Here is a 108,762-nt window from a genome sequence, read left to right on the forward strand (position 1 = left end):
GATAACTCTTTCAAAAGTAAGCCAAACCGTGCAAAATTTGCATATGTTGTCCACTAAGAGTAGCTGAGTAAAATTGCAATATGCAAATTAGTGGCGCTGCACTCGGCTTACGTCATCTGCCTGGAGCATAAAAGTCCAAGTTTGAGAGAAAGCACACAAATTTTACTGTGATTGCGACATTGAAAATTTGAGATAGCCAATTCGTAATAATGACCTCTAGGCATCATTTGCCTGAAGAACTACGATGGAGAGCCATCGGGAGACTAGAGGCAGGGCAGAGTCAATCAGAAGTGGCCAGATGGCTAAATGTGAGTCCATCTGTGGTTCATAGACTTTGGAGGCAATTTCAAACCACAGATTCGGCATCTAGGAGGTTCAGTCAAGGACGGCCAACTGTTACGACCAGTGCCGATGACCGATATTTGACATTAAGTGCACGCAGGAATAGAACCGCTACTCCGACACATCTTAGATCCTCTCTTGCTGCAGCCACCGGAAGGTTGGTGTCAACGTCAACTGTGCGCAGAAGGCTCCACGAAGGTGGTCTGTATGCGAGACGACCAGCCATTTGCGTGCCGCTCACATCACGCCATAGGAGAGACCGTTTGCAGTGGGCCCGACAACATGTCCACTGGACGTCAGATCAATGGAGGCCTGTTCTCTTTACGGATGAGTCCAGGTTTAGTCTAGAAAGTGACAGTAGACGTTATTTGATATGGAGAGAACCTGGGACCCGTTATCATCCATCAAACATCCGTGAAAGAGATGCATACGGAAGAGGCAGTGTCTGTGTTTGGGGAGGCATATCCTTAGGAGGGCGCACATACCTCCATGTCTTTCCAAGGGGAACCGTGAATGCTCAGGTTTATCGAGACAACATCCTTGATGCTTATGTGCGCCCATATGCCGGGGCAATTGGTGATTGCTTCCTGTTACAGGACGATAATGCAAGACCACACAGAGCTCGCATTGTTGATGATTATCTTCAACAGGAAACAATTACTCGCATGGAGTGGCCAGCTCGATCCCCGGACTTGAATCCTATCGAGCACGTTTGGGATGCTCTAGGGAGGCGTGTATCTGCCATCAATCCGCCCCCTCAGACCCTTGCCACGCTTGCAACTGCTTTACAAGAGCAATGGCTCTCACTTCCTATTGAACTGATAGACCGCATAATTGAAAGCATCACACATCGCTGTTTGTGCTGTATTGCTTCTGGAGGCAATCATATTCCATATTAAAGGTACTTTTTCTATTGCAAACCGATACTTCCAATTTGTTTATTTTATACATGTGCTAATTTCTATACTACTATTAATGTCTGATAATTTCTTTTTATGTTGTTTAATACCTTACTATGTGTTGTATATTGTGGGTAAGTTTCATAAAATTCCATGTGTAATTTCTTGAGTTATCGCGATTTTTGTGAATTTTCCTTAATTTATGATAACCAGTGTAGTTTCCCCACCAGTATAGCTAAAAAAATTATTTTATAAAATTAACTTTCCAAAACTAATTAAATTTAATTAGTTTTAAAATGTTCTTTTTTTAAAAAAATGAGAAATATAAATCTTTTGGGGAGAGAGGGCTTTTTGAATTTTTATAATAATACTATATAAAAATTCATATGTTTCATAAATAAACAAGCTCTAATTTTTCGATCAAATGTTTATTATTTTATTTACTTATTTTCTTAAAATAAAGGGAATTATTTAATGAAAAAATGATTATTATTGTACTGCTGTAATAGTTATAAATTACACATTATAGCCCCAATGTTAGTTTGCTTCCATTTTACTTTAATTATAAGAAACAAATATAATATATAAATAAAGGAAACTTTATATGAATCCTTTTTAAATGGTTGAACGGTTTTTTTCAAGTATAATTTATAACTACAAAAATATGTCTATAGCAGTAAAAAATATAAGTATAATTATAAAATGATGCATAATATGAAAGAAATGTTCAAAAAAAATGTTTTTTTAAATAAGTAATTTTTAAATCCATTTTTTTTAATGAAGAAAGAAAATGGAAATCCGAAATAAAATGTTAAGATTAAAAGTTTTGTGTCCGAGATGCTATGGAAGGGTGTGCCTAGAAATCGAAGGAAGTTTAATAAATATTAATAAATGAAATTAAAAAATACAAAGTAAGGTCTTGATAAATTACACAACTTTTTTTTTCTCTTTTTAAACATAAGGATTATTGAAACTTCAGCTTAAGTCATAAATATAAAATTAAAATTGTGTGTGAGTAATATTTCCGCGACTTAATAGCAAGAAAAATCAGTTGAACAATTAACTATATGTTCCTTAATCTAGCCATTCAAAAAATAAATAAAATAAATACATTAAAAAATAAGTTAATTAATTAAAAATAAATAAATTGAACTTTTATGATTGGTTAAACCTGAAATCTATCTTTTAATGAATGGAAATAAATCTATTTCTCGGTAGTCGGCACTCTTTACTTAACTAATGCTACATAATTTTCACAAAAATATTTACTTATAGCGACAATTTGTCAGAAAACTTAAAAAATTATGTTCCCAACATTTCAAATTTTAACATTCCTTTATTTCTCTCATTAAGACACATATTGTTTTTAATAATACAGATATGCCAAACTGGTCCGGACACGATAAAATAATTTAATAAACGGTAAATAACTACAAACTAAAATTTGCTGATATTTGGTTAATTATATTTACTTTTTAAAAGGTTTAACATGAATTCACTATTATAAAGTGGCGAATTATATAAGCCTTCGAATTACTTAGAAATAGTGGTGGATAAAAACCTAATGAATCGAATTTATTTTAACCAAAAATCATCCATCACAAAACTATACCATTCGAAATAATTTAACCGCTGTCCGGAGTAAGTTCCCATCTCTGATAATAATAATACAATAACGAGCATTTAATTACACAACATTCACTTTTTTCTACCAAAATATCAATGGCCATATTAAATGTTTGTTTTTTTACATAAAAGTAGTTATATACAAAAACAAAATATTATAATTTTAAATGTATAACCTCATAAGGGGGAGGAGAGTATACGTCCCTCACACAACATATACAGAGATGCAAACTTGCTCTGCTCCGTGTAGAAAAATATTTTCTATCATAAATATTATCAAAAATTATGTTTATTGTATGATTCTTTGTTTATGCAAATTTAATGTAAAATTATTTTCCCCCTCTACGTATAACTAATTCAAAAAATCATGTGAAACATAATTTTGTTCCAGGTAAGCATTAGAAATTTTACCAGAATTATCTTAAATTCAGAAAGGTTTGGTTTTTAACTCTTTACCACTCCATAAAATATTTTAAAGCAAGTGGAGCAGTTGGCATTGCTGGAAAATATATTGATCGCTAGAAATTATAACGTGAGCAAATAAATTGAATATGATGCATTTATATAAATATATAAGAAATGATTACTTACAATCAACCAGGAAAATCCTTGTAATATTTGTTGTTCATTTAAATAGTTGAATGAAATATAGAAGTCCAGATCACGGGTAAAAATCCAATAAAAATAAAATATCCAAAATAGTGAGTAATTTTTAAAAAAAAAAAAAAGTATTTTTTGAAGCAAATCTTGAAAAAACAATTTTAATTAACAGAATTCTTTTGTATGAGCTTGAACACCTAACAACTTACACTTATGACGGTCTTTCTCTGTCATTTGAAGTTTTTATTCTGCACAGTTTTCTAAATAATTCTTTTCAATGTTTTGTTTTTATTATCCTTTTAAAATTCTGTTCTTACTTAAAATAAACAATATATCAAAATAGTTTGAAAAATTGAAGGAAAAAAAAAACGTTGGTGCTGATTGATTTTGCGCTTTTCAAATAATGCGCCTACGGCACTCGCCATAACCTAGATACGCCACCGAGGCAAGGAATCGGTCTTTTCCCCAGGTGGTGTATTCGAACGTTGCGATTGCCTATAGTAAACTGAAAAAATGTTCTAGAAAAATTTTTCAATCTAGATATTTGCTTTTTAATAATTACCATTTTTTGAGTATTTAGAAGTTAGCAGCATCCCTGTATCGGAAACTAGAAAGGAATCTTTGGGAACGATAAACAACGAGCAGGGCGTAGTCCTTTATATACAGAGTGTCCCATAACCACCACCCTTAAATGTTAATTCCATCTGTTGCATTTTATAATTTTTTATGAAAATAGATTTTTAATCTTGAAAAATATTAAATTGGACTCAAAATATGCATGTGGAAAGATATTTCTAGAAATTTACGTCAAAGAAATACTAGACTAATTGAAAATTAAGAAAATAAAAGCATTCAGATTAGTTTAAAATTTAAGCTTTTAAAAACTAATGAAAGAGAAATTCCCAGTCTTACCATAAAACCATCCTATTACTATTAATTGGTTTAAATACTCCCACCCAATTTCTGATTTTCTTCAAAGAAATAATATTTTTTTCACTATTAAAATAATCTCGAAAGGAAATCATATTGATGGGAGTCTGGTTTAAGGTAATGCAAATGCTGTACCATTTCCAGCAGAAAACAAATTTATTCTGTATAAACTAATGAATCAATATCTCATGCCTTAAATCAAAATCTTATGAGAAATATTAGTTCTCTCTAAAGAGAATTCAATGTGAATGCAACAAATGTGTCAACATTAAGAAACTTAACTCCTACCTATAAAGTTAGGCACAGATTGCGCTAGGGGTAAAAAATCATCCCAAGACTTCCGGGATACTGCTTCAGATTGTCTAAGACTAGTTAAAACTATTCTGCTTTGCAGGTTGTTTATATGTGCGAAGATTAAATTTTAAGTTGGTCACCAAATAAAAGTACACCCTGTTAATGACCACTGATTTTTCTCAGCAATACTTATTGAGACTATTAAAAGTTTACAAATCTTAACAAATTTGAAAGACAAAAAGGGTATTTAAAATATTAAATTGAAACAGATATCTAGATATTACTCCTATTGATTTTTTTCTCTAGGAAAATTTAGGATTTTTTTCTCTAAAAAAATATGTAACTATGTACAAAATCATAACACTTGAAACTTAAAAATAACTGGGATTGTTTCTATAAATAATTTTAATTGTTCAAATATACAAAAATTGTCCATAAATAATTTAACAAAATATATTAACAGAAGATTTGAATGATAGTGTACAGTTCTTTACATGGTAAGGAACACTTAAAATCTCTGTCTTGTTATTAACAATACAGATCAAAATTCAACAAATTGATACGAAAGAATAATGTACTGGATGACTATTCAAGACCAGGATTAAATGTTTAGCTCTGAAGATGCTTGGAAACAAGAATGATACAAAATCTGGTCAAACAGGATAAAAGTAACTTTTACAAATGTACGTTAAGATTAGCTTTGCAGTTTCTACAGAAGTGGTATAAAAAGTCCAATGATAGATGCATCAATGAAACCGATGAGCATGAACTAGTAGACTTTACAATTTTTAGACTATTTATCAACAGCTAAAGTTCATCATGAGAGTCAGCCTGTAAATGAAAATATAAAATAAATCAAACTATGTACAATATTATCAAGGGTAACACTGTTCTTTCTAAAAATTCTATAGTGAACAATTTAAAGTTACTGAGAATCTTGATATTTGCAGCGTTAAAAGTAAAGCAAGAGTAAAAAGCTTAAATAAAATTAACAGGCACTACAAATCAAAAGTTGTGATAATCATGCCAACATAAATTTCTGCATTCCTAATATTTTTGAAATTTACATCTCGTGGTTTCTCTTGCACTAAAAGACTTCAATGTTATTCAGTAAGGAGGAGTGCAGAACAATTGAGCACAATTTTGCCAAGAGTTTAAACACATGATTAATCTTACCCTTTCTCAGCAATAAAATTATTTTGCCCTGAATCAGGGTGAAGGTAGATTTTAATAGTATTGATATTATACACTGGACTTAGAGCATAAAAATTCTTACCAGTCATGAAATCTTCAAAAAGAGTGATAATTTAACTAGTGAGAACTAAATTTTAGTGACTCCAAGAGAAACCTTACAGTGGACACTTTGGATAATTAATGCAATTCTAAACACTTCCAAAGAGAATTTACTAGTTATCAAGGATGAAGTCACAGTGCCTTTCATAACAAGTTTAAAGAAAAAGTTACAAAAAGGACTTAGCAAGGGGGAATTAGTTTCATCGCTTCATACTGAGATATAAAAGACTAACATTAAAGAAGAATAAGAACAGCAATGAAAGCACATTTTATACAACTCTGGCATTTTTATGACAGATTTTAAGCTCTACAAAAACAAATTAAGCTTTAATAGATTGACAAGTTATGACTTTCACTCTAAACTTTCAAATCATTAATAATTGAAAAAGATAGTATTAGTATTCAATACTAGAGATTGAGGTAGTGGTAAGAAAATACTAACAGTAATACTATTACAATAGCTGTTTCTAAGCTTTTAAGTTTTAAAATTAGGATAGGTTAAAAACCTATGTTACACTACATTCATTGACATAAGTAAGAAAAAAAGAATAAACTACATAAGTTATACCTCTGTTGTGTCTTCTGTTGTATCTGCAGAATCTGCTTCATCTAAATCTTCCTCTTCTTCATCCTCTTCAGTTTTTGTACTGGTAGCTTTACGTTCCTCTTCTTCCTGTTTTTCTTTCATTTTCTTTTCTGCTTCCTAGAGAATAAAACTCAGTTAAGGCTTCAAGTGAATAGAAGAATTGAAAATTAGTGAAAATGGTTGCTCACTTACTTTAATTGCACCCCATGTATCACGACCTCTTTTCTCAGCCTCTGCCTCATCATCTGTGATCAGTATATTATCAAATATAGAGCCAGATTTTACCTAAAGCAGTAAGTGTACTTTAACAATTTGAAAGTAATTTTATAATTTCAAATCTGAATTTCAAACAAGCAATACACAATGAATTAGTTTCCCAATAACCAAAAACAATTAAATTGTAGAAGAATAGACTGAAGATAAAACTTTTAACCAGAGTATAACAGGATTGTTCATCTGAGATGGTTTTAGTCCACAGCTTAAATATTTAGTGAATATCTTATATTCAAAACAATATTAAAATGGCATGTGTACTCTAGATTTATAAGTTATTCAGATTTTAGACTATTCTTGCCAAAAAGAAAACTTGAAAAACAGGATTTTCAACTACACTTTTCTATAATAATCTTTAAGAAAAAGATCGAGGTAGCACATTGAAAACTGCAAAAAATTTTAGTTTATTTAAATTTATATACTCTAATAACATTCTTATAATTAGAAAATCAAAAGTTATTAATTACTCAAATTTATTGGCAGTGGCAATTAGGAAAATTCGGATAAATTAGTGCAACTTCATGAAAAATCTAATTCACAAAGTAAAGATAGATAAGAGCCCTTTTTAAAAGTGGAAGTTTATTTGGAGCAAAAGTAGTTTCTTAAAATTTTAATAATCATTGTTGCATTTTTAGGCTTCATTAGTGCTAAAAACAAACTTTGTAAATATTCTTAAACTCATTCAAACACTAACCTTTACAAGCCTTAGATTTATTAAGCAGTCAGCTGTTTAGAATATATATTTTTCTATTACTGTAACCTTCAATTTGAATAATTAAAAACCTGATGATAAAAGGTAGGTATATTTAAAAATTTTAGTGAGACTTCATTACATATTGTACGTGCCAATTACATATCTTCAAAATTAAGATCATATCTCAGAATGAAATTCTATCAAAAGATATACAGCTAAATGTTTATGCATTTAATAAACATATACTAACATATAAGTACCACATATTTTTGAATATGAGAAAACTTTCAGAAAATTTTTGAATGCTAAAAAAGGGGTTTGATTATCCACTAACATTAAAAATAAAGTCTTAACTTAAACATGCAGTCTTTTTCAGTGCTTGGCAATGTTCTACTTTGGCTTTGCCAAAATGAACAGCCGATGTCAATTCCTTATGGTAAATGAGAAGTCTGGAAAAAAAGAGTGGGAACAAAACAGGTTTCGCTGATGATTTGAGAACAATCTGTTCATTTGAAATACTCGTGGAGTAGAGTGGGTATATTTTTACTTCTGAGCATAACATGCCTTATTTAGAGTATGCTTGTAGACTAGTTTTTAATTTCGGGGGACTTTCCAAATAACAAGCATACTCTTAAGCTTGTACATAAATAGGCTTATATCTAGAAATATATGGTATACATTGATCATTACTTAAGTTGCACTGATAATTTAATAATGAACCTATATAAAATCGACACTTAAAATTCGTTAAAGTAACACAAGACTAATTGTTTCATATAATTGCAAACAAGTTTTAAAAGCAAAAAACATTTGCTTCAAAGTTTTTTCAATAATTAAAAATACAACTATGCTTATACATTCAAACCCCGTTATAGTGATCACGGTTTATAGTGAACTCCCGGATATAGTGAACGAAATGTTCGGTCCCGTGCCTTGCTATACATGTATGTTATTTTTTGTGGATATAGTGAAAAATGTGAGGAAGTTGGATATAATGAACTTTTTTTTGCCTTCGACTGATTTTTTCTTCATTGTTTTTTGTAATAAGTTTGAAATTTCTACTTCAAAATAAATACATATACCAGTGTTTAAAACCATCTATAGAGGGTAATGTAGCGATAAGCATTTTTTCTTGTTTTCTTCTTTTATTTCACCTTCAAATCCCTAAACAAACCAAGCAGATGTTTCCAACCCAGGCAGATGACGCACCTATAAGGAGTCAGTGGGATCAATATGCATTTTCTGTCAGAGGGAATGAGTAATTATTCATAATTGGTCAAAAGGATGGACACTAATATGTGTTGATAAGGCCCTCATTTCAACTTCTCTTTGCTCTCAGTTCAGTTAAAAAAACTGCAAACAAGTGTCTCAAATTTAACTATGGCAAGCAGTAAATGTAAAATGTTCTCCATTGATAAAATGGACATAATCAGAAAAATTGAAAATGGATGCAATTAAGTTGATATTTGCAGGGAATATAAACTATCCAAATCTGTAGTTTGTAACAAATGGAAAAATAGGTAATTAATTATTTCTGCTCATGAAAAAAATTTCGATGGCAGAAAAAAGTTTAGAAAAGCGGATCACAAGAATGTTGAAGAAGCATTTCTGAAGTGGTTTACCATTCGAAGAAGCCGCAATCTTCCAGTATCTGGACAAATTTCCATGAATTTGCTAAGCGATTTTATGAGGCAACTTTTATGTGCTCGAATGGCAGATTAGACAGGTTTAAATAGCGGAATAGCAGAAATTCAGGAAAAATTATCCGAGAGTCAGGAAGTGTTTTCATATCTGATTTTGAGGATTGCTCATCACCTAAAAAATGCTAATTTTTTTTGCATGCAAGACGAAGAGTAATGAAAAATAACACATCTTTTACTACTACATAATATTTTTAAGTCATTTATTTGAATGATGTGTAATTAAAGGGAGGAGTTTGGGAATCATTAGTTAAATTGCATGCGTAATGGATATAGTGAACTCCCAGTTATAGTGAACCAAAATGTCGGTCCCTTGAAGGTTCACTATAGCGGGGTTTGACTGTATTACAGAATTATAATAAATTGAATCAACTTACTTGCCAAAGATCAATTCCAACACTACAAATTTCATCATATTGGTAAAGGCTTGAATCTTCTACATAATCAGGATTGTCAACTTCTGGATGAATCCAAGGTCCTTTGTAATTAGGGTTATCTAACAGTCTAGGCTTCCATTCACCTTTATAAGCAGGATTGTTGATTTGAGGTGGCTCCCATTCTCCATCCATTTCATCATCCCAATCTTCAGGCTTTACAGCATCAGGGTCTGGAATGTATTCTGGTTGTTCCCAATCCTAAAATTGTCAAGTTAAAAATGAAATAATTGCATAGTAAGAGAATCTTTGTTAATTCCAGAAGAAAATTTGCAGTTTCAGTATACAGAAATTTTAAAGCGAAAAGTATTAAATGACTTTCAAAGAATGTTAGGAAATTTTATTTCAGACAGACCGAAATATCCAATCTGCTTAAGCATGTGAGCACAGGGTTGAAAGAAAAGTATTAAGAGGTCAGTAAGTTTCCTTACATTACTTTTTCTCATGAACATGAAAAGTTGAACATTCATAATATTAATATAATAAATATTTTAGAAAAAAAATTCTTAAAATTGAATTAAACTTTAAAGCTAAAAAGGACCTATAGAACTATTGTCTAGATCCAGAACATGCAACTAATAGAAAAACTTTAGTTTAATTTGTATAAGTAAATATAGAACAAGTTCTAATATTTAGAAATTTAATAATTTGAAACCTATTTAATCTATAAAATTAAAAATCTTACTTCAGGTTTTTTATCTTCTGGGTCTTCAATTTTAGGATTATCATCCCAATCTTCTGGTTTCTTAGCTTCAGGATCTTTTATTGTTTTTGGTGGAAGAAAATCCCAATCTTTCTCAAGTTCTCCACTTTCAACCTTTTCATTATCGATCTTCACAATATATGTATTATCAGGTTTAATAATAAGTGTGTATAAATGAGTGTAAACATCATCCTAAAATAAAAATAAATATTTTATTAAAAACTAGTAAAGTTGAAAATTTTAAAATTTCTAAATAAATTAAAAAATTACCTTGCATCTTATCTCTTTGTTAACCAAGAGATTTTTGCCTTTGTAGTTAAAGATGACATGCACTTTTTTAGTAGCTGGACCACAAATATCAGGCCCTAAAAATTAAATTGGATTATAGCTTTAAATATTTTCTGAAACTATTAAGCAAAGTCAATAACTATTTCTTTACAGATCACTAATATTAGATGAACGAACGAATATTAGTCTAAAATTACAGAATAGTCTTAACAGATTTTATTTGCGAAAAAGGTTAAAAGATCCATTTAAATTACAGAATTTTACTCGCTAGGTAACGAAACCACTTTGGTTTGAAGGATCGTACCAATGGCTACAACCCAATTGTACAAGTGAGCCATAGCCTTTCATAGAATCAATTTTCCATTTAAATCCATTGTTTTTAAAGAGAAGTATCTTCACAATAAATTGAATTTTGTGTACATATTCTAGTACATTCTTCTAGCATTCGTTTAACAAAGAATGTTATGACAACCTAATGCATTAGAATACATATTTTGTAAATGAAGATCTATTTAGTTTGATCTATTTTATTAGTTAACTATCAAGTTGATAGAAATCACGAAATTTATTACTAGTATTAAGAAAAGAACGAGGATAGTTTTTTAAAGTAAATACACACTCCAAGAACTTTTCAGCCAATTTCTTAGAATTTAAAAACGTTGCATGATATAGATTGCATACAGTTTCAAAATAAAAGTTATTGTATAAAATAGTCTTTATTTCTTGTTTTCCTCTCAACTAACTGAGTGAAATTTTGAACTATGTTAAAACATTTTGAAAACTTATTAATAAATAATCAAAAAAAATCAGATATTTATAGAAAAAATTTGATTTCTTAAATATGAAAGAAATATTTAAAACTAAGATTCCACACAATTAAACAAATTTAAAACTAAAGTGAACTTACCAAACATCATAAGATAAGGAGTTTCACCATGCATATCTTTAGGATCTAAACTGCAATCAAATATCTTTATATAACCACCGCCACAGTCAATATTTTGTTCGTGCTTGACAGTAAATTGAAGAACCAATGTTTTATCTTTATTACTAAATGGTTCAAATTTTGTAGACAACCCATAGAATCTTGCATCTTGAGAAGTTTGTACACCTAACAAAAAGTTTCACTTTAAATCTTCCAATATTTAAATATATATACAGTACAGAACCCGTTATCCGGAAATCAGAAAACCAAAAAATCTGAACGAAATTCAATAAATTTTCCCGCAATTTAAAAATTTTTTTTTTTTCCTCATAAGATTTTAGGATTTTTCTTTCTTTTTTGAAAGATGTTTACCTTACCATCATTTCAGAAATAATCATTGGTGTATTACTTCATCATTTTTTCTTATTTTTAAGATTATTTCCATTTTTTTTTTAGTTGGGTTTAATACTAAAAAAAACTGCTTTTTGTAGCGATTCAGAAAACCTGAAAAATCAGTTATGCGGAATAGCAATGGTCCCGATCGTTCCGGATAATCGGTTCTCTACTGTACTTTAAAAATAATTAATTTATAATGAATCTTCATATGAATTGTCCCCTTATTCATGAAATTCAGTTTAATCTACATGAAAGATCTATATTTTAATTCTATTGACACATTTTAAATCTAAAATTTATCAATGTACACTACAAGGTCCTATTTAATCTTTTTTTAAAAAGATTAAAGAGAATCCTTTTTTTTAAAAGGTAAATAAGTTTTAAATTTGGTTCTTATGAATTATTCTAATTTAAATGATTTTGGTTTAAAATATAAGTTATATGCAAGAATATATAAAGAATGAATTAACTCAACTATAAATGCTTATCAATTAAAATTTTAAGATATTTTTTTCAATACTACGATGTTTTTAGTAAAAGTTTTCATAATTGATCTTTTACTTAGTTAAAAATCAGTTTCAGTGTATAAGTGAAAACTATTTCTAATCTATTTTGCAATAAATTTAATTTCTGAATGTTTGTCAAAAAACCTTTTTTAAAAAAAAAATTTCAACTAAAACAAATTAAAACCTTGTTATTCATACCTGAAAAGGTTACAACATAACTTTGTAAATTAAAACATTTAATAAACACTTGTAGTTACTTTTATATTACAACTATTAAAAACTCATTGTGGTTAAAAATGTTACCTAGACTGTTAGCCAATTATAGAAAATAAAAAATTATTTGAAAATTTCATATAAGCTACTAAAAGTTAAAAATATGTAAAACTTATGAATTTTATTTAAAAATACCTTTGCTTATCTCAGGATCTCCATAGAATTTTCCAGCTGTCAACACAAACTTTCCCCATTCTTTACCAGAATGTTCAGATTGGATCCATTTCTTCTCCCATGAATCTAAATATTATATTTTAGAAATATCAAAGTTTGGAAAAAAATTACACTGATAAAATAATTTAAGTATTTAGATTTTAAAAATCATTTTTACTGAAAGTACATGTTTTTGTTCTTCAGACAAGAAATTACAAAATGTAGGAATTTTATTTTCTATCATGTAATCCAAAAATATGAGGATATTTTAATTTCTTACAGATTAGCATATTTCTATATTTTGAAATAAAATTCTCTCTAAACATTTCCAATAATTTGAAATTTTAACAACACAACCTTACAATATATAGATATACTAACATAACATTCATGAAATCCTAAGACCATGTACAGGCAAGAATTAACACTGCTCATAAAGTCTATGCGCTCAATAATGGAATTTTGCAAGATACAGGCAAGCTAGCAAAATAAAGTTTAGAAAATCATTAATGATGATGCATTGATAACTAGTTTATTAAAGATATGCCTAAGACTTTAATGAAATAAAATTAATTCGATATAGTTAATTTCAACAATAAGATTATGTGGAATATTCCCTCAATTGTCAATGACCACAAAAATTTATAATCCAAACACCAAACTGAACGTTTCGTATTCTCGTAAAAAAATGAAATATTTAGTATTTTTCAAAAAACTTCAATTTCCTATAAAAAAATTATATTTCCTACCATATTTTAATATTTAGAGTTTAATACATTTTGGGTTAAGATTGCAAGAAAACAAAGTGAAATGAGTTTTTTCACTTTTCCATATTGATACGAGAAAAAGAAAGTCTTATTTCTATTTCAAGTAATATTACTCACTTAAACATAAAAACATTATTGCAATAGCGGAAAGCTAGTAATTTTTAACTTGTTACATATTTTTTACACATTTAATATTAGCATTATGATTTTTGTCGTACTTGTTATATTAAGTATAAAATATATTGCTCTATCACAGGAAAAAAACCAAGAGGTTAAAATAGGCTAATCAGGAAAAATATTTATTACGAACATCAAGAAAATAGTGACTCTTGGGAAAATTTTTAAAGCTTTAGTTCTTAAAACTATCATTGTACTGCAATGTTTTATACAAGACTATTTTAACAATGTTCCAAATTCTTGTCTCAATATTGTCTATGTATGCTTTTAAGATGTTCACAGAAATACAGAAATTTTTCTGCTGATAATGAAAAAATTTACTAAAACCCATGTGAGTTTTCCCCAGAAAATTAAAGCCAGGGTAAATACAAATAAAAACCTCACATGGTAAATACCAGGCCAACCCTAGAAATAGGTTTATAAAAACTTTCAGGACTCATTCATAAGCATACACATAAGGTAGGTCAAGTCCAAGATGACCCACCCTAAAATGTTTTAGAAAAATTTTCAGTTTTCATAATTTAAAATATACAGAATTTATAAAAATGAAGAGATCGATTTAATTAAAAGTTCCGGTTTACCTATTCATTTTTTTTTTAATCCATGTCAAAAATTATTAAAAATAAGAACTTATTTCATTTGGTCTACTCAAACTTATTTTGATCATAGATTTACTTTTTTCACAATAAGTAATTCAATTTGAATTTGATAATAATCATATGATGAATACCATTTCATTAAGATGGATTCTTAATACTGATACTAAGAGCTAAAATGTGTTTCTTATGAAAGAAAACTTTTTAATCAAAAAATGTTCTCTTCTAGCACTTCAGCTAATTTCTGGATTTCTTTTTTTTGGGAGGGGGGGGGGGAGACACTCAGATAAAAATTCACATTTAAAGATTCCAGATATTTCACTACAATTAAATAAAGAACCAAGTGCAAAACATGCCATTGCATTTATATTTCGACAAATTAAAATTAACTTTGTTGAATGAAAATCCAAACCATATTGCAATTTTATCTGAAATTATTACAGAACTAAGAGATTAGTTACTAAACACATTAAAATTTATATTACACTGCTTGGATTATCAATAGAAAAAAAAATACTTATAATAATGTTTCCTGATTGAGGTATAAATGAGAAACATTTCTTACTTTAAAATGAAAAAATGCCGGGATAAGTTTAGATTACAGAAAAACAAGCTACTAGAAAAAGGGAGAATGTTTTACAGACTAAAATCAAAACATTTTAAAATTTACTGATTTTTATAATTAAAATTCAATCAATCCCAATAAAGCTATTACAATAAAAATAGTTTAGATTTTAGTTGCAAGAACTTCTTCCCCACAAAGAAAAATCTCTCTAGGCATAACAAATAACGAAACTAGGGGATATTTCAGTGTCGTGGAACTATAACTACATAATTTATCAATTATCCAGTTCTAATTGAAATCGCTCATCTTGATTGATATGTGAAATTTAAATATAGATCGGGGGGTATTAGAGTTTATTAATAAACTGTTATTCGAAACACTAAATTAGTAAAATAACTTACCATCAGAAAATTCCTCAACAAAATACTCTTTAGCAAAAGCAAAATACAATAATGAATAAATTAATATAATTATAGAAAATGGAGAATTCATTTTGAAATTACTACAGCGCTAGAAAATAAATATTGTTAACTGGTCGGTGGCCAAAAAATTTAAAACACCGGTAAGTTTTCGGTGTTTGACAAAACTAGAAGTTAAAAAGATGACATGTGCTTAACTGGACAGATGGAAACAGCTTATTGGTTGGAAAGAAGAACCTATCACATCAAACCACCTGGAGAGTTTAGTAATGCCATTCAAAATTGTAAAAAGAAGAAAAATATTTTTTAATTATTGCCCTTTTTATTTTCTACCATGTAAGCTATAAGGCAACTTTATCGCGCAAAGAGCTTCCAAACTGATCGCCATTACAACTAGCCAACCAAAAATGTGTGTAATGAAATTAAAATTAATGAATTAACAAATAATATGTAAAAGTTTATGAATTATTAATGAATTAAGTATTTATCTGTAGAAAAATAATATTCTTTTTATGTTACTTATCCTGCTTTTGTTAATTTTCAAAAAGTGTTTTTTTCGCCACTATTTTTCTTTGTTTATCACTTATTTGAAAATTCTTATCGTGATTTGCTGCTCGAAATTTGAATAGTTTATAAATATTTCTTATAAGTAATCGATTTATGTTTTGGATTTATCATTTGCACAAACGACAATAATTATTAATATAGCGATATTAGAACTCATTAAAATTCACAAATATTTTTATTTTATTAAAGTAATATATATTAACTATTAATCGCTTTAACTAATAATTATGAGCGGAACAAGAGTTCGTACACTGCGATCATTTGATGGTAGGCCACATACGTGCAAAACTTGTGGTCAGTCATTTGTGCAATTAGCTGATCTTTCCAAGCATATATTGTCTCATAAAAGAACAGGCAGTTTAAAGTGTAATGTTTGCGATAAGAATTTTCTAACTGCTAGTAATTTACGTAATCATATTCTTACATCTAAGCATGATGCAAGTTCTACCCATAACATTTGCTCATTGTGCGGTAGAGCGTTTTGTTCTAAAGCACTGTTGCAAAAACATGAATGTGTAAAATCTGGTGAAAGACCATTCAAGTGCATTTTTTGTGAAAAATCATTTGCTGTGAAGGGGAGTTTGCAACGACATTATATGACACATTCTGGAGAAAAACCTTATGAATGTAAAATTTGTCATAAAGGATATCTTGATAAAAGTAAACTTACCAAGCATATGTCTAATCATACACCTGATAAACCATTTGGGTGTGATATTTGTGGTAAGACTTTTCCTGATCAAGAATATTACCAGAAACATCGATCTCTTCATGAAGAAAAGAAACGACAAGAGTGTGATATTTGCGGTAAAGTGTTTCAAGAAAGAATTTTTTTCCAGATCCATAGATTATCACACTTTGAGCAGAAACCATTTATTTGTGATGTGTGTGGAGATTTATTTACTGATAAAACAGCTTTTTTAAGACACCGTTCTGCTCATAAAATTCCTAAAGAATTTGTACGATTTAAAAATATGCGGGATCAACTAAAGCAAAAACTTGGTGAGACTGGTTAATTAGTAAAGTGCATGGTGTTTATTGTTTATCTTGGGAAGTACTGTATTGTATCAGTACCTGTGCCAAAATAAATGCAAAATTTTGGCTAATTTTTGGGCAATTGCAGGCAAGAAACTATACCAAAAGTCACAGAAAAAGGTAAACTCAAGAGATATAAATTATAATTATCCCAAGCAAGCTATAATATTTTTCTTTAATTTATTCCAAGTAAACCAATCATGTAATTTTAGTTTATATGAACAGGTACCAATATCGGAATATCCCCTTAAACTTTGTATGCATTAGTATTTTATTTTAGCTATAGCTTAAATATTATTTCTTTACTTATTCTTTATTATTGTTTGCTTTATTTTCTGTGAAATTTTAGCTATTTATGTCAGTAATGGCAAAGCTATGGTCATTGTTTTTAAGTTTGCCATATTTAAAGTTATATTTTGTTATATTATAATAAGCTATAAACAATAGAAAAAGCATACAATGTAGAACTTAATGCTTTGTTGAAACTTTAAAAAAAAAATTTAATGCAATTCCTTTTTTTTTTTGTGCAAACCTGGTACAATTATTGCATTTGGTTCTAATTTACTAGTATTTTCATTTTTAGCAAGTATCAGTTAATGTTAAAAAAAGTTCTCAGACAATTAGATAGATTAATTCACAAAATTTGATAGATCATAATATTTTTAGGAAAATTTTATCTTTGTTTTCTTTAATAAAATTTTAAAATGTCAGAAATCTATTCATGGTTGTTTAAAGAATTTTAAGTGGTTTTAAATGATTATCCACTTCTCCTGTCTAAGAGTCACTTTAGATATAGCCAGTACCTATAGTTTAAAGCTTCAAGATAATGAGTATTTTCTTATTACAATCTTATCTTATTATTAGAATTTATAGTAATGAATACACTGAATGAACTAGTTTTTTCCCGAAGTAAAAGTTTGTATGATGTTTTAAAAATATTTCTCATGTTTGCAAAAAGATTTTTAAAGTTGCATAAGAAGAAAATTCATTAGTTCACTTTTTTTTATTTATTTAAAGTGAATCTAAAATTCTTGGCAAAGTTTCTGTTATTTTTTTATTTAACTTATTCAAAATTAATTCAACAAGTTGAATACAAGATACAAGTTGAAATTTTATTTTAAAATTCATTTCTCTTGTTAAAGAAATGAATATTTGAAGAAAAAATTATTTTAAATGCTTGTGAATATGCATCTATATTGTTCATATACTCATCTTTCTACCATAATATTAAGCTTACACACGAATTGTGTTCTCTAGCATTTTAAGGTTTTTTGCTTTAATTGGAAAAGATTTTGTGAATGCTAATTTAGAGTTTATGCTGGATATATAATATTTTATGACTTATTTCATTAAAATAATATATATGTTGATAAGAAATGTATAATGTCAATATTTTTTTAGGATTATTTACATCAAAATAATTATTTTTAAACTATTACTAAGTTTTAAAAGATTGTATTTATATGTATCCAAGATAATTAGTATTTTCTTATTACTATCTTATCTTATTACTAGAATTTATAGTAATGAATACACTGAATGAACTAGTTTTTTTCCCTCTACAGAGTTACAAAGTAAAAGTTTGAATAATGATTGAAAAATATTTCTCATGTTTGCAAAAAGATTTTCAAGGTTGTATGAAAAAAAATTCTTTAGTTCACTTTTTTTATTTATTTAAAGTGAATCTAAAATTCTAGGCAAAGTTTCTATTACTTTTTTATTTAACTTATTTAAGATTAATAAAGTTGAAATTTTATTTTAAAATTCATTTCTCTTGTTGAAGGAATGAATATTTGAAGAGAAAATTATTTTAAATGCTTGTGAGGATGCATCTATATTGTTTATATACTTCTCTTTCTACCATAATATTAAGGTTAAACATGAATTGTGTTCTCAAGCATTTGAAGGTTTTTTTCTTTAATTGAAAAAGATTTTGTGAATGTTAATTTAGAGTTTATAATATAAATTCAGGATATATAATATTTTATGACTTATTTCATTAAAATAATATATATGTTGATAAAAAATGTATAATGTCAATATTTTTTTATGATCATTTACATCAAATTAATTGTTTTTAAACTATTACTAAGTTTTAAAAGATTTTATGTATTTGTATCTAGTTTTTAGAATATTTCAAGAATCATGTTTAAGAAATTACACTTATTGTTAATTATTGTGGTATTTTCATAATATAAGAGAAACCAGGGTTAGTTAGTCCACTTTTCATTTTTTATTTCATTTTTTATTTCATTAAAAAATTATCTGTACAGTTTGATTTTGTTCTACAAGTCAATTGCTTTTTTCTCGGCATTCATTATTTTTTTAAAAAAATGTTCTGTTGAAAACTTTTTTGTATTAATTGTTTTTAAAAACTTTGAATTGTGGATCAACATACCTTAGGGACGGGGTGCCACGTTCTACTTCATGGGCATGTTGGACCATGTGACAAAAACATCTTTAGAGACAATATTGAAGGATACATGTTTTACAATACAATAATTGTATTTTCATTTAAATAATTTAAAATGAAAATTGCATTTCTGAAGATTAATAAAGTGAGTCTTCAAAGATTCAATAAAAGATTGCCATCCTTACTGCACACAATCATTTATTGAATTTTATTAAAAATAGGTTTTTTCACTATTAGTAATTGATTTTGCATAATGAAACATGATATCTTCATTTAAAAAAATTTTTGCAAATTAAAGTGACCAAAAGCCATATTAAGCAATAATTGTGCAATGAAAAGCCTGATATTTCTTGAATGAGGTTCAGGTAAAATAAAAATTATAACATCTTCATGCACTATTATTATCAATGATTTTTGGAGATAAATTATTTTTTTTTTTTTATCGCCATTGCCTCGTACAAATTTAATTCATTCCCGAATACTAAGAACATAGAAACTGAACTAAAAACTTTTAACTTATTCATAATTCCTTAAAAATCAAAATAAATATATATATATTAGTTTTTACTTTGCAGTGCTAAAATGCAACTTGTTGAAATAAAAAATGCATACATTAACTGGACAGCATGATCCTTTCATAGGATTTGTAATACTAAATGTGCACATATAATGGGAAAAACAACCTAAAATGTTCAATTGCATTAAAATAATTGTACCTGGTCCTATGTGCCCCTAGGTCCAACCTACCTTGTCTCCCTTTACCATGCTCTATCATTTTTAAGAAGTCAACTTTTAACATAATATATACAATGAATTTATTGCGTATAAATTGATGAATTAAGAATTTATGCTTTTAACCATTTAATTTTATTTCTATCTGTTGCTATTTGTTTACAAATTATGTATATATTTTTTAAAGATCAGCATTTTAAATAATTGTTGTTTTGTATGTCGGCTTTTATGTGGCCTTCGTGTATTTTTGTTTTAATGAATGTCCTAAAACATAATACATTTTTAAATCTTAACCTAATCTACCAAATCCTAAAATGAATTCTTATGAAGTACGTGTTTTAGTATTATCTACGAAAGTTAGATTTTTATATTTCAAAGTTAGCTTTTACAGTGTTTTTAGAATAAACATATTTTAACTATTTGATTTATTTAGAAGAAAAAAATTTATATTTATATTTAACTGATATTTTGTTATCACAAATTTAATAAAATATTGTTATTTTTCAAAGATCAGCTTTTTACAAAAGCATTTTTTATGTACCATAATCAACCAACCTGTGATCGCTACAACCTGATCTTTGATTTTACTCATGCTTGATGGCCTTTTAATGCCTATTCAAAGTATAAGTTGTTTTACTTACACAATTGTGATTGTGTATTCTTTCATATTAACTTTTTTTTTCTCTTTTAATCCATAATCTCATACTCTAATTGTTTTTATGAAAGATTTCTACTAAAATTGAAGGAATAAATATGTTTAAAATCAACTCATTTTAAGTTTTTAAATATATGTCCATTTGTAAATTAATTTGAAAATTTCTATCCCGATTCTAAAATGTAATTAAGAGTTTCTTTAACGTGTACTGCATTTTTATGCCTAAGCACCTTTTACGCTTGTGCTTGGTCTGCTTCAATTTTGTTAAAATAGGGGTTTGGTTAGATGAGAAAAATATCATGCATTGTTTATTTTTTTCTTCGTAGTTGATAATGTGCCTTAAAACCTCAGAAAGTGCACAAATAAGCCTATCACCCTTTCTCCAAGTAAAATTAACACTCCAACGTTTTTTTTTCCCTCTCTCTATTCCGAATAGCAGGGATGAATAAAGGCAGCTGCTTAAAGGGAAAGGGACTAATCTACTTGGGTTGTCAAGTTTCATATATATATATTTTATTAAATTTTAAAATCAAAGAATAAACATCAGTTTGAAAAAAAGTATAGAATTTCCTACAATTACGTTGATATTGATGTAATTAACAAAATTTTAGTCTATGAAATTAAAATCTAAATGCCATTTTTTTTTTTAAAGTTTTACTACGAAATAATTGGTTACTAAGAAAAGACAACGCGAGTATTAAATTACTGAAATTTAAATCATATAATTGGTTAATGAAGTAGCAAATTATATGAATTTATAAAAGTTGTAGATCAAATCTTTTATCTTTTCTATAACTAATCACATATTAGAAATTCCAAAAAAAAAGATAGACATTTATAAATATCTGGGCAACTGAAAAACAAATGTAATTTCATCCTTTAAAAATAGAGTTTAAATTGGAATTTACAAGCAGTATCAATGAAACATTTCTAGAAAATCTCATTTTTGTTTGAAATTTAACAGTTAATGAAAAACAGTTAATAAAATATTTTTTAAAACTTTCTTTTTAAAGTTGCTGCCCATTGGTTGTATTGCTGGATTTCTGTATCTTAATTTCCACTTATTCTCAGAAACTGCTTTTTTACTTACTAAAAGTTTTTTTTATTTATGTATTTAATGAAAATAAATTATTAAATTAAATAAGGCATTTTCATGAAAAGCATTTCAGTAGAATTCAGTTTGTGAAACTTAAAGTTTCCAGAAACAAAAGTGACTGATATTTAAAACAAAAATTTTCTTTTGAGCATATGAGGTGTAAAAATTGTTCAAGAAGTGAAATGCTGAAGGAACTCTAGTCAGAACTTCAAAAGAGAAAAAAAACAGGTAGCCACCTGTGAGCATGAATCTTGCAATATCAAAAAAAAAAAAAAAAAAACACTCTTCAGTATTTGCATTGTACTATAAAAGTACAATATAATACAATGCAGCTATTGAGTATTTTCCCTCTTTGAATCAAGTTTATTTTTCTGAAGAATGAGATTACGAAACAAAGATTCTTTTACTAAAGTTCTTATTCTAACAATGATATTTTTAAGAAAAGAAAATACTTTCAAGAAAGTTTCTGAGAAAAAAATAAAATCAAAATGAGTTTATAATGTTCCCAGTTTTCATAACCTGTTCTTATTAAATAAAAGAAAAATGATTTTTTTTTTGGAATTTCTCTTCGTCATTGTGGATCTTACTCTGACATTTAGCTTTTCAATGTTTAGTTCCTACTGTTCTACATTTTTAAGCAGTCTCCCAGTAATATGGCACAACTAGTCAATGTGCTGTAGGGCTACTAATGAATTCTTTCTTTTTTAAATATTTGGGTATACTTGAGCATTTACGCAATAACTCTTTTTTTTCTCTACAGTACTTTTTAGAAAATGATTGCCCCACACGTAAAAAATTTAACGACTTGCATATAAAAAAATTTTTATTTTGCCTATTAACTAGAATGACTTGAATAAGAAGTTAAATTATTTCCTGTTAGCTTTATTTTTTCTTTGGAAATTTTTTTTAATAAATAAAACTTATATTTATGCTAAGTCATTTGATCTAATCAAATATAAATGGCACATGAAGTTTATTCCTTTGTATCCAAAGAAAAATAAAATTTTATAAATATAGTGCCATTTTTCTGTGATAAACCACTTAAGCAGTTTTTTTTTTAATTTTTTTTTTTTTATGCTATCTATCTATTTTAATTATTTAGAAAATATTTGCTTTCAATATGAGAACTGTACTTTTATTATCATTCAATTATATTTCCAGGATTATCATTAAATGAATTTTGAATTTTTGAAAAGCATATTTTGGTCTAAATATCTCTATTGCTGATTTATTTGTTGTATGAATGGAATAAATAAAGCTTATTCATTTGTTTAAAAGTAAAATATTTTTAATAATAATTTTTTATTCAAGAAATGTATTTTAATATTTTTTTTACAAATATTTTGATTGTTTATTTATCAGTTATATGAACTCTGAGTAATGATAAAAAATAACAATTATTTCATTAACAGTATAAGATATTTATTGTATATATTTTAGATATTCAGCAATGGTCTAGTATGAGTTCCTATATGTGTTATAAAAATTTAATAATAAAGATTCAATTATTGGTAGAAATTAGTGTATTTTTCTAAACTCTTATTGAGTAAACCTTTTAGGTGTTCTTTCTACATCAATTTTGTCCAGCTGTTTCATATTCTAATGTTATATTATTGTATTAAAAATTCATATTTCTACAAGAAGAGAAATGTTAATCTATTTTCAATATGGAAAATGTTTTTTGTGAAACGATTTGCACAGAAGGTGTATTTTACTACAATGTACACTGTATTTTTAATGGAAGTCTTATTTGTATCAGAATGTTGATTACCTGTATAAAGATTTCTATTTTTCTAGCACTTTATTATTATTACTAAATTTTAACTTACTATTTGTACCATGAATGTAAATCTTTCCTTTCTATGTCAAGGATTAAAAAAAAAATTAGACGAATGATGAATTAGTATGAGGTTTATACAGGTAAGCTAGTTCCTATGTAGCTGAACTGATAAAGGATATAGTTTTAAAAGTTGTGGATTATGTCCAATGTGTTTATCTTATGTTTATTCCAACCTGCCCCTAACGAAACATTTACTTTAATGCAAGTGCGTTTTTTTTTCCCTCATGCAGTAGCTTTTGAAAAAAATCGCATTTGCGAATTCGGAGATGCCAACGTGTGACAAATTTTTTTCAGGTACATGTATTTCACAAATCAGATTCTCGTTGCATTGCTTTTATAAATACACTCAATAACAAAAAAATCGACGCACCAAGAAGCACACTGCCGAGCCAGATTACAGTGGTGCATGGCTCGATCAGGCTGGAATGATGCCGACTGGGGACGTATAGGGTGCCATTTCCTTTGACAGCCGGACCCCTTTAATGGTCATTAGAGGTACACTTACTGCACAGCGGTACGTCGACGGCATCCTAAGACCTGTCAAAATGCTACCGTTCCTTTTGCAGCGCCCTGGGCTGGTTTTTCAGCAGGACAATGCCAGACCACATTCGGCACGTGTTGCTATGAACTGTCTGCAAGCTTGTCAAACTCTTCCTTGGTCTGCCAGATCACCAAACCTCTCTCCCATCGAGCATGTCTTGAATATGATGGGACGGCGATTGCATTTGGCACGGAATGTTGATGACCTCGTTCAACAATTGGATCGAATTTGGCAGGAAATACCGCAAGAGACCATCCAGGAGCTTTATCGGTCTATGCCACGCCGTGTGGCAGCTTGTATCCCGGCTAGAGCGGATCAGCACCTTATTGAACTTGTTGCTGTAACTCTGCAATAAATTATTCAATTGTTCTGAAATTTTAATCATTTACTATTCTGTACATTGTCTTCCTATCCACGAATTTTCGTTTCAATCGGACAACTCCTTCTTGGTGCGTCTGTTTTTTTGTTGCTAATTACTAGTTGTGCTTAATTGCTAGTTACTTTGATTTCTGTTTTGAGTTAATAAGAAGAGCTTTTCGTTATATTCCGAAAAATGATTTCAGAAAGAAAGATCCATCAAGGATAATAAGAACAAAAAGGGTTGTTTAAAAAAAATAATTTCATTGACATAATGAACATTCAGCTGGAATTTTATTACCTCCAAGTAATCTGAAAAACATTTCATTTGCGCGTAACGCAAAATGTGATTATTTTAATTTAATCATAATTAAAATAAATTATTCTTATAACTTTCATAATATGAATGTACTTAAATTGCGAGTTGTTTCGATTTTTAGGTTGAGTTAATAATAAGAACGTTTCGTTATATTCGCAAAGGCCGTCCATCAAGGATGATAAAAAAAAAATTATTGATAATTAAAATATAACCTCTTTAAGATAAAGGGTAATAACGATAAAATCCATCTGAAAAAATCTGATAATTTTAATTTCAATTTAATCTCGATTGAAATAAACTATATTTTTATAGCTTTCATAAATTAAGTTTTACTGCGATACTTAAATTGGGAGCTACTTTGATTTCTAGAGTTAAAAAATACAAAAATAAGAAGAGCATTTCGTTATATTCACAAAAATGATTGGCTGTCTGTCAAAGATGCTAAAAAGTAATTTATTATTAAAAAAAAAATCGCGATTACTGAGCATTTAGCTGGAATTCTTTAAACGTTAAACAATCTGAAAGACGTTTTCGTGGTTTCCCTTTACGTGCAACTCAAAATATGATTGTTTTCTTCAAAAAAAAAAAAAAAAACATTATCAAAGGCAGCAATGCTTCAATATTTACATAAAATAAATACATATTTACTTAATTGCAATTCACTAGCAGGGTAGATGGGTATTTAGGGTTAAAAAGAAATGATTTGGCAGATTTCGATGGAGACATATGTATTTAATAATTCAAATAATTATTCGTGTTCTTGTACCTTGCAAATTAATTCATCATGACTTAAACTTTAAAAGGAGTTTAAAGGCATTTATTGAGATGTACAATCAATTAATAAAAACTCGTAATAAATCGATGAAAAAGATTTTTATTTCTTAATCTTATAAAAAATTTTAAAACAACAATAGTAAATTAATAAATTTCGTTCTGTTAAATGCATACATCATATACTTAAATAAAAAAAAGCATTTATACTTATGTTATAATCGAAACTAATGCTTCAAACTAGTAACTATAATTAAATCAGCTAATATCCTTCCTTCAGGTTGCAATTAACCAAAGTTCTGAAAACCGAAGTATATTATTGCCCATACTTTGATTGATCTCGGGTTTTATAACTTCAATAAACAAACAAATAAATTACACGCGATGTCTAGACAGCTTTAAGCAGTATGCAAAATAATATACTAATTTTCAGAAGTAAAAAAAAAAAATATTACAATTTAAATTAAAATGCTTTTTTAATGAACAACACTGATTACGCGCAATGCTTTTGTACGGCGGAGATGTAAGAAAATAGTACACATAAAGATGCGAACTCCACTTTTTGTGCGTAAAACCGGTCTATCAATAACGTGTTGTTTTTCAAAAATCCCCCGGACGGGCCGGGATGCACGATTCCAAACAGCTCAAAGTCCTCCATGTTCCCACAACAAATCGTACCTCTGGGGGTACTGATCCAGGAGTTTCCTTGTCTTCTGGATTGGTTCAAAATTACAAGGCTACGGAGTTGAACGTTAGTAGTCGTAAACCCATGAACTTGGGTCGGCTGTTCAACGACGGTTATAAAATAAAATAAAAATTCCCCCGGGAAAAGTGCACTCGGCAGGGACTAATATGGATGGTGTTTTCTACACCAGGGAACGCTGCAAGCTCGGTATCGCCTAAATTTCCGGGTTACTGTTTCCGTTGTATTTTAAAGCCATTTGGCATCATTGTGCTTTGAGATTCTTGCAAACAATGTATTTGATTACTTATTACTTGTGTTTACAATGCTAAAAGTGTTAACCCTAACGTAAGATGGTGCACAGCTTGCAACAAGAACAAACAGTGATTTTTCTGTAAAAAAAATATATATATTAACAAAGACTGTGATTATTCACTCCTTTTTTTTTCATGATACATTTTTTACAAATATTACATAGATTTTTCAAACCTTTAAAAGTAAAAAAACGGAAAATATTATTAGTTGTAAGATAATATAAATGTGAAAAAAAAAATCTAATTCTACTGACTCATTTTAGAGAATACAAAATCATGCGAGATTTACTAACCTAGTATAATAATACATACTCAATTTAAAATAAAAACATTATTATCAGTTAAAAATACAAACTATCATATTTCTTATTTGTGATGATAATTTAATTTTTTCTATTAATTAATATTTTTTTAATTTTAATATTTTATATCCTTTAAATAGTATTTTATCCTTTTAATATTATTTAAAGTTTCAAATAACGCAGTAGAGGGCGCTTAAAAATATTAAGTATTTTTTCAGACAAAGCTGTAGTATTTCTTAATTTCACAGTCTGGCAACCGTGCATGACCTTGGCATACATGCTTTTATTACCCACTTTCAACATTATTCTCTGTTATAATTATTATGGTTTTAATAATTTTAAGTTAAGGACTTAAAATTAAAAGTGACATTCCTTTATTATGTAAAGTAATCACAAGATATTACTTAATGATTTAGCATTATTTGATAAAAATATAAATACCATTTAACAACAAAAAGCTGATAAATAAAATATATTGGCTTTTTAATAAGTTATATATTTTTTAAAAATAGACTTCATATAAAACTGTGCTCTCTCAAAATATGCAGTTTTATAAATATGCAGCTTAATAAATGTATTTATTAAGATAAATAACTGTTTTATATCAGTGAAAAAAAAAATCATATTATTGTTAAATAATATCTTTGGCGATAAGTTTTTAAAGAAACTATAATTAAGAAGAAAGTATGTAAGTAAAAATCTCGAATATTTGTTTGTGGATGAAGTTGCTAGTATCCGAGCTAAATTATTAGAATAAGTTAAGTGATATATTCGGAAACCAGATCTGTATTAATATAATTTAAAAATTTGTGATTATTTAATCGAATAATTTTTAATTTTGATGTAACAATTTGTTTGTGATAAATATCAATTATCCTCGGTGTTTATTTTTAAAGATCGAATCATAATTCCAGTTTGGAGATATTTATACAATAATAAATGTAGTTGGCAAAAGTAATAATTAAAATGAAGTCAGTTTCTAATGAAGGTTAATTTAGTTCATTCAAATTGCAAATTTTTAGATCTAAATCAAATTTACATAGCAAGCAGCCATATTTGCTTGAACAATGGATTAAATGTCTACATAGTTTTTTAAAATGGTGGAATTTAATTAGTTTCAAAACAGTGTAACTATCATTAAAAAAAATTAAAATTAGACAAAAAAGTTGCAAAAAAAATATTTGAATTGTAATTGAAAGAAAAAAAATTAAATAAGTAATAGAAATAAAATCTTGCTGAACTCGAGGTTTACTATAACATGAAAAAATTTACAAATTAGCAAATCAATTAAAAAAAAAAAACTTTATTTGATTTATAGAGAAATTGTAAATTTTTTTTAAATGAATAATTAATTTAAATGAATTACTTTTGTATGACTACATAGTAAAATTTTATAAATTTAAATAATTGGGTTTATTATTAGTTCTCTAAATAATCATATCAAAATAATAAGCAATTCAGGATATAATTAGAAAAAGTGCATGTTAAATAAAATTATAAAACCATTTTGAAAGTAAATAAATTTGTTTTAGAGTTAAAAAAAAATTCTTTTAGTTTTTCTAAGAAATGAGAAAAAGTAAAAGAATAAATGAGTTGTAGAGCGAGTTGGCACCCTTGGGTTCCAATCCCCCTTTCCTGAGACAGTGGTCAGTCAATTAGTTTCTGGTTACTTAACACCCCAGGAAGTGCACGTACCCCCCCCAAAAAAGTAGGTAGAAAGTGGAACGGGTTTTCAATTTAACAGGATTGAATGGATGGTATTTTCAATATAAATGTAAACAAAAACAATCTCGAGCTCATTACCTGCTCTACTTCCGGATAGAAAGTTTGCAACTGCTTACTACAGCTAGTTCTGCGAGGCGATATTTTCAAACGGATAATTTTGTTTTCAATAAAAGAAGTAAATTAGATAATTTCTTAGCTCAAATCTGCCGTATTTCATCAGATATTAATGTTATTAAGTAATTCTGGTGATTTTCAAGTGATGCTTTAATGTAGATGTATTTGTTGTGATACCTGCCTTTCGGCACTTGCCACTTCAACGAAGTTGTTGCGCGATAGAGCAACGAAGGATGAAAGTCTAATTAGAAGTAGATGGAATTTCTTCTAATTTGGGTGGAGAAGTTGACCGGAGTCTAGATTACTTTATTGAGCTGGATTAGTCCCATTAAGGAGAAATTGTAGAAGTCTTACGACCTCCACATCTTTCAACAGTTCACGGAGTTCTTTAACTAAGGAGACGAGCCGATGAACTGGCAGGAATTGATCTATATTTGTTTGAAGTGAAAATTTGCTTAAGAGATTTATAGATAAGTGCTGATGACACTTGGCAACTAAGTTAAGAAACCGGTATTAGGTTTCTCGTTTGTGATCACACGTTACAACGTTCGCTTGTTCAACCAACTCTGAATAGCCCAATATCAGAACGGCACTGGTATTGGACTATTATAGTATATAACAGTCCAATACCAGAACTTATATTTTTCAATGAAGTTTATTGCTAAAAGCTCTTTTAATTATCATGAAAGCGATTATTGACGATGTACTTGAAGTAGGCGTTGAGCTGATAGCTGAGGTTCTGAAAGAAGAACTAGAACAGAAAAAATGTGATTTAAAAACAAAATAATTTCTTTCGTTTGCTTTCAAAATTTCATTAGTACTCGGAAATATCTGTCAAAGAAATATGAGTTTAAAAAGCTTAGCATTCAAGCTATATAATTTTGAATTTTCAAATATTTAAACATTTGCAATTAGTAATATGCTAGTTTTTTTTTTCACTTTTACAATTCAATAATAATTTGTAACTTTTAATATCTCCACAGAGAAAATTAGTTTATAGGGAATTAGTTTATTCGCATAATCTTTGTTATTTATGACCCAAAGACAAGGATACGTTTGAAAAATTTCAAAAAAAAAAAATACATATATCACTAGAATTTTATTTAAAACTAGTCATAGTTAGAAATTTAAACCAAGTTCAAATTTAAAAGATAAAAATTCAGGATGCGTCAGAATCAGCAGGTGCATTTTGTTTACTAAATGGTTGCTAGTTAAGGTTGAAAGTATTTGGAAACTACTATATGACACGTTTCAACTAATTTGTGGTTGCTCCACTAAAGTTGAAAGGTTTTAACTTCAGTTTGCTAGTTGAAAGCAACCGGGCAACCATCATATGACACGTTTCAACTTCACCGAAACCGCTAGTTGCTTTCAACTAGGTTGCCTCGTGTCATATAGCCTATATCGTTAGAAAAAGTGACATGGTTGCTAGATTTTGAGTAGCTCGCTTTGTTGGCAGTCCTGACTCGGCCTCTTTACATTTGTTTATTACTGTTTGTTCTTGTTGCAAGCTGTGCACCCAGGGCCGGATTAACCTATAGGCACACTAGGCACGTGCCTAGGGCCTACGAAATTCAGGGGCCTACGAAAAAATTGTGAGAAAAATTTTGTTGACAAAAGTAATTTAGCTTTTAAAACAACAAGTGTATTTTGCACAAAATTATGAAGATACAAATAAAAATATAATATTTTTCGGTAATAAATTATTTTGCAGAATCTTATGGTCTAATATATTACTTTTTTGCGATTTTTGGATTCAACGAAATCTTGTATTATGCAGTCGAATTCCAAACTACACAAAATGTCGTATTCAAATTAAAATCCATATTAATAAAAATGTAAAAAAAAAAAAAAAAATGCAGGAAAATTTTAGCATATATTTTGAAAAGAGGGGAGGAGTGGGGGACGGAGGGGAGGGCCCAAAAACGGCTGTGCCTAGGGCCTACGAAAGGTATAATCCGGCTCTGTGTGCACCATCTTACGTTGGTGTTAGCATCGTAAGCACAAGTATTGTTAGCAGAGCCGGATTATACCTTTCGTAGGCCCTAGGCACAGAGCCGGATTATACCTTTCGTAGGCCCTCGGCATAGCCGTTTTTGGGCCCTCCCCTCCTGCCCCCACTCCTCCCCTCTTTTCAAAATATATGCTAAACTTTTCTTGCATATTTTTTTTTAACACTTTTATTAACATGGATTTTAATTTACGAATTTGTTTATCTACCTTTATCTGCAATACCGACAAGCGTAATGCATAAAGTAAGAGAAAAAAGAAAGGTACTCCTAACTTTAAAGAGAAAAAAAAAAATGGTAGAAATATAACATTTAAAAGAATAAAAAAATTTACAAGTTTAGACAAGAAAAATAAGTTTAAAAAATACAAAATTCTCATATTTATTTTTTAAAAATAATTAAAATTCCTAAATTAACTTATATAAACAAAACCAATGATTAAATAACGCAATATATTTCCTACCTAATTAAACGGGGGGGGGGGGACAATAAAATAAAAGGAAAACTTATTAATCTAAATAAAAACACTTTAAAATTATCGAACCGAAACGATAGTTAAAAAAGGCACTAGCATAAATATTAAAACCCGGAACAAGGCAAGATCAATTTTTTAAAAAAAAACCTAATGATAAAATTTATGAATAAAAAGAATTTATTGAGTGCGAAATTTATCGTGAAAAGAAAAAAAAATCAAACGTAGTGGAATCAGAAAAACAAAACTGTTTTTCTGATTCCACTACGTTTGATTTTTTTTTTTAAATTTTTTTCTGCCAAGTTTTTCCTAGGCCCCTGAATTTCGTAGGCCCAAGGCACATGCCTAGTGTGCCTATAGGTTAATCCGGCCCTGATTGTTAGTATTGTAAACACAAGTAATAAGTAATCAAATACCACGTTTGCAAGATTCTCTAAACACAATGATCACGGTTGTGAATCAAATGACTTTAAAATACATCGAAAACAGTAACCCGGAAGTATAGGCGGTATGCAGCTTGCAGCGTTTTCTAGTGTAAAAAACACCATTCGTGGAATGCGGCTGGAGGTGTTCTATATTTTTGCCATGACTGATACTGAAGGTTTGAAGGGAAGTGAAAAGGCCTCTACTTATACTGGTGGCCAAAAGCATGACTCATATGTAAATAAACAATCATAAATGTGTCACTGTGTTAAAAAGTAAACATAAATAATGTATTAAATAGCTAGTTGCTGTGATAAATAACACAATTAATGAAAAGAAATTTTTCTGTAGATGAATTTCATATATTTTCCTTAATAATAAATTGAGTCTGAAAAGGTATTAAATATAACTTCTTTAAGGCACGTAATTCCATGTACTATAACATAACCTGTAAACCAAAACCTGTAGGTTGTTTTTCTGACTTTAAGTCAATAATTTAAAGATCTATTATTATATTTATCTACTGTGCTTAATAATAATCATGGAGGGTGTTATTTTATCATCTTGGGACCACATAATGGGTCCTCAAATTGAGAAATTGTGGCTTCTTAAAGACAAATCTCTTAATACTATGATATCAGTACCCGATAAAGTTTTACAGGATTTTAATATGTCTAAAAACTGTAAATCTATAAATATAGGTCAAAATATAGATCTATCTTTAATGAAAATATATACAGAAATGTGTGGACAGCTATTGTTAGGTGAAGTTGATTCCTGTAGGAGATTTGACGAATGGTCTTCCAGACTCTATATATCGGAAAATAAAATTTTAGTAGCTGTTTTATTTCATATTGGATTTTGGAAATGCGCAAATTCAATAAAAGACACCAGGAATGTGTGTTTGTGTTTTGGAATAATATTCAATCATATTCAATTCACTTATCCCATCATATTGTATAATCATTTACTAATTGACAAACATATAAGAAAAACAGTGAATTCTATTAAAAGTTTTCAAGTAAGTTATTCTCTAATCCTTTGAAAATATTTCTACTTGTTCATAAATAGCACTGTACATCATGATAAATGTTCTATAAATGAAAATATGTATTTTTTTTTATTTTTTGCATATGTTAGGTTGTAATTTTCGTTTACTCTGATGCATCATTCTTAAAAACCCACATTTTAGTTTGGTGACAGTGACCATTTTGGTAATAAAACAGGGTTTAAAAAAACCCAACCCAGGTGAGTTTTATTGGACTTTTTCGTGTTTTATTGGATTTTTTAAGACATCACCTAGTTTAACACTTTTTAGGTTTAATTTTTAATTCAAAAGGAACAATTTTAGTCAAAAAGGAAACTTTTATTAGAAAATATTTAAATAATGAATTAAAATAAAAAAATATCTTTAATTTTTATGTAGTACCATCTTTTTATGCTGGTATTAATAAGAGGCTCTTAAATCCAATCAAAGTATGAAATTAAATTAAGCAAATTTTAATAAAAAAAGAAGAAGAAAATTAAGAAAAAAGCTTTAAAATAATGAATCAAAATGGAAAAGTGGCTAAAACTAAATTTGTCTTATGTAAACAATTTAAATTAAAAGTTATGAACCAAAAACCGGTTAGAACAATTAAATAAATTGTTAAATACTTAAGTTAATAATTTAAATTTTTTGTTGTTGTTAAAATAAAGTAAGTTTTTTTTACAGGCCAACTAACTACATGATTACTTTTATCTAACAAATTCCTTAATAGTTTTTTGAATTGGTCTTTAAACTATGTATTTAGAATAAGTTTTGCTGTGATCTATTGATTGAAGGATTAATCAATCATGTGAACTTTCATTAAATAACATTTATAATGCAAAATAAGTTAACATTAATTTCATATTATTCAATATTTTATCATGGTTCGAAATTTAATGAATTTTTATATTTAAATGATTATTTTGTAGCATTAAAATAAAACTATCAATAAAATATTTTAATCCATCCAATTGTATATTTTATAAAATAAAAGTTTTCTTCTGAAAAGAATTAAAACAGTATTAATTTTAATATTTTGTTAGAATAAATATGCATACTTATTTTATTCATAGTTGAAAACCTATTTATTAAGGAGATAAAAGGACAAAGTTATTCCAGCCTGTACTCTGCATCTTTTAAATTCAAAACAAATAACATTAAGAAAGTTCAAATTATTGTTTAAGAAAAATTTATTTTTCTTAATGTTGAAGCAAGAAAAATTATTATATTAATTCAAAGTTACATATTTATATAAATACACTACATTTTGAAAGTAGGATTATGTATATTTGTGTATTAATATTTCTAAATCAAATAAAAAATAACAAATGATATGCATGAGCATATTTGGATTAGGGTGACCTGGTGTAATTCCTGATCAAAAAATGCAACCATCTATTTTGTGAAAAAACTATTCAAGATAGGATTTTAATATTTACTGGAAGTTTGAGACTATATGAGATGAGCCCTATGCTACCTTCTTTTGTTTGAAAATCTAATTAGAATTTAAAGGATTTTAAATTTTTAGTGATCAGGAATTACCCCTTCTCTTGATCAATTCTGGGGTAAATCCTGATCATTTCTGGAGTAATTACTGATCACCAGTTTTTATAGTAAATGGGCTGTTTAAAAATAATTATGCAATGGTAATTAACAAATAAGACATTAAGATCAAACAAATAAACCAAAAAGATATGTTTAAGCAGCTAATAAAACTTTTTATTTAAAATCAGGAATAAAGATTAACACTTCAGCTCTGGCAGTAGCTCTCACACTGAAATTTTCATTTTCAATCATTAAAAGAAATTCACTATTTTTGATTTCTAGAAGCTTAGTATCCTTTTTTAAGCTTATAATTTCTCACCATATTTATATTACGTTAATTTATCAACTTAAAAATTATTCCAACAATGTGCACACATAAAATTAAGATAGAAGCAAGGTAAGACAATCTAGAAATGGTGCATATCAGAACACATTTTTCTTGTATACAGTTAAAAACAAATTTTGTGATTATAGTTAAAATATATTTTACAGTTGTTCCACTTAATAATTATGAACTGTTATTTAAGAAAAGACAATTGACTATTTATTAGCTATTTTTTATACTATTTATAAGAAGAAATGACAATGATCAGGAATTACCCCAGTGATCAATAATTACCCCATCTGTAGGAGGCAACATTTGATATAGTTTTCTATAATCAATTATAATGTTTACAGTAGATGTGAAATAATTAAGCAAAAGCCTACACTTTTTTTATATCAAAGAAAAAGAAAGTAACTCAAAATATTTATTATTAAGAGAAGGAGGGGGATCTTTGCAGAAATGTGCACATTTTGAAACCCATCTTTGAAATGGAAAATACAGAAAGCATTTTAAAAGATACTTATTTTGTAAGATTAAGCAAAAAACTGTTATTAAGTAAATGTAGCTATACTTTAGTAAAGTGTACAAGCATTCTTATCCAAGTCTCAAATTTAAAAAAAAAATTATTTTTTTAAATAAAACTTTGGTGATTATTATTTACCCCAGAAACAGAGTGATCGTGAATTACCCCGGGTCACCCTATGTTTATAAAGAAACCCATTTGAGCCCAGGTTTTATTAGGTTTGTGCGTGGGTCAAAAACCGCGCAATAAAAGTCAACTCTATCTTCCAAAGTTTTGAGACTCATTAGGAACTCAAATATCTGAAAATTCACTCCGAACTTTTTTCTATCAAAAATGGTATGTGATCGACCATCTTGATTTTTATATAAGTTAATCAAGCACCTTATATACAGAACCTGGGGTTAGAAATTAGTATGTGACTGTTAGGCGTCAATGGTACCTAAATATTTTTTCTTCATTTCCAAAATAGTTCTGCTATCCGTAATACAGTACGGAACCCGTTATCCGGAAATCAGAATACCGGAGAACCAAAAAACCGGAACAAAATTCGATAAATTTTCTCGCCATTTTTAAAAAAAAAATTTTTTTTCCTCGTAAGATTTTACGATTTTTCTTTCTTTTTTTTAAAGATATTTACCTTACCATCATTTTGGAAATAATCATTAGTGTATTACTTCATCGTTTTTTCTTATTTTTAAGATTATTTCCAATTTTTTTTTTTCAGTTGGGTTTAACAATAAAAAAAACGGCTTTTTGTAGCGATTCAGAAAACCGGAAAAATCAGTTATCCGGAATAGCGATGGTCCCGATCGTTCCGGATAATCGGTTCCCTACTGTATTAAAATTATATATTTAACCATAATATAAATAATTTTTTTAACATAGTGGTAAAAAACTATCTTTAAACATTAAAATTCTTAAAGTAAATACACAACACCTAAATTAGGGCTAGAAGTCAAAACAATTAAATTTAAGGATAAAATTTTGTCAAAAATTAAGGACACTGATTTTGAGTAATTTACTATCTCGGTATATATATATACGGCATGCTTACATTAAAAAATTTACTTTCCCCATTTTGTAAAGAATTTCAACCGGGGGTTTCTGCAAACCCAGGATTATTATCTTTATTTTCCTTTGCCTTTGAGTAAAGCCCAGACCACAAATATTTGAATGGAAGCATTTATATAATTTAATAACTCTAATGCATTATAACTTTAAAAATCCAGACTGTTTAGAGACTGAAAAGATCAAGATTATAGAAATTTCTTGACTTAAATCAATAGAGACATTGAAAATGAGAAAAGAAAATAATGCATTAGATTCAAATCTAAAATTCCTGCCATTTTTCAAAAATTATTCTACAAATCTCCTCATAGATTTTGAAATCCTGGTTGTTGCTCAGAATTATTTTAAAATACTAATGCTTGTACCGTAGCATTATGACATGCACATTTGAGTAACCACTTGAGTGCTACTCTTTGACCTGCTCAATTTTGGATTAGTTCATCCTCAGTCCGCATGGTAATTTTCTAGGCAATTATTGCTTCAAATTTCTGTACACTTTTTTAAACGCCAATATTTTCAAATAAACAGTATTTCGGCGTACAAGTTGAATTTTGAATTGCTTATCTGAGCATTTTTTGACATGCTTAGTTACGGAAGCTTTTATTGTAAAACTACATAGTCTTGTCGATCGTTTTTCACATGGTTTTTAAAATCCCAATTTTTTAAATATCCTGTATTATGATGCAATAAGTGAATTTCAAGTTGCACATTTAAATAGTCAAATTTTTACATGCTAAATATAAGAAGATTTCATCATATATCAACATGATTTTGCCAAACTCTTTTTCAAAAATGTTTTCTATGATTTCCATGTGTTTTTTTTTTAAAATCCTGATAATTTAAATATGATAGTATTTTTAAATGCAAATTATGTTTTGAGTTGTGCTTTTTAGCCATCACTTTTTCACGTGCTCAATTTGGAATATTTTCATTGTAAATTGACATGGTTTTGTTGATTGCTCTTAAAGAAGTTATAACTACAATTTTGCATACATCTTTAAAAAAAAAAAATCAATCCTGATATTATAATACTACAATAGTATTATGACACGCAAATTGAATTTCAAGTTGTGCATTTGAACGAAAGCTTTTTTTATTAAAAATATTGGGCCGCACTGTGCCTTCAGTTTAAAATAAATTTAGCTCATGTTCTCTTTCTTTTCTTTTTTAAAAAAACAAACAAAACTAGAGTTTAAAAAATTGTCTGGTTTTTGGAGGTTTCAGATTTTTGAAATCCTAGTTTTCAAGGTTATATATTGAATATACATCAGGTTGTGAAGTGAATCATCATCTGCTGGAAAGACAATGCATCACAATTTTGTCATTTAAAGCTATTTATTTCATTTGTGATTTTAAAATTAGGAATATATTAATTATAAATTTCATTTTATAGTTTCCAATGGATACCTCATTGAATGATATTACAGCCTTAGTTGAAGATATTTCTGAACTCATGTCAATGATAAAGCAATTTAACTTTGTTAGTAAAGTAAGTAAGAATAAATTAGTCTATTGGTTTTCTTAAATCATGTCTCTTAAATCATGTCTCAACACTAAAAAATTTAAATTTTAGATACTTTAACATTTGACCAGAATCAGCTGGCACAACATTATGTTATAGTGGTTTTAGTTTAAGATTTTATTGTAAACTACCTGCTGATTTCAGGGCCTGTCCGAGCTGATTTCAGGGATGAGATTTTTCCGCTTTTTAGCGGATTTCAGCTTTTTTATCAAAAATTCAGATTTTCTAAAAATTTCACTTTTTTTAATAAGTATTCCGCTTTTTCAGAAAATTCACCGATTTTCAAAGAGAAACAGAAAATTCAAACTACATAGCTACCAATCCTTTCTCATTTTTACTTATTTTAGCTATTTTCTCCCCTTTTACACGCAGCAGATAAGATTTTCCGAATTTTTTACCCGCCCTCCTGATAGATCCGATTTTCGTAGTTCAAACGACGCTGCTTCTGACAAGCCTTTTAGAGGTCCCAAGCCTGTAATCTGCTAATATCTTGATTCTTATTCACACGATTTTAATATCAAACATAGCTTTTCATTTTGCGTGTTGCGATTCTTATTCACGGGATTTGAATATTGTACGTTGCAATTCTTATTTACGAGATTTAAAAATCCGATATTGTGATTCGTATTTTCGCCTTTTTAAAATCCTATGTAGCGATTCGTATTCACGCAAGTTTAAAATTCAATGTCTTGATTTGCTCATGCGGTTTATAATATCAAACATTGATTTTCGTATTTATACGTGATTTTAAAATAAGGCATTAGGATTCGCATTCAGGCATTCTAAAAATTATGCATCATAATTCTTATTTATGCAATCTAAAAATTATGCATCATGATTCGTATTTACGCGATCTAAAAATTATGATTCATGATTTGTATTTACACGTTTTAAAAATTCTATATCCCAGTTTGTATTTTCTCATTTTCAAAATCGTATATCTAGTTTCATATTCACGTGATTTCAAAATCCATAATTGTTATTCATATTCACGCAATTTTAAGATCAACTATCGCGATTCTTGTAAGAAGTAAATTTTTTTTTATTTAGTTACTGTAAAGGTGACTGTTTTTCTAACGACGATTATTAGTATATGTAAGTGTTACAACATCAGAGAAACTGGAAGGGAATATATTCAAAACTTACATTCTGTGCTTTCAAAGAAGAAAAAATTGGATTTGTCACAAGATGTTTGTAAGATGGACTAACGACTGAATATAGCAAACAAAAGCAATCACTTTAGAAGGGATTTAATTTAATTTTTTTGTTTGTTTAAAGAGTAAAAATCTCAAGAGTAAAATCAAGAGTAAAGACTCATCATAAAAATTTTATTTATAGTTGCTGTTATTTATGCTATAAAATGCAAAATTCTTATCAAATAAAAAACAATTATCTAAACAGTTGCTGATTGTCATGTAATTTTTCAAACTAAAATAGCAATTTTTGTATGTTAAGGAGTTACTATATATTTCTACTTCACTGTTATTGATATGTTTCAGAGGGCTCTAGTTAGATTAGATTATAATATGAACATAATGATTCGGTCCATTGTTAAAGTTTTTTTTCCCAATATAATTTAAAAAGTAATATTACTGATATATTTGCTATAAATCACATAACAGTATTTATTAAAAGAAATGAAATATTAATGTATATTCTCAGTAGTTTTAATTTGCTAAACCAGGTAGATTTTCAAGTAATAATTGTCTCTTATGTGAACTGAGGAAAAATATAATTTCCAGCTTTATTTTTTCAATTGGTAATTTTTATTTTTCCTAAATGTTAAGTATAATGTAATTATTTATATAATAATAGATTAGTACACAATTGTATGTCTACACATTATTTATTACCTTAAACTGTCTGGAATTTATTATTAAAGGGTTGCGCTTGCGTAAAATTTACTATCGTGGAAATTCAGCTTTTTTGCCTTTTGGCTAATCTCATCCCTGTGATTTTCGTGTGCAAACAAAAATATTTTTGCGCCCGTCACCATTAAAGATAGTAAATATGAACGGAGTAAAATAAATGTTATTTACAATTTTAAGAATAAGTCAAAATCTGCAGTTTTTATATCTTTATAAAAATGCAGTACAAACTATTTGTATGATATACTTTTCTTTTGAATTCTACTGAACAAAATAATGGAATTATTAAGCTCTGTAATAATTAAAAAGGTATTTGCGCACAAAAATGTATGGACCACAATAAATAGCTGGAACTTGGATTTCACAGGACCAATTATGCTCATATTTTGTATTTTGCCGTTTAAAATTGCATTCTTGAAAATGCTGTTAAAAATTATCTATCTAAGAGATCAAAAATTTTTTTTTGAGAATTATTAATAAAATAATAAGAGATTATAAATATTTGCTAAAAGTTATTTTTTGCATGGAAATTATCTTTATAAATAAATTTTATAATTGATTGCAAATATTTTTCAATTTATTCGGAGAGTTCTCGAGATACACAAAACGTAAAATTAGCATTAAAGGGTCCAAACTTTGGCCCACTCTCCCGACTGAACTATTCAGCCCATATTTCCTGAATTGCAGCTATTCCCTATATTTTGGGTGTCAGAAATCTTTATACGTCAAAAAAAAGCTAAGTTCATTAAGTGAAAGTACGTTTTTGTGACTGATTTCATAACTTAAAATATCATCTGCACTAATTAATTTGCATATATGAGAAATCCTCCTCAAACCATTAAGATTGGGTCTTAGAATGTGAAAATCTGATCATCAGATCAAAAGTTATCAGCTTGATTTGTTTATTTTTTTGCGCTCTGTTCTTAAAATAAATACATTTCTTACAAAAACAGAAATCATAAAGTATAAATAGTTCTAGGATGGAAAGTTAAGATCGAAGGAAGTGTTATACTCTTCCAACAACTTCACAGAAATTGAGAGAAGTTAATTTATTTAGTTAGTTGAATAAATAATCCCAAGAAATTGAAGCAGTAAGCTATTACTAAATTAAAAACTTCTTGATCTGTGTTAGCAAAAATCTTTCGTCATCCGGCATCGAAAATTTAAGTATATTTTTCTTATAAATTTTGCATCAATGATTTTTATGAATAGGTCAATGCTGCACCAATATTTGCAACTTTCTATTTTCTTTGCAGAGAAAGCACCTATCTTCACAATTTTTTTTTTAGAACACTGTGAGAGATGACATTATTAAAAGCACAGCTATTTCCTCTCTCCTGTAAAGGGTTTTCTTGAAGTAACATTAAACTTAATAGTAACCTGTATTTAACTCAATAGTCAACCGTCATCTTTATTTGCAGATCACAAGGAAGGATGTCACCGGCACTGATGAAAAGAGATAAAACTAGGAATGCTACACAGTTTTTGGTTTATTGGTTGCCAAAATATGAGATATATTTTAACATTTCATTTTAGGAAAATAAGTGCGTTTTAACTGTTGCTTTCAATAAGCAAGTGGGAAAAAAGATGCTTTAAGAAAGAGATGAAATAAGATTTTAAGAAGCTTTTTCTTTTAAGCTAGCCGTACCACACTTTGGCACCCCCTGTATATGGCACGCTACGTAGCCGCTTACTAGACTTACACTTCGAACTGGCCTGGCTGATTTTATAGTTTTATTTACATAGTGTTTGACTTCAGGAAGTGAAAACTAGTATTGACTCCATTTTTTGTGGCTTTCTATAAAGAAAGAGTTATTAGACAACCATTTCCCTAGGACTGATATCCAGCATGTATATTAGCATTAGAGAAGACAACATGAGCTTATGGCATTCAGTTTAAGCACTATTGTGGCTTAACAATTATAGTCAAACCAAATATTTGATTTAAATATGGTTATATTGCTATCAAATTTATGTTCAAGTTCAATGAACTTGAACTTAAATTTGATAATATTTTATGCTGTTGATTTGATAAATTTGTAGTTTTATACAACATCACTTTTTTAGAAAACAGAAAGGATATATTGTTAGTTACATAATTAATTTTATCTCTCTGATAACTTGAGCAAAGCAGAAAGAAATGATACATCCCTAATAATTTTTGATCTATTTGAATTTTCCCATACTAAGATGCAATATCTAAGACTCAGGAGAAATGCATCTAGAATGTGCTAAATAATTAATGTAAACAATATTTTATAATTAATGAAATAAGTTACTCAATCAGACTAAAAAATGTAAATCAGACTCAAAAATGTACTCTTGCTTTTACAAAGCAGGTACCTTTTTATGCAGGTAGAGTAGTCACAATTGTATTCACAACAGTAGCGTAGCGAGGGGTGGGCAAGGGGGGGCATCATGCCCCGGGCGCTACTCACAAAGGGGCGCCAAGTGGTCCGCAAAACAAAAAATTGCTGGATAATTTTTTTTTTATTATAATTAATTTCTGGAAAATATATTTTAAATTAGTGCCAGTGTAATATAATAAATGTTAATTCATAAATATTATTCATAATATTTAATTCATATTAAATATTATCTTAAATTCATATTAAATGTATTTCAATATTTAATTCATGTCCTTGTCATCGCGCTCTGCTTAGAATAAAAATGAAATGTTATTAAATGTTATAATATAAGTTTAATGTCAGCATAAATTATATTGTATATTTCACTATGATACTACCTTTCAAGTTAAAGGCATTCTTGGTAAGTAATAAATCAAATAAGATTACTTACTACATCTACTCGACAATTCTATTATTAAGTGAATCGAGTATGAAAAAATTTGTTAACAGAAAAATTCGTTGTTCTCATATTTGTCACCACAGATTCAAAATGAATTCATTCATCTTCTGGCATCTACAGTTCGAAATCAACTTATAAACGATATCAAAAGAAATAAATATTATGGACTTTTGTTTGATTCAACTCCTGATATCTCTCATCGAGAACAAATGTCCCAAGTCGCTAGGTATGTAGATGCTGATTTTATCAATAAAAAAGTTTCCATCAAAGAATCTTTTTTGAGTTTTATTGAAATATATGCTAAAGATGCAGCCTCGATCGAAAATACAATATTAGAGAAATTAAATTACGATGAAATTTCATTAACAAACTGCAGATCACAATGTTACGATAATGCTGCCGTGATGGCAGGTCACACATCTGAAACGCGATGGAGAGCAAGACTACAAGCGGTTATCGTTATCATCTATGGCCTAGAGAATATAAAAAAAAACTAATAGAAAAATTAGTAGAGCACACTACCACTACAAGTGACAACAGAAGTGAAGCTACAATTCTGTTGCAAAATATACTGACCTTTAGTTTTATAACTTTAGTTCATTTCTGGTATGAAATCTTAAGAAGGATTGATCGTGTGCAGCTCAGATTACAAGATCCTAGAATGAATTTTAGAGAAGTGTTCCATGATCTTGAATCATTAGCGACTGAACTAGCCGAAATTTGAGACAAGCTCTGCAAAGAGGCAATAGAAAAAGCAGAGTCTCTTTGTGAAAAATGGGATATGGATACAACAATACGTGTCTGGAGAATTGGCTATGGTGATCTTTCCGGAGAAAGTGAAATTTCTCGCGTTATGAAAAGCACTCTTGATCGTCTCCAACAAGAAATGTGCACACGATTAAGTGACCTTACTTTCAAATTTGGATTTCTACTAGACGTTGAAAATTTATTAAACAAGGATAATGTTGATAACGACCTTGAAAAAAAAAATTTAAAAATCTGGGTGAATTTTATAATACAGATTTCAATGTAATAGAACTTTATATCAAAATATGTGACAGCAAAATATTACTCCGCAGTAGAAAAGAAATTAAACCTAAAACTCTATTAAAATCTCTTACTTTTATAATCAATCTCGAATGGAGAAGATGTTTTTTCCAAATCTGAGAGCGGCATTTCAAATACTTCTGACTATCTCAGTATCAATTGCTAGCTGCGAACGTTCATTCAGCAAATTAAAATTAATTTTGACAGATTGCCTAAGTGACCTAGCATTTTTAAGTGTGGAAAGAGAAAAATTTTAAATGATCAATTTTGATGATATTATTGATACATTTGCTTTATCAAACGCACGGAAAATTTAGACACAGTAATTAGTTTTATTATTGTATTATAATCATATGATTATTAAATATATGTATTTCCTTAGAGATAATAAACATTTACTTTTTTATTGTTTTAAAACTGCGTGTTTTTAAAATATTTCTTTATAAATATGTAAAATAAATAATAGGTATCTTTTGAACTAATTCTAGATGATCATGTACATTTCAAAATCTAGTCTAGTTCTCTCAACTACATTTTTTGTCTCAAATTTAAAGCCTAGCTTGAGTCTATGACTTTATTTATTTTACCTTATTTATTTATTAATTTGCGAGTATATTTTACATATAATATTATATGGTTTTCGAATGAGGGGGGGGGCGCTAATAGGGTATTGTGCCCCGGGCGCGAGTTTGGCTTGCTACGCCACTGATTCACAATACTTTTTTCATAAGTAAAGTTATTTATTTTTTTCACTCATAGTCATAAAGTTTATGAATTCAAAGATAATTTATTTCAAAAAATAATTTGCCACATTTGTTTATTATTTTTGTAATTACTTATAATGCATGTCAAGCAGCATTAATTTGTAAGTGAAACTTGAAATAAATTAGATTAATAGTTTTCATATTTGTTCCAATGTTTGACTGAAATTTGTCCTATAGTAGATTGATAATGAGATAGGGTTCCCAATAGATCGCCCAAGTGAAGCATCACTGGCTGCAGTCAGTGTGAGGATGGTTGACAATGCAAATAAAGCCCTTTTACTTGACTGAAATTTAGAATTTAATGTTTGATATGGTTGTAAATCACTAGCTATGCCAGGAAATCAATTCTGCTGCTATTTAGTGTTAAGAGACTACTTATCTAACCATTAAGTAAAACTTTGCATTTCAAGTATTCATTGAAGGCAATGAGGCTTAGAGTAATTTATAATTGTTTTTATTTAAAATGAAATAAATAATAATTATTTATATTATTTTTTGTGTGTGGTTTAAATACACTTTAGTTGTTCAAGATATCTTTACTTATTATTTTAATATTTTTCTTAATTGTCATATTTACTTTTAGACCAGCCCAGCTTCTTATTGTATATTTTTAAATTGGTCACTTCTACTTAAAGCTGTTGTATCTCATTTACAAACATCTGGTTGTTCTGCTGTTATAGGCACTGATCAATTTCTCATTAATGAAGTAAGTTTGTAAGGATTCATAACCATTTTGAAATTTTTTTTTATTTGCCTTTTTATTGAACAATCTATTTATTCTAAAAACTTTTACTGGTTTATACATTTATATTTAAGTTAAGTGTATAATAAGCTAATGAGTTTTAGTTGGTCTGAATGCAATGGTCTGAATTAGTTGGTGGGAATGAAAAGAGCATATTGGGATCTTACATAAAAGCATATATTTTGAGACTGTAGTGCAACTGCAAGTTGAAACATTGCTTATTAATAGTTATTGCTAATTACTGGCGATAATAATTAAGTAATATAAATTCATGCAATAAAAATCGAGGTAATCAAAAGTTTCTTTTCTCCATCTTTAAGTTTTATTCTTATTTATTGTGAAACATTAAATAGAGTTACAGCAGAAATTTTAATTAAAAAATGTGTATTTGTCTATACTGGGATATAGGCAAGATGATATATTCATTGTATGATAGTATGCAGTGTTTGTACACAAATCAAAATGATTATTATGAAACAATGAAAGTCTGCTTCATTTGTTATTTACTTTATGTGAAGTTAATTTCAGAATAATTTTAAATTATTGATAGCAAAATGTATAACAAAAAATCGATTATTGGTTTACCTTCATTAGTATTTTTGATCAAGTTTTTCTTTCATAATCTTAATGTTGCAATCATTGATGATATGTTTATTAAGTCCAAGGAATCAGATTTTTTAACTGCAAAGTTGTAAACTGTGTTTAGATATTTTTCAAGTGCAGTGTTAGAATTTTTTCAGGCACATCTTCTTTTTATTATAAAGATACTAACTCTTAAAAGCATTCAATTGTCAAGTTTGAATAAATTTCAATAATAGAGAAATAATCTATTCTTAAAATTGATCATTTAGACAATTGAAAATCATTAATAAAGTATTCAAAAGGCTATTTTTATTATATCACATTAATTTGATGGCTAGTTATTTTTTAATTAACACTCAAAAATTGTGTTTGCCTAGAACAAGGCATGGTTATGAGTAGGGCTGCAAGTTTGTCGCGGGAAAAAAAGACCCCAAATTCGCGGGAAATTTTGAAAATTACACAAATTCTAGACATAAAAAAATTTTAAATAATGCAAAAGACAGAAATTGCGCAAATAATAAAAAAAGCTTAAAAATACGCAACAAAAGTATTTCTTTGAATTTCAAGCAATATTAATATTTTTATTTAAATGAACAGAATTTTGGTACAGTGCAGAACCCGTTATCCGGAAATCAGTAAGCCGGAAAACCAAAAAACCGGAACGAAATTTGATAAATTTTCCCGCCATTTAAAAAAAAAATTTTTCCTGATAAGATTTCAGGATTTTTCTTTCTTTTTTGAACAATGTTTACCTTACCATCATTTTGGAAATAATCATTAATGTATTACTTCGTTTTTTCAAGATTATTTCCAAATACTTTTTTTTTTAGTTGGGTTTAACAATAAAAAAACGGCTTTTTGTAGCGATTCAGAAAACCGGAAAAATCAGTTATCCGGAATAGCGATGGTCCCGATCGTTCTGGATAATCGATTCCCTGCTGCACAAAGTATTGTACATTGTCAGATTATTCTCATTTATTCTTCGTCTTTCATCACTTAATACATTTTTATACTTAGAAAACGATCTTTCTGCGTCAATGCTGTTTTTAGGCACCGACAAACCTCAAATTGCGAATTTTGGAGCGTTCGGTCTTTGATTTTCAAAACTCTATCAATTTTTCCTTCACCAACGCGCAATTTCTTGACCGTTGCTTTGTAAGAAGTAATTGCTGTGAGAACTCAAACATTCTACATTCAAACTACTAGTTACAAGTCCCTACTAACTACTAGTCCCCTCCCTTCATCTAAGAAACTGATCCATATTTAAGAAATCACGAGAAGCCGCCTAGAAAAAATTAACTGGATATGTAGAAAGGAAGTAGAAATTTCATTGCCCAGTGCAATAGCATGTATAACAATTTTTCTGTCAAAGATTTGATTTATAACATTTTCCTTCTTTTGTGATTTCAATTTCTTTTGTATTCTTACTGACTTCAGGAAGGTAATTACCCTCCCTAAATGTAGAAAGACCACCTTAGTTGACAAGATTGTGATTATCTCTGAACTATTTTCATGTCATTTTGCTATTAATTCACTCCTCGAAATATCTAATCAATTTTACATGTTCAATTTAAATTTCAGGAAAATAAAAAATTCTGTTTAATAAAAATAATAAATAAAAAATGAAAAAAAAATCAAATTTTAAGCAATTTTCGTGCAAGTCAAGCCATATTGAGAAATTCGCGAATTTTAGAAAAAAAGATGACAATTTCGCTGAAATTCGCGCCGCGACAAACCTGCAGCCCTAGTTATGAGCGACATCAATTCTGTCTAAACACCTAAGCAGAGAGTTTCAGCATAATGAGAGTGCCTTATGTTAGTTCAAAGAATTGTTATTTCTATTCACTTTTCTGAATTTTTAAGCCTTTTAAAATAAATGGTAGATTTGCCAAACGGCAATTTGACACTTTCCCAACTGTTTTTATTCTTATGGGGTCAAATTTTATAAAATTGAACAAAAATTACACAATTCCTAAACTTACAGAAATAAAGTAAAGGAGATTAGCTTGTTACCTTTAACATCATCATTACTATTTAGTTTTTAAAATGTGTAATTTGATATTCCAATATCTTTTATAAGGCTATGCTGAAATTGATTTAGAAATTATATGCTGTGGTGTTCTCCCCAAGCAGTTTTTGAAGTGCCGACCTCCTTGCTTTCTTTTTGATCCAAATAAATGTACCTTCTTTGTAAAATTAAGTCACCATCCCTTAAAAACACAGCCTTTTTTATTCAGGTTCCACTTTGAAAAAAATTTATTTACTGAAAAAATTAATTACACACTGGTAAAATTATCTGTGCTTATAGGTTTAATTCCGATTACTGTTGCAAATAAATACTTTCTTACTTTGATAGGAATATTCTCAACTGGTTAAATTTTTAAAAGTTTATTTTTTCAGGGGGGGACCACGACTATTAAAACGTTTTTAGAGTGATTTTAAAGTTGAAAATTTTAAATAAATACATTTTTAAAAAAAAATAAAATTGCATCTCTAAATGTTGATTTTCTCATAATTTTCAGTTTAAGTTATAGAAAAAAGCTTTCATGTTTATCAATTAATAATTTTTTGCATTTACTTTATTTGAAAGAAAAAAAAAATATACATATACACAGTATAGGACCCCAAATCCGGCACTCACGGGACCGGCGAAATTCCGTATTTAGGAATTTACCGAATTTCAGATCTCTGACAGAAATTCCTATATTGCACCCATATATTACGCTAATTCAATTATACTGTTAATTTCAGAAAATTAATTAATTCCAATAAATTTAGTTATGTTTTGAACGTAGATTATGATGGGGTAAATTTGAAGCTGTCCCATCTTAAGAAATTTCATTAATTAGAATAATAATCTATATAATAGAAATAACAATATAAATTTTTGTAAGCTAACAAAATTTTTTTATAAGCTAACAACTAATAACAATAAAAAAAACAAGCTGACAACTAAATATGGTAAAAACAAGATATCAATTAACAAAAAAAATTAGTAGTTAGTAACTAATAAAAAAACAAAAGAGTATAATTTACATCGAATAAAAAAAACAGCCAAAGGGATAGAATTCGTTTTGTATCCCACATGGTAGTTTCAATGTCAAAAGGGTGTCAGATTGATTGATCAGTTTCTTCCAATTTGCATCTCTTTATTTTGTTCCTTGGAAAGCAGGTGTTTTTACTTTTCCCTTTCACTTTATTTTAAATTGCTTTTGAAACAGATGTTTCCTTTGACACAGATATTTTTTTCATGCTTTTTTTTTTTACTTTTAAAAGATAAAATAAAGTTGCTTACTTCAACAGAATAGAATTCCAAACAGAAAGAGAATATAACTGATTTTTTTTCTCTTCAAAAATTTCTTAAAAAAAAAAGAAGATCGGATTATGTGCCGAAATTTCGGGTCCTGCCGGATTAGGGGTCCCTGACTGTATATATATATATTTATATATATATATATATATATATATATATATATATATATATATATATTTATATATATATATATATATGTATATATATATATTTATATATATATATATACAGTCAAACCCCGCTATAGTGAACATGGTTTATAGTGAACTCCCGGATATAGTGAACGAAATGTTCGGTCCCGTGCCTTGCTATACCCGTATAATGTTATTTTTTGTGGATATAGTGAACCAAAAAAGCGATGAAGTTGGATATAATGAACTTTTTTCTGTCTTCGACTGATTTTTTTCTTCATTTTTTTGTAATAATTTCGAAATTTCTACTTCAAAATAAATACATATACCGATTTTTGAAACCATCTATAGTGGAGAAGGTAGCGATAAGCATTTTTTTCTTGTTTGCTTCTTTTATCTTACTTTCCCATCCCTAAACAAATCAAGTAGATGTTTCCAATCCAGGCAGATGATGCACCTGTAAGGTGTCAGTGGGATCAATATGCATTTTCTGTCAGAGGGAATGAGTAATTATTCATTATTGGTCAAAGAGTTGGACACTAATATGTGTTGATAAGGCCCTCATTTCAACTCCTTTTTGCTCTCAGTGCAGTTAAAGAAAGCCTGCAAACAAGTGTCTCAAATTTAACTATGGCGAGCAGTAAACTCAAAATGTTCTCCATTGATGATAAAATGGGCATAGTCAGAAAAATTGAAAATGGATGTAATCAAGCTGATATTTGCAGGGAACATAAACTATCCAAATCTACAGTTCGTAACATATGGAAAAGTAGGCAATTAACAACTTCTGCTCATGAAAAAAATTTAAATGGCAGAAAAAAGTTGAGAAAAGCAGATCACAAGGATGTTGAAGAAGCATTACTGAAGTGGTTCAGCATTCAAAGAAGCCGCAATCTTCCAGTATCTGGACAAATGTCGATGAATTTGCTAAGCGATTTTAGGAGATTACTTTTATGTGCTTGCTCGAATGGCAGATTAGACAAGTTTAAAAAGTGGACTAACAGAAATTCAGGAAAAATTATCTGAGAGTCGGGAAATGTTTCCATATCTGATGTTGAGGAATGCTCAACAGCTAAAGATTACTAATTATTTTTTTTTGTACGCAGGACGAAGAGTAATAAAAAATAACAAATTTTTTGCTACTGCGTAATATTTTTCAGTCATTTATTTGAATAACGTGTAATAAAAGGGAGGAATTTGGGAACCATATAGTGAAATTGCCCACATAACGGATATAGTGAACTCCCGGTTATAGTGAACCAAAATTTCGGTCCCTTGAAGGTTCACTATAGCGGGGTTTGACTGTATATGTATATATATGCACAGAGATTGCCTTTTAGCATGCCTTTAATTATTTTTCTAAACTACAAATTTTTTCTCTTATTTTGATTATGAGAAGGAATTACCATTTGAAATATACTTATAAAATTGTATGAGAGGATAATTTAAACATTGTTGAGCATAATATTCAATTATTACATAATATTACACATTTTGATAAATATTTATGATGTTAAATGAGTGCCCTTTTAAAACACAAAGTGCCCGTTTGAAAGAGGTAGCACCCTGCCCTGTTTTTATTCCTAGGAAGAACTCTGTAGCATTAGAAATTCACATCACTGACTTTAAGTCAAGAATAATTACTTTTAATAAGGTGAAGTAAATGAAAGTCACTTAATTTTTCTTAACATAAATTTAAGGGAATTGGTACCACTAACCGCCTAAGTATGTAGTAATTTTTTTTTTCTTCCAAGTTCTCTCTGTTGAAGTTTATTCTAATATATATATATATATGTATAGATTATTGCAATGGAGTAAACTGCTTTAAACGATGTTCTATCAACAGACTTGTTTTAAAGTTCTTTCCAAGTTTTGCATGATCAGTCTATAAAGTATACTCTGATTAAATTTTTTTGTGTGGCTGAAATACCATAGCCAGTTATTTTATGAATGCAGGTTTCATATTTTTATTTTTTGAAATAATTTAAAAATTGAATAATTCCACAAATTAATATGTTAAATAATAAAAACACAATTTTAGGACACTAAAGTTTTCTTTCTCATCGTGCCATGAATGACACGATAAAATCTTAAAATGTTAAAGTACTGATTACTAAACAATATCTGATTTACTCTATCAGGTAGTCAGTGAATTACATGTAGCAAATAGGAGGTAGTCATTTGATTTAAAAGTTTTTATTTTTATAGATTTTCCTGGTTATGATGAAAAGTTTATTTTAGCATCATAAAATTATCTTTTTATAGTAAAATATACTCATAAACATTTTCAATAAAAAGCTGATGTCTCTGTGTCTGAACACCAAATGACATTAGAAAAGTAACAATATAAACATGTGCAAAGTGGTTTAACTAATCAGGGTAAAGGAACAAGTTTGAACAAGATAGTAAAAAGAAAGGTGCAAGGGGGTTTGACTGGAACCCCAGAGGACAAAAGAAAAAATTAGAATAGATTTTCATACATTAAGAAAAGTGGGATACTAGAAAAATCATTAACTAAATTATTAAGATTTTTCAAAATATGGAATGATTCACAGAAATTAAGTTCAGTAGATGAAGAACAAATTTGAATGATTTTACTAAAAGAAAAATAAACAAAAGAACTCAAACCTATGATTAGAATTTCACCTATGTAGGATGATGGAAGATAGTTTCAAGTCTTGATTTTTGACATGTCTTTCATGTTCTTTAAGTCAAAGTTAAAGGTATTAAAGGTATATTCAGTAAGTCCACCATACGATAAATCACTCTGACAAGAAAAAAGCACCTTATCTTATCATAAATAATGTATTTTAGTTTACGATTTCACCTTTTTAATTGTGTCTGGACAATAATTTATTCCCCAGATATAATGGCGTTTTTTTTAAAAAATCTTTTTAGCCACAAATTGGTGTCAATTTTTATAAATGTTTTCTTGATTTTATAAATTTCTTTCAGTTAGGTAGACTAATCTAATACAATGTGCAGAAAACAATGTTTATATAACTTTCCTATAGATAAAAACATTCTTAGTTCTGAAAAATGAAGCTATTTCTGGAAATAATCGATGTAAAAGGTAAAAATAAATTTTATAATGTATGAATATAAGATATTGTATTTCTTTTACTCGATAGAAAATTAATGCTCTACTTTCTTTGATTTGCAATTACAATGCTTGAATACGCCATCTGGTAAGATGGCCGGCTCCAGGTCTTGACCCTTCTCCTCTTCTCAGTTGTATAGAAATGTACTATGATATTTTCCCCTTTCTTAATATTTTTCATATTTAACCGTCAAAATTTTTTTTTTTTTTGAATTTCCACCATGAACTATGTTGAATATAGTTTTCAATTTCAAATAGCTTCCCAGATTAAAAGTTTTTAATCTACTTAAAAATCATGAGATAAACTAATTTCCTTCTCCTATGACTCTCCGCATGCTAATGGTGAAAGCATGGGAAGTGTTGCCATAAGAAGAGAGTTCTCTGTGCCATCTGTAACCCATTTTGATCACCAAATTCTAATAACTGCCAAAATCCGTAACTGATCCCCTCAATTTATTTTGTGAAAAAATAATTCTAGTGTTCTAATATTACATCCACTCATTTTTTCTGTTCAAATAAAAAAAGGTTCTTAACAGAGAAACATTGAAACAAATGTTATTTTTATTAGATAACTATATTTACCTTTGTCCACAGTAGTTAAAATAGTTTGAAATATGTTAACAAGCTTAAAACGTTTAGATTTGATAATTTCTAAAAAGCACTATTTTAAAGAATGTAGTTTCCTTATCTTTTATTCCTTTTCTCAATCCATCAAATAAAAATTGCTTGCTAAATTTTCACTTTGAATTCTAGAATTTCATAAAAATTTTAAATAAGTGGATTTATAACTATTTCAAATGCTAAAAGTGGTAGGGAATAATATTTTTGATTTTCGAAAGTTATATCTGATTTTTATATTTCTAACTTTTGACACTTATTTTCCTATCTTTTTATCATAAGTGGAGAAGCTTATTAAAGAATTTGTATTGTTTGGTAAAATTAATTTCAAAAGTGTTTATTTCAAAAATGTTTATTTTAATAATATAAAGCAAAACATGTTTGGTATCTCATTGTATCTAACTTTCTCTTCTTTTATAGATCATTTATTTTCTATCGCCATTTACTTCACAGAAAAATGTTAAGTTTCATAATTCTTCTCATCAGTTTTCTAAGTCATACAGTGTGGGATTATGCATCAGAAATACAGCTGAGGTAAATATATTTCTCTCTTATTTTGGCTTGCTTAAAACTATCTTCAGTAAATCTTTGAATACTGATCATTTTATTAAACTCATAGAAAAAATGCAAATTATAAATTATTGCCATTTATTTGAATTTGTTGGCTAATTTCAATTTTTCTTCATAGAGATATCTATGTATTGCATTAAAATATCTTTAAATAAGCATTGCCACTTTGCCACTAGTTTATTACAAACTTATATAATAATTTCAGAAACATATAATTTTTTGAATGTAACTAGTTTTGTGTCATTTATAATATTGGGTTGGGAAGTAATATCAGTTTTTTAGTGTGAAATGATCACCAATTTTCAGAAGTTCATGAATGTTAATATTTTACTTTGGCAGGTTTTTTTAAAATTAAATAAAAGGTTATAATTTTTTTATTATTAGAACTTATAAAAATTAAAGTTATTATATTGTTTATAAGTGTATGACCATTCAAATAAACCATAAAAACTTTACTTAAAGGTTGTCATCAATTAGATTCTGTATATTAAAATTGTTATTGTTGAGAGACCATTTAACTCTACTACAAAATTTCTATTTAAAATTATTGAAAATTTATATTTTAGGAAGTAGCTAAAAGTAGAAAATTTTTACTTGAAAGAGCAAATAAAGAACTAAGTCCATTAACAGTAATTGACTTGACTGACGATAATGTTTGGCAAACCATTCCTTTCCAAGAAACTTCTAAATCTGACAAGTAATGTAAACCTTTTTTTTTTATCTTTTCAGTTGTCTAAAACCGTTTAATTTAAAATTTTTAAATGTTTTCTTTTTTTAATCATATTTGTTTTAAAATGAAACTTGTTTTTTATTATAGGAAATCCATATCCTTAGTGACTGAAATTGGAAGTTTAGTTCCTGAGCTTATAAATGATGTATTGTAGTTATTTTTTTTACTGAATTAAAATGCATGCTATTTTTAATTAAGATTGTGTTATGCATAAGCAAAATGAAAATTTTCAGTTTTTAGTTACAATGTTTTTGAAATGCATAGTGAAGTTATATATAAAAAATTGTTTTATGTCACTTTCTCAAAAAATAGCAGAATTCTTATTTTAGAAACATTTTTAAAAAATAAAGGGAATCTCTATTTATTACTGTTTCCAAAGATTGGCAGAACTTTTGGGATTGCGGAAATGCTGAGGCATAAATACGTTCTAAAACTTCATATAGAAAATCTAAATGCCAGTTCTGTTTGCGTTAGAATGTATCTCAAATAAGTTTGATTATTTATGTGCTTTGATGCATGCCATTCTCCATTTGATAGTAGACAAAATTGTAGTTATAAAAGTTTTACTATCTAGTTGTTTTTATTGCTTTTTAATGGATCTTTGAAAAATTATGTTCTTATAACTGTGGCTTAGTATCATGAAAATCATTGTGAATACTTGAAAATGGTTTTCTTTTCTTTAATTTCTGACTTTGATTGTTCTAGATTTTAAAAGATAATATTTTTTTTTCAATTACATAACATTTGCCAAGCATTGAAGCATCAAGCCAATAATATATGAATAAAATAGCACTATTATATCATCATAGCACTATTATATCAGTGCTATAGTAGTGCTATGCACTATTATATTAACATCATAATGAAGAAAATTTTTCTTCATTATGATATAATAGTGCTAATGATAATGTAATGATGCTAATAGCATTTGTTATTCATAGGCACATTAATATTTTTGTAAGGATCATATCATCAACTCTATTTTAAAAATTTTATTCTTGCTACTTATAAGATGTAATAAATAGATGTATCATAAAATCCCAATCATAACTAGTCTTAAGACGATATTGTTCTACAAAATCTAGTTCTTTTATTTATTTTGGAATTTGTGCACTATCAGTTTGTCTATAACAAAACGAAATGCAATTAAAGGTTTTGCTGTGAAAAAGGAAATAGACACAAATTTTTGTATTTTCCCTATGCTGGAAGAAAAACAATTTAGAAAAGACTTAATGAGACAAAGAGTTTTCTTATTTTATAACAAAAAAAACTATCTCTTGGAACTATATTTTCCTGAATTCAAAGAAAATTGTTTCTTTTACTACAAGATGTTATACATAACTCAAAATACTATTTTTGGTTTCAGAAACCTCTTCAAATTTGAGCCTTCTTTCTTTACTATTATATGACATTGATATAATTATGCTAATGCTTGAATTATTGTAATTTCATGGAGATAGATCATCTTAGAAACAAACTGCAGCTGCAAAATTTGATATAAAAATATCATTTACTCATGTTAGCCACACCATCAGATAAGTCATGCAAAATTTTACTATAATGAATGATGGTGTACTGAACACATCTATTAGAAATATGCGAATAAAAATAAATTAAATGATTAAATCGTTAAAAAAATCATTAAAATAATTATTAAATATGTATAAAAATAATCATAATTTTTTTAGATCAATGATATTACTGTTATACAATAATACAATAAAAATACTGTTTTTCTTATTTCTCATTGTTGATTGATAGAAGTAGGGAATAAGTGGATTAAATATGATTATCTGAAGTGCATACAGTTTCTAATTTTTTGTGGATAATTCAGATTCTATTGTACTAGAAATTTCAATGTCTTTAACATTATTTTTTATTATATCTGTTTTTCAGCAACGTTCTTATGCCTGATAAAACCTTTATTTTAAATATAAATTTACAAAATATAATTTGACAATTAATAAGACTAGTTTTAGTAGTTTTTTTTTTAAATTTGCAATTTTATAAAAACAGAACATTAACATTTTGTCTCTAACTTATAACCATTTGTAAAATCTTTTTAATATAATTTATCAGAAATAAGTTAAAATTAGCATTGTTTTTTCTTAAGATTAAATTCAAAATGTAGGAAAAATTATTGATTAAATTTTTTTTCTTCCAGCTTGTATTTCTGGAGAAAAATGGTAGCAAAGATTGCAGGAATTGTATAAAAGAGTTTTGCCTTATGTTAATGACTAAGTCCTGTGCTTTGATCAAAACTGTTGAATACTCTAGGTAAAGTAGATTCTTTGAGCTTGTTCCTTTATGATTTTTTTTTTATTAAAAGCATATTTTATGTTAATATTGCAAATTGATGATTATTTAAATTTTTAAAACTCTGAATTCTTGTAATTAAAAAAAAGTGAAAATAAGATATAATCTATTATTTCTTGATTTTCTACACATTAAAAGAAAAAAAAACATAAATATGCTAACTTCTCTCATAAGCATATGCATTTTTTATAGTTTCAGAAAATGACTGACTGATTTTTAAAAAAATGTGTGGGTTAACAGAAAGATTCTTAATCTACTCATGATGCACTTGATTTAGTTGAATGTCATTTACTACTAAATTAGTCACTACTAAAAGTAAAGCAAGTATCTACTAGCACAATTACCCCATGAGAGTTTCTACCAGTGTTGGGTGTAAATATTTTTTTTCTGCCACTAGCTATGAAGCCATATAACAGTAACTGTCATTGAACTCTCTGTTTAGGTGGTGATGGTTAAAAATCAATTAATAAGATGTTTGCCATGAAATTACTTTCTAGGGTACCAATGAGTTTTGTACCTTTAACATTTAGTACAATTAAAATTTAAGTTCAAAACTGAGAATAACAGTGGTGCAAGTGGCAAAACATGGTTTTGGAGCAACAAAAAAGCAATTTTGGAGCAGAAAAACAAAGATTTGGAGCATATTTAATAAAAAGGATTAAAATAAGAATTTAATAACAAGAATTTTTAATGTTTTCCATTAATAACATATGTTATTTTTTACACTTTTTTGAAGGTCCCTGCATTATCTTTTTGCTATCTGTGCTATCTAATGCTGTTAAATATTCTGCTATCCTCGACTTAGCCTCAGATAAGAGGATCTGTCCGCTTTCTATAATCGACATGTCTTTATTATTTAACCCATCTTTCATATTTTTCTCAGCTGTGGCTAAGAGATCATGAGAAGCCTTCAATTTCTTTTGCAAATCAATTTCAGCAGCTTTCAATCTGCTTTCTTCAGTTTCAATGTTTTCGCATTCTTTTCGCTTTCTTTTTTCTCAACCTCTAATCGAGCAGAATAATTTTTAAATGCTGCAAGCGCCACTTTAATCACATCGTTGTCAACTTTAAAATTATTTAAACCTCCTATTTTGTTAATATGTGACACAACTTGTCTCAAACCATTAACACTATGCGAATTTAAACTTACCCTATTGTCAAGTAGCTTTTTGTTCACACTAAAACCTCCTTCACCATCAACATGTGGTATGCACAAAAAAGCTTTAAAAAGCTTTGTTACAAGAGGATATTTGATATTTCCCAAATTATCTTTCGTCACAAAGTAGTTTTTCCAAAACACATCAATTGGTGCATGTTCATTTGAGTCAGAAGAATAACCTTCTGGTTCCCCGCGTAAGCTCGTCCATTCATCTAGTAACAAAGATGCCTCTTCAGGTTTTATAATGGATGGGGTTACTGTTGCCAGATATCTTATTGGTTTATTAGAAGTGTACTCCATTCTTATTACAGAAAGCAACACTTTAAGATGGTACAGTAACCTATTTTCAAGAGGCAATGCTTTTAATAACTTTTTTGCGCATGCCAAGTAAAAAGACCTGGAACCTAAATACATAGATTTTTTTTTTCTGAAGAAGATACGGACGTCATCACCTTTGCGGTATCTAGTCCAACATCTATTAAATTTAAATTTTGCCAAATATCTGCGTTTTCTACATCCAATGATTTTAAGTCCTTTCCTGACAAACTAAGAAAAGTAGAACTCTTTAAAAAACGCCCTAACAATAGTGTCTCAATTTGGAAAAGACCTAAAAATGTATTTAATATAGCCAAAATATTTCTAAAAAATGAGCTTTTGGCAAAAGCAATTTAAATAAATTCAATATTGAGTGGCTCATACTATTTTTTAAATTAACAATTACTTTATTTAATTCTGTAAAAAGTAATTCAAAACTCTAATTTAACTATTACTTAAGGTTATAGTGTATTTTTCTTAAAATTTAAACAAATGTTATTTGTTATAGTACAGTACAGGACCCGTTATCCGGAAATCAGAAAACCAAAAAACCGGAACGAAATTCGATAAATTTTCCCGCCAGTTTAAAAAAAAAAAATTTTTTCCTCATAAGATTTTAGGATTTTTCTTTCTTTATAGAAAGATGTTTACCTTACCATCATTTTGGAAATAATCATTAGTGTATTATTTAATCGTTTTTTCTTCTTTTTAAGATTATTTCCAAAATTTGTTTTTTTTAGTTGGGTTTAACAATAAAAAAACGGCTTTTTGTAGTGATTCAGAAAACCGGAAAAATAAGTTATCCGGAATAGTGATGGTCCCGATCGTTCCGGATAATCGGTTCCCTACTGTATATTCAACAAAACATTAACAAAATTAATATTGATCATACCGAATTTATAAAAATATGTAAAGAATTAAGCAAACTTTAATAAATTTATATTACAAATGTAAATTAGTGAATGGCCCCTAATAAATTTTTATTAAAATTGGTTACCAAGCACAGTATTTTATTAATAACATGATTAAATAATTTTTAAATGCAAATACAATGAGCATTGAAGCTAAAAAAAATTTTTGTCAAAAGAAAATTATTATATTGTCCCTACACTCATAATATTTAGCAAATCTGTGATAATTAAAAATTTTTATGTCAGTTGTTTTAAATAAAATCATTAAGAGATGAATTAAAGTATTTTTGAATGACAAATCTGAAAAAACATAAGATTTTTTGCTGCATTTAAAATATTGAAAGCCCCTTTCTTCATACTTATTTAAAATCTTGCCTCTTAATATTATTAAGTTTTTCCCTAAACAAATTAAGAGCACTGAAAATTTAGAAAGTAATAATACAATAATAAAATGCAGTAAGCAAAAATAAAAATATTAGTAAAAAAAATATATTAAATAAATTAATTAAAATAAATAAATTAATAAATAAGTAATAAATTAAAATAAATGTTTAAATACAATATGTAATTAGAGGATGGTCCCTCAGATAAAAAATTTACATTTAGGAAACTCAATTAATTCTTATCTTTATTAAATTAAATTAATAAAAGGGATATGGAAATTTTGAGGTTATGAAGCTTTGTGGTTTTTGACTGCTCTGTGGATCAACATGAAAATATGTACTTAGTGAATGGTCCCTCAAGTTAATTCAAAGATCATGGTACTAATATATAAATAGAGTAGCACAAAAAGGCCATTAGCTTACCATTGACGAAGACGATGGCACTTCAATGACGATGAAATAATTAAGAGAAATAAAATTTTGGAGCAAATTCAATTTGGAGCATGTAGGCGCAGGTTTCCACAATTGGCGCAGCACTTTCACCACTGGAATAAAAATTCGAAAAAACTAAAAAGTTAAGACGTGTTTAAAAGCAAAATTTTGAAGAGAAAGTTTTTCCAAAAACTTTTAAACTACCATGTCAGTATTAAAATGAAACTTGTATTAATAATTAATAGTAATAATAACCATAAAACTAGAATATTTAGTCCTGAAAAGCAAATACATATATAGCACTTGAAACATGTACTGACTTGAATAAACTAACATATTTCTAGCCAAATAAAATTATCTAAGTATTTACCAATAAGTATTATCATTTGAAAATTTAAAATAAATCACTTTAGATTATAACACTTGACATTAATTCAATGGAAATTTTTTAAAACAAGTATTATCATTTGGAGACTTAAAATAAATCGCTTCATATCATTGTTAATTTAATTCCATGGAAATTTGAATAGAAAAGTTAAGTACATAGGCCAATCCAATTGAGTTCATTTGGTTTTTATATATTGCTTAAAAATTTGCTAAAAAGATCACTCAAGTCATTATTGAGTTCAAACAAAAATCACTTTTCTACGCTGCTGAATTGAAGAATATACTTTATCTTGACCATCTTTTTTTATGACTACTGATTTGCACGGGGGACATCTGATCAGAATCCTCATTCTCAATAAGCCTGGAATTCAACAGGGCATTCTCGGTAAAGCAAATCTCCATATGCACATCTTCTTACCTTTAAAGAACATGCAATTTAATAGAATTATTTACATAATTTTTTATTCGAAAAATTGAAGAATGTTTATAAAAATAAAGGTTTGGATCTGCTGTCGTATACGAAAATTAGAACTATTCTTTATTTACATCCAGGTCTTCCCTTAGCTTATGTGGACAAAGTTACGCTTATTGTCTTTGCATTTTTCTTCCTGAAGGATCTACTTCCATCCAAGAAATCAAGCAAATAATTCATAAAAGAGCTTTTAACTCTCCAGAATCAAAACACATTAGGCCAGCATCAAACCCAATTGCTCATTCCATGGTTCTGTAACCCACACCAACTTATTGTTGTTGCCAATCACAATTTACTGGGTCTGTTGTTGGAATGATGGATTGATGTTCAAGAGATCTATTTTCAAGTCTTTTAGTATTTATTAAAGATTTGTTTTATAATTATAGTATTTGTTTCATTGCTTTCCAGATCATGTTATACATTTTCAAGTTTGGTTACATTGTTTTTATACTTACACATACTGATATTCTTTATTATTGTTTGGCTTATATGTTTAAATCTTACTTGATAGGTGTCTTGGAAAATTTCTTTCAAAGAAAGATGTTATGACGATGTTAGCCGTACAAAACCTTGCAGATTTAGAAATTGTGCTTGGATGTGCAGAAAATCTCAAACCTGGGATAAGAAACTATATTTTAAATCAACTGTAAAAAGAGAAGATTAAAATTATAGTATATTATTCATTGTTTTTATATAATAAAAAAATATTTTTTAATATTTGATTTTCATGTTTGAAAATTTCCTGGGCTCCATCATCAAATCTTAACATTCAACAGAATTAAAATCTCAATGCATTGATTTTCTGATTTTTTACATTTTAAATTATTATTTGCTGTTGTCTTTAAAATAATTTGTCGTGGTTTAGTAGACTCAGGGTCTTCACTCAGGCTAATAGCTTAATGTTATACCATTGTATTTTACAAATTAATATTTAGAAACTACCTGTGTCAGGCTAGTCACCATAAACCTGTTTAATAATACTCAATAAGTTTTGAGCAAGCCACTGCTGCTGGTTATTTAAGAATTTAACATATTGAAATATTTTAACTGTGTAAACATTCAACATTAAAATTTTCTTAACTAATTGCTTTAGGGGGAATGTAAACTATCATGCAATAACATGTAAAATAAATAATATAATTAGGTTATGTTTTCTGGCATATCACAAAAAGTTTGCAGGTAAAAATTAACCTATGAAAATCATAAAATAAACATCAAAACTGTAAAGTAATTCATAAAATAATTCCTTCTAAATAAAATTCATTATATTCTATGAATCAGTATTATTAATATGAATAGCTTATTTAAATTAATTCCTTACATAATCAATAAATCTTATCTTGCATAATTAGTCAATCTTATTTTTTTAAAGTGTTATTGGATATCAAAAATGGTCAGATAGTTCCAATCACTCTGTATTAGAAAGCAATCAGTTTAAGTTAGTAAAATTCTGTTGATGAATATTTTTAGAGATGGTGAATTACACATTGATCAAAGCAAAGCATTCAATCTGATGCTGGTCGGGTTTCAAGCCAGAGATGTGGATCGGAGCTCAGTCCTTCACAGTGACAACTCAGTGTCTCTTGAACACTTTTTTTAGTTTCATATTGTGATGCTAATCAATATGCTTTTGTTAATATCATTTTTTGCACTAAATTGTCATGCATATCACATAATTTTCAACCTCGATTTCCTTTTGAAGGATTTCTGAAAACTTAATGAGTGCCACTAATTTCAGTTACAAGTTACGAGAAATATTTGGAAAGTAAGTACTATTTTGCAAAAACTTGCATAAAAAGGTTTTTCAAAACAAAATTTAATTACATAAAGGAGAACTTAGGCGACTATTTTTCTACATAGTTGCAAACAATATGCAGACATTTGTCATAGCGGTAAACGAACTTGTCAATGCCCTCTTTAAAGAAAGATGCTACAGCTAAACGCAGTTTTTTGTATCGTCAATTGATTTGTGACTATATCATACAAATTAGTTTGAATTTAGTCATCACCAATCATGTCAACCATCTGTTTTCACGAATTTTCTCTTTCATATTTGCAACAAAACAGTAATTGACTATAGAAGGTTACCCACTCCGTACTTTGTCATGAACGTAAGAAGATTTATTATTGAATTGTCTAATTCACTTTCTAACCATTCTATCAAACACTACATTTTTAACATAAATCTCGGATGGCTTAATATTTTTAGTGTTCAAAATCTATAATACCAAGTGCACTTCATAGTTGGCGGGATCTGCAATCTTCTTAAACATCTTGAATGCTTACTAACGTATGTAACTGCAACATTATCCGGCTGTAACGATGTCGAGGGATAAACAATCAACCATGTGCCACGATGGCTATAGGGATAGAGCGTTCGCCTTGTATTGAGGTGAACTGGGTTCGAATCCCAGTCGATACGAACTCCGCATCCGGCTTGCACAGACCACAGTGCTGAAATATCCTCGGTGGTAGCCGGATCATGGGTTAGAGTCCCTTGCCGTCAGGCTAACTGTGGGAGGTTCTTATGGTCTTCCTCTCCATATAAAGCAAATGCGGGTTAGCTATAAAAGTCCTCCACAAAGGCAAATTTCTCCCAATACTCGATCCAGGAGTTCCCTTGTCTTCTGGTTAAAATTGCAAGGCTACAGAGTTGAACATTAGTAGCTGTAAACCCATAAAATTGGGTTGGCTGTTCAATGACGGTTATATTTTATTTTATAACCGTCGTTGAACAGCCGACCCAATTTCATGGGCTTACGACTACTTACGTTCAACTCCGTAGCCTTGTAATTTTGAACCAATCCAGAAGACAAGGAAACTCCTTGATCAGTACCCCCAGAGGTATTGATTTGTTGGGGGAACATGGAGGACTTTGAGACTCGACAGATTTAACGTGCATCAGTCACCATTTACTACACGGGGAGTCTTCGGCCGGCGAGGATCGAACCCACGACCTCTTGGATATCCCGGCCCAATGACGGTTATAAAAAAAAACAATCAACCATACGGCCGGGGTAGCCTGGTTGGTAGGGTGCTGGGTCCTTGTCCAAGAGGTCATGGGATTGATCCCCGCCTGCCTAAGACTTCCCGTGTAGTAAATGGTGACTGATGCACGTTAAATCTGTCGAGTCTCAAAGTCCTCCATGTTTCCATAACAAATCATACCTCTGGGGGTATTGATCCAGTAGTTTCCTTGTCTTCTGTATTGGGTTTAAAATTGCAAGGCTACGGAGTTGAACATTAGTAGTAAACCCGAAATTGGGTCGGCTGTTCAACGGCGGTTATAAAATATGAAACAATCAACCACATGCGCGAAACTCCAATACTACCACTGTGGTGGCGGTAGAACAGAACGCTACTTACTTTCTGGATATGTCTTGTGTATTATAATTTAATGTCAAATCTTCAAAAAAGGAAGAAAAAAAACATGAGCCCACTTTTAAAAGAAATTCCAAAAGCAATCCCACCTATAGAACTGCTATACATGTATATTTTACTTTCCATAGCAAATCTGTTTTTTTTCTTCTTTATGGCGCAAGGAAATAATTTACTAATACACAATGCGAATGGAGAAGGGCATCAACTGTTTTGAATTGAGTGTTTATGTATCTCATAAGTAAGTTGATCTCCGAAGCAAGGAAAGAGATTCAACCGGTTTTATTATGTAACTAGCTTTTCTTTGTGTATGTTTGAGAAAAGGAAAACCACTTCTCACGCTTCAGAACCGGTTTTTGTTCATGTTCAGAGCAAAGATGAGGCCTTTATGGAGTTGGAGAAAATATTTACACTTAGGCTTTAAGCTCAGTTAAAAATAACTTAGCTACAAAACAAAATGAAATTTTGACTAGATGTACATTGCTTACGCGTGAAAGTGCAACGGTTCTTCAGGTGTTACATCGATTAAAATAGAATTACAAGAAAAAGTGCAAGTAATTTCTCCCCCCTTTATTTATAGAACAATTATTTTAACTTCTTTAGGCTGTCATATAAAAAATATTGAACCATTGAAAAAAAAATGTGTTAAAAACAGAATCAACAGAAATTTTTTAAGTAAAAAATTGCATGTTTAACACAATTTATTAAATGGTACAAAATAAATTTTTTTTTTTAATATTTAATCTTTATGCTAACTTTTTATTTAAAGAAAACTGAAAATTCCTAGTTTTTAAAGCAATTTACTATTTGAAAAAAAAAAAAAAAAAGAATTGAATCTGCATCGAATTTCATTTCGTGTTAAAGGTTTGGTTTGGATATGCAAACCTTTAAACCAGGGATGGGGAAACTACGACCCGCGGGCCAACTGTGGCCCGCCGGAGGATTTTATCCGGCCCGCGGATAGAATTTTTATTTGCCGATGAGCGGCAAATATAAACAATATACATCCATTTTATTGTCGACTATGTTTAAAATTATTTCTGCTTTTCCTTTTTTAACAAAGTACTGATGACATTTTTACTTTCTCTATTTTTGTTCTACAAAACATAAATTGATGGAAATAGTTAGCACAGACAGCTTCTATTGGTAAAATGTTGAAAGCAGAAGTTCTTTATAGAATAGCCGTAGATTGGCTCCAACTAGCGTTTGTCTTTCTCGAGGAGCTGACTTATGGAATCTAATATAAGTAAATTGTACTTCACATTTGGCAGACTGCGCATTTTACGCTCCAAAGAGCGGACAATCTAACAATCATCTGAAGCAGTTGTTTCTAATTATGCCTAAGTTTGACAAATCATTACCAAAAGCTAGTTTCCAAAATTTAAAATTTCACGACCAGAAAATCAGTGCTATGTTAGCTTAATCTTATATACGTGAACAAGAGTTTTCAATTATGAACCTTAGAAAAAATTATTTCAGAAGTAGACTAACAGAAAAGGATTTAGCCTTGTTCCTTGAAATAAGCACATCTGACTTCGAACCTTAATATAAGGAACTCTTAGAAATGAAATCGCAATTTCCTTCATCCCACTAAATATTTAAATTAAAACTTGTATATCGCTTTTTTTTCTTTCTTAAATTTTGAAGATCTTACTTGGCCCACCAAACATTTTTTTTTCTTGATTTTTGGCCCTCGACCAAAAAAGTTTGCCCATCCCTGCTTTAAACCATAAAGGTTTGGATATGCACAAATATAACTCTAAAATATTACAATGTAGATTTAAATTTGTTATTTAAATAAGTATTCGCTATTAATTAATATTTACCAATTTGTAGATAAGCTGCATGATATATTACATTTTCAATACGTTGATAAAACTTGCCTGATAATTATTAAAGCGTTGATGAGTTTTTAAATCTGGACACAGTTCAAATTGCAAGTTAACCAAAATACAGCTTCAAATGAGTGTTTACGAAAATTGACACAGCTCTAAGTGCATGCTTGTGAGATAGGACTCAGCAAAAAACATGCCTTTCCGGTTTTGGACCCAAATTTAATAACTAAATGGGGAATTACATGCTCACTTTTCCTTACTTATTTAAACACTAAGCATAATTATTACTGGATTGCTAGGTATATTATAGATATAATTTTTCAGGTGATGTCTTTGTATTAAACTTAATTCCTACAAAGTAAATTTTCTACCACTATTATAAATTTATAGCATTTGTGGTAACCTTGTAACTTGGTGACTTTTAAAGTCTGGAATATAAATTGACAACATCACATTACAAATTTATTTGGATTCATTAGTTTTTTTAAAAAAAAGTACAATATACTTATAAAAGGAGTTTGAAAAATGGAATCAAGTACTATGTCCAATTTTGCGAACATGTATTTTGAGCTGTGTGTATTTTCGTAAGCATGCATTTTGAGCTATTTCGAGATGTGTTCAGATTTAAAAACTCACTGTTTCATTACTGTCCATTATGATAACATTACTAGATCACAACAAATATATAAATCCCCAATCAGAACTTAATGTGAATCCTTACCATTACTTTTAAATTAAAAACCTTAGACAGAATATAATTTGATAGAAGAAACAATAATTTATTTAGAATAGTCACATAGTAGCTAATAAATTTAATTTAGTGCTACTTCTTGTATAAGTGATGACATTATTCAGGGTTGCAGACTTATCGACATTGAGTGGAATTTCTGTTAATAATGTTGAGGATCTACAATATCTGCAAAATATTTTATTTGACCTTATAATCTTCAAAGTTTGTTGGAAAATGATAAATTAAATTATATCCCTTTTTGATAAAATAAAAACTATTCTGATTCGATTTCTTCCACTTGACCTTTGACATCTACTTGACCTTTTTCTTGTTCTCATAAGAAATGCAGCATTCCCAGCAACTAATAAAGTTATAAGTATTTTTTAAATTTTAAATAACAATATCTCTTGCATTTGTTTATAAAATGCTCCTCAACTAGAGATAAATACTCTTTCATTTTTATTTTGGTTTGTAAAATAACCTATTAAAGAAGACACAAAACTGCATCTATATTTCTCATGTAAAAAGAGAGAAAGAATTAAAAATTTTCAAAAAAATATCACTAGTTTTTAAAATTCTGGTTAATAATTTTACACAAAATTTTAAAAATTACACAAATTCAATCTATTTTTAATGAACCAGATGCACTGATACAAGTTTCTTATTGATATTAGATATTTAATCTAAAGAAAAAAATGTAATTTTAATGTAGTAAATTATTTTAAAATTTAAATCATACCTTGTAAGTATTACTGCCATTTAAATAAATTTGCAGCGATCTTCAGAAATAAGGTGCAGCTTATCTGTATTTTAGAAGTTAAGTCACTGCAAAGCAAGATATACACTACTACCCTACAATGATGGAAGAGACTCTTTCAGTTTTTAAAATAATAATTAATAGTTAGATGATTATTTTGTAACTTTATAGGTAATTAATTCATGCGATTTTTTATACTTAATAATAAGGTTTTCAGGGACTGACGATAAATTACTAAAGAAAACAAGAATTTTTGGACACCCTATGCCAGAAAATCAAGCACTAGGCTTGTAAATTATACTGATTACTTGGGTGGTTACTTTCAATAACTGCATAAAATTTCATAAACCTAGCTTAAATATTTATGGAGATATGAACATTTCTGTAAAAAAAAAAAAAAAATTTTTTTTTTTGTCTTACTTTTTTGCTATTAACTTTGAAAATATTCAATAAAATGAAACAAAATTTTGCCAGCAATTAAAAAAAATTACAAAGTTTATAGTATTAAAACTTCTAAGTAGTTTTTGTCCTTATTAAAAGAGAGCTCAAAATGATAAGGGGTTTTCCACAATTTTTATTTTTTACTATTAAACAAGATTTATTAAAAATGACACCGGCATTGTGGGGGAGCATCCCCCATAAAAGACTGTTTTCTTTCCATCACAGTTTTGTGTCCAGACGATTATTGTAAAGTATCATCATCTGTTATTAAATTTTGTCTTATTGTGCAAAATGAAATTTGTGGAAAACCCCTTATTTTTAGCTTTCTTTCAAAAAGTACAAAAACTACTTACAAAATTGTGTGAAACTTTTAAAATTTTTAAGATATTCAAATCAAACTTTCTTCTTTAGTTGCAAAATACAATTCACTACAAAATTATGAACAAAAATTTATTTTCAATTTTTCTGCGCTTGCACAATAAAAAAGAACTATTTTAAATAGTCATATTTTGTGCAGCTTTAAAGAAATTTTTTTCAAATTTTAAAGCAATATTGAAATTAATTTTTAATTGCTAGAAAAATGTAAATTTTGCTGCAATTTTTATTTGTATATAAAATTTTTATTTGTTCAAAAACAAAAAAAATTATTTTTTATAAAAATGTCCATATCTCTATAAATATTTACGAAAGGGTTTATGACATTTACGTACGTCCATAACGTTACATGTTTATTTCATGATTTTCTGGTATAGGGTGCACAAAAATACTTTTATTTCGTAATTTATAGGTCCCTAAAACCTTTTAACTCTATTGCTAAGTATGAAAAATCGCATGAACTAATTACCTTTAAAGTTACAAAATAATCATCTAAGAATTTCTTGAGAAATTTAAAAAAATTTTAAAAACTGTTTCTTTTATTATTGTAGGATAGTTTATGGTGATAGTAAGATTTTTTTATTCTTTCAAAAGACTTGCACAAGAATTCTACTTTATCCAAGCATTAATTCAAAAATGTAATAAATTTATAGCACAAAAAATTGTGAAATCGTAAACTTTTATAAAATCGTTTGCTCAAATTGCATTTTTTTTTTTATTTTTAAATATTTTTAGATTTGTGATAAGGGTTATTTTCTATCATCAGAAACATCACATAAGAATGAAGTAACAAATTCTGATTCGCATCAGATGAATAGTTTAGTTAAATAATCAGAACAGTGTATTTCTTCTCCTTACCCATACTCAGCAACTACTAACATTCCGTAGTTCTAAAAAATTATTTTCCCCCAGTGGTAGCAAAGGTTATGTATAAATATTTCAATAAACCAGATTTAAAAGAATTTTGTCTACAATAATTTAAAAAGGTATATAAAAGTTCAGATTGACAAATGGTTTTTGTCTTAAGTTAGATAAAAGCTGTTTGAAAATTCTTTTTGTTTTAAAAAAATTTGATTTTAGTTCACTGCTACTGGAAAAATTATTAGCCTCGTAAGTTGGAGGGTATGCTTACTTATATTTTCACTGTTAACCCTTTTTTTAAAAAATAAATATCCATTTATCAAAACAGAAATTTAATTTGATGTTATCAGGATGTTTAACTATCCCAATATTCCTAATGAAAAATATTTAGTTCTCAAATTTTTTTAACGAGTTCATAACATCTAATTTTCTAGGAATACAATTACGATTTTATATTCAACACTTTTTTATGAGCTCATTAATAAAGGGAATAAAAATCGCAAACAATTTTATAGTTTAAAAGCAGGGACTGTTCATTAATTATATACATAGTTCTGGCATATAGCCTTACTGGCAGAATTCATTGTTTCATACTTTTGGGGAATTCCTTTATTTTTTGGAATAACTTCTCAATGTTGATATCTATTTTTTATGAGAAGAAAAACTAAAAACTACAGCAAAGTAACTAAAAAAAAATTATACTTTAAAATTTTGGGATTTGATATTGGATACCCCGAGAGAAAGGGAATCCAGGATGTGGCAATGCACAATTTAGGAACTACAGTTCAATGTATTAATAAAACAAAAACATTTATCAAAAAGATTATAATTTAAGAATCAGATTAAAGAAGTAAAAACAGTGTCACTGAAACAATTTTAATGAACTTTTGAAAATAAAAGCATTTAATCCAAAAAGTGTTTTAAAATAATAAAACATTTTCTATAACATATTTCACAAATAAAGCATTTGACAAAAATAAATAAAATAAAATAAACAAAAACTTGATCCACATACACTAAACATCACACAGCATCAATTAGTTAGTTACAATTCACAAAATTAAATTTACCCACAAGTTGCATTAGAGAAACATTTTCATAAAAATTGTACAAAATAAAAGTACAGATACAGTTTTAATGGGCTTTTAAAATAAAAGCATTCAGCTGATGAGGTCAATTTTTTTTTAAAAATAAATAAATATTTCTTCAGATAAAATAATATTTCACAAACAAAGCACTTGACAAAGAAATATAAATATTTTTTTCATAAATACTAATCAAATCCATTACTTTCATTCACAAAGTTCATAGTAAAAACTTTTCCTAACAAATGTACAAAAGAAATGAAGAAAAAAAAAACGTTTTTGCTAATATAATTCACAAATAAAGCAGTTGACAAAGAAATATCAAACCTATAGCTTGTAACGGCAAATTTGATTAGTTCTTGTCACAAAAACTCTTTACCCATAAAGTGTATTATAAAAACATTTCCATAATAAATACTCTAGTATAAATACTTTAAAAGAAAAAAAAAATGCAGAAATTTCAAGCATTCAATAAATATAATAGTGATTTAATAACCAAACATAATGATCTAACTAAAGTTCAGAATGACTAGTTTTTGCTTAAACACATTTTTGTTCAAAGGTATAACAAACATTACACCCTAGAATATTTTTAATACACTTAATTGGACAAAAACAGCTTTGAAAACCTAACCTGGAATGTTTCACTTGTAATATGAAATTTCACTTCATATTGAATAAGTATGTATATATATATTTATATATATATCCACAAGATATGACTCATCTTAATTTACAATTACTTATGAAATTATATAATTTTAATTAAAAAAAAATTAACTATATTTTCAGATATTTATGAAATTTCTGTATCAAATTTTTAGAGTAGATGAAGTACAAAGCTATGCACAGCATACAGAAAAAAAAGTAGAAAGGAGTTACTTTCTGTTTTTTAACAATAATTATTTCCTAAAATTTAGATCGGGCAATACAGATTTTGTTTTATAAATAAAAATAGATTTTTTTTTTACATTATTTAATTGACAGCACTTTCTAATCATTAGATTTATAAAATCAACAAAATATTAACTATCGATAAAGAAAGATAAATTTCTTTCTAAAGGATTAAATATATTAAAAAACATACTAAAACATGAAATGACTGAGGCAGCAACCATGACTTATACTGCAAAGTAAAGAGTATGTACACATACTGAATTCTTTTCTAAAACAACAATGTGAAATCTTTTACTACATATTTAAATACTGAGGCTATTTGATGAAAGACTAATTGGAAATTATTCAAAAGCAAAGGTAATAAAGCAATGAAAAAACTAAAAGTATAAAAAAAAAGCCTAACTTCACGATATTTCATTATATCAGTGTTTTTGTAATACATAAACAAGTACATGAAGGGTAAATGTATTCTGGGAAAAGGTATAATTTTTGGCCTCCGCACAGCTGTTATAAATTTTGCAAGTTTGAAATTTAGTTAAAAATAATATATTGGTTGAGGTATATCAAGAAATATTAAATAAAAATATGTTTAAAATTTTTCTAAAGTAAAAATATTATTTCAAGCCTTTTTATTTTTTGACTCATTGACAGCTCCAAAACCATTTTTAAAAAAATGAACATTATAAAGTACAGGCACTGAATGCTACTTTACTACAATAAATGTATTATTTTTAAATGCATTTTAAACCATTAAAACTATCATCTAAATGTATGTTATATTTAAAATAAAAAAATATTCTTAGAATTTTATTTACTGAATACCAATAAGATCTTTACTATAAAATTAAATTTAGTACTTTTCTTTTTAGGTATTGCGAAACTGTTTTTTGTCAGACTCGAAAACAGAAAAGGCTACATTACAAACCAAACACTTAATATGTGCTGCCCTTAATAAATTTAAAATTAAAGAGAACTTATAAATCCTATGAACAAATAATGCATTTTTACAACCATACATAAAAAAGGACCACAGGCAATAATAAATTAAACTTGAATCTAATTTTGAAAGTATGAATATTCATTTAGGATCTTTCTTGAAAAAAAAAAAAAAAAAAACAATAGTAAATACAGCTTAGTTAATGTTATAAAGATAATTAAGTTGATTATATCGTTAATATCATGCTCTTTTCTGAAACAGAATAGTATCACTCTGCAACTTTTATTTTATTTTTCATCTGAGAAGTTTTAAAAAAAATCTATATTCAAAAATCAAATTATGATGGCAATTTATTGCTTTATATAAAGATTTTGAAAATATACTTCATTAAATCAACAGAGACAAAAAAAAAATTAATAGAAATATTTAAAAAAAAAAATATTATCTTTAAATATATGAAGTAATGCATTGAGATCTTCCAAGGATTTTATTCAGTTACACAATAATCATGAAAACTGAAGAAACACTCCTTTTTTGTTTCTCCGAAATCAGATTTTGGATATTGTAGATTTTACTTAATTTACAGTTTAAGTTTTCTTTAACTATCTTAGTCTTAATATTATTATAATTTGCAATTTAATTTTATGCTTGAAATATTATCCATCAGGAGCGGAAAATCTGGTTTAAAAAGTCAATACTAATTTCTTTTGGTTGATAAAATTATGATTCTCGTAAAATTTGAACTACGTATTAAAAATTTTATAAAATTAATTAATCATTGATTTTCGTGGTTTTAATAGACATTTCAAATTACATTACTATAACACCCATATAAGTTTATTAATCTTTATTGCAAGCAAATTTAGCTTGTAAAGATGGTAGCCAAGTCATAGTAAAATGAGTAAGACACTAAAATGTAATTAATATACTAACTAACCATCTTATAGTCGTACAAGCAGAATTGTATCACAATTTTAGAAGCAAGTACATGAAAAAGACATTTCTGTTCTGACAGGAGTTAGAAATATGTATTTCACCAAGAAAAAATTTACTAAGAAATTGATACAGTATTAAACTTTGTATATGTTTAGCTATAAAAGTAGTAAAAATATATTTATAATTAGATGTAGGAAAGTAATACTTGTCATTAAAAATAATTTGGTCAGTATGTATTAAAAAAAATCTTTTATTTTTTATTAAATTGAATTCAAAAGCAAAAACGAACAAAGGAAGCCAAATATCAAAATTTGTTTGGTTTTCACATATTTTATTAATTATACGAAGAGATACTTTAATAGGAAAAAAAATTTGGACATTTTTAATTAATTGCCAGTAATTTCTAAGGGGAAAAAAAAGAGAAAAATAATTTTTTTTTTGGCACCTCAACTGTGAGTTAAAAAATTACCAATTTATGCTTTGCATTTTGAATATTTTTAGTTTATTTTTGCATTTTTAAATAAGAAAGAGAAGTATTTTTGTCATCAGTGTAATTGATATTTTAAATAATCATGTTAGAAAAAGAGTGTAACTGCCTTGGCAACCAAAGAGAATAATGGTAAAGCAGTTTTGGTGATATTCATGAATAAGGTTACCATTAAAAAAGACAGTTAGATGTTAATATCAGAACGGAGATGTAGTAATTTTGTAATGGAAATGTTTTCATATAATTGAATATTTTTTTAAATATAACTTATTATCTTTTAAATAAGTTTATAATTTAGCAATTTTGAAGATAGAATGGAGGGAGAATGGACTGTATGATAGCCTATGTCACAAGATCTGTTTTCTGAGTAGGTTGCAAGGAGAAGTATAGACCTTCTCCTATTAATAGAGTAAGCATCCGTATGATTGCCGGAGCTTCTATAAAATTGCAATAATTTAAATAATACTTCTAGTCAAAAGTCACAATTAATCTACCATTATTGTCAAATTTTAGGAAAATGAAATTTTATTGCCTACATGAGTAGTTTTATATAGGATTAGAATTAACTTTTGCTTTTGGCACTTCCAAGTTATTGCTTTTCATAGTATACCCAATTCGACCTGCAAGACCATTAGAGTGCTAGGATAAATTAACAGTCAATTTTAAAGATAAACTAAGTGAAAAACATTTACATAATGAACTCAAAAATAAAAAGATACATTAGTTCAATTCTTAAACTTAAAATCATAATGTACATCAGCAATTAAAAATGATAAGATAGAAACTGCAATGAATTTAACAAGACTAGTATCAAAATTTACCAAAATTTTACTCATTCAACATTAAAATTGCAAAATTAGCCGTTATGAGGAAGAACTTATTATGCTTTATGGAATCGAAAATTGCGATTAATATTTAATTGATTACAACAGCTAACAATTCAAACATATCTAGATATATAATAAATTTGCTGATTATGTAGTGATTTCTGTAAGATCTTTCAAAATTAAATTCTGCTATTACGGTTTCATTTCAACTGGGAAAAATCTATTGCAAAAAGTTGGCAGTAATGAAGTTCACTTAAAATTAAATAAGGCATTTATATTTTAAAACTAATAAATATAACAAAGATTGATGAAATTACATAAACAAAATAGGTAAGAGTGCAATTGATAATGTACATAGATTAATACATTAAATGAGTAGCTTAGATTCATGGTAACCTTCTTAAAGAACATAATGATAAAGCAGTAATTCACATCTAATGCTACACGGAAATAACGACTTTGAAGTGAATAGAGAAAACTTATTTAATTTAAATGGACAGCAAGTTTTTTATAAGCCTATTTTACAACAGTGACAAAGCTCAGTGTAAGAATGCTAATTTCTTATTTAAATTAGCTGCCAACTTTGAAAAAAAAAATGTCATAAAATAAAATATCTATTTTAAGAAGAAAAAAAATCTTCATATGTTATTTATAAAAACTACTGTAAAAAATGATTGTATTGTATTAATGCCTGCTAATTAATAAAACTATGTGTTTCTAAAAATTAATATTCTGCAACAGATATTAACACAATAATAGACTTAAAACATTTCTTAGACATACAAATAAAAAAAAAATAGGACATCTCACTAGTAGAAAATATATTGTTTATATTCTTTTCAGGTTTGTTTGAAAAGAAATTTTTTTTTTCCTCAAAATTTAATAACCACTAGGACACAAACATTTTTTTAAACAATGCATAGAAAAAAACTTTATTCAAGTTTTAAATTTAAAATAAAACTATTTATTCAAGAAAAGTTTATTGCATGAACTTCAATGATAAAATTTTGTAGAAAACTTTAGCATTTTAACTTGTAGAAAACACATTTTATTCAACTCCTTATTTAAAAAAAAAAACTGAATATAATTATCCTTATTTAGCCAATCTGATATTAAATGATTCAGACCAATCATTGTAATGCAGAATTAGCATTAAGACTACACATTGAAAACTAGATCAGTACTGTATAAGAATAATTACTTAAAGTAAACAAAATAAGTAAATAAGCATTTAGTATATTGGAAGTCATTATTCAAAAAATTGAGATAAATTATTGCAGCATCCACCAATATGAAAATGCAATACTTTTTGCTGATGTGTTACAGACTAGAAGATTATGCAGGAAGAAATTTTTTTTACTTCAAAACTCGTTGATACATTTACTTATTTTTTAAGCAGTAACCATGGATACAATGAAATACATTTAAATGTAAAATTAAATCAGATTTACTTACACTTATTACAGCTAAACAGTACAAAATCTTATTTGAATACAATAATTGCATAGATATTGGTTTATATTGCATAGAAAAAGCTAATGGTAAATATTTACCTTAACATGGACGATTAAGTAAAATACATGGATCGTATATGAAAGAATAATAACAGTCGCATTTGGACAACTAGTGAAATAATGAAAATAACACAGCTGTTGACCCTCTGAGCATTTGACTTGGAATTTTCCAACATCCAACTTAGTAATCTTTTTTTAATACAAGCATGCATTTCTCCATGTTTAGTTAAAAACAAGTTTTCTTTATAATCGGACAGATCAGGCAGTTTTAGATACTCTGCATTTTTTTGATTTTCCTTCAATTTTTAGGATATGTTCCTGATGTAAAACTATTACACTCTCTTTTTCATTTTTGGGAAGAAAAATATTTTTTTCTTGAAGTTTTGGGAGTCAAAATGGAAGATCCTCCAGAATTTTGAGAAAAACAAATAGATTTACAAGTGGCAATACCTTTTGAGAAATGAATGAATCATGGAACTGACTGTTATTTTATGTTCTACTTGTGTTCACACTAATTATTAAGGCATAAATACTTTTAGGGGACCTTCGTATTGAAAGTTATTCAAAAATATTTAAAAGAGGCTAACAGTGAATACATACTATGTTAGAACTTAAAAAAATAAACATAAGTGGTGTTTATTAGTCGTGATCTTAAAGCAACAAGAAACTGAAATTTTTGCACAACTTTCAAGATCATTTACTGCCTTTGCTAGAACTAGACAAGTATGAAATTTGCTAGAAAAGCCTTAAAGTATGGCAGAAACAAAATCAATTCACATACCTATTGTTACTGATTCAACTTTTTGATAAAGGTCATGGAATGAAGGAAAACACAACCTTTTGTATTCTCCCTTAGGAAAATGGTTGAATCTATTCCTTATTTACAAGAACTGGTTTTTTCTCAGTAAATAAATGAAGTTACAGTATTTTTTACTTCTTGTTTGAAATTCCTTTCGTTGTGCGCACTTCAACAAAGTTCTAAAAATGCAGAAATTGAAACTTTATATTAAAAAGAAAAAGACACCTAATGGAAATTCGTTCAAAAATAAGGGAAATATAGGACAACTATGAGATCTGCATAACTATCTCTATCTTCAATTACTCAGGTATCAAACTATCTCTATCTTCAATTAATCAGGTATCAGGTATCACAGCCATATTATAAATTGAATCAGTAAACATATTCCGTGAATTGATTTTGTTCCTGTTATACTTAAGGCTTTTTTTGCAGCAAATTTCATACTTGTCTCGTTTTGGTGAAGGCAGTTATTGACCTTGAAAGATGCGCAAATTTCAGTTTTTTGGTGCTTCAAGAACAATTTTAAGGTCACACTAAATATACACCACACATGCTTGTTTTTTTTAGGTACTACTCATTAGAATGTATTGAAAGAAATATACACCTTTGTGTTTTACAGTTGATATTAGTAGATTTTGATGGTCGAAGTTTAAGAAAGTAGCTTTTTCTTAAAGATATTTGAATGATCTGAGATACAAGGGTCCACTGAAAGTATGTCTTAATAATTAGTGTGAAATAGCAGTCCGTGTTGTGATTCACTTGTTTTTTTAATTGTATTGCCACTTGTAAATTGATGTGTTTTTTCAAAATATTGACACCCTAAAACTTCGAAAAAAAAAAAATTTCCTAGCAAATATACATATATATATCTCAAATAGTTTTACATAAAAAACATATTCTGAATATTTCAATAAAATCAAAAATGTGAAGCATCCAACCCTGTCAGACTCTTAAAAAAACTGGCTCTTAAAAAAATAGTGCACTTATGAATAACACTTTCGGAATGCTCAAAAGATAACACTTCATTTATTTTTAAACAAGTTTCTAAAAATTAGCAATTTATAAAGGCTACTGTAAATGATACTTATATAATAGATACTACTTTTAAGAGTAAAGAACGTTTTAAAACTAAATGAAGTAAACAGTGCTAATTGTATCATTTCAAATTTTAAAGAAAACAAAATGAGCTTGTCACATATCACTAAAAAAATGGATATACACTATTCTAAGTAAAACTAATGCTGATTAGCTTGAGATAGCTTCATAAATTTCCTTCTTAAAAGATTTAAGCTGAAAATTTTCAAGGCACTTATATACAAAATTTTATATGCGAACGCCAGAATTCGAAGGAAAAAATTTAGAACAAAGTAAAAGGCAATCTATTACCTTTCCTGAGAATAAACAATAACTGTTTAAAATCCAATCTGTGGAATAAGAGTAAATGAAAATTAGAATACCAGAAAAACAAACAAACAGAGAAACAGTTTAAGAAGGAAGACATCCCTCTCCTTTAATCGCATGGAAGCACCATTCTTAGAAAAAATAGATTTTTTTAAAATAATGCAACTGTAAAATAAAGAAAAAACGCTAAAAAATAAGGTAAACAATATAATAAAAAAGGCCGTGAAGAATAATGGGTTATCTCACTTAATTGTTGAGCATTTTCTTTATTCTCCTAAAATAAAATTAAACAAAAAGTTTTAGATGAGAGAAAAGTATTTTTGTTTTTAAATAGTGGGGAACTTGACTTGAAACATAACAAAGGGAAAATTGCAATATATTGTACACGGAATATAACAATAGAAAAAACACACTTCAGGAAAGAGCTATACCAATTATAATATATTTTGTAAATTGATTCTTATATAAATGTTAACTTTTTAAAAATTATTGATCAATTGAATGTAAAAATGATTAAAAATGTTTTAATTTAAAAATTAATTTTAAGACAAAAGAATATAACTAATTGAAATATAACAATGGAAAAACTAGCACTATATTGTACACAAAATATAATAATAGAAAACATATATCAGCAAAACGCTATATTGATTATAATAGATTTTGTAAATAAATTCATTTTGAATAAGTTAAAATTATTGATTGATTGAAAGTAAAAATATAATTCAAAAGTAAATTTTAGGGCAAAAGAATATAATAAATAGATATAACAATGGGGAACTAGTAGTATTGTAAACAAAATATAACAAGGGATAAAATATGCATCAGCAAAAGGCTATACTAATTATTATAAATTTTGTAAATCAATTCATTTGGAAATTATGTAAACTTTTTAAAAATTACTGATCAACTAAATGTAAAAATGGCTGAAAATATAGTAATTTTGAAATAATTTTATGAGAAAAAAAATAAAAAATTGAATTATAACAATAGGACGTTTGTAATATACTGTATATAGTATATAACAATGGGAAAAAAAAAGCCAGCAAAAAGATAGGCCAATTATATATTTTATAGATCAATTCATTTTCAAATGATGTAAACTTTTTAAAAACTATCGATCAATTAATTGAATGTAAATATGTATAAAACTTTTGCAATTTGAAAGCAAATTAAAAGAACACAAAAGATACTTAGCAAATTGGTAGAATGTAGCGCAATAAGAATTTTTTTGAATTGCTAAAAGTATACTTAATCATAAGCCTATAACTTGATTTAAAATAATTTAAAAATAAAATTATATTAATAAGGAGAACTACAATTACCTTTTAATATAAGTACCATTTCAATATAACGTGTCTAAGCAGTCATTTACATTTTTCAAGTAAGTATATATAAAAAGAAATTCTAATTTACAAAAGAACTATTCAAATGAATACATTGCAAACTATCACTTTTTCACATTTGTATAAAAAAGAACAGGTGCACAGAGTATAGGATATATTTAACATCATGGATGGTATAAGGATAATTCCACAAGTTTCAGAAATGCTGTTCTAAATACTGTGGACATAGAATCATGATCACAGCCAGATATTTCTCTTCCTACAACAACTTTGGCAAGCACCTGAGCTAGAATTTTACAAATCAATTTCCACTTTCGTCAGGATAAGATAGCAGCACTTTTGCGTAACACAATAAAGTTGTCTAAACTATACCATTTTCTAATACCATTTTGATGCAAGTCCATTAATGTACTGGACATAGCTTGAGACATAGCCTAAAAAATATAATCTGAGTTATTTATATATATATTTTTTTCCATTTCACATGCTAAAAAAAAAAGAAAAATACTTAATGCAAACTCTTCAAAGTAGCATAATTTATTAGTTAAAATATATTCAAAAGGACAAAACAGCAAAACTACATTTAGTTTTTCTTTTTTCAGTCTTCATGGCTATCTTATTATGAATGCATGGAAATTTTTAATAATAAGACACTTTAGTTTATTTTATTAATAAATGAATGAGTAAAACATAGGTACAAATGTTTAGTAAATTTAAACTTTAAATACCATTAAAAAATTTGACTTGCTTTTCCATATAAGTCCCAAAAAACCAACCCTATTAAATTAGTCTTGGAAGTTATTTGCTATTTAAATAATTTAAAACACATAAAAAAAAAACTGTGTAACAGAATTACTATTTACAGTTCTAAGAATAAAGCAAACTGAATAAATTTAAATTCAGGAGTATTTTACATGCAGCAAAATTAAATCAGCACTATGAAAAATATAAACAATTTTGAAGTCTTTCTATACTAATACAGGAGAACCAATTATCCCGGATGCTCGGGACCATCGCTATCCCGGATATCTGAATTTCCCGGTTTTCTGGATCGACCAAAAAGTGTCGTTAATCGATGTTTTATCGAATCCGAAGTACAACGAAAGAGTGTAATGCATAAAGTAAGAGAAAAAAGAAAGGTACTCCTAACTTTAAAAAGAAAAAAAAAAATGGTAGAAATACAACATTTAAAAGAATAAAAAAAATTGCAAGTTTAGACAAGAAAATCAAGTTTAAAAAATACAAAATTCTAATATTTTTTTTTAAAAAATAATTACAATTCCTAAATTAAATAATATAAACAAAACCAATGATTAAATATCGCAATATATTTCATACCTAATTATACGGGGGGAAACAATAAAATAAACGGAAAACTTATTAATCTAAATAAAAACACTTGAAAATTATCGAACTAAAACGATAGTTAAAAAAGGCACTAGCATAAATATTAAAACCCGGAACAAGGTAAGATCAACGGAATAATAAAATAAAAAAACCTAATGATAAAATTTATGAATAAAAAGAATTAATTTATTGAGTGCAAAAAGAAAAAAAATCAAACGTAGTGGAATCAGAAAAACAAAACTGCAATCTGCTTCATAAAATAATCCTATGTTTAAATTAATAAACAATTCTCCTTTTACTTTATTTTTTTTTGTTGATAAAAACAAGATTTTTAATTACAGCAGATGTGATTCCACACCAAGAAAAACTTGCAATTGATACCGCACTTCCAAAGAATGAGAATTTATTCAAAAGAAAAAGATTTTATTTTTATTAGTCGATGTCAAATAAATATATTTTTCTCTTTTTTTTCCCTGTTCACTGATATGCATGCAATGCATTTTTCCCACCCCCCTCGTAAATCAAGCAGAAAACGAAATCAGCATGCCACACCCTTGAATTTGATTGACGGCCTAAAGGAAAAAATAAAACATTCCCCCCTTCCCTGCCTTCAAGGTCATGGAGGAAATGACGTTTCTCTGGGTAAATGGGGAAAATTTTTTCCCCCTTCCTTACATTTTCCTCTACTCAACTTCAAGGATGAGTCCAATTTCCGCTTTTTTCGTTCTAGTTTAAAATGGCGGGAAAATTGAGCAAAATTTTTCCCGGTTATCTGGATACCGGATAAATGGTTCTCTACTGTACTATAAAACTTCATCCGCCCTTATGACATTTGTAAATCCTGATAGTTTTTCATTATTTATTTTTAAATGTGTGTAGATACTGAATAATAAATGAAAAGCAATAGAATGTATCATGATTTGCAAATGTTTCAGAAGTTTTAAATTTGAAAAGGGAAAATTTAGACCTTTCTATAAGACAGCATATCAAATGAAAAACACTAATGACAACAATTAGTGGGAGGAACCGTTTCCATAAAAAAGAAATAAGTAATGCCGATAAGAATAAGGTAGATGATAGCTACCTTCTTCAAGGACACCTCTAGACCAGTGGCCTGTGACATCATAAGGTAGTGCCACTGTGATTGCGTTTGTGTATAGGTACCTTATTTGAAGCTTCTAGAGCAAGGACGTTGTGAAATATCGCAGCTTAGCACAATCCTTGTTTTTTGAATTTCATTGCTCACACATCATTATAATGGTCAATTGTCATAGTCTAGATGATGCCACAAGATGGTGGATAGTTAGAAGACTCCACACAGGCCAATAACAAGCTATTAACTGTAGGGATCAGAATATGATGTTCACTTTGAGTAAACACTTCACCGAGACAGAAATAATGGTCCACCAAACTGGTCAAGGCCACAAAAGGGCAACAAAGTCGCCTCGAGACTTCCAGCCAAAAGGGATAGATTTGTGATAGCAAAAGAACTGGCCTACATCCTGTACAATGTAACAGACACATTCATTTTACAGAGACTTAATTAAAGCAGATGGCCTGCATGCCAGATGCGTAGTAGTCTGCATACCCTTGACTGAGAACCACAAAAATAATCATGGCGTCGAGAATACATGTCTTGGACAAAGGTTGTTTTGGAGCACGTCCTCTTCAGTCTGGACAGCAACTCCAGACGTATTCTCAATAGGAGAGAACCCGGGATTCGATAGAAGTACTATTACAGATCAGCGGTATAGGTAAGAGATCCTTGCATCCTATGTAAGACTTTCCACAGAGTATATGAACCAAACTTCATCTTTAAGAACAATAGCGCTCATTCACACCAGGTCCAGATGGTGGACAAATATCTCCAAATCAGAGGATATTTAACAATTGGAGTGGCCAGTAATGTCCATTGACCTTAATCCCGTCAGATACATATGGGAAGCCCTTAGATACTCAATTGCAACTCAGACTAGCTCCAACAACCATTGTTGAGCTCAAGGTTACCTTAAGAATGGGTGCGGTTACTACAAGGATTGATCAAGACCCTGCTAAACAGTATGAAACGCTGACGTGAGAGTTGTGTAGCTGTTTGAGGAAATCATCACCCTATTAGACATGTTTGTCTCTGACAGGGTACTAGCCAGCAGGACAAATGGCCAGTCTTCTTATTCAGGGGATAGGTTAAACCTAATTATGTTTTCCCATATCTTATATTGGATGATATTTTGGCCAGGTCTTGTTTTATTTGCCTAGTTAATTTTTTATTGCAAAAAAACCATTGCTCCTTTCAACTGCTAATCTGATCTTAAAGATCAGCGTTTATCATTTAATAATAAAAAAACTAAATAGAGTAAAACTAATACTGTGTCAATGTTGTTAAATTTTTAAGTTGAAGTAATTACAGAACATATACAAACAAATGTGCTGCTGTGAGAAATCTCCATTTAAGGTTGGCCAGGTATACTTAATTCATCTGGACATGAAAACACATTAGACTGTTTTCATTATTTTTACAAGTTTCAACTTATGTTGGGAAAACATTAGTAATTTTTTATGTTATCAATAAAATAAACTATACTTTAAAAATTTCATAGCACTGACCTTCACAAAAATTAACATTTTAATTTAACACCAACATTAATTTTTTTAACACAACATTAGTTGCATATTCATATATTCCTAAAAATAAATAGTTATTGAAAAAAAAAGAAAGAAAATAATTCAATAACAATGTACATTAAAATCATTTATGAAACAGACCTCCAGTTTCTGAGCTCTTTGTTTACTCAAAGGTTCAGTAGGAAACGTTAATTCATTTTGATCAGCCAAGCTTCGTAGATCAAAGTAATATTTTGCATATACACTAGCAGGAACATTAATATTGAACTGTAGCATTTCAAGAAACTGTCTTTCTAACTCATTCCTAAAACCAAATAAATAAACTAAATTCTTTGTAACAATTTTAAGCATAAAATAGAAAGAAATAACATGTTTGTTAGTTAATTTCATTTTCCACTTATATGATACTTTCATAAAAAATAAAACAGATAACTTACTTAATAAAATAATAATGGTAATAAAACAGACAACTATTATTTAACTATTAAGAAGCAAAACTTTATATAATTTGATTTATCAAACATTTAATTTTAGTGTTATCAACTGCAGTATAAGTAACTAGGACAAAAATTTTATTTATACTAATTTATCTGCTTCTAAATTTAAAAAAATAAATAAATTTCAAGTGACTTAAAACTAATTTTTTTCTATTATTAGAATATCTTCTTTAAAACAACATAGAGCTTTCACACGATCTTTTGTTAGCATATAGTGGTCTGTATTTAAAGTATATTTATGTAATAAAAGGATTATCTTTTTCCAAACATTTTCTTTCAACATAAGTTAAATTTTATAAGAAAAGTAGAACTCAATATCTGATCTTCAGCAGTATTTGAAATGGGCTATTTAAAATATGAATTTATGCTAATACATAAATGATACTTCTAAGGTTCGTGATTGGACAGTTTTATCTATGATTTAAACCATCAAAAACTGACAAATATCAAAATTTTGCCAATCTAGAATTGAAGCAACAAATAAAAAATATTTATTTTACAGTAATAATGCTGTAGCATATGTAAAGATAACTACCCAACCCAACCACTAAGACTGCACTATAGTATGGGATCAATAGATAGAAAGTTAAGGTGTTCTATTTCTTATTTTGTGCACGATACAGCAATTACACAATTGATAAAATAAAAATTATGAAAATCAACTGAATTAAACTTACATGTCTTCTATGCTAATATCTTTAAGAATCTGACAATAATCTACATTCCAAACTGCTTGGTCGTCCCAAACTTTAGAAGATAAAAGAATTGCACCCAAAACAATTCGTCTCCATGTGCTAGGAACAATATCTATTTCTGCATAGGTTAAAAGTCTCTCTAAATAAACCTAAATATAAAACAATCAGTTAAAATTTCAAAATAAAGGATGCAATATTAGAAAGAATCATAAACAAAAAACAAGCCTACCTATACAATGTTCAGTGAGAACTGATAGTCGAAGTAAACATAAAGGTTTGTTGTTTATTGCCAACATTACCTACTCCCTGCTGAGTCAATGATTTTTTTTTCGATTTTCATTATTAGTCAGATTAGCACTGTTAATGTTAAATTGAACGCTTCAAAAAAAGGGATGGCACAAATTTGAAATGCGCATGTCAGAATAACGTATAAAATACTCAAGAATTTGAAAAACATAGAGTGTGGCCGAAAAATAATCGGAAAAATATGTGGACAGGGTGCGTAGTCAAATCTTTCAACAAAAAAAAAGCACCTTTTAAGTATTTTTTAAGCACTCAAAGAATATTTTCAAGCACTATATGCATTAACAAAGACAAAATAATTTTAAAAGACTTTACATGATCATGATAAAATAACAAGTTTCTGACAAAAAAACTCTTTTTCTTGATTATATTAGCCAAAATAAAAAGATTGAAAGATTTTTCGGTTCGAAATCAGAGGGTAGAAAATGAAGCCTGAAATTGAGAATATCTTGCAAAATGTAGCAAGGTTGCACATGAGAGTGCATTATTTTCACCGAACCCAGCTCAGTAGATGTTCATGCAGACTCGCAAATATTTCATCAAACATGTAAATGGCGCTTTCATATGCTATTGACCCACGATAGGCCAAAATGAATTGTGGTTGAATGAATTGTGAAAATGTTGAATAGAACTATGTGAAAAGCATGCTTTTGCATAATACGCAGCAAAAATCGACCTGGTAAAGAAAAAGATTTCATTTTCTAAAATGGAAAACTAAGCACTTTTTAAAATCACCTAATGCAAGAAGCACCTTTAAGCACTTTTTAAAAATGCTACGCACCATGGTGGACTTACAAAAAAAAAAAAATTATAAATAAATAAATTGGAATAAAAAGTAGTGATTGCTAAAATTGAATGTTCCTAATCAATTATAAAATTTCCAGAAAAATAATTTCCATTCTTTACAAAAATGGCCCTAAAATAAAACCTGGATCAACCCCAGGATATTTAAGTTATTGCTTTATGATTTCCAAATGGAACAGCAATTCCCATGCTTCCCGGGAGTTCTTAATAACGAATTTAATTGAATTCATATATCAAACCTTGGTGATAGAGGGAATGTGTTCTACAGAAAATGTTAGCGCAAAGGTCGCATGTTCGGAGAATCAAACTCCAGTTTTCCAGATTTTGGTTCAAAAATGTTAAATTCCCGGACTTTTCAAAGTAGCGTGGCAACCTTGGACAAAATAATTAAAGTATTTTGAAAGATCACAAAAACAGCTTTTAGAAAATGAGTCATTATTATTTATGCACATTTTTTCACGATTATTATAAGCAGGAGTTGAAAGAATGGTTCGTTTTAGAATTAAAAATATTAATTTTATGATCTAATAATAATCTTTTGATTAGTTTTAATGTTACTTGAAACCTTCTTATTAATTTATAAAAGAAAGGTATAAGTAAATTATTATTTTTCTTTTTTAATGTGCATGGATAAATATATCTTACTAAAAGCTGTATCCATATTAACATAAAATATCACAATTTTGACATTTAAAATCTTATAAGACTTACAAGAGAAAGAAAGCACTGCCTTGATTGAGTTAACTGATGCAATTGCTTAATTTATAGAAATGAGGTTACATATTACCAAAGAAATTTTAGTTTTTATTATTTTTTTATACATATTATTACATAATCGACAAAGTTCTACAGAAATATCAACTTTTAAAATACAATATAAATAAGATATAACTTACAAGAGTTATTATGGCACATTCCGCAGTTAATTGAGCAGCACTAAATAAGGTTCTAACAAATCTACATATACTACGATGGTCAGGATCTTTTAAATCAGTATCATCTAGAATCTTATCTTTCTATAAATTAAAAATAAATTTGTTATTAGGAATGAAAGAAAAAAAAAGTAAAAAATAATGCAAGTTATAATTATGCTTGCAACTCTTAAGGATACTTATAATAACAAGCAAGATTCTCTAAACATGATTCAGCTCTGCAATGTTCCTGAAACTATTACTGTAATTTTGCAGAGATACACTGTGGTGTTTATGATTTAAAACATTAATTAATGTTTAATTAAATTATCTACTATTAATATAATGCTTGCTTCACATAAAACAAAACATATTTCCTCTTAAATATTTATAGACATCACAGTGAATATTTAGCTATTTTTAAGACATTATTATACATAATTTTTATATCTTGACAATCATTTGGGATACGCATATGCCATAGATATTATATCAGACTTTTAATATATTTAACATGTAGATCTGTTCATACTTCAGAAAAGAGTAACCAGTTTTCGGAAGAAATAAGATTTTATAAAATTATATTAAACCATCAGAAACAGTCTTACATAAAAGTTATAATTGTCAATAAGTCTAAAAGTCAGGGTTCTTTTACTCCTCCTTAAAATAAACTAGAAATGAATAAATTAACTACCAGTTTTTTCCTTTTTTCCCAGGGTAAAAATAGCCCTGCAATTTTACAGATAATTTTTAACATAAATTAGAAGAAAGGATAAAATTACTTTTAATTACATTAAGCTTTAAATTGTCTGTTAGGTAAAGGAGTTGGTTGATTTCCCGGACAATTAACTGGTTTTTCTATAGTTATATTAAGTTTAATGGAAAAGAAATATTGAATCTTTGGAGTTTGCTCAAAAAAGATTGACGGTTCAAGGGTTAATAGCTTTTTTGAGAAAACAAAAAAAAACAAAAATTGGTTTACAATTGATATATTCTGTACTTTAGTTAGTTAATCTTCTTCAAAAATGAGATTGAACATAAATGCTGAGTTGAAATTCATTTTCTGACACCCGGAGTATAAATTTTTAATATATCAAAATTATAGTTAGCAATGTCCACAAAAAATAATAGTTTATGAGGGATTCAATGCACACTATATTTTAATTTACTATAGTAAACCTAATAGAAATACAAATTTACATCTTTATACACATTTCTATGTTGAGTAATTATTGACAGAAACAGCAGAAAAGCATAACTAAATTTGAAACTGATAGTTAGCGATTAAAAATTATAAATACATAATACTTACTGACAATGGGTGAATTCTTTCATCAAATATATCTAGGGTACGATTAGATGTCCGATTGCGAATGTGATAATATATTGCTAAGGCAACACACTTGATCGTATTTTTTAAGTTTGGTTGACTAACTGTGCTATCATCTAAATAAATAGTGGAACATGAACTTGATTTCTTTAAAGGTCTAGTTTCTAGTAACTGAAAAATAAATAAATCCTTGATTACATAAAATACCAAATTGCATAGCACTCATAAACAGAAAAATTGTAATCTATTTATAGAACATACAGTTTAATTGACCACACAATAGGCTCCCATCTATCTAGTCTAATGTGATAAATAATGTAATGTGACTTTTGCTTTTTAAAAAATCAAAATACCATAAAACAAATCCTAAGAATTCTTTTTTAAAAAAATCTTATTTTCAATTCAACTTGCTCATTCTCTCACCTCCTTTTACGGAGGCATGGAAAATTTATCAAATCCTTGCCACCTGGCCTTGATGCAGCTGTACACTCGAACTTGTACAGTCTTGGTTTAACAATAATGATGGAAAGCACTGTTTTATAAATGCTTGCTCATATTTGTACAGAATTTAAAGGAAGGCCATTTACTTGTCTTAGTGCAATTGATCAGTGCTAACAGTAAAATTTCGAAAGTTTCTCATATATTGACAGTCTAACAGCTGCAAAACATCAATCTTCATGAACATAATAACTTTAAAAAAGTCAGTAATGAAGTTCCATTGAAATAAGTTCTTTTTATCACACTTCTTAATTCTTATTGCAGGTTTAAAATAATCATTCATGCTTTTTATATTAGTATAATTCAGAATCATATATTCCAATTCACATTAACATCATTTATGAATCAACATCAAGATACTTACATTACTATGGCTTCTCCTTTTCTCTCGAAAATCTAGAAAAAGGGGATACATAATAAATTTATGAAGAAAAATTACCTAAAGATAAAATTTATAATATTTCTTAAAGTATTTGGAAATTTTAATTGAATTTTACTTAAAAGAGAACTCATAAAAAGTATGCATACAATTCAGGACAAAGTAACTTGCAGAAGCTTCGTCAAATGTTGTGGTAGACAAATGCAAAGATTAATAGATGATAATCTTATAAAAATTACTAGATCGACATTACACGCAAGTTAATATTTTGTTGGAAACGTGGAAGGCCAGGGTGAGTTGGTCTGTTTCGTGTCTACAAATAGAATAATTTAACATTTGTATTGGGTATTATTTTCTGAAACCACTACATTATATTAATATGATCATAGTGGGGCAACCTACAGCAAAATTCATAATATAGTGTCTCTAACTATTATTTGTATTGAAGTCCAAATAATTTGTTTTGCATGACATTAAACTTGATTTGCATTTTTAATAAATTGCATAATTTTAAAATATAAAATTAATGTTTTTATTAAATCTGTGTTGGTGAAGAAAACAATTAATTTTAAGCGAGTATGAATCTTTTACAGTAAAATTTTAAATTTCGCTATTGTACTTAATAAAAAATTCTCATACAGAGCAAAATTTCAAACACGTTAACTGGGCAATGAGCAAAATTAAGAACTTACATCTCATATCACTTTTAGATCTTTGCATAAATAATGGCCCAGCAGTTGGGTGAGTAGATGGATCAGCATCAAAATCTGAAAATAAAACCAAGACTTATAGATAGGGTTGTAAATTTGTGGTAGGAAAAAAGGAGTACAATTTGTGGAAGATGAACAAAGAACACAAATACAATATATATAAAATAGCATGCAAAAGTTTGTATTCATAGGTAAAAATGGTCATAAATAAACCAAAGTAAAAACTAAAATAAATTTCAATTGAAATACTGTGTTTTATAACATTCCAACTAAATATAAAAACAAAATTACATTATTTAATATAAACAAATTAAATTAACTTTTAACAACTATGGAATTCAAGCAACTAGAGTCAGCTCGGTCACGCGGCCATTATTATTTTAGACTCAATCAAAAAACAATCATTGAAGATGACATCCTTTGTAGATTTTTTGCTTCCCTTTTGAATTCCAAATATTTCTCAGTTTAGATTTTTTTTTTGTTGAAAAATAAATCTTTTTGCAATATTTTAGCTCAGTCCATTTAAAATGGTCTAAAATAAAATTCTAAGAAATCTAATCGATTGGTACACTAAACAAAAAATTTCAAAACAAGAAGAGCAAAACTAGAGTTAATGCAACAAAAAACAGCAATCTAGTTTGATATTCAGAATTATTTTCATATTCTAATTTTGCTATTAATACAAAAAAATAATAAATTTTTTAACATTTTTCTTTTATTATTCAGTCTATTTAAATCTGCTGCCATTTTGTATTTTTTTTTCCTTAATAAGAGAATTACACATCTCCCCAAAGGGCACAATGAAACTTTTTCGTCTCCTCCCTATGATTTTTGGCGTACTTGAAACTAGAAAAAAAAAAAAAAAAAAATAGGCACGTAAGCAGAATCACAGATACATAATATATAAACTATTTTTATTTCACTAACAACTGAAATAAACATTAAAACTTTCTCAGCAACAAATTTTAAAGTAGCAAAACAGTAAAAAGAAAAAAAGCATGCTTTTAATTTATTATTCAAAAAAAAAAAAACTGAATGTAGATATTTAACCATTTGCATAATGGTCGAGTAAATATAAATTTTGAATCATTTACAAGAAAAATAATAATTAAATTAAAATCTCAGTAGCTAAATAAACTTTCTAAAGAACTAAATGTACCTTCTGGTTCTCTTTCACTTATATGTTGAAGATTGGATATACTTTCATCAGGATAGAAATTTCGGCTATAATCATCTAGATGACCTTCATCAACTTTTCTTGCAAAAGTTGGACTCTGACAAGAGCAACATGAGACTTTGTTGCCCATTACGATAAATATGAGGCTTTATTGTATAATGGAAATTTCTTTATTTAATTTCTTGTTCATTTCTATCAAAAACTGGAAAAAAAATTTAACATTCAGAACTAAATTTTCAAAGAAAATTAAAAAAAGAAAAGAAAGTAATATTCACACCAGTAAAATATTAATTTTAAAATTGCTTTTTTCTGTATATCACAAATCAAGTAATTTAAATTCTAACAATAAAAAATTCCGACATATTAAAATTTAAGTTAAACACTAACTGGACAAAAGTATTCAAACAACCACCTCAAGAAGTGGATCTGGCAGGTTATATAATTTAATGCACAATTGGAAGCTATATAGCAATGTTGATAGTGGTTCGCCTCCTATCCTCACTGCCAATACTCACTTCACTTTAGCTGTGATTGACAAATTGAAATAAATTTTTAAGGTGAAGTGAATTGCTTGAGTGTCGATTTTAATGGACGACTGAGTGTCGATTTAATGCAGAACTGAGTGTGTGGATAATTTTGACCAGATAATGTATCACTGAATACATCAAAAACTCAGTAAATCAACAAAAACACCTAAAATTAGATTTTAAAACACTTAATGACATTTAGAAAAATCTTAATCCCTTTAAGAAAAATTTTAAAATATTACCCACACATTATATCGTATACAAATATACCGTTAGACTAGCTTGCTAAAAAAGCTGAAAACACATTTTAAATAATACAGGACGGTTATTGTGGCTTAATGAAAAAATACCTGAAAACTTAAACAGAAAAAAGTGTAAATATGGTCACATATATTCATTTATTCAGATCATTTTTTGTAATTAGAAAATTTTAAATACTTTAAATCCTAATAATAATTTTTATAAATAAAAAATTGGCATTTTTCTTCTTAGTCTCATTTTGATTGGACATTGAGTTTGAGCCCAAGAAGGCTCATACAAGTAGTAATTCTGTTTATCTGATGATCTTTTCTATTTCTCCTGTCCCAGTGTATTAGTGTATGTTTCAACTTTGTAACTCTCTGTCTGAGTAATGTTCTAATAAACATGCCATTCTCTGATTTACTGATCTCTGAATTCTATTATAATAATAAACAGAAGGCAGGCGCTGTACAAGACATGAAGTTGCAATTCTAAAGATACTAGCAAGTCTAAACTTTCAGCTCGCCACTATTTTCATGAAAAATATGAACAATTCGTAAAATGTTAAAAGATATAGTATAACAACGAACTTTTTAGGGACCAAAACCATATAAATGGTACCAAAAGCTGAAAATTTTTAAATTGAAATTTCAGTTGTAATTTTGAAAAGCTGAAACATATTTACAGCAAAGTAATAACAATGTTAAATTAAAATAGCATTGTCATAAGGTCTCAATGGTTTTAATATCATCAACATATCATTGAAATTAAAATATCAGAAATGTTCCCTACTTTTCCCCTATACTATATCACTGTCTTTCAGCATTAGTGCAGCTCTTGTGTCAAATCCTTTTTCTGTTACACTAGAGTCAATTTCAGTCACTCAAGACTAGAACATAACTCTGAAACTTACTAACCAGCCTTAAATATTAAGTCCCCAATGGAGAGTGGAAATTCCGCACACTAACTGCAGATATATATACATCATGCGTTTTAAATATTTCATGTATTTTACTTGGCAGCAATATAAAAAAGCAACTTTAACTAACATTTAAATATCTACACAAAACTAGTATTATTAAAGTACAAAGGTAGTCTGGTCACATACCACTTAAAAGTCAAACATTTGTGATTCTTCCACTAGAATAGCAAATGTTTGACTTTTAAGTTATTTAGCTCAAAACTACTGAAATTTAAAAACCTCTCACCTGGAACACTAAAATTTAGGTGTTAAAATTATGAAATTGAAAAAAGTTAGATATTGAAATTAAATTGAAGGAAAAAATTAAATAATTTAAACTTAAATATACAAAATAAGGTGTTCATAAAAAATGTATATAAAAATTTTTTTTTGTTATTTTGTACCACTTTTTTATTTACCAACTCAAAAAAATATAGGCTTTTGATGTGCACTTTATAATTAATTGAAAATAACCTAGTTTAAACCAATAAACACTTACCAGATGATCACTTAGACTATTACACGGTATGTAACAATTAAATACTTTTCAAAATAAAATATTTATGTATCAATAATAGGAAAAAAGGTCAATAGAGAACAATTGCAGGCACCTAAAAATCTAATGAATTAAAAATTATTTTTTTCCTTTTACGGTCATTATTTTTTTAAACTATTATTAATAATGCATGTTACATGTCATGTTGGATTCACTCTAAGTCATAAATTATAGGCAAAAGTTGCATTTCAAAATTTAATGGTAAAATAAACTCATTAATATGTATGGGCCATTTTCAAAATGTAGAGGTATTTAGAAAAATTTTCTAAAAGAAATAAATATTCGAATTGCTACTAATAAAATTTTTTACTGTATTTGAAATTTTTTCTTTTCCATTAACTTAAAATAGCATTGCATTTTTTCATTTAGAACAGGAAATAAAACAGCTTAAATTTACATTATAAATATTTCTCTGTAACTAGTGTTCAAAAGAATTTAAATTAAAAAAAAAAAACAATTACCTAAAACAATAAAAAATTTATACTGTAAATCATTAAATTTAAAATTATATAGGGGAATAAAGTTTAATAAATGTTAGGGAAGAGAATGGAAAAAGGTAACGAAGGGGAAAGCTGTCAATAGAGCTAAATTTTAAATGTTCTTGTATTTAACTGAATTTTAGTCATACAAATATTAATGCCTGACCTATATTTTCTTCAAATAGACTTTATTATTTAATAAAATACAAAAAAAGTAAATAAATGCTGTTACAATGGACATAGTACCAGAATGGAAGAGTAACAGAAAGAAAAAAAAGAAACGTAAAAGAAATGAAAGAAAAACGTAATTTGATCTTACTCTAAAAAAATCAAATGAACATTAAAACAATACATTTATTATTAAAGTGCAAGTAATAAATTAAACTGCAAGTTCTTTGAAAATGACCCATACACATATAGAGAGCACAATTTTTAAGTCTTTCAGGTAACCAATGTAAATCAAAGTATAAATAAAATAATGAAAAACTGAAAATCAAATTAAAATTCAACGTAAAAATAAAAATTTTAATGTTAAAAACAATAATTTCAATAATAACTTAAATTTTTAATATAATAGAACAGGTAATTGGGAACTTAATATCATAGATATTAAATACAGTAGAGATAGTCTTTGAGAGAAAAAATTTTAATCATCCATCTTAGAGTTAAATTCAGACCACATACTTAAGTACTCATAAAAAAAGAAGTCAAACCAATATTTATTTTGCCTGTCCTAAAAACAAACTATTTTAGCATTGAAAAATTAAGAATGAATTGGAACTCAAATGCAAGTGTGCTTTGTAATAAGCTAAATAGGATATATAGTATTAAAAAAAATTATAATAGAAAATTAAAAATTATGCAACACCAGAAATAATGTTTCTTTCTTTTAACATTTAATTAAAAAATGAACTTCCATTTATATTTTAGGCATCAAATTAATGCAATGTGAAAAATTTACCAAATATTATTGGTTTGAAAGCCTTAATTAAATTATTGGATGAAACTTGTACAATCATTTTAATGTAAACATTCAAATATACTATAAAAATATATTTAAACACAGAATTCGAAATACTACACTAAATATTTTTAGCACCCTGAAAAAATTTCTGAGGGTGCACTTGTATTTACGATCATGATTTCAAGATTCTCAAATTCGGCTAAATAATTGATACAATAACTTACCCATTTAAAATATTGTTTAAGAATTTTTCAAGAGTACAATAAAAGAGTTACGCTTTCTGTTTAACACAGCTTTTTATTATCAATAAAAATCATAAAATTCGATTTTCCTAAATGTCTTTAAAATTGTTGGCTAAAGGATTGACAATCAATGCATAAGAAACTTCGATTCAATATTAGAAACATTACAATATATGTATTTAAAAAAATGTATAATGTACTCAAATAATTTTTAAATATATTTTAAAAGCAGTTCATTTTCATAGTCTGCAAATCACAATATAGTCCAAAAGGAAGGTTTTATTGCTCAATTGATTTAAATTTCTATAAGTGAGTTTTTCTGTATTCAGTAATAATGAAAAATAGTTAGATAATTTATAGAAATCCATAGTTTCATTAATTACAATATAAATCTAGAGCTTAATTATTTCATCTGTAGAACCCCCATCACTGTTGCCGACACAATTTAGCCGATGCCAACTTCTCAACACACATGAGATAAATATTAAAATTAAAGAAATATGGTACTTATGGAGCATTCTCGCATTCGCATATGCAATCGCACGTCACGGCTACTCACGCATGCGTGAGCAGTTTGTTTTGAAAAGCATTCAAACTTTACGCAAAAAATCGCACCTGAGAATTTTGGGGCCAAATGGGAAGCTCACTGGTGATATATGATTACCTGCAAAAGAGCTCGCCAATAGGGTTCCCGTCCGAATCTCAGAATTTGCATTTGCGAATTTTTTCTCAGAGGCAGTCGGAAAGTTTATTTGCATGTGGTGCCTAAACACTGGCTCTCGCGTTTAGAGAATTCACGATAAATTTCTCACGGGGGAAAATAGTGTTGTCAACAATAAGATTATCTTTCATCCTCAATGGATGGGTGATCGTGTAAAGCTAAGGGTGGTGGCGCTAGTGGTTAAATTGCTCTCGCAAGACTTCCGGGTTACTGATTCCGATATATTTTTACGCCGCAGATTGAAAAAACGCGCCATCATATTATTGCATTATATCTTTTGCAGTATTTCGCATGTACCGAGTTCTTTCTTTCAGCCTTTAAACTTCAGCATTATCATATTAATATTATAATCATTAGAATATTTTCTAATTAGGCTAACTTAAAAAGATATTTTTAAAGATATTTTTGGCGACATTTTATTCAAATGCAGCCAAATAAGGGATAAAATACAAAACATGGCAATTCTTAAGAATTATTCACAATGAGATATTAACTTTCCAAATCACCGAAGTCAAGCATCACTGGCTACGGTCAGTGTGCGGGTGGGTGACCACTTGGATCAGTCTGCGTAGGGACCGAGGGTGTGCGGTATTGGTCCTCGTTAAACTGTGCTACCGTAAAGTCCTCGACTTCGCGCGCAGGTCGTCGGGCTACCGAAGCGGAGGTGCCATCCCTTCCGCAGAGGATCAAAATTGTGATGGCATGTCTTCGGATCATCCTCCGGGATGTTTCCCAGACCGTCGCCAATAGCCCATTGTGCAGCTCTAGTGCGACGTAAAGTAACAACAACAACAACAACTTTCCAAAAAATTTTTTGGCCTTGCGACCTCTGAGAATCAATGTATTTCTGAAAGCTCTTATGAATGGTACAATTATGTTTAGATTTAAACCCAAATTACAATAACAAAACTGCATTAGACTTGTTCACACATCGCCTCGTAGTCATAACATAAGCGGAGGGATGCACCGGAAATTTTCTAAATTTCTTCCCGTTTAAGGACGCTTGTTATTATTTACATTAGGCCACCCATCCATACGCTCAAAATATTCTCTTTTGCACATAGCCGCCGCAGGTGTGTAAATCATATGCTGTTGTTGTTGTTGTTAATTTACGTCACACTAGAGCTGCACAATGGGCTATTGGCGACGGTCTGGGAAACATCCCTGAGGATGATCCGAACACATGCCATCACACTTTTGATCCATTGCAGAGGGGGTGGCACCCCCGCTTCGGTAGCCCGACGACCTGCGCGAGCGAGCACTTTACGGTAGCACAATTTAACGAGGACCAATACCGCACACCCTCGGTCCCTACGCAGACTGATCCAAGAGGTCACCCACCCGCACACTGACCGTAGCCAGTGATGCTTGACTTCGGTGATCTGCTGGGAACCGTGTCTTAATGATCAGTCCACTGCGGGACGTAAATCATATGCATAGTGAATGGTGCCCTCACGCTACGCTCAAATACGCCATCTGGGGAGAAGACCGGTTCCATGCCTTTGCCGTTCCCCCTTTCCTCTCCTCCTCTTTTCAGTTGTATAGGAATGTACTACGATATTTTACCGTTTCTTAATATTTTTCGTATTTAATTGTTAAAAATATTTTCTAAAATTTCCATGATACTTTCCTTTAGTAATACGTTTAGTTTTCAGTTCTATATAGTTTCCTAACTAAAAAGGTTTTAAACTCTATTTGAATGTCAAGACATACACTAAGGTACTTCCTTCTTCCATGACTCTCCACATGCTACTGTTGAAAGCATGCGAGGTGTTGCCATAGGTAGAGAGTTCTGCTTTACGCCACCTGTAGCCCATTTCAATCGCCAATTGGTCGAAAATGACATCACCCTTACGAAAATTTAAGGTATATTTGAAGTTGATTTGAGGTATTTTTGAGGTATCAAGGTTGTTCTGAGGTATATTTAAGGTTGCTGAGAAAACAGCAATAAAAATTATACCTCGTAAAGGTTGTAATTAAGTTGTACGAGGTTGTTTTATATACACTTCAGCTTATTTTGAGGTTGTATAAAATTCACTTCAAATCCACCAGGATGATGAGGTGGTTTTCAAGGTACACCAGGTTTATTTTCTGATACTTTATAACAAAAAAGGTATTTATGAGGTATAAAAAAATGTACCTTATTTCAACTAAAGAGAGTGGGGTATTTATTGAGGTGTATGAAGTCATGTTATTTATACCTAAGCTCATTTTGAGGTGTTTTAAATTCACTTCAAATCAACCAGATTAATAAGGAGATTTTTAAGGTATACCAGGCTCATTTCCTGATACTTGCAGCAGAAGAGGTATTTTTAAGTATAAAAAATTGTACCTTATTTCAACTAATGAGAGTGAGGTATTTATTGGGGTATATGAAGTCATTTTATTTATGCCTAAGCTTATTTTGAGGTTGTTTTAAAATCACTTCATATCATGAGGTGATTTTTAAGGTATACGTGGTTGTTTTCCTTACACTTGCAACAAAACAGGCATTTATGAGGTATCAAAAAATTTACTTTATTTCAACTAACGAGAGTGAGGTATTTACGAGGTATAAAGAAATATACCTTATTTCAACTAAAGAGAGTGAGGTATTTATTGCGGTGTATGAAGTCATTTTATTTATATCTAAGCTTGTTTTAAGGTTGTTTAAAGTACGTTTCATATTAACTAGCTCACTTCCCAGAGTTCCGTGAGAGCCGGCAAATGGCAAGTGTGTTGACAATCGAAAGTCTATTCGAAATTCGGTAAGTGTGCTTGACATTTATAAATTTAGTTTTATCACTATTAATCAAATATGCTTCAATTTTAAAAATTAAATTTTATTATTTTTGTTTTAAAGACGCGTTCTGGTCTTAAATAATTTAAGTCAGAGGTTATTCTTAGAGGCTATTGTTGTAGGCTTATCCGTGAGAGAGAACAATCGGAATATTTCTCGTCGCTGTTTAGGGTAACGTTACTGGTGAATCGTTACAGCAGGCTACGCATAGTATATATTCCGTTTCTGGGATTTATTGTCAATAAAGATGGGGTAAAACCGGGCTCCAGAAAGGTTGAGGTAATTTCCAAGTTTCCCGAACCTAAAAATATGCATGAGGTTAGACGTTTTCTTGGTTTAACAAGTTTTTTTAGAAGGTTTATTCAGAATTACGCCATAAAAGCTAAATCCTTAACAGAATTAACTAAATAGAATGAAGAATTTAAGTGGAACGAAAAGAAAAAGAAATCTTTCGAAATATTGAAAAATGAACTGGCACGCGGCACGACAACCAATTTTGGCACTTTACAATCCCGAAGCTAAAACCGAAGTTCATACTGATGCAAGTGCAGACGGCATCGCAGGAATGTTACTTCAGTTGGGAAGCGATTATAAGTGGCACCTAGTTTACTGTGTCAGCAAGAAGACTACTGAACCTGAAAGGAATTACCATTCAAGTAAATTGGAGTTGATGGCCATAGTTCGGACACTAGAAAGACTCAGACAGTTTTTGTTAGGCATCAATTTTACAGTTGTGACAGATTGTCAAGCATTAATCTACATGAATGCCAAAAAGTCAAGTAATCCTCAAATCGCACGATGGAGTATTCTAATACAAGAGTACAATTTTGAAGTTCGCCACAAACCAGGCATTAAAATGACCCACGTAGATGCTTTGAGCTGAGCTCCTATCTCAGACCCAGAAGACACCATGACAAGCCTTATCCAGAAAAAATTTGAAGTATGTCTAACACTGAGCGAAGATGAGCAAATTTTAATTATCCAACATACTGACAAGGAGTTAAAGACATTAATAAACTTTTTTAAGAAAGTGAAGGAGAAAGATCTGCAGAAGAAAGACAGAAAATAAGTAATTATGTTTTTAAGAGAAATCGATTATACCGAAGAATACTAGAAAAAGGAAAGGAAAAACTACTCTACGTGATCCCAAAAAGTACGAGAAAAAGTACCGCTGTTAAATTTCATGATTTGATGGGACATTTTTCTCTTGACAGGATTGTCAACAAAATCAAAGAACTTTATTGGTTTCCCTACATGAAGCGTTATTTAAGAAAACACATATCCATGTGTTTTGAATGTCTAGTGAATAAAATTCCCGGGGGAAAACAACAGGGACATTTACATCCAATTAAGCCAGGAAAAAGACCATTCTCAATCATACACATGGACCATTTAGGCCCATTTGTGAAGAGTTCTAGAGGAAATCAGGATTTGCTCGTTATCATAGATAATTTTAAAAGATTTACCAGACTCTCTCCAGTCAAAAACACATATTCTCAACACGTTCTAAAAGCTCTGGAGAATTTCGTTCAGGATTTTGGACTGCCTGATCGGATTATTAGTGACAGAGGTTCATGCTATACGTCACATCAGTTTGAACAATACTGTCACGACAATGGAATAAATCACACATTGAATTCTACCCAACATCCCATGGGTAATGGAATGGTACAACGGGCTAATAGAACAATTCTATCTACAATAACAACATCGATGAGTGATCCACGTCATAAAGATTGGGATTTACGAATCAAAGAAACTGAAAGAAATCTAAACAGCACCGTCAATAAAACTACTGATAAAACGCCTTTTGAAATCTTGCATGGATATTCTCCAAGATTCACTGATGGTATCCTTCGAAAACTTGCCGACGAGAGTGCAGACAAATGGACTGATCCCAAGGAACTTCAAGAAGAAGCAACCAGTGTGATTGAAAAGAAACAACGTAAAATGAAGGAATACTACGATAAGAAAAAGTGTCGAACCATGACTTTTGAACCGGGAGAAATAGTGGTTGTCCGACGTCCAGCAAAAGCAACAGAAGAACCAACAAAGACTCAGCCAAAGTACAGAGGTCCTCTACTTGTGACTGAAGTCCTCCCCAACGATACGTACAGAGTGACCCAAATGGAAGAAAAAGTGGGAAATAGGTACTACGCAACAACGTCCCACGTGAGTCAACTAAAGCCATGGCGACCACCCGTAAACGATGATGATGATGAGGTCTCAGGTAACTTATAAATTGGAAACAGGTAATATGAACTTTTGTTTTTCTTACTTCTAAGAAAAGGACTTTAGTATTCAACATTTGAAAACTTCATTTTGGAACAATTAAAAAAAAAAAAAAAAACAGAACTATTAAGCAAGACAAAAAAGAACTGTAATAGAACTTTAAAATTTTTATTCATTCATATTTCAAAAAAAAAAAAAAAAATGTGTATTAAGTATTAAATTTTTTTTTAATTGTCTATATCTATTATGTAATAATCGGTGTATGTATCTTTTATTAAGTAAGTGTCAATTGAGGGCAATTGTATCATCAGGATGCCAGAATATTAAAATTTTCCCCTTACCGTCCGGCAGGTGGCGCAGCGCCGCAACTGTTGTGTCTGTTTTGCAAATGTGAGAGAGCGTAGAGGTGCGCGCAAATGAGCCTGGGCAATTATTGATATCTGCAAATATTGTTGTAAATAAATAATTAATATAATCAAACTCTTACTTCCTCTTCTCCCCCCAACCGAGCTACTCGACACATGAACAAATGATATGATTACAACACAATTGTTACACATTAGTTAGTGTAACAATTGTTACACTAACTATTAGTTTTATTCAGCTCGGTATTATAAGTTAGTTATATGGGAGATATTATACTCAACTTCTTTTAAAAGTATTATTTCAAATCGTTCTCTCTTAGACATTTTCCTCACATAAAATCGCTCACAACTTTAAAATAAATGCTCCTTATCAGCTTGTAATTAGTTCTATTCGATTGAGAGTAAAAAAAGAATAAAAATTGGTAGATAACTTTAAAATTTTAATTTATTAAACGATTTTTGATTCTTGATTACATTAAAAAAATATTTAAATAACTATTTTTTAAGAAACTCTGATGTGATTGACTATAACGGAAGTCCTTTTCAGAATCAGCGTCTAAAATTTATAAAAAAGCTATTGGTTTCATGAAGTCCGACAAAGAGTTTAAAAATATAGACTAGGTTTATTGAGTTTAAAGATTTGTAAGGTAAAAGAAAAAAAATATATAATGATCAAACTCACAAGTACCATAATGATACCAAATGTATAGGAAACTAAAAAGTATTAAAATTTCATAATAAGATTGGAATTATAAATTTGAATTTCTGTAAATGTTGATGGTAATACTTTTCTCTGTGTATTTAATTTTGTGGCTGCGGTACCTGTCATGCTTTTTAACTACGAGAATTGATTAGAAATGGCAGAAGAGGAATGTTATTTATCTGAAAAAGAAAACTAATTTCATCCAGTTAATTTAAGTCATGAAAAAAACAATTTTTAGCATTTTAATATTTTAAAACCTGCCACTATTATTGTAAATATGACTTTCTTACTAATTCACTTTTTTTTTCTTTTAGGTTCCAATACTTCCAAGTTTCAACAGGTAGACGGAAACAGTATTTAAAATAATTTTGTTGGTCTGTAAGAAAAATGAAATTTTAGTTTTAAATAAAAGTAATTTGAATTTCAGCTGACTAATTATTTAAATTAACAGTTTTATAGCTTTAAAAATTCAACCACCTTAGACAACTATCTTCTAAAAATATCAGTTTCCACAAATAATTTTTCTTTACAGTAGAATTTAGATAACTGTTATTTCAAGATGATTTAATTCAATCTATTAAAATTACAGAAGAATTATGCATTTGAAACTTTCTTTTATAGCTTAACAAAAGAAGCAATTACTGTCGAAGGTTTAATATTAAAAACTTCAGGTTGACAATTGAAGATCTCTACTAGTGAAAAAATTTAATGATATACATTATTCTTCATATAATATCTTTATGTATATTATATTATTTTTATAGTGAGGGTAAAAAATTAATAAACTAGGTGGACCGTATAACACCTCACGTTTGGGACCTTCGTAAGTATTAAAAAAGCAGCTTTAGCTTGAGCTATATAAGCCTGAAGTGAAAAATGTCGTATCTTATAGGTTGATAAATTAATACTTCTAAAAATACAAAAATATGTATTTAAGGTTACGAAATAATAACTTAAGGTAGAACATGGAACACATGACGTTAATAAAGAATAACCTTTCCAAGCGTCAAAAAATACATTTGAGGTTAATTTATAATAACCAAAAGTGTAAAATGGTACACCGCAGGTTGAAAAAAAAATACCTCTACAAGCATAGAATTAGATACCTGAGGGTGAAAAATAATTACCTGTGGTAGAACAAAATACACCTGAGGTTGACTTATAATAACTTGAAGTGTAAAATGACACACCATTGGTTGAAAAATATATACCTCTACAAGCATAAAATGAGATACCTGTGACAAGCGTAAAATTAAATACCTGTGTGAATTAGATATCAGCGATTTACAATACCACATGCAATAACTAATAAAGGTGTCACTATATAATAAGAAAAAAAAATGAAAAAAACGATACGTTTATATCATTTTATTAATGTTAAAATTACAAAGGGTATATAATTTGAACATTAACTGTGAAATAGTAGTGTTAAGTAGTAGTAGCACGAGATTTGATCAATAATAAATATGCAAACCTAACATTTGAAAAAAGAATCGTTATAAATTACTTCTAACCTTGTCAATAACATATGCTAACTTTCAAATTTAAACCTGAATTATAATGTATAGACTTAATCTTGCTCCTCGAACAATATGTTAACACTAATGTAAGACGGTGCACAGCTTGCAACAAGAACGAACAATAATAAACAAATGGAAAGAGGTCAAATCAGGACTTCCAAGAAAGCGAGTTATTGGAAATCTAGCAGCCATTTCACCTTTTTTAACAATATATCTATTAATAGCTAAAACAAATTTTCACTTCAAACTCACCAGAATTACTTAATAACATTAATATCTTATGAAATACAGCAGACCTGAGCTCAGAAATTATCTAATTTATTTCTTTTATTGCAAACAAAATTATCCGTTTGAAAATATCGCCCGAAGCGGGGGTGCCATCCCCTTCGCAGAGGATCAAAGTTGTGATGGCATGTCTTCGGATCATCCTCCGGGATGTTTCTCAGACCGTCGCCAATAGCCCATTGTGCAGCTCTAGTGCGACGTAAATTAACAACAACAATAACAACAACACCAAATATCGCCTCGCACAATAAGCTGTAGTAAGCAGTCGCAAACTTTCTTACCGGAACTAGAGCAGGTATTGTGCTCGAGATTGTTATTGTTTACATTTATATTGATGACAAATTTCGTTTTCACACGTGCTCAGGATTTATTTCCTCTTTGTTCTTCGTCGTTTGGGTGAGGAAGATAGGTGAATGTCCTCTTTAGTATTTCAGACCATATTTATATTTCAATTGATTTAAATTCATCAAAGTTAAAAGCAAGAAAAATAAAAATAATTAATGTTTTTGCAAATATCAGATGGTATAGTAATATTACAAATACGTTTTTCTTGTGTTTTTCCTTAAGAATTATCTTTTACAGTTATAAAGTAACTAGAATAGAAATAATTAAAATAAATAAATATAAGCTAAAATTTACTAATACATCGTAACTTAGTTGAGTTATAAATAATTTCTAAAACTTCATAATCAAGCAACATGTAAATTTAGTTTAAAGTAATGACCATGGGGCCTACTAAAATTCTGTGCTTACCCCCCCCCCCCCAGGTATAGAGCTCTGCTCCACGCCATCAGTAACCCGTTTCGATAGCCAATTAGGAACCAGTGATCTAGCATATAAACGGCATAATTTAAAAATTTTGGCTTTTTTTCCCCCAAGAATACCTTGTGTTATAAAAATTTTCATTTGATACTATTCCATGGAAAAAATATGGATTTAAAAATAACTTAAACAACTAGACCAGTGGTTCCCAACCTTTTGTGGACCATCGCCCCCCTCTTGGGGTTGGCTGACACATATCGCCCCTTTCTCTTTTTGCTCAAAATATCATTCATTGTTGCTTGTGAGCAACCAAACACTGAAAATATACTATGTTAATTGATTTTAATTTAAATTGTAATGCAAATGAGGAGGCACGTTTATTCTGTCATTTTTATTACCTAAAATAAAATTGTGCATCTTTTTTTTCTAAAAGAAATGATAATTAAAACGGAATAATCAAAACAAAAGTACATTTTTTTAAATTCATATTTTGATGTAATCAAGAAAAAGTGTTTTAACTAACGTGTTTTAAAAGTGTTTTAACTAAAAGTGTTTTAACAACTAAAATTTGAAGAAAAAAAATGAAGAGAGAGAAAGTACATTTATACCACTTCAATGACTGCCCTGTGCTTGGTGTATTTCAAGTTAAAGCTTGAATGTCAGGTTTTATGCTCGTCAGATTTAAACGCGGGTCTCCTTTGAAGCAAATGTCCAACCTTTCTCTTTGCAATTGTGAGCAGCTGGAAGACAGAACTAAATCCTCTCTCCACTAAATATGTTGACGGGAACGAGATGAGAAGCGGCTCAGTTTGTTTCCACAATTGTGGATAAGTGTCCATAAGCTTTACCCAAGCTAACTCGTAACCGTATTTTTTAAAGACGACTTTAATCTCACAGTCATACTTAAAATCTAAAATCTCAGACTACAAAGAGGAAGTGAACTTATGCACAACTTCAAAAGAGAAAGGATCGAAAATCCAATCCGAAATTTCTAATTTCATCAAATCTTTAAATCTTGATTCCATAACTGATAAAGGTGATTAGTAAAAATTAAGATTTTATTTTCGAGAATCTCGATATCTGCCATTTTTAAGAGTTGGCACACTTTTTAAGAGTTGGAAATTGCATTAGCTCTTTGCGACCAATGTTTGACTTGTAGATATCAAACTTTTTAAGAGTTGGAAATTGCATTAGCTCTTTGCGACCAATGTTTGATTTGTAGATATCAAACTTGGCGATGAATGAAGATAAGCCTTGATAATATTTATTTTATTTCCTTGAAGTTTTACGTTGATTTCCTTCATTTTTTCAAAACTATGAGTGGGGTACGCAGTTTCCAACTTGTGTTGCTTCAAACTCTCACTTAAAACAGGATCAGTGGTGTCGAGAAACTCAGTAACCGAATCCAACAATTCGAAGAAACGGCTCAATTTCCTTTTGAAAGCCATCTCACAGCTGTATGTAGGAGCAGGAATTCTAAATCTTCATAATTTTCATGGCAAAGTTCTCGGAACAAACGGTTATTAGGAGAATTAGCTTTTATTTTATTGATGCCAGAAATAACCAATTTTTCGCAGCCAAAAGTTGACTATGTATGACATAATGAATGGTGAGATAACTTCCGGTACTTCTTTTTTAAGGTGACCCAGAAACCCAGTATGACAACCAGACATGGTTGGAGCACCATCTGTTGCACAAGCACTTATATTTGTGAGGGGAATTTCTTTTACCTCAAAATAATCTTTGACCAATTTCAAAATCGACGATCCTTTTGTATCTGTGTTCAAAGTTCTTGTAAACAACATTTCCTCGTTAATCTTCTTACTCTGATTTATGAATCTCACGAAAGCTAAAACAGCTTTTTTATCTATCACAGTTGATTCATCAATCTGCAACGCAAATTTACCTTCTTTCAGAAATTTGATGAGTTTTGATTCAACGTCGGCGGCCATCTCATCAATACGCCTGGAAACAGTATTATTGCCCAGAGGACTTGTCAGATTTCCGCCTGTGATACCAAAACGTATGACAAAAACGATCCTGCACTTGAATTTTTTTTAATTTTTAACTATTATAATTCTTTGTCTACACCAGAACCATAGGTTTCATATATATTTTCAATTTTATTCTCAAATAGCTTTTATTAATATTATTGGCAATTTTTATCTGAGTACTCGTCGCCCCCCTAAGGATTATCGCCCCCTTGAGAAGCTCGATCGCCCCCAGGTTGGGAACCACTGAACTAGACAAAAAAAAAAAAAAAATAATAATAATAAACAAAATGAAACAAAAAAGTTAGCAAAAATGTAAAATCTATGAAATAATTATGGTTTAAACTTTTTTTTAAAAAAATATGCCCTTGCGAATTTACAGCTTTTTCCATTAACTTTATTCAAAATTTAGATACATATAGTGGTGATTACAAATGCTTTTATTTATTCCAAATATTTTTATTCTTAAAAAAATAGAATCACCAACTTTTTTTAATTTTTAAGGACTAAACGAATCATGATATAATAAAAATTAAAGTTTCAAATGGCAGCTAATTTCAGTGCTTCGAATTTTTAAAAATTTAAAAATATTTTCACTGAGTTTTCCTATGCTTAATCAAGTTTTTTTAAGTAATTATTGTGTAAGCGGAAATGTTAATTAGTGTATTGAAACGATAATACATTATATTCATGCTAATTATTTATTTATTTATTGTTTGTAAAGCTCCTTTTTTTTAAATCTAATATTCAGAGCAAGAGTGTCGGCATTTAAAATTAATTTTACTCCCATTTCAGATTTTTCTGAGAGCTCAACACCAACTTCGAACCCACCTTACGCTCGATTAAAATTTTCCTCGAATTCTAGAAAAAGTAAATAATAAAAACTCCATTCCTAAGTAAATGTTAAGTTTATATTAATTACATTGATTATCATATTAATTGTGCATTTCCATTCCTACGTACGATTAAAATTAAAAGTAGTTTATTTAAACTTCTATTTTATTTAATGGCATAGCTAGTTTTGAAATAAAATTAGTTAATTAATTTTTTTAGTTAATTCTTTTAGTAAATTAAATAAATTAATTTTATAAAGAGCAGGAGAGTTAGTAGTTAAAATGCCTTTCCAAAGTAAACGTTAATTTGAAAATATATAGTTCTATCATTTATTTATTTTTGCCATTTTAAGTATGATTGAAATTAAAGGTATTTCATTTAAATTTTCATACTATTTTATAGCGTGACTAGATTTTATTTTATAGCATAACTTGATAGAGATAAAATGAGTTCATTTATTTTGTTAGTTAATTTAAGTAGCAAATTAAATAAATTAGCTTTGTGAAACTCCTTTTTGGATCTAATAATTAGAGCATGAAAGTTGGTAGTTAAAATGTCAGACACCCATAATGTATTTTTCTCAGAGCTCGACTCCACCTTCGAATCTGACTTATGCTCGATCAGAAATTTCACAGAAGTTTTGAAAAAGTAAATGCAACAAATAATATTCCTAAGTAAATGTTAATTTCAAAATGCATAATTTTTTTTACGTACAATTAAAATTATAGATATTTCCATAGATCTCATTTTATTTTATAGCATAGCTAGTTTTGGGATAAAATGAGTTAATCTATTTTTAGTTAATATATTTAGTAATTTAAATAAATTATTTTTGTATAACTTCTTTTTGGATCTAATAATCAGAGCAGGAGAGTTGTTAGTTAATATGTCTGACTCCTATTCCAGAACTTTCCGAGAGCTCGACTCCAACTTCGAACCCGGTTTATGCTTGATTTAAACTTTCACTGAATTCATGAAAAAGTAAATGTTAAAAATGGCATTCATAAGTAAATGATAATTCAAAAATGTTGTTCAAAATTTCTATTTCTATTTTTTTCTTTTTTTTACGTGCGATTAAAATTATAGATATTTCATTTAAGCTCTAATTTTATTTTATAACATAATTAGTTATGAGATGCGATGAGTTCATCTCTTTTGTTAGTTAATTTATTTAGTAAATATAACAAAATTGATATTTTTTTAACAAGTTTTAGTTTAAATGATGGTCATTATATTTGTTCAAGTAATATTTTAGTTCACATAACTATAAATACTTGTCTAAATAATTTTCATAAAATCAAAGACTTATTTTCTTCGCTTAACAAATAGGGTCTAGCTATTAACAAACCAGAATTGATGTCTAGAGAATTTTTTTCATTTTTTTTTCTTTTACTCTACTAAATTCTCTTAGCCAACGCACTGTGGGCCAGAAGACCATGATCTTTGGTCAAAAGTCAAAAATTAAATTTTGAACTAAAATATGTGTAGGCAGTTTTAATATAGCCCAAATTAAGTATTCGTAATCATTCCAAACATTATTATTTACTTTTTGAACCGACGAGACAACAATGCAATGAAAAATATGTTAAATTTTTTTTTTTAAATTTAACTTTTAAATTTTTATTTCAGAAATATATATAGGAATTTCACCTTACTGTTACATTTTTATCAGAGTAATTAGTCTGAAATTATAGTACAATTTTTCAGTTAGTTGGATTAGTTAATACTCTTGACAAACTTATAGTTAATATCTTATCATTCGACATTTTACAATGTTTGAATGACTTTCGAAACTTAGTTCCAAAAAGCTCCAAGAGGTAATTAGCTAAACTTTTTTTGTTGTCTTCTTTGATGTTTCTTCTTTCGAAAAAACCTGCCCCACCTTGCCTGTATTGCTGTTGTTCTTGTTGTAGTTAATTTGCGTCGCACTAGAGCTGCATGATGGGCTATTGGCGACGGTCTGGGAAGCACCCCTGAGGATGATCCGAAGACATGCCATTACAATTTTGATCCTCTGCAGAGTAGATGGCACCCCCGCTTCGGTAGTCCGACGACCTGCACGCGAAGTCGAGCACTTTACGGTGGAACAGTTTAACGAGGACCAATACCGCACACCCTCGGTCCCTACGCAGACTGATCCAAGTGGTTACCCACCCGCACACTGACTGTAGCCAGTGATGCTTGATTTCGGTGATCTGCTGGGAACCGTGTCTTAACGATCAGTCCACTGCGGGACTTGCCTGTATTGCAAAGGT

General features: G+C 28.6%; 3 protein-coding genes across 8 annotated transcripts; 1 reads left to right on the forward strand and 2 right to left on the reverse strand.

Moving 5' to 3' along the window:
- Nucleotides 1–5,078: 5,078 nt before the first annotated feature.
- Nucleotides 5,079–15,597, reverse strand: LOC107440897 (calreticulin). The gene is made up of 9 exons (XM_016053974.5): nucleotides 15,422–15,597; nucleotides 12,898–13,002; nucleotides 11,570–11,773; nucleotides 10,645–10,739; nucleotides 10,357–10,566; nucleotides 9,615–9,872; nucleotides 6,763–6,855; nucleotides 6,553–6,687; nucleotides 5,079–5,522 (listed from the first exon to the last, which is right to left on the reverse strand). The coding sequence occupies exons 1-9, from the start codon at nucleotides 15,510–15,512 to the stop codon at nucleotides 5,499–5,501; spliced, it is 1,215 nt and encodes a 404-aa protein (XP_015909460.1). The 5' UTR covers nucleotides 15,513–15,597; the 3' UTR covers nucleotides 5,079–5,498.
- Nucleotides 15,598–31,878: 16,281 nt separating this feature from the next.
- On the forward strand, nucleotides 31,879–61,182 carry LOC107440899 (guanine nucleotide exchange factor C9orf72 homolog). Of its 5 annotated transcripts, none has more exons than XM_087156126.1 (8): nucleotides 31,879–32,043; nucleotides 37,691–37,786; nucleotides 44,890–45,012; nucleotides 53,213–53,326; nucleotides 53,929–54,059; nucleotides 54,180–54,237; nucleotides 56,257–56,369; nucleotides 60,979–61,182. In XM_087156126.1, the coding sequence occupies exons 1-8, from the start codon at nucleotides 31,894–31,896 to the stop codon at nucleotides 61,115–61,117; spliced, it is 924 nt and encodes a 307-aa protein (XP_087012252.1). In that variant the 5' UTR covers nucleotides 31,879–31,893; the 3' UTR covers nucleotides 61,118–61,182. The 5 variants fall into 5 exon arrangements, with proteins under 5 accessions (XP_087012252.1, XP_015909464.3, XP_015909462.3 ...); XM_016053978.5 differs by having other exon boundaries at nucleotides 31,945–32,081; XM_016053976.5 differs by having other exon boundaries at nucleotides 31,966–32,827.
- Nucleotides 61,183–78,804: 17,622 nt separating this feature from the next.
- Nucleotides 78,805–94,831, reverse strand: CycY (cyclin Y). Of its 2 annotated transcripts, none has more exons than XM_016053980.4 (9): nucleotides 94,699–94,831; nucleotides 90,329–90,548; nucleotides 89,152–89,226; nucleotides 88,445–88,476; nucleotides 87,565–87,753; nucleotides 86,238–86,357; nucleotides 84,217–84,383; nucleotides 83,184–83,346; nucleotides 78,805–79,507 (listed from the first exon to the last, which is right to left on the reverse strand). In XM_016053980.4, exons 2-9 carry the CDS (start codon nucleotides 90,474–90,476, stop codon nucleotides 79,391–79,393), a joined length of 1,011 nt encoding a protein of 336 aa, XP_015909466.1. In that variant the 5' UTR covers nucleotides 90,477–90,548; nucleotides 94,699–94,831; the 3' UTR covers nucleotides 78,805–79,390. The 2 variants fall into 2 exon arrangements, with proteins under 2 accessions (XP_015909466.1, XP_015909465.1); XM_016053979.4 differs by having other exon boundaries at nucleotides 94,298–94,772.
- Between the last annotated feature and the right edge of the window lie 13,931 nt (nucleotides 94,832–108,762).

The sequence above is a fragment of the Parasteatoda tepidariorum genome, chromosome 12 (genome assembly GCF_982258835.1).
Source record: "Parasteatoda tepidariorum strain Cologne lab strain chromosome 12, Ptep-v5.0, whole genome shotgun sequence".
In the NCBI taxonomy this organism is placed as follows: domain Eukaryota; kingdom Metazoa; phylum Arthropoda; class Arachnida; order Araneae; family Theridiidae; genus Parasteatoda; species Parasteatoda tepidariorum.

Bases quoted from the DNA above. Each gene is read 5' to 3' on its own strand.
- CycY (XM_016053980.4), bottom strand. From the start codon at position 90,476: ATGGGCAACAAAGTCTCATGTTGCTCTTGTCAGAGTCCAACTTTTGCA. The intron at 84,384-86,237 runs GTAAGTTATATC...TTTTATATTTAG, and splicing joins AATGTGCCATAATAACTCTT to GTTTATTTAGAGAGACTTTT. The intron at 79,508-83,183 runs GTCTGTTTCATA...TATATTTTTTAG, and splicing joins AAAGAGCTCAGAAACTGGAG to GCTATGTCTCAAGCTATGTC.
- LOC107440899 (XM_016053976.5), top strand. From the start codon at position 32,348: ATGGAGGGTGTTATTTTATCATCTTGGGACCACATAATGGGTCCTCAA. The intron at 54,060-54,179 runs GTAATGTAAACC...TTTTTATTATAG, and splicing joins GAAACTTCTAAATCTGACAA to GAAATCCATATCCTTAGTGA. The intron at 54,238-56,256 runs GTATTGTAGTTA...TTTTTCTTCCAG, and splicing joins TTCCTGAGCTTATAAATGAT to CTTGTATTTCTGGAGAAAAA.
- LOC107440897 (XM_016053974.5), bottom strand. From the start codon at position 15,512: ATGAATTCTCCATTTTCTATAATTATATTAATTTATTCATTATTGTAT. The intron at 6,688-6,762 runs GTAAGTGAGCAA...TTTATTCTCTAG, and splicing joins ATACATGGGGTGCAATTAAA to GAAGCAGAAAAGAAAATGAA. The intron at 5,523-6,552 runs GTATAACTTATG...TTTCATTTACAG, and splicing joins CAACAGAAGACACAACAGAG to GCTGACTCTCATGATGAACT.